The 140,952-nt window shown below is 37.5% G+C and overlaps 2 protein-coding genes across 4 annotated transcripts; both read left to right on the forward strand.

The window, feature by feature from the left end:
• The first annotated feature begins 17,986 nt into the window (after positions 1-17,986).
• On the forward strand, positions 17,987-119,056 carry LOC134648962 (ras-related protein Rab-37). Of its 3 annotated transcripts, XM_063503628.1 has the most exons (6): positions 27,752-27,861; positions 102,059-102,402; positions 102,986-103,096; positions 109,058-109,166; positions 111,852-111,962; positions 118,750-119,056. In XM_063503628.1, exons 2-6 carry the CDS (start codon positions 102,190-102,192, stop codon positions 118,989-118,991), a joined length of 786 nt encoding a protein of 261 aa, XP_063359698.1. In that variant the 5' UTR covers positions 27,752-27,861; positions 102,059-102,189; the 3' UTR covers positions 118,992-119,056. The 3 variants fall into 3 exon arrangements, with proteins under 3 accessions (XP_063359700.1, XP_063359699.1, XP_063359698.1); XM_063503630.1 differs by lacking the exons at positions 102,059-102,402; positions 102,986-103,096 and adding an exon at positions 17,987-18,133 and having other exon boundaries at positions 27,743-27,853; positions 118,750-119,055; XM_063503629.1 differs by lacking the exons at positions 102,059-102,402; positions 102,986-103,096 and adding an exon at positions 18,150-18,296 and having other exon boundaries at positions 27,743-27,853; positions 118,750-119,055.
• A 7,117-nt stretch (positions 119,057-126,173) lies between these two features.
• On the forward strand, positions 126,174-135,938 carry LOC134648910 (zinc finger protein Xfin-like). Its single transcript, XM_063503507.1, has 5 exons — positions 126,174-126,561; positions 127,204-127,350; positions 127,432-127,506; positions 128,418-128,495; positions 131,084-135,938. Exons 1-5 carry the CDS (start codon positions 126,421-126,423, stop codon positions 135,434-135,436), a joined length of 4,794 nt encoding a protein of 1,597 aa, XP_063359577.1. The 5' UTR covers positions 126,174-126,420; the 3' UTR covers positions 135,437-135,938.
• Positions 135,939-140,952: the final 5,014 nt, after the last annotated feature.

Consider the following 140,952-nt stretch of genomic DNA (forward strand, 5'->3'; position numbering starts at 1 on the left):
AACCATTTCGCCGCATTTTCAGGCCCCTATTTGAGAACCTCTGGATAAGACCAGAACGCAGAAATTTTCGTCATCCAGTAAGCTATAATCATATACTTAAAATCCAAAATTTCAAGTCTGTAGGCCATTTAGTTCCGAAGTTAAGCGAAAGCAAAGTTTCGCATTTATGACACTCACTCACTCACTCATGATCATCAGAATAGAACTAGTACTTCTCATAAATTCAGAGAGCTGAAATTTGGTACAGAGTTAGGATTTAATGGCCACATAAAGGGAAAACCTAAAAATATTCCAATATCAGTCACGTTTTAAAGATCTAAGAACTGCATAAGTAAGTTTGTAATCCCATATAAATATATGATATTACAAAGTTACTGTTGCAGTTCCTACAAATAGTAGGTAAAGTAAAGGTACACTACGATGTACGATGTGAGTATGAATGAAGATGTGTTTAGTTATGATATGTGTATACATAGTATGGGTATGAGTACCCGAAAAGAAGGACTGCCTACAAAAAGAGATGAGATCCCATCAAAAACATTACATGTAAAAAGGTGCAAGTCTCGCAACGCTTTTACTACAAAAAAGTTTTGAGAAGTAATGTGAAACCAAGTCGGTTATTTTAATCAGTGCCATGGGGTGTTAAAACCGTATCAATAAGATATCTTTAATTTGTAATACATATAATGACTTGGCAATCGCACATAATGCTTTACTCGTACCGTACTCGTAATGTGTAATGCTCAAACTGCAATTAGCGCTAGCGTTATGTTCAAAGAGAATTATTTTTAATAGGTGACAATGATCCTTTTGTCATTATGCAGCCGTGCGATGGCCAAGTCATTATAGGTATTACAAATTAAAGATATCTTATTGATACGGTTTTAACACCCCCTGGCACTGATTAAAATAACCGACTTGGTTTCACATTACATCTCAAAACTTTTTTTGTAGTAAAAGCGTTGCGAGACTTGCACCTTTTTACATGTAAGTAATGTTTTTGATGGGATCTTTTTAACTTTTTAACGAATAGAAAACCTCTAAAACGACAATATTATTAACAATCAAGTTTGAACGTGGGAATAGCTAAGTGACTGCACAGATTTTTCAAAGACAAAGTGTGGAGGTGTTGCCAATAAATGCCAATTAAAAAAAAATACTTATGACGTTTATGGTACTTCCGCATTTTGTCACTCAAAGTCAGGTAGAGTTAGCTCGGTCCGAGTATTAGACTTTTAATTAATAATATCAGGAGGTCGATTCTAATTTAACAATTTGTTCAAACAGTTTTGAATTGGTTTTAATACAACCTTGACGATCGTCAGGAACCGGTTTCCACTTCATTCCACCAATCCAATTAGCATGAGCGATCTTCAAGGTCATATCAGAATATGATCAAATCTGTAACAAGTTTTTATATCTGAGTCGGCCTCTAGGACATACATCACTTTAACGGAGGTTGAAAAGCGAAGAAAACCTAACGGTGAAACGTATCAGTCATCTCGGGTTGCGGTACTTGCGGTGCTTTACAGTAATAACATATACTAATCTATGGTGGTGCTCACGGTACGGTTTCCCTCAATTTGACATCCGATACTACACATGATTGATATAAGGTCAATGTAGGGAAAAGCGTCGCATTCAATCATTTAATGCGATTAATACAACTTGAATGCAAGTTTTAGTTGTCAAGCGGACCCCAGACTCCCATGAGCCGTGGCAAAATGCCGGGATGACGCGAGGAAGAAGAAGAATACAATTCAAGAATGCACGTCGCTAAGTGATTGTAGACTAGGACAGTGTTCCATACACGTGTGTTTTATAATACTATAAACACTCTGAAAAAATACATAGGTAATTGGCATTTATGTGGCTGAAAAGATCGCAAATGGAGCATAAAAATATTAAAAATTGTGAAAATGATAGCTGGGAGCTACAGCATATTGCTTTAATCAAACAAGAAAATACCCGTTTTCGATTCCCGCGTAGCATCTGATCGATCATTAGAAATTGTAAAGCGAACAATTGTGAAACCAGTATATAAGTCATCAAAAGTTATGACGCTTGAAGGATGTTTGCGATTCATATAAATACCCAATAATATGACACGTTATTGACATCGCTTCTACCGAAACCATAGTAGTGATTACTAAATACAGTACCATATCTCCGAGTATTTAAAAAAAATAAGGTGTTGTGTTCAGTGCGGATGAAACGAAGCCCAAATTTTTTTTGTGTTCAGCGAAAATTAATAGTTCCTATCGGAGAAATCGATCGCGATTGTATTATATCAAAATCTTAACAGATTTAAAATGAGAACACTTTTACCGTAACATATAGTGTCTCTTATAGGACAGTCCGTAATTTTTCATCGATCGTTTGTTAAAAGATGGACTTAATATGTATTTAAAAAAACCTACCCTGCATTAATTGTGCGGAAAGCACTTTGCCAGGTAGATGGCTGACAGTGACAACGGTTAATGTGATTATATTGAGTATTGCATGTACCGGTATCCATTTGAAAGGAAAACGGCTAGCGGTATAAGATGGCATATTCGGTAATATCAAATGCGTGCTAAAATATGAGTGATTTTCGTTGCTATGAAATGTTAGAGACAAACCAAAGAAAGTCTGCAGCGCAATAATTTGACATCGAATTAAAAAACTACATATGGCAATGTTTTTTAAGCAGTCAGTAAACGTCATGCACTATGGTATGTGTTTGTCAAAATCGTTTAAATATTCATTGTGTTTTGTGATGAACGGAATAAACATGGTGAAACCTTACAAAACCGGCGTGCGGGAGTTACTTTTCCGCATGACGAATAATTTTACACTTGTAAAAAGTCAGCACGAGGCGATTCAAGCTAAAAAACGACAATGTTTACAAAATTTGGAGTTGATGACGGGTAAGTGGAATGAAACATCTTAATACTTCACCATATGTACCTACTTAGATAATATAATATTGGTTTAGACTAAGGTTTCACAGCAAATTGAACACACCTAATAGGTATAGGCATACTTATGAACTTCCTCTAACATTTCGAGAAACTCATTGGTACTAGCCGGGTTTTGAGCTCGAACCCACAACCTCCATGCTTATGCTCACGGCATGGGTACCTACTAGTTAAAGCTAAAATTAATTTTTAATATATGTTTATTGTTTTAATGGTTTATTTCGTTTTTCCGAAAACTTTAGTTCGCAAATTGCGGGCAATTTCTCTGTCAATCTAATTACGCCTTAATGGGAGTAAAAGAGAAAGATGCTCGCATATTGAGAACTTCGGTGTTCGCGGTAGGCCCTCTGTACCTATTTACCGCCGTCGCGGATATTACAAAAGCTTATTAATTTTGATGAAGACAAATGTCACATTCTCCCAATATTATTTATCAATATTAGTATATGTCTACATATTAATAGTGACATCTATTGTTGGAATGAAATTAATTTTAGCATAAAAATTAAGCTGTGCATACAGCTTAATTTTTTCATAGACGGTAAATATGGTAGAAATTTCACAAGTATCAAGACTATTTAATCCATTTTCTGTGGTGTTGTCGCATACTGATTTTTAAAAACTACTTTTAATCTAGCGCTGCAGACTTTCTTTGGTTTGTCTCTAACAGTACTTATATGTCTTATATAAATGAATGGAACTTACATCTAGACGTAGAAAAAGAAATATTCTGGACTTGTGTGCTCACATAAGAACACTACAATTAATATTAACTTTTCTACTTTTGTATAAAAATATAACAAAACTGACAATAGCAACGCCGAAACTCACTAAGGTACTTATTTTGATTATATCTATCTTACAAAGATCTTTTGTAAAGGTTACCTTTCTATTTATACCGTCTTTCTTATCTCCTTAGATTACGTAAAACGAAAAACTCAGAGACAACGTTTCATTTCCTTATATTTAAGAACCTGACGGGAATACCTCAAAGGCTCTTTATTATAAAAATGATAATTCTCAAGCTGAGATGAAGGTGCTGTGAGAATGACAATATTTGATGTTGCTTAACGTTGTGAGATGAAAATGTACAAGAAGTACAGTTAGAATCCACAATCTACTTAGATATAGCCTAAATATTCTTGAGCCCGATTCAGATATAACAACTTGTTATGGGTTTGAACTGGTTTTGATACGACCTTGACGATCCTCGTTGTGATTGGCGCACATCTCACGCGCGACTTTAAGATAAGATAAAGATAAGATAAAAGATAGTTTATTCAAGTAGGCATATTACAATGCGCTTATGAACGTCAGATAAAGCTACACCGGCTCCAACCCTACACCTCTGCCTCGAGAAGATTTAAAATAATTTAAATCCCCCCTCAATTGGAGGAGAGTATCCCAATATGGGACCGGCAACAAAGTGGCTTCGAGTGAGCAATTATGTTAAAAGATATTATATCAAATGCCTGTTATTCCGAGAAACACTAGGTACTATTATACACCGACGTACCTATTTTGAAAAGGTATTCGTTAATACATTTTTACGATTTTGACAAACGGTAATCCATTCAGGGGCTCAATTCCCGTAGAAATGAGAATATCCGCTTTTACATATTCAATTATAAACTTTATTTCCGAATTAATCCAAGTTTAGCTTAATTTTCCGGAACCACAGGCCTCGGGTTGATGGCTTCATGTGGGGGTGTAATTTCAGACTTAGTGACAACGTTGACTACATGCGAGTAATAATTAAATACTTATGTATTATAACGTATTTTTAATTTTATCAATTATTCGTTGACTTTATTATAAGTTTGAAACTAATTTCATTTGATTGTCAAACAATACAAGAGAAAGATTGGAAAATGTTTTAAGAGGGAAGAATAGCTTTTATAAATAAGCTTTTATAAACTGTTTATACGGCAACGTTTACACTCACTTAAATTTTTAGTCGCTATTGGCGACATGTTTCGGGCCCTTCGGGGCTCCATCCTCAGGCTCGAGTGCACGAGTTGCAGTCGCCGCGGGCACTCGAGCCTGAGGATGAACCCCCGAAGGGCCCGAAACATGTCGCCAATAGCGACTAAAAATTCAAGTGAGTGAAACCGTTGTCGTATAAACAGTTTAAAATATGTCTCACGAAAGTTTAATATCGAAGCTTTTATAATATAAATTCGTATAGATTAGTGTAAAATAATGAATATTGTAATTTTATATGTAATAATTAATATTGTAATAATTAATTTGAAATAAATAAATCTAAATCTAAATAAACTTTTTGCGGTTGCTGTACATAACGGATGAATATGGACTACTCGGTACAATTTTACTCTGGCATAGCTTTAGTGTCAGTTAAACAGCGGATGACGCTATTGAACAATTAGCATGACGTCAGGGTGTCTGCGACCTACCTAGATTATTGATAGGTATACTGATTTACTGTAAAGTCAGTTGTATGTTCGTGACTTTAAATACTGCTATGTACATTCACCAGCAATAGGTAATGTGTTACACAATAAACGCCGCATAAATATGTGACGCGCTCTTATGGTACTACGTACTACAAATAAGATCGTGTCACATATTTTTGCGGCCTTCGTTGTGAACGCAATATTATTGCTGGCGACTACGAGTATTCTATTTTAATTTGCTTGCTCTAAAATTATAATGTTGTTCTAAATATCTGTTAAAGTGAGACTATATTAAATATCCTACCGCTGGGAACATACCTCTTCTCATTATACAAGAAATTTTGTACACATATTTAATTACACAAACGGGTCTACCGCGATATAATTTAATTCAATTTCTTTGTCTACCCCGAACATTCTTATTAACTAATTTCGGGTAGTTTAGTGGTGTTTTATTAATATCTCCGTTGACATTTGTTGGGACGTCAGCATGGTATAATAATATACTCGGCCTGGTACTCTCTTCCAAGATTCGCGAATGACCTAACTGTCACTTGCCTACGTCATCATGCTGTTTACAGGTTCTCAAACTATAAAATGTGGGAGAATTTTAACCAACGGTGAAAATTATTTTAACGGCATTAATTTTAAGTTATTCATGTAGAAACATAGTAATCTATAGTAAATCTATACTGCACTTTTCACTCCTACTCTTACAGTTCCGAATAGAGCAGCCAACCATTTTCGTAACAAAACATTAATTACCAAGCTTACGACGTGAAAAGTTTGGAAAACACTGCGACTGCTGACACTGAGCGAGAAGGAAATAACAATTAACACGCGTTCGACAAGGATGACGGTCAGGGACAAAATGGCGGATTGTCAAATGTGACAGCGCTATCCTGTGTTGCCAGTAGTGTAAACAGAATTACCCGAACGTCTGAAATTTCTTTCGCGAATCGGAAGATATTGCTAACGAATAATTAAAAATGACGTGTTATTGAAAAATTTAAGATAAAATACATATAAATGAAAATTATAAAATTATAAAGAAATATTTTAACTTATTAACCATAGATATAATGTACCCATGTAACATGTTATGTTGAAATAAAGTGGCAATGTTATTGTGACGTAGGCAAGTGACACTCTGGGAAGAGAAGACTCATGTTTTATTAGACCATGGACGTCAGTCTTTCCGTGACCACAGCTGGTGCAACTCAGCTGAAACGTCGGAATTAAAGGTAAAAACAATTAAATTATATCGCGGTAGACCCGTTTGTGTAATTAAATATGTGTACAAAACGCGAGAGTTTAAAGTAAGAAAATTTGTGTACTATCACGCTCCGCGATTGTTACGCCGTTTATGGTCCTAGCTAAATTGGTTGTTCCATACTTACGATATGGAATGCCAAATTTAGCTAGAACCCTAAATGGCATAACCATCACGGAGCGTGAAGCGTGATTGTACCTAGTAAATAACAAATCTAATATGGCCATTGGTCAATGTCACTTTTTATATTTGGCGAAATCATGAAAATGCACAGACAAGACATCCTCTAGACTGAGCATAGTAACACTACCCCCTTGATTGGTCCGTGTCTTTGAACGGACCAATCACGGCACTATATATATACTTCCCTAGCTACTCTTCTGTTAGTAGAATTCCTGCTTCAACTGACGGTAAAGTTTAATGTTAATTTTGCAGTTTATACCTATATTTAATCGTATAATTGTAATTTTAATTGATGAAGTGATCTTTTGACGCGAATTCTCCTTTTAATAAAAATACAGTTTTATAAAAATAGCAAAATCCGAACCGCCAAAGTGGGTAACTAAGCGTGAAATGCTATAAGAAAAAGTGAGTAATGAAGTCGGCGGGGTGTGAAATAGGCTCAACCCACTAGAAATTATATCAGGGCTTTTACTAAGCTACATAAATTTAGTCAAAAATATAAAAAATATACTATTGTGGCGGACTGGCCTTTGTGGCCACACGTCTATTAATTCGACTACGCCGGTAGGTCTCCTATATTGGTGACCCCGACGTGATTCAGTATCATTATAAATTTACAAGCCATCATAAAAAACTCGTTGAACCAGTGGTTGAACCATAGACGTGTGGCCACAAAGGCCAGTCCGCCACACTATCATTTTCACTTTTTGTCGATGACAATGCGTTCCGTCCCTACAATACCTAAGTAATATATTTATATTGTATATATTTTCCGACATACCTATTGTATATAAGAATGTAAATAACGCGTCTGTGACAATCTATGATCAATACAAATAAAGAATATGAATATGAATATAGGAATATACGGAATCAGGAAAGGAAATTGTCGAGAAAAGATAAAATAATTGGGTAGCTGTTAAATATTTGAATACTGTTCCCTTTCATCTTTATTACATTGTACCGTGAATTTTTAGACTGTTCAACTACGGAGTACGGAGTCCGTCCGCCTTTTGGGTAAATACCAGTGTTCCAAATAAAATACCCACCTGTCTGTGCGGAAAGAGAAGAGTAGTAGAACGTATTGGACGCCATACATTTCACGACTCTTCTCTTTCCGTACAGGTAGGTATCTGTTACATTAGGTTTCGCTGCTTCACATGATCGATTTAGTAATTGTGATGTCGCTCACTTCCATACAGCGTCTACATTCGTGTCTAAATTATGTAAGTAATGTAACTTTTTTGACCATTTCGAATACACAAATTTTAACATTAACGCCAGTCAACATTAGAGAAAGGATGTCGAGTATCAAGGCCTCTACACACATTGCAACAAATCGCATTTTCGATTCATCGATCAAAAGCCCCAATGTATCAAATGTCGCATGCGATTTGTTGTAGGCAAGAAAAGGCCTTAATCGAACTACGAAAAGGTGTCAGTTTGCAAGTGTTACCATATAGTAGGTACATACTCTATCTATGGTAACACTTATCAATTCCACACATGAATGCCGTCGCTCATTGACTTTCATGAATCATTAGTCTACCAATGTTTTATGTAACATATAGTTATCATACAGTTAATAACGTACGAATGTGAACGTAAGATATATTGTTATTATTTGCAACATAAAATACGTATAGAAAATGTAAATCCTTTTTGGTTTTCTCTTTTCCGTAACACGCGCGTAAATACGCGTAATGTGTGAAATAAATATAAAAGCTCGTCTGGCTCGGGGTTAAACCAATAGACGACCGTAATACTTTTCATGTTGGCTTTTTATGTAGGTCCCTTGGCTTTTTGTACCTTTTTTTAGGTGTTTTATCAACCAAACAAGGTAATGAATGCACTTTTATAAAGATTCATTTCGTTTATTTGTATATATATATATATATATATATATATATATATATATATTTTTCTTTTATGTTAAACTGATCGGCGATTGGCTCTAGACACACCTGATGGAAAGTGAAGACAGATAAGATGGAGCTCACCGGTTCAGTAATAGCCTATTCACTCTAGCTTTAAAGAGACCGAGGTCATATTTCTCAGGGAATACGGATGACGGGAGCGCATTCCATTCCTTAGCCGTCCGCCGGCCGTATATTTGTACATGTGTGCTTCAATTTATTTTAATTTAATTATGAATTAACATAAATAACCTAACCTATTTCCACACTTTCAACTTATCTAATCCTATGTTACTATAATTCAAGCCTTATAAAGAAACGTAAACATTAAAATTAAATAACGTATGAAAAAATGCTGAAGTAAAAAAAAAATTAAAAAAAATGTGAAATATAAAAATAATCTAACAATAATCAAGGGATAGGTTTTACCGTAATAGCAATTCAGTTGCCTCTCTGAGAATCCTCATTTGAATCTGAAGACACCCGATTATCCGTTTACATTGCATATACTAGTAAATATCATTAAAAGGTAACTTTTCATAGGTCATATCTTACTACAGCCTTAATCTCTATAATAAACTTTCACGTATAAGTTCCAAAGTCGAATTTCCGTTGAATATGATTGTATACGCTCAGAGTTGGGAAGTTATCTGTTGATTTACATATGGGTATTGGACTGGATTTTACCAGCTGGGGTGTGAACGTTGCCGTTTTACATAATTTATGAGCTTATTTATGATGTGAGATAGCGAATTGATCGGTAATATTGATGGGAAGTGGCTTTTTGATTTAACAACATTATCGTAAATTTTTGATATCTTGATATAATATAAGTATATTATTATCTTATTCGAGCGTGATTGAGGAAATATGCAATAGCCACAAACCCAACTATCCTAGACTATATTATTATTTTAGACGCATCGATGTTATTATAGTATTAAGTATCAACAAAATAAAAATGAACTAAAATAAATATCCAAATACTTACTTAAAGCATTAAAACATAGTAGGTTACAAATTCACCTCTTGTCACAGAATAAATAAAGGTACTTACAGAAGACTCACTCTCTAACAAAACGCGTCTGTCACGATCAGGACAGATATGGCCGCTAGGTGGCGACAGCGCCACGCGCGGCTTATGGCTAGCCACCAAAATTGGTGTGGAACAGACTTTTAGCTATCTGTACCAAAGCGACGAAATCGCGGAGTGAGCCACGCCTGCTCTTGTTTCATATTGATTTCAGCACCCAAAAATGTAGCAGTACTTGTATCTCACCTCACTACCTTGCTTTTATAAATAATAAATGCAGTTTATTTGTAGCGGCACAACAGCACTGCAATAAGCTACGAAGGCTCGTGAAACTTAGTTTTCCAAGAAGGGCGACATCTGTGAGAGAACCGGCGAACTTGAAGGGAAAGTGGCCTGAAAGCTCGTTTCTGAAATTCGCTGAAATTGAGCTTCAGGCGGGAAGCAAGATCGCGTCGCGCGAGGCTCTTGTTTTGAGAACGCTCCAGAGATGGCGCTCATGTTCAAAAATGGTAAATTAAATGGGAACTTTGAAGTAACTAAGGTAAACGCTGCTCGACGCTGTCCCAGTACATGTCATCTTGAAACTTAATTAAGTCATTGTCAATAGAGGTGACAGCAGGGTGTCATCTATTGGGTTTTAGCATGTCGAGCACTAGTACGTTTACCTTACAGACCTTTTACGCTATGAAAGCGCGAGTTTTGCAAAAAAAGTATCCTTCCTTCTGCGCTATAATTTGCATCATCTCTCGTAGTTACAGTATGGCGGATAAATGACGAAATTTACATATTTTTTACCTATAGGTAGGTTTTATGTACCCTCTAATATAATTTCCGTTTATTTTAACGTATTTCTATATAAAATCTTTAAATTAAAATCATAGGAATGAGCAAACGAACATACACACGGACTGCCTATTGGCAAGGTGCGAAGTCGGTGGAGGGGGAAGTGGCGTGATCGTCACAAACACAGGTAATCTTATGGAATGTCCGACATTAGTACTAGCGGCAGCCGCTTGAACTAATTTTACTCCATAAGATTTAACGTAGAAAGTCCGACAAAATGAGGGCAGCACCAATCGTGCACCTAGCGAATACGACACGACACTGAAAATGGGGCTATGGGCCAACAGGGCTATAACCGCGAAAATCGAAGTTCGCGAATTGCGGGCTTTTTCTGTCACTCTAATTACACCTTCAATGGAGTAAAAGAGAAAGATCCCCGCAATTTGCGAATTTCGGTTTTTGCGAAGCCCCTCTGACTAATGATCCAGTCAAACACGAATGGAAACGAACAACTCTCTGGAGAATATTTAACGTCCGAATTGTCCCAAATTAGTTAATTTCTAAGCACTTATACCTAGCTCAGGGGTTCGCAAAACTGCCGCCATGCGCCTAGCCAAGATGACAATGTAAATCGACACAATAGCCAACATAACAATGTAAGGAGAAAAACGGAAAAGGGTTGGTACTGTACTGATTGAAACCAAACCAAAACATTGAAAATTTAGTAACTAGTTCTGAAAACTACATATAACCTAACTTGAATAAATAAATAAATAATAATAATAAATAACTCTTACTATAATAAATTTACAGCTCTCAGAGACAATGGCTTTCAGATCTATCTCTGAATCAGAAACCTATAAATACCTTGGTATGTCACAGTCGTTGGGTATTGAGGACGAGGGCATTAGACGGTCGGTGAAAGAGCGCTTTTTCAGTCGGCTCACAAAGGTCCTTAACAGTCTTTTGTCAGGAGGCTACAAAGTGCGCGCCTTCAACGCCTGGGTAATGCCCCTACTCACATACTCCTTTGGCATACTAAGGTGGACTCAGACCAAGCTGGACGCCCTGGATCGGAGGGTCCGATCACTGCTCACCACGCATCGCATGCTAAACCCACGCTCGTCAGTTATGAGATTGTACATCCCACGGAAATGTGGAGGCCGAGGCTTCCTAAACGCCAAGGATCTCCACAACTGCGAGGTGTACAATCTCAGGAATTATTTCCTTAACAACGAGTGTGGGATGCATCGTGATGTGGTGGCAGCAGACAGGAACCTCACGCCGCTCTCCTTGGCAAACCAGAACTGGCGCAAACCTGTGGTACTAAGTACTGCGGATCGCAAGGCGGCATGGGAGAGTAAGGTGCTACACGGCCGGTTCTACAAGGCCCTCACGGGACCCGATGTGGACCTGCTCGCGTCGGTGAACTGGTTACGATTCGGGGACCTCTTCGGAGAAACCGAGGGTTTTGCCTGTGCAATTGCGGACGAAGTAATAATGACGAACAACTATCGGAAATATATCCTGAAGGACGGTACGGTCGACATTTGTCGGGCATGCCGCCGTCCCGGAGAGTCACTCAGGCATATCATTTCCGGTTGCTCTCATCTTGCTAACGGCGAGTACTTGCACAGACATAATCTCGTAGCCAGGATTATTCACCAGCAGCTTGCTCTTCTATACGGCCTTGTGGACCGCGAAGTACCGTACTACAAGTATTCAGTTCTCGAGAATGGTCGTGGCACGCTCTATTGGGATCGATCTATCATCACTGACAGGACTATTGTAGCCAATAAGCCTGACATTGTGATAATAGATCGAGCGCAACGCCGGGCCGTGCTCGTTGACATCACCATCCCCCATGATGAGAATCTCGTGAAAGCCGAGAAGGACAAGTCCAGTAAGTACCTAGACTTGGCTCACGAGATATCACGAGATGCCGATTCGACGATCATTGTCCCGATAGTTGTTTCAGCGAACGGTCTAACAGCGAAGAGTCTCGACCAACATGTTGAGAGACTCTCGCTAGGTGGTTGGATCAAGGGCCAGATGCAGAAGGCGGTGATCTTGGACACGGCGCGGATAGTCTGCCGGTTCCTCTCTCTGCGGCCCTGACCACCGGTAGCTTGGGCCCTGCCCCGCTGCCGGCGGCATCCTAGGTTAGGTTTTTTATAATGAGTTTATATGTATTTTTTTTTGTTTTGTAAGTGTTTTTATATTTTACTTTTATACACATATTATAAAGAACCTAAACTGAGAAGATAAATAAATAAAGGAATAAATAAATATTATAGAACTTTCTTACACAGATTGACTAAGTCCCACAGTAAGCTCAAGAAGGCTTGCGTTGTGGGTACTCAGACAACGATATATATAATATACAAATACATAAATACATAGAAAACACCCAAGACTCAGGAACAAATATCTGTGTTAATCACACAAATAAATGCCCTTACCAGGATTCGAACCAGGCTTAACAGGTAGGGTCACTACCCACTAGGCCAGACCAGTCGTCAAAGATAAGATTATACATGGTAACTACAGCAAACTAATTAACGAAGGGCCCAACTTAAACGTCCCTGTTATTACGGGTAGATTGATGTCCTACGATAACAATCAATCAGGTTTAAGAGGCCGTAAACCCAGAAAATTAGAAGGAAACAAAAGACATGGCGCGCCGCGCGAAAGTTGCGACGGAAGATTGGGCCATGGCGCGAGTATTATTTTTTATCTCAATTAATCTAAAAAACAGCCATATGTACTGTAAAACGTTGTACAATGCACGTGCGAATTACCTTTTCACCATGCATGCCACTCCATACCATACATACTCATAACCACTCAAAGTTGCAATAAAGATTATTTTCACCTCAGCAACTCGAACAAGGGTACTTTGCTACTTAAAAACAGTGAGCAAAATCGCATTTTGCTCACTGTTTTTAAGTAGCAAAGTACCCTTGTTCGAGCTGCTGAAGTGAATACTTAATTGTTGGTATATCTTAAGAAAACATGATAAGTGATGAAGAAGGAATACATTTTTCGGGTTCTCTAATATGTTCTCACTGCTGAGGTGAAAAGTTTTATGAACTACACGAGATCAAAGTTATTTACATCTCGTGCGCTTTTGAGTCTCTTATTACGCTCAAGATTCTAAATTAGATCTAGTATAGAATCTTTCGCTTGCACGGGACTCAAAATAAGCACTCTAAGAAATATCAAACTTTGATCTCTTGTTGTACAAATAACTATTTATTTTTATTTTTATAATAATGTACTATTATTATTCCTACCATTTTTACCCCTGCTATATTTACACGCAGTAATCTAGTTACCGAGCCTCCATTCCCTTCATTATCTGCGACTGACATCAAAGGCGTATCCTATCGTATCGTTAATAACGTTACATGCTATCGTGTATCGCAACAGCTAAATCTACAGGTGCTAAATCCGTAGGTATACTCGTAATTATGAGGTAATGTACATAGGTAATGTACCGTAGGCAATGTACATACTCTATTTGGATTAAAGATATTTTTTAACTTAATCAGAACCGTGTTTGCTGAACATTTTTACTTTGATTGAATAATTTTACGGTTTAGACTCACTTGTTTTAAGTCACTCGCGCGACATGTTAGTGCTTGAGAAAGGAGACCGGCTCTCCGAAACATGTCGCGCGAGTGACTTAAAACAAGTGACTCTAAACCGTAAAATTATTCAATGTTAGTATGTCTCACAACAGTTTAAATTCGATTTTTACTTTGTGTGTGTATTATTCTTCTTCATCAGTGATGTAAGTATATCAAATCATAAAGGACAAAGATTTTCAAAAAACTATAAACCTACACAGTAGGTACTCCAGCGGGGCTAGCACATGGTTGGCGCGACAGTATCTCGCGGCGGGATAGACTAACCGATAACCGTCCCTCTTTTATTAAGATAGAAAAAGACGAGCTTTCAGAAACATATTAAATATTCACGATTGAAGACTTTGAGTCGCGTTTGACACAACGCTTATTGTTTACCACTATAACAGCATATACCACTATAAGTATACTATAAGAACGTGCAACATTGAGCATACATCCGACGCCTCGTGTCACAATTATCTAACTTAAAACACCAACTTAACTATTCACTCAAGTTGGGCGCCACTAAAACAAGTACATACATAGAATTAGTGAGTAGCGTTAATAGTTCTTGATTTTACCGTGTGTATAAATAAGTTGGTAATAGCTATAAAGCTGGGTATACAATGGGGACGGGACACTCGGGACACATGTCCAAAGCTTCCGATAAGCATTATGTGCAATAATGCTGTTGTTTGTGTTTACCTGAGCGGTCTCTGAGAGAGATTCAGTATGTAGTACAATGTAAGAGTTATTATATTATTTTGGGTGATTTAACGTTTTAGTTAGTTTATGACATTGTTTTCTTTACTTGGTGGGATGAACGAGTAATAATGAAGTAAGCTAAAAGCGCTGAAGAAGAAAGAACAGTGAGTAAAATAAATGTAAGTCTCTCCTCAATATAGGTGAGTTTTACTTTATCAGTATATTCCTTAAATTCCTTCACGGAGTTAAAAATAATGTTAACCTATATATTTACTCACCCCTAGTCACTAAACGTATAATTAGGTTCAATCAATGTCGTTTAATTATTTCATTCATGTCTTTGATAAAAGAAAATCATCCGAAAAGAGGACTAATCCCATAGGGCAAATTTTTCCCTCCGAGTTGGATGTCAGATGGGCATCGCTTTTGTAAAAACTAGTGCTTATGCCAACACCAGGCTTCCCAAGTGAGCTATGGCAAAATGCTGGAAAAATCCAGAAAGATGACGATGACATCAAAGGCAATGGCAAATCGGGTATAGCAGACAAGATATTGGGTGAACTTTTCGGCTTCGACGCCTGAGGGCCTACCGCGAACATCGAATATCTCTCTCTTTAACTCCAATTAAGGCGTAATTAGAGTGACAGAGATATTAGTTGCTCGAAATTTGCGAACTTCGATTTTCGCGGTTATAGCCCTGACGCCCGACTATACAGGTTACGCCGGTTTAGTTGTAGGCTCCAACGCAACTTAAGCAACAGGTTGTGTTGCGTGAACACTTTACCCTCATTGATGTAGCCCATGTATAAATAATCAGACCGCCAAAGAAACCCACACTTAAGTACCTACTGCTTGACAATGTTTCAATGTTAATTGTCCAATGCAAGACTGCACAACCATTTTGTATAAATTTACCTTTTTTTTTACGTATTTTTGTCTATGGTTTTAGTTAATTTTGTCTAATTTTTACTATTTGTAAGAATACATTTTGTTTTATCCATGTTTTTTCCTAAACCAGTGCATTTTAATATGCTTGTTTACAGTCGTCTATAAAAGTTATCTTTGGGACCTCTATAAAATTGTAGGTCCTAAAGTGAATACATTTTTTTACAAATTATTTTGCTACTTTTAAAACAATAGGTATCTACGAGTAATATTGTCGTAAAATGACAAAATATCAAGCAAAAGATAAAAATTAAGTCTTGAAAATTAAGTTTCTAAATCTAATACGCAGGCATCGGAGTTGTTATCGCATGGTAAGACTAATAGCAAGCTATGGAGTCGACATTTGCCATAAATGTAAACTCTTATTCATACTCATACTCATGATTAATTTTATTTAATATGTAGTAACTATTTAGTAATCTGTTCTCGATTACTAAATAGTTACTACGTATATGAGTTTAATGATGATATGACACAGATATGTTTTAAAATAAATGTATGTTTTAATTGGGTGAGTTGTACTTCACAACTCAAGCACACTATAGCAGATTTTTCATAGTCATATTGTAAATCGTTGTATGGCTCTATCCATGCCAAAATTGCAGCTATTTCTGGGTTAGGCATAATAATTAATTATGGAATATTCCACAACGTATTTACCACTTACAGATATAAATAACTACTACGTTTGCAATCACCAGTGATTGACACATGACAAATACTAATCATTTTTATCAGCGGTCAGTACCTACATGACATTAGGTCTTTCGCAGCGATGCAGTTTGTATAAGTAGTTGTATGTTAAAATAATTGAAGTTATGAATTCATAATGTAATAGAAAAATATTTTTATATATAATTCGACTAAGATAATATACACGACCGACCGCTCTAAAGGCATTTTAAGATAAATGAAATATGTAAATGAGTATGAGTATGAATAAGAGTTTACATTTATGGCAAATGTCGACTCCATAGCTTGCTATTAGTCTTACCATGCGATAAAAACTCCGATGCCTGCTAATACGGCACCCGATTTTCTGCCAACCGCAATACCTACGTCGCAATCGCAATGACCTCCGTTCAACCGAAAACGTGCCCATTGACCAAAATAAGGTCTCCTCTATTCACTATCGGAAGATTTTAGGTATGTCTGACGGATCACGGATAGGATGTCTATTATACTAGTACAATAGATATTTGAATCACGATTGGAAAGCATCTGAATTCATGAGAAAATTCACTGCGATTTTTTTTCCTAATATTATCTGATGACGTAGTATGTTAAACTATGAGACGACCGGGGTTATATTACTATCTCTTTGACTCTGCTATGCGGTGGACTGGGATAGCAATATTGCTTACTCCCTTTAACACATTACTGCGTCCCTTGGATTGGCCTGCGTTAGCCCAATATGTGAACTCGGCACTCGGCATAACATTTGTTTTTTTTTGCTCCAGCAAACGGCGACAGACGACAGCATGAGCGACGACGTGTTCGAGGAGCCGACGCTCCGTGCGCCCGCGCAGCGCGGCACGCCCTCCCCTACCGGTTACCGCGACTACCAGCCCACGGACACGCCGATCAAGACAGTTCATGACGACGATGTGCCTATACACAAGGTAAGCCCGTACAGACGACAGTATGATAGACGACGTGTTCGAGGAGCCGACCGCTCCGTGCGCCCGCGCAGCGCGGCACCCCCCCCCCCCCCCCCTACCGGTTACCACGACTACCAGCTCACGGACACGCCGGTCAAGAACGTTCATGACGACGATGTGCCTATCTATACACAAGGTAAGCCCGTACAGACGACAGTATGATAGACGACGTGTTCGAGGAGCCGACGCTCCGTGCGCCCGCGCAGCGCGGCACGCCCTCCCCTACCGGTTACCGCGACTACCAGCCCACGGACACCCCGATCAAGACCGTTCATGACGACGATGTGCCTATACACAAGGTAAGCCCGTACAGACGACAGTATGAGCAACGACGTGTTCGAGGAGTCGACGCTGCGTGCGCCCGCGCTGCGCGGCACGCCCTCCCCTACCGGTTACCGCGACTACCAGCCCACGGACACGCCGGTCAAGACCGTTCATGACGACGATGTGCCTATACACAAGGTAAGCCCGTACAGACGACAGTATGAGCGACGACGCGTTCGAGGAGCCGACGCTGCGTGCGCCCGCGCTGCGCGGCACGCCCTCCCCTACCGGTTACCGCGACTACCAGCCCACGGACACGCCGGTCAAGACCGTTCATGACGACGATGTGCCTATACACAAGGTAAGCCCGTACAGACGACAGTATGAGCAACTACGCGTTCGAGGAACCGACGCTCCGTGCGCCCGCGCAGCGCGGCACGGCCTCCCCTACCGGTTACCGCGACTACCAGCCCACGGACACGCCGATCAAGACAGTTCATGACGACGATGTGCCTATACACAAGGTAAGTCTGAGCAATGTCTGTGCCTACTGTACAGTGACTGGCAGCTACCACTAACCACTGTAAAAAACATGTTATTAGGTTTACAAATATTATAATAAATTTCCACGTCAATGCTTAGTAATAAATGTAATAATCCCTACTCGAGCAAACAAGTGCTTATTCATAAGAGACGTCTAGACTAATCATAGTAATCATATATGCAAAACGTTGGTATTGACTCTTGAAAACTGAAATACCTATCTGTATAAAATTGTATACTGTACACACTACTCAGTAATAGATACCTAGCATATTCAATGTAATATTTTTACAATGTAACATTTTCTGATGTTTACAAAATATTACTTACTCTAATTTAATTTAATCACTATAAATATTTACAAAGGTATTACATTAATTTTATACAAAACCTAATGTCACCTGGGGCATAGTCCCCAGGACACTGGCCGCATTTCCCCGCTGTATGGTTAAACTTAGCCTTTGGGCAAAATATGACCCTGCTCGTAGGTCGCCAGACACCCCAACAAGTTTTCGGGAAATATCCTTTATTAACTAGATTTTGCCCTGTGCGCGGGGCCCGAGGGCCCCGCGGTGTGCGTACTGTTTGTTGTTGTTGTTGTTGTGTAGTTGGTGCTGTTGTTGGTGCTGTAGTAATTTGTTTTCCAAAGGGAAAAAGAAATAAAGTTGTACTTTTGCTAGAAAGAAAAGATCCGCATGCGAGCACTTCATTCCCGCAGCTCGGCCTACGGCCTCGCGTGCTTGGGAAACCGTAAGGGACGCTCCGGGCCTTCGGCCCTACGCGGAGCTCGGCCTTCGGCCTTCGCTGGGTTTCGAAGCTCAGCGTCGGGCCTTCGGCCCGCCGCTTCGCTTATTAAAACACTTGGGGAGGGTTGGTTTTGCTTGGGAGCGTAAGCGGGAAGTTGGATCTTAAACACGACCCAATAGTAAAAGTGTCTTGACAAGCTCACGTCGGGCCTACGGCCTACGGCCTTCGGCCCGCCGTTTCGCTTGTCTAAGCCACTTTTACTATTGGGTCGTGTTTAAGATCCAACTTCCCCCTCTCGTTTGACGCTTCGGGCCTTCGGCCCTACGCGGAGCTCGGCCTTCGGCCTTCGCGAGCCTCGACGCTTCGCCGCCGGGCCTTCGGCCCGACGGCTCGCTTATCAAGACAGTTGACTTGGTAGAACGCTTGGAAGCACTGCATTCACGCAGCTCGGCCTTCGGCCTCGCTTTAAATTACTGAGGGTTGCACGCTTGGGAGTCGGGGTGAAGGCTCCGGGCCTTCGGCCCTCCGCCGGGGTCGGCCTTCGGCCTCCCGGCCTGAAGCTCGCCCTTCGGGCTCGCTTAACACACTTTTTTTATAGGATTTTGCTTTGTTCGTCATTCCCGCGGCGAGGCCTTCGGCCTCGCCCAAAATTACTGGGGGTAAGACACGCTTGGACGTCCGGGGTGAAGCTCCGGGCCTGACGGCCCGTCGCGGGGTCGGCCTCCGGCCTCCCAGCCTGAAGCTCGCCCTTCGGGCTCGCTTAACCTACTTGGAAATTTGACTTTTGCCCCTGCCCGCGCCGTTTTGGACTTTTCCAAAAAATTTTTTTTACATTGTAATCTTGGGCCCCCAGGCTCGCCGCGTGCCAAATCTCAGTGCGCTCGGACCAACTTGAAAAAAAAAAAAAAAAAGTCGGCCATTTTAATTTTTTTTTAATGCAGTTTGTTTTGTCTCGGGGCCCTCTATGACATTTGGTCGAGCACCCCCCACCCATCTCGCACCGTTTTAGAGCTGCCATACAAAAATAAAATTGCTATTTTCTCCGCCATCTTGGGACTTTTCCAAAAAAATTTTTTATCATACGAATCTTTAGGCCTCTATCTCCCGCCATGCCAAATCTCAGCGCGCTCGGACCAACTTGGAAAAATTTTAAAAAAAAAGTCGGCCATTTTGAATTTTTTTTAATGCAGTTTGTTTTGTCTCGGGGCCCTCTATGACATTTGGTCGAGCACCCCCCACCTATCTGGCACCGTTTAAAAGTTGCCATACAAAATAAAAGTGACCAGATTTTCCGCAATTGAAACATTTTTCAAAAAAATTTTTCTTCATAGGAATCTAGGGGACCCCGAGTTTCCGGGAGCAAAATTTCAGCGCGCTAGGACAAACTTGAAAAAATTAAAAAAAAAAGTCGGCCCGTTTGAAAAAAAAATGGCGGCTTCAAAAACTGCCAGGGTCCCTCTATGACATTTGGTCGAGCACCCCCCACCTAGGTCTCACCGTTTGGCCGGGCCGTCAAACATTTTTCTGACCGAGAGCGGTAGACCAAATGTCAGATTTTTCTGGAGGTCACCGAGCCGCCCTCTATACGACCGTACCATAGTCAAATACCCCCCGAACCCCCTTCCGGGAGATCAATTGATCATCAGTCAGTCGTGTTGCAGCTTTATATATATATCAAATCATGTCTTGGTGTCTGACGACCAAGGCCCAAAAGTCTCGACCGCAATAAATTAATGTAATACCTTTGTAAATATTTATAGTGATTAAATTAAATTAGAGTAAATATTACTCTGTTAGTTTAGACAACGCATATTTCGAAAACATAAAAACCTTTTGTGTATTTTGTAGGTATATAACACGCAATACTAAACTTTATTAAAATGTATTAGGGGTTTATTTTATAACGGCTTTAGTGGACTGTGGATAAAGCGAAAATAATTGAGGAGTGACATTCAGACAACAAAATGATCTCAATTTACTCTTTATTGCTCGTATATTGTATCTATTAAGTCTAATAATCACAAATGAGATATGCGAACATTATTAGAAATTAAACAACGACAGCTGTTTAGTATATTTACTTTTTTTATGTCAAGCAATGCTTATTAGGTACATTAATAAGCTATCTTGAATATTTTAATGGTAAGTACCTACCTAATATTTATGAGAATCTTAATTAAACTGCCTACTTGCCTAGTTTATAAACCTGCCTACACACTTTTTTGTAAAATATCGTTTAAGTGCGCAGCATAAAATAGTAGTTTATGCAACAGTGATATAATAAGGGTTCTTAAAATTCAAGGGTCGAAGTTACAAAACGAGACGTAGTCGAGTTTTGTAAAAAAAGACCCGAGAATTTTAAGAACCAATTATGAGCTGTTGCATACATTACTTTTTCTATGACAGCTGCAGCAAAAAAAAAAAAAAAAAGTCGAGTTTTGTAAAAAAAGACCCGAGAATTTTAAGAACCAATTATGAGCTGTTGCATACATTACTTTTTCTATGACAGCTGCAGCAAAAAAAAAAAAAAAAAAAAAAAAAAAAAAAAAAAAAAAAAAAAAAAAAAAAAAAAAAAAAGAGAGAGTTATTATTAAAAAAAGAGTTATTATTAAAACAAAAGAGTTATTATTAAAAAAAAAGAGTTATTATTAAAAAAAAAGAGTTATTATTTAAAAAAAATTGAGTTATTATTTCAAAAAAAAAAAGAGTTATTATTGTAAATGAAAACATACCTCTTTCAATCAAGATGATCGGAACTTGTATCTTTAAAAAAAATAAAGCAGTTGTATTATACTCATAAGATGACTGCTAGCAGTCATCTTATGAGCCTATAGACAAAGCATTCAAATGACATTGCTTTAGATATCACTGTCAGTCATTTAATTGACACATTTAAGTGCTGGAGTAGAAAAAAATCATTTGATGTCTGATATCTGACATAATTAGTCTTATTTACTTTGATGAGAAAACTTGTGCCAAAGAATATTCAAACGTTTCCAATAAGGAAAATTATATAAAATAGGTACTTAAATGACAGATCTAAATCAAATTTAACTAGGGCGACATGTAAACAAAGTTACAAACTTATTAAATAATAAATCTTAGACGTCTCGAAACCTTTTTACAGAAAGAAATGTAATTCAAGTTGTAAAATTATGTTTATCAATGACGGAGATATGGAGTAACAAACATAAAAAAAAATAAAGAAAATAAACATACAACTACCTACAAAACTAAAACTACTACTTAAAAAAGGAAAACTAAAAATCTATATCTAAAGAGGGCCCCTGGGGCATAGTACCAAAGATACTGGCAGCATTTCCTCGCTGAATTGTAACGCTTATTCGTTGAGCGAGGAATCTGCCAGCTCTTTTGTCCCCAGTGACCTCAACCAGCCGTTTGGCCAAATATGTAAATAGATTTTGCTGCCAGTATCTTTGGTACTATGCCCCAGGGGCCCTCTTTAGATATAGATTTTTAGTTTTCCTTTTTTAAGTAGTAGTTTTAGTTTTGTAGGTAGTTGTATGTTTATTTTTTTTTTATTTTTTTTTATGTTTGTTACTCCATATCTCCGTCATTACTGGACCGATTTTGAAAATTCTTTTTTTGATTGTATGTATATGTTTATCAATGTACGTGAGCTGCGAAATTGCTTGGCAAAATTATGAATGTATTCATTGATAAATTCGCCATGCACTTTTACGGCTGCTCATAGATAGGAAAATTATATATTTTCTTTACTTAGTGCTTAAAATCAGAAGCTTTAACTTTATAGTAAGTACCTACCTAAAGTTAGTAATGTTAGTGATGCTGAAAGGATACATTCACAAAAACAGTGAGTTTTTACTCTGTTTTGTTTGGTCGCCGAACGTGCTTTTATAATTAGTATTTTATTGGATAGGTATGTTTAAATAAATCGTTGCCTGTTACATCCCGAATGTTCTGTCAATAAAAGCATTTGCCTATTATTTCGCGCGGATTAAATAGAAGCACTATCATCCTACCATTATTATATTTCACCCAGTTCATCAGGGGTTCACCCATTTTTAGTGGCTATTTGTGAGTTTTGTGACATTCCCAGGAGGCCTTTGTCCAGCAGTGGACGTCTTTCGGCTGAGATTATGATGATGATGATGAACATGAACAATTGTAGAAATTACTAATAGAGGGAAAAGATAATCATTGGCCTGTTAGATTTGACAGACGATTTAATTAAGTTAAAAAAATATTGATCGTGTATTTATGCTGATAGGCATCGAAAATTTGCACACAACCTACGAGTGTCAAAAGTGACGCGTTTGTTTGAAGAAACGTTACTTTTGACACTGGTTTGACACTGACATATCCATTCCATATCGTTTCAATCTCTAGTATTTGACGTATCTTAAAGTTTGAATATGGCCGGCAGGTTTAATGGTGAAATCAGACATTTCCGAACCAGTGGCGTCATTTTCAGATTTTTTTCTGTGCCAGGGAAATTGCGGCCCTTTGTGGATTCTCTCGCGTAGCTTTGTTTGTACGTCAAACACGCTTTTATTCGTATTTGACGGAATGTGTAGTTGTGTAATACCCAGTTGCGAGCTGTATATATAGTCACCCGTGATGGTTACGCCATTTAGGGTTCTATAGCTAAATTGGACAATCATAGCGTAAGTATGGATCAACCAATTTAGCTAGGACCTAAATGGCCTAACAATCCCGTGTGGTGACTGTAGGCTACTATCTGTGATTACTGAAAACTGTAAAATAAGTGTTTTGAATGACAAAAAGTTGTCAGATTTTTAACCCGCAATATTATTACTCGTTAAATTCATAAAATAATGCAAGATAATGTAATTAAGTCTTTTAATTATAATATTAGCCAAAACATTCACTTCTGAATATAGGCCTATGGCCTAAGTACGTACAGTCAGGAGCAGAAGTTGCTAAGCGGGCGAGGTGTTCACAATTACCTTGACACGCTCTTATTCCCTTAACAATAAAGTCGCGTCAAGATAATTTTGAACACCGCGCCCGCTTAGCAACTTCTGCTTCTGACTGTACGCATATCACCTATATACGTCCATATTTATAGCTATAGCTGGTCAACTAAATCTTGTCAGTAAAAAAAGGCGCGAAATTCAAATTTTTTATGAGACGATATCCCTTCGCGCCTATATTTTTCAAATTTGCCGCCTTTTTCTACTGTCAAGATCTGGTTGACCAAGTATATAATTATAATATTTGGCCATTCCACAGGATATACTCCTAAAAATAAATTTTAGCAGATCGCCTTATGGCCAGCGCTGCATAAAATAAAGCAAATAGAAAATATAGACCGGTGTGTCAAAAGTAACTAATAATTATTTAACTGTTAATAAACTACCTACTTATGTTTAACTATGTCAAAATTAGTGTGGCAAGATTCTTAAGTAATTAGCTACTTTGGACGCTGTGTGCACTTGTGCAGTCACAGTAAGTGTACTTACTAGTACCTAGATTACTTTCCTTGCAGTAGCTAAGCGTCCGTTGTAGGGCCAACTTTGCAATTTAAATCCATAATCATTCGTGTAGGTCGGTGCCATGGTCTAATAAAACATGGTCTTCTCTTCCCAGAATGTCACAAGCCTACGTCACAATAACATTGCCACTTTATTTCAACATAACATGTTACACGGGTACATTATATCTATGGTTAAGTTAAAATATTTCTTTATAATTTTATAATTTTCATTTATATCAATTTTATCTTAAATTTTACAATAACACGTCATTTTTAATTATTCGTTAGCAATATCTTCCGATTCACGAAAGAAATTTCAGACGTTCGGGTAATTCTGTTTACACTACTGGCAACACAGGATAGCGCTGTCACATTTGACAATCCGCCATTTTGTCCCTGACCGTCATCCTTGTCGAATGCGTGTTAATTGTTATTTCCTTCTCGCTCAGTGTCAGCAGTCGTAGTGTTTTCCAAACTTTTCACGTCGTAAGCTTGGTAATTAATGTTTTGTTTGAAAATGGTTGGCTGTTCTATTCGGAACTGTAAGAGTAGGAGTGAAAAGGGCAGTAGGGTAACGGCACCAGTGGCCAGCCAGGTACCAGTGGTCAGCCTTTTGAGTCGTTTATTGGTCATAAATATCTGGTATATTCGTTTAAACAAATCGCGAGTACTCAAATAGGAGCTTTGATTCCTTATTGGTTAAAACGTCACACGACAGGTGCGGTGAGGGAACGGGGGGAAGAAATATACTCGTTCATACAGGTGCTGTTTGCCGACGAGTGCAATAGTGTCATGTCCGCCATATTTTTTACTGCACGTGGTGTTCTCTTAACAGGCAAGAAAAACTATGTTTTAATGTTAAAAGTTATTGTTTTTGTAAGTGATTGGTTTATTTATTAACTTATCTATTAAATTGCATTATATTTGAATGAAAATATCAATATTTCACTAATAAATTGAGGGGGCTGGCCACTGGATAACACTTTTTTCCAAAGAATCCAGTGCCCAGCCCCCCACGGCTGACCTTTGGGTTATTCGTTTATTTTATTATTTTCTAGCCAATGCGACCGTTAGGACCGTTAAATTTACATTTTCAAATTTAGTTAGGCATGCCCTAGTCAATTTAAAGTAAAACCCAGTAGTCAGCCCCATTTGAAATAACGTTTTAATGCGGCTGAGCACTGGGTTTCGCGGATCCAGTACTCAGCATTGACCTTGCTTGGTATGTCGCCATTGAAATAAGGTTCAAAAGTGTATACATATTTTTGACGTTAACTATACATAACACTCATTTTGCTTTTTCCTGTGGGCTCAGCACGGTTCCATTTTTATCCACTATCACTAAGCCCGTCACTTTCGCACTTACATACTTGTTAGAACGTGACAGGCATGGTGATAAATGATAAAAATGCGACCGTGCTACTAGGGTTGGTCGGTATATGACTTTGTTTATTAATGATAATTAGATCTGCATAGACTCGAATAATTATTTTTTACCGAATACCTACTAGGAACATAATTATATATTACCTGATTTACCTCATTAATTTTTGACGGATTAATTATTAGAAAATAAATATTGCGATTCTTAGTTTGCAAGAATAGTGTTAGTTAATTAAGTACATCCAACAAATTTCGTGTCATAAGAATTGTATGTACCTATAAGATTTTTTTTTATTAAATAAGTAAGAAAGTAAGTAAGTAATACATATGTATATGCAAAAAAATTATATTCTAAAAATAAAAACTATAACTAACTACAATAACAATAATTAAATAATAATAAAAATAGATATTTGTATAACATCGTTGATTTTGATATATGCAAAAAATTATAAACTAAAATTAAAAACTACAACTAACTACAATAACGATAACAAAAATTATAAAGAAAAAATAAATATTATAATATTGTTGATTTTGATATAAATATTAGTGATTTGATCTAATTATTATGAATAGTTTATATAGGCTGAGTACTGGGTACACAGAGGCTGCTTACTGGATTTTGGAGGCTGACTACTGGAGAAAAGTGCCAGTTTTTGTTTAAACTTATTTAGAGATATTATAAAGAGGATTGTTATTTTTTTAAATATTTTGTTTTAAAAGTATGATAAACAATTGATCTAACCATGTCATTTGTATAATTATCCGACTAATCCTGTAAAAATGCCGAACGTTCAAACTTAAAAAAGTCGTTATAAGGCTGACTACTGGTGCCTTTACCCTATATAGATTTGTTTTATTTTACTATGTTTCTAGATGAATAACTTAAAATTAATGCCGTTAAAATAATTTTCACCGTTAGTTAAAATTCTCCCACATTTTAAAGTTTGAGAACCTGTAAACAGCATGATGACGTAGGCATGTGACTAGTTAGGTCATTCGCGAATCTCGGAAGAGAGTACCAGGCGGAGTATATTATTATACCACGGTCGGTGCCCAAAGTTTAAGGATTCCTTTTCATGCATGCATAACCAATACAAATGTAGTGAATAATCCTTTCCCATTAGGAATTAATGCTCGCTGGACTGATTTTGTATGGCTGTTCCCGGAAATTCCCGGTTCCTAACTGATTTCGTATAGAAAACCAGTCTATTTTCCATCGTCTTTTCTCATTTCCGAAAACTATAGTATCACTTAATTAAACTTACCAGTACGGATATGATGGTCGTTCTTGTCTAGTGACAGCGTGATAAAACGGTGTCCGTCACTTTCTTTCCCACGGTGTTAAACAGTGACAGTTATTTTATCACGTGGATAAAGATGGATAAAGCTATCCATAATAGGCTGGCAGAAGTCAGAAAATGTTTCGCTCAAAAGTTAAGTTTTTTGTTTATTTCTCACTACCCACCTTAACGGTTTTCAGTTTTTCCCTATGGTTGACTGGTAGAGAATGCCTATAGCGGCTTTAAGTCCGCCTATTGTACTCTTTTTTATGTGCAATAAAATGTAAATAAATCATTACATAGTATAAAACAAAGTCGCTTCCCGCCATCTGTCTGTCTGTCTGTATGTATGCTTAGACCTTTAAAACTGCGCAACGGATTTTGATGCGGTTTTTTTGAATACGAGTAGATAGAGTGATTCAAGAGGAAGGTTTATGTATGTATAATTTGTCAACCCCTGCGAAGCCGGGGCGGGTCGCTAATAAATAAATAAAATGTTAACCAGACTGAGTGTTTTTCGTTTTCACAGACCATACTCCTGGGCGACAGTGGCGTCGGCAAGACCTCGCTGCTGGTCCAGTTCGAGACCGGCAAGTTCCAGGCGGGCAACTTCTCGGCAACCGTCGGGATCGGCTTCACGGTCAGTTGGTTACCCACTATAGATGGTCAACCAAATCTTGTCAGTAGAAAAAGGCGGCAGAATAATGTAGGCGCGAAGGGATATCGTCCGAAGGACAATTTGAATTTCGCGCCTTATTCTACTGACAAGATTTTCTTGACCATCTATATAATATATTAAATACTATAGATGACCCTGCGGACTTCGTTTCACCTATAACCGTTTTTTTGGCACTTTCCTAATTTTTTCTTTCATGAGAACGTTCTCCTGACAATATCGAACACAACAAAAAAGAATTAGCGAAATTACGAAATTAGTTCAGGGTAAGTTAAAAAACGTTTATTGTGCTATCATACCAATTATTAAATTCAAAAAAATATAAAATAAGTTCAAATAACAAAGTCAGCGTCCGGATAATTGAAGGTACAGATTACAGATCGAGGTTCTACTGTAGATATTGCAAAAACACGATTATAGTCCACCGATAGATAGTCAGTTAAGAGTGTTGTTGTTTATACGTAATACACGGCAAGCAATGGGGCGACCTCCCGGTGCTAGCTCTGTGCTTACACTGCTTACATGGCAATCTAAGCGATTTCTTGTGTTCCGTATGATTCTGCATGGTGATTCCTATACTTTGCAAGTTATATTTATATTATTATCAGAATCAGTTATTACTTCCACTACTTTGAGCAAAGCGAATTGATCGAACATCTATTATCTTAAGAGCCAACTGGAGTGGTCATTTCTCCATACAAACGTACTCGACTGTTTCATCCGTGGGTTTTGAAGCTAGAGCAATGATTTTTTCAACACAGATTAAAATTGTCAATATCTGTGTCGGACCGTTTTGCTTTTTTTTATATTTTTGTTTTTAAGGCGCTGGAGCCCTTCAAAAATAGCCAAAATGGCCTAATTGACTATGCTGCAATGAGAGGCGTGGTATTCAAAACTGATATCAATTAGCCAAAAAAGCAAAACGGTCCGACACAGATAATTTCATAATCATTTAGATTTCCATATTTGGTTACGATTGGTTACGTTTTGGAGGAGGAAACAGTCGAGTACGAAACCTCGATTTTTGAGATTTTTACGCAGGATTTTTCGCCTTGTCCTTATCGCACTAGTTTTACGAGCCGCTTCCGTTAGCGAGGTATATTTACCTAAAATATTTAAATCTCAGCTCCTGTTTCGTCTTAAGGGGCCCACTGATTATCAGTCCGCCGGACGATATCCTGTCAGTTGTTCGGAACTGTCAACTTTTTGTTCTAACTGACAGGCTGATGTCGTCCGGCGGACTGATAATCGGTGGGCCCCTTTAGGTTTATAGAAACCTCTCTGGTTTATGAGAGGCCGGTCACTGGCAGGGGTACGTAGACGTACACCTATATGTACAGTCGTCATTAGATACATCGTTAGAAATTAATGTAAGAAGGCCTCAAGGGTTTTCTTATAGCCTCATGCAACGTGAAACGGTTCGTGCTTTTAAATACGCGTTTTCAAGGAATAATTACGCCAGAAAAATTACAAAAATCTCTTCAGGCCTCTTAATCTGTAAACCGGCTCGTAACTCAATTTGAAGTACCTATAGCAGATAATTATAAAAGTCGCGTAACTGGCGGATCTACAGGTGAGTGTGGGTAAATTAAAAAGTTTTGCCTCCAAAAAGGCGAAAAACGACTAAGTTGATGAGATGATTATTACGTAAATGTTTGGTAAAATTATAAAAGTGGACATTCTTGTGTGAGTATGAATTTTTGGCACGCTAAGTTATTTTCTGATTGTGACTGCATTCTGGAAATAAATGGTAGGTAAGTATATGTACCTATATCAGATAAAAAAATATATTGTAGACTGGCAGATTTGTGAACTGGCGGGCCTGTTAAAACCGAAAAGATGTGTGGGCTGATATGGATGATATCGTTATCTAGGACCCGCAACAGCCTTATGGAGCTTACTGTGATTGTCCCAAAATATTTATTCATTTTATTTATGAATTTTCCCAATCTTCATACACTCGTTCACGGGATCTTTCCTTATCACAGTCATCATAAACAACGTACGCAGGTAAAGCCAAATGATACGAAGGTAAATACGATCACAACCTCAATTTGAATAACTAATGCGCGCTTTAATCGTCTGAATCTGAATCTGTGTTTGCATTACATAAATATAATAGAATAAGGCCCTCAGCGTAAGCGTATCGTAAAAACGTTTCGAGTACGAGACGCGTAGAGTTCTGCGCACACATCGTCGCGTAAGGGTAACTAACATTCCATTTCTGACCGCAGCTGCACTACTGGTATATACTGAACGCGTCGCCGTTACTGTCAATTTCCATAGTAAAATGAAAAGTAGTGCAGCTGCGGTTGGAAAAGGACTGTCACCTTAAGCGTAAACGTTTTATAAGTGAAATCTCATTAGTCTAGGCTTTGTTTTTTAAGCCAGTATTACGCTTCGACTTTTTTTTTTTTTTTTTTTTTTTATTAAAAATGGGCTTACTCATGGCCACAGACTAGCCGAGGCGAAGACGTGGCCTACGATGGAGCGAGTCTGCCCAGAAGGTGCCTGTCGTAATGACGACAGAAATCTCATACGCTACGCTACGACAACGCTTCGTGTGCGTGCTTTGTTCGTGCTCGTATCGCTTTCGTTCTACGCCCGTATTACGATACGTTTACGTGTATTGATATAACTATTATACGTTACGTTTACGACGCCATGTGGTGAGGGCCTAATAAGCCGTTGGAAACGCTACTTCATCGGGTGTCAAGATTCGGCATTATAATATATGTATAATATAATGTCGAGAATCGAAGGCGTATCGTGCTAGATCCTTCAGTCCTTAATGATTATATGGCATTCAACGAAAGACGACATCCAACTCACAGCCTTTATTAGACAAGACTGATTACAAATCATAGTATAGTATAGTATTGTTGGTAATCATATATATGTATAAAGCAAAAAACTAAATTTAAAAAATAAATGACAAAAGTACTAGCTGTTTAAATGCGCACTTTATTTCCAAAGTTATTCGCAACCGCAAAAAGCTCCATTTGTATTTATTAAATTATTCCGTTTACTTCACGTTCTACTTTTCCATTGTGAGATTTGTGAGTATTCAAAATATAATCGGTCGTTCTCAGAAAATCTGTGAGTATTCTTATCGCTCCCACTCAATATATGTATGATGAGAGATGAGATGACAATGGTTGATAGAAAACGCCAAGATAATATGATAACACTCGGAATCTTTAAAAAATTCTTCTCGGTGCTAATACCAAAAAAATGGGTGCATTTTATTTATGATAGAATGTGACAACTTGATAAGTGATATATTTCAAAATGTGCCAACTTTTGAGAACAGAAGGCCTTAGTATAAAAACGAAAATCGAAATATTGTTATCTGCCTCTTCTAGCGGTAAGTTCGTAAAAAAAGAAATTTGGATTTATGTGTTTCGCGGGAGGACCTCAGGTAAATTAAACACGATTATCGTATTTGCAAACATTTGACATTGACACGGCAATAGATCCGTGTCGCGGGGCGGGACGGACTCTGGACCGGGAGCTCGCTCAGTTCGCGACAGGACTCGACGAGGCTCGCATCCCTGACCCGCCGCGGGACTTCGTTCCAATTTCGAATCGCGCGCGCCAACGGTTGTTTTTGAATTTGCGAGTGTTTCGTTGCTGATTCGTGAGTTTTTTGTTGGTGTGGATGTGGCTTTGGAATTTGGGGAAACTATTCGCGTTTGTCTTAATTACCGATTAATCGGTCTAAATAAAATTAACAATGGGCCGACTTTTTGTCATTTTTAAATCATAATTTTAAGTCGATTTTTAATCTACATATTTAAAAACTTATTCTTACCTACTATACTAAAATTGGTAAATATTATTTGTAATTTTAGGGTTAATTTCATTTCCTTTCATAATAAAAGAGATTATTAGAAAGTTTAGAAACAAACGTTAAAATATATTTAGTACGTATTTAAAACAATTCTGCACCTACTTTACAATATAATTAGGTTTTAGTTTATCACAAAGTGCAAAGAGAAACTGCTCAAAGAGCGGGTGTTGCGTCTAACTTTCCGTTTCAGAATTCCTGAAACTCAGTTAATTAGTTCATTTTATGTTTCGTTTTAAAATAATATATCCCTTATTCATACATTAATATTGAGTTTGGGTAGGAATATATATATATATATATCAATAAATTGAAAAATAAAATTAAGTATAAAAAGTTATGAGACATAAGAAGTATTAATTATTTATTTTTTTATTGATAGGTAGGTAGGTACACATATAGCATATTTTTTTAACTGTGCGTAAACCGGAGATAGGTAGGTAAAAAAGCGGCCAAGTGCGAGTCGGACTCGCCCATGAAGGGTTCCGTATTTAGGCGATTTATGACGCATAAAAAAAAAACTACTTACTAGATGTCGTTCAAACCAATTTTCGGTGGAAGTTTACATGGTTATGTACATCATATATTTTTTTTAGTTTTATCATTCTCTTATTTTAGAAGTTACAGGGGGGGGGGGACACACATTTTACCACTTTGGAAGTGTCTCTCGCGCAAACTATTCAGTTTAGAAAAAATGATATTAGAAACCTCAATATCATTTTTGAAGACCTATCCATAGATACCCCACACGTATGGGTTTGATGAAAAAAAATTTTTTGAGTTTCAGTTCGAAGTATGGGGAACCCCAAAAATTTATTGTTTTTTTTCTATTTTTGTGTGAAAATCTTAATGCGGTTCACAGAATACATCTACTTACCAAGTTTCAACAGTATGGTTCTTATAGTTTCGGAGAAAAGTGGCTGTGACATACGGACGGACAGACAGACGGACAGACGGACAGACGGACAGACGGACAGACAGACAGACAGACAGACAGACAGACATGACGAATCTATAAGGGTTCCGTTTTTTGCCATTTGGCTACGGAACCCTAAAAATAGTGCATCTCAAGTAAATTCCCACACCATCGTCTAGAGCAGTGGTTCCTAACCTTTTCAGTCCGGTCACTCCTATGACTAACTAGGGAACCTGATTTTACCCCTCCTCCCAATGGTAATAAAAAAAGTTAACGTGTACGTTTGTTGTATTGTTTTATTTGGTTAGCTTATTACTCCCGTAAAATACCCGTTTTACCCCCACGGGGGTAATTACCCCCAGGTTAGGAACCACTGGTCTAGAGGGAATCGCTCTTTAGCGATAAACCTGTCAGACATTTTATGTACCTACATGAAATCTCGTCTATTTATGCAGGTATATATTCCGTGACTTCAAGACATTGTAATTTAACAAATACATTTTTCTATATAATTATAAGTACCTACTTATTACAAAGTATCTACCGAAAGAGAGTGCGCATTATAAATAACAACGTTAAAATAAAACAAAAATAACGTAATAAAATATACAGAGTGACTTTTTAATGGCTTTTTTTTAACATTCGCCGTTATATTATAAAAGTTTGTTTGATCTTTATTTGAATCCCATTAAAGCCTCTGCCATCAAAAGTAACTTGAAACAGAAGTTGCGGAAACAAACGCAGCTTCACAGGGATTAATTATTATTAATTTCCTTGTTGCTAAAAGTTTATCCAATTAAATGCCGTAAGGGTACTTCATCATATTAGGCCTTCTGAGCAAAAGCTATAAGTGGCCCAAAATATAAATACATTGTCAAATATTATTTTTGTGAATATGTAGGTAGTTTTCTTACGTACCTACACATATTTTACAAATTAATATAAAAAAAATTAAATAATCGGCTTTGATACACTTATGCAAACGTTTGTTAAACTCAATACAATGCCGCATAAAAATCTTTGTTAATGTATTTTTGAGACAAATAAGGGACGTATTTCTGTACCTATATAAAAACAGTTCTTCTTACTATTAGATATTGATAAACGAGGCACTCGAAGGTAGGATCTGGAAATTTGATACATATATTTTTCAAGAAAGAAAGTAAGTAAGATTTAGTAAGACAAAACTTTTTGAAATACAACTCCTAAGAGGTAAAAGTAGCGGGCGAAAGCTGTTTACGCCGAATTTGAATTCATACTTAGTAGTACCTAACTGCTAAGATAAATATTTATTTCCTTCTTAGATGTCTTGGTATTGCTTCTAGTTTCTCCGAAGTATTCATTCTACTACATTTTTTTACTAGTATTAACACAGAATAACTTACCTATAGGTATGTAGTAAGGAAAATTTGCCTTTGTACAAATGATGTATGTTTTTTCATGTTTTATGTGTCGTTTTGTACAATAAAGTGTTTACTACTACTACTTACTAAAATTCCCCTTAATGTTTTTAATTTTGTATGACAATCCCTATTAGGCTCTCCATACAATCGCATGGAATACTTTACCGTAAGCTCCAAAATAGTGACCTGTATTCTGTTAACAATATTAAATATAGTACACTGCTTTAAATGTTACCCTGTACAGGTACGTACACACAGAATAAAACGAAAACATAAAATCAACAAAATCTCAACGTGATATTTAATCCCTTAATCTTAATACTAAATATATAGAAATATTAAAGAAACATTAAATAATTCTGCTAAAATAGGATACCTACGCAAAAGACGAAATATAAAGCATAGATCGTTGGCGATATCGCAGTAACTCAGTAAGCAACTGGTGGTTATCGTACAGTCACCTGCAATAATATGTTACTCTTCGAAGGCAGCAAAAATATGTGACACGCTCTACAAATAAGATCGTGTCAGATATTTTTGCGGCTTTCGAAGAGTAACATATTATTGCAGGTGACTGTACTAGAATGAGGGTTTCAGGGGAGTTACTGCGACCATAGATGGCTTTCACACGCACTAGTTGTCTTTATTGCGCGTATGAGCCCCTACTACATTATCTTTTGCACCAATAAATAATTATACATTTTACATACATGTAAAACTACAAAGAAATTTTAATAGAACCAAGTAACAACAGGCGGTCTTATCGCTAAAAACCATTATTATTTAGTCATTGTAGCTCGTAAATAAAGTAGTTACAAACCCGACAAGAGAATTGTATGGAGAGTTTTAGCTAAACAGAAAACACATGATGCAGACATAATAACTTACTCTCACTTTATTCTGCCACATAATTGCTTTCGATGCTTTTGCTGTAATAGGTATAAAATAAATAATGTAATAAACATCCGCTATACCGTATAGCGGATGTTTATTACATTATTTATTTTACAAAACATAAATTAGGCTTAGATACTCAGTATTTCCTCAAAACTTGTACTTACATCGATGCCTCGATTTATCCACGATTTATAAATATAAAATATAGTATGTAGGTATAAATAAATAAATATTATAGGACATTTTTTACACAAATTGAATTGATTGATTGATTGAGGTATAAATTAAGAAATACTTAGATAGGTAACCGTTATTTAAGCAGATTATTCATAAATATATTTAGATAAATCAAATCGCTATCAGCAAAGTTCAAATTTTAGTCAACCGCCTTTAAAACACGTTTCATAAATTATCTTCACCACGTTTTGTTTGATTCGTTTAAGTAGGTACTTAGAACTGAATTATTTTATTATACAAACGTTTTTACTAAAATCTCACTTTATATCTTAATATCTGGGAGACCGAGCTTTGCTCGGAAAACATATAAAAACTCAAGAATGCTCGTTTTCCCAGTGATAAAACCTAACTAGATCGATTTTTCGCCCCCGAAAACCCCCATATAGCAAATTTCATCGAAATCGTTAGAGCCGTTCCAGAGATCCCCGAAATATATATATGTACATATAAATAAATAAATAAATATACAAGAATTGCTCGTTTAAAGGTATTAGATTAGATAGATAGATAGATAGATACAGATATCGTGACAAGTGTGTTACCAGGTTACCACTATCGTTTCTGTGCGGAAAGTAAGAATGTATTGGTTCCCATATAATCCACGACTCTTCTCTTTCCGCACAGACTCTAGTTAAGTTTATTTTTACTATTTATGGTTGGGCTGTTAGGTATTTTAAAACTGGCTCATGTATAATATTATTCTTCGATATCCGAGACGAATCTAACAACCTCAACCTCATATAGTTAGAATCGCCTCCTTCTAGCCATGTGGGCTTTTGACATACAAACATAAACACAAACACACATACAACATTATCCCTCCTTCCTCAGTCGAGTAAAACACGCACCATGATATGTCGTATTTATATTAAAGAGGAAAAAGTAAATAAGCAAACGTACGAATACAGAATCTCGGAAAATTAGAATCTTTCTTTGAAAGGAAGCAATTTCCTGGATTTACCGTGACATAATAATAACGCGGCTAACCTTCTACAAAGAGCATATCCACATATTAAAATATCATTTTTTTATTTATTTTAAAAGTTATTTATTTAATAAAAACACTTAAAATAAAATCTTATAAATAAAAAATTTGGCCTAGGTCGTGGTCGCTCGGTAGGGTACCCAGAAGGCTGGCCGCATTGCCCCGCTGGATGGCAATGCTTATCCGCTGGGCAAAATATTGGCCAGTCCTCTGGTCACCAGAAGCCTCTATAAGGCGCTTTCCACCCCAAACGCCGCAAATATGTAGCTACTACCTACTATCATATTTATGTTACTTATGTATATTACTTATGTATATACCTATGTGACCTATGTCCGCATAATTGTTTGCAAATTACAGCTTTGTAGTCAACTGAGCTAAGCCGTACGGACGAACAGACATATAAACATAGTGGCTTTCTTTCTTATAAACCGCGCTTAACGATAACTGACAAAGTGTTTCTGAGATCGTCACATATACCTAGGTAATCTATAAGTAACAGTTTTGAATGATTCACGGTTAGTTTCACTAGACTTATATCGACCGGGATATGAACCGTGATTACCTTTTGTGTTGTTTTCGAGCTCCCGATATTTCGACGCAGTTACATGCATCTTGTTCGGGAGCTCGAAAACAACACAAAAGGTAATCACGGTTCATATCCCGGTTAATATAAGTCTAGTGAATCTATAAGTAATCACATCTTCTCACAAAATAGTCCGTATAGGTAAAATCCACAAAACGCATGCAACTCGATATATAAATCGGATAATGGCCGCCACAGGCGTAATATGCGGCTCGCGGCAATATCCATTAGGAAATAAATCCTCTCGTGCTTGCTAAGGGGGCTGAGTATTGTGACATTTACCTTCTGGGAGCTATATTTCAACTTTAGAAATCAATCTGAATCTGTTATGATATAACTGATAAGTCGTCAACATCGTCGTCAACTTTTCGTAGTAAAAGCCGTTACGGAACCTAATCGAACTGCTGTAGCTTCAGTAGACCACGTCAGACGTCGTCAAAAACGTCTTAATCACCTGACTTTGGGCCCGATTCGGATTTTGTAATAGACATCTATTAGATATCTTTTAGACATCGCCAAGATACGATAACGATATGTTTAAGATCTAACCTGTCAAATTTGACATTTCCGCGATTCTGGAGATACTCTTGAACGATTTCCACAAGATATTACTTAGAGATCTAATTCACATCTAATAGATATCTAACACGATCTATCGTAAAAGTGACATTGGTTGCCCGAATTGCGCTGCAAAAGAGAACTAGTTGAAATCTAAACTATAACGTATCTAGAATGGATCTAGTACGTGTCGTCTCTTGTAGATATCTTGAAGTTCGAATACGGCAGTGTCTGTTGTCCTCGAGTTAATACTGCATTCGCCAAACGCTTTCCATTCTTCCTACACCCTACAGTCCATAATAGGGTTTCCAAATTATGTAACTTCGATGACTTCTCGTGCTCTATCTTAAAATCGAAAATTAAGAATTGGCTTCTTTCCCAGTCTTACGATCAGACAGAAGAAATCATTCATACTTAAGTAGCGTATACACACGCACCCACATACACACACAGTCACGCACACACTCCACTCCTTAAATATTAATTACACTTACACATGTCTCTTCTGTATGTTTTCTTATTGATTTTTGATTGTATTGTTTGTCTGTATTCTTTTTTATTTATTTTATTTTTTCTGCATGCACTTTTTTGTACTTCAATTAATTTTATATTTGAGATTTCCCATTCAAAAAACGGCCATCATATTCAGATTAGTTAAAATCTTTTAGTTAAATCTATTTTCCCGGTTCCCGAGATACAGGCTGCGCCTAGTTTGGGGCCGACGGTTATTAGGTTAATTGTAAAATTTAATTTATAATAAGTTCAATGTGCTATGTCGATTTGTAAAAATGTTTGGTAAATAAACGATTTGTATTTGTAAGTATTTGTGCGTTTTGCCTGCTTTTATTTATTGCTACGAGCGACGAGCACAGATATTTATTTACTTAAGTAAACTTGATTGCACAAACAAGGAAAAATGTACAAATGGAAGCCTTTTCTACTATATCAAGATAACATATCGAGATTTCAATAATGTGGGATGTTATCTATAAGGTATATCGCTTTGTAGGTGTAGCTAAATTTCAAAATATAAAAAAAAACAAATGTGGTGCTTATTATAGGTAGGTAGGTACCTACTTGTACGCGTAGTAATTCTTAAAGGGACTAAGATACTTATTTATAGATCTCATCAGTATTTTTATATTAAAACTATACAACATGTTGTCTAATTATAAAACATAAACGAAACAATTTAATTTTTAATTTTTAACAAGCAGAAACGTCTGCGATCTATGCTATTATTTAAAAGTGGAAAAATTACTGTCTTGGGTGAGACTTGAACTCACGGCCTCTGGATCGATACTCCAGCGCTCTGCCATCTGAGCCACCAAGACCTCATCCATAGCCAGCAAATCTTTCCACCATATGACATGTTATGTTTTTGAAACAATTTAATTTCATGACAATTAAGTGATTAAAAACCAAAAAAATAGCATTAGTTATAGTATATTTACACAAATAAATACGGTCGAGAATTTTACCAGCGTAATAATTTACCAACAAAATGTATTAACAAAGTTGTTTTAATTGGAGCCTTGACCGTCCCGAATCAATTATTTGTTTTCGTTCAGCACTAGTTAGCGAACTTTATGACAGGTGATCAACAAGCTTTCATCAAACAACAACTGGTTTCAAACGAATTGATATTGCGAAAGCGCTTCGTAAATTCTATTCTATTGATTAATGGACATTTTGAAGGTTCCTTTTATTTTCTTGGCAACGATTCAGTGATCGATAAATTGATGGGAATCAAATATCAGTTTTAAATAGGTTGATGCAATTTTACTTACAAAGTGCTACATTTTTGAGCAACACAACTGAGTTGTATCCTACAATATTTTATAGGTAATATACTAATGTAACAGCATTAATTATAGCATTGACAGCCCAGGCACACCCCTAAAGCTAACTTTTGTCAATATTTTAATGTCCACGAGTATAGTGGTCGTAATTGTATGCGCAACTGAAATAAGCGGTCGCGCTGTACTAATTGTACGGGAGCGCTTTTGTGTTGTGGTGACCGCGATTGTCTCTTGTATTCCGTCTAGTGGTTCAGGTGGTCTGTGGTGTTAGCTCAGACAACGTGGCCCTATCGCAGACGATAATGTATAAAGTTTAAAGTGCTATCTGCTGACGTCGGTTCAGCGTTGATAAGGGCAGTGACAGCCTTATGGAACCAACCCCTAAAACGAACTTAGTTACACCATAGGCTGGGCATAGTCTCATACTTTTCAATATAAATTACAAAGAATATTGTTTTGCCTGATACGTTCCTAAGTCTACGGCCATGATTAGGGAATGCAATCTCGATCTCGCAATTTCGAGATCTCGCGAGATCTCGCACGAATTTGCGAGATTCAATCTCGTTGATAGGAAATCTCGATTTATGTAATCTTGGTCGAGATCTCGATTAAAATTTTCGAGATCTCGAACGAGATTGAAAGATTGATCTCTGTGAATTACTTTGTTTTGGGTAATCTTTTTACCTTAGATTCATGTTGTTCAGGCAGTACTATTGTGTATAGCCAGCTTTAGCCGACGATAATAGCACTGTGGCGCACTCTGTGCGGAATATAATTATGCGGAATAATGAGCGAGCGTTTTCTGCTATTGGCCTTTTTGCAACAAACAGGTGCCGCTTGGCCGATAATACCTTGACCACCCTGTGTTTTTTACAAAATCATTTTCAAAATGTATAGTGAAATAAAATGCTGATTTTCTAAGTCAAACACGTTACAAATGTTACAATTATGTATAATTGAAAATAATAATTACCACTTTTTCTTACTAAGATGGTTACGTGCTATACTTAGTGCTAAATAAATAATCTTGTTTTAATAAAAGTAGTTTTTTTTGTTAAATGTTGATTAAATTAGTTGTTTTTATTTTCAATACATAACATGGTGTACCCTAAATAAGTAGTGTTTACAGAATTCTTAGAGTTTTTTGACCAGATTAGGACATTTTTAATTACTTTGTATAATCTCGATCTCGTCGAGATTAATCTCGATCTCGAAAGTCTGACGGTCGAGGTCTCGAAACACCCTATCTCGATACAGATTTTTCGTGCGAGGTCTCGAATCGCCAATCTTGGTGCGAGATTGCATTCCCTAGCCATGATAAATAAGGTGTAGTGGGCAGAGACCTTTATAATATATAAATTATATTAAGCCATGACGTATTCTGGGCATTTTATTCATCTTTTATGGCCAAATGACGTCATAAGACGTCATGATCTCCATTCGTGTGTTATTTATGACCCATTTATTGCGTCTGCGACTGAATGATTACGTATAACTATGCAAAATAGATGATTGTGAGTCCTATATGAAAGTAGTCATAAAGGCCAAAACCGGGTAATTTAATTTAACACTTAGTTGGGGATTACAAAAAGGTCACGTTGTGGAAATTGGCATCAATGAGATTTGAGATTTTAATGTTTAACTCCATTGAATCAATGTATAATTTATATAATTAATTCTGAAAACATAATGACACAAAAATGACAGATTTAGGTACAGGTAGGTAATAAATAGGGGGTTAACTTGTGGTACCCAGTAGGCTTGATTTATAGGTAGCTAAGATAGGTAAAAGATAGGTTAAAATCATTTCCTGGCTAAATTAGTAGCTTATGAATATAATTCACAACCAAAAATGTTTAATAATCTTTTCCTAAATTTCTTACGCCGTTGTTTGTGACTTTGTTTATGTTGCTTTGCTGCGTCACTTTCGTTTGAAAAAAAAGGAAAAGAAATAAAAAAAACCGGCCAAGTACGAGTCGGACTCGCGCATGGAGGGTTCCGCACCATCAACAAAAAATAGAGCAAAAAAACGGTCACCCATCCAAGTACTGACCCCGCCCGACGTTGCTTAACTTCGGTCAAAAATCACGTTTGTTGTATGGGAGCCCCACTTAAATCTTTATTTTATTCTGTTTTTAGTATTTGTTGTTATAGCGGCAACAGAAATACATCATCTGTGAAAATTTCAACTGTCTAGCTATCACGGTTCGTGAGATACAGCCTGGTGACAGTCGGACGGACGGACCTACGGACAGCGGAGTCTTAGTAATAGGGTCCCGTTTTTACACTTTGGGTACGGAACCCTAAAAAGAAGAAAAGCAAATAATCTACTCTAAAACAAACCAATATCAATATATTGACGGCATTAAGAGCCAACAGGAGCTGAGATTTAAATATTTTAGGTAAATATACCCGTCTCGCTAACGGAAGCGGCTCCTGAAACTAGTGCGATAAGGACAAGGCGAAAAATCCTGCGTAAAAATCTCAAAAACCGAGGTTTCGTACTCGACTGTTTCCTCCTCCAAAACTTAACCAATCGTAACCTAATTTGGAAATCTAAATGATTATGAAATTATCTGTGTCGGACCGTTTTGCGTTTTTGGCTAATTGATATCAGTTTTGAATACCACGCCTCTCATTGCGGCATAGTCAATTAGGCCATTTTGGCCATTTTTGAAGGGATCTAGCGCCTTAAAAAACAAAAATATCAAAAAAAGCAAAACGGTCCGACACAGATATTGACAATATTAATCTGTGTTGAAAAAATCATTGCTCTAGCTTCAAGATCCACGGAGGAAACAGTCGAGTACGTTTGTATGGGGAATTGACCACTCCTGTTGGCTCTTAAATAAGATACTTAGATCATAGGGCGGGTGCTTTCTTTGCCCAGAGGCTAAGTCTGGCGGTGCGTTACCCCCACGTTATTACCCCTAACGAACGCCGCTAGCGTTCTTACGATCATGCCGAAAAGAGTGATTTGGAGAAAATATTTTATATTAGTTTTTAGTTTTAGGCTTCAATCCATATAAAATTATTAATAGATACATATATACGCAGATAACATTGTATGTCAATATCTGCATGATACGACCAATTTATTTGACTCTACAGAAGGGCTTTTTTTTAAGTTGTCCCCTACACTTTTTTTTTCAAAATTGGGATTTTTTATGTTATTTCTACTCAGAATCACGAGCTCTTTCTATCCTAATAGGAGAAAAAAAGTGTCCCAAAATTTCCATACATTTTTCGATCTTTCCATTCCGCGACCGCCATACAAAGTCTATGAAAAATGGTGACGGAATGGAAATAAAAACCTTATGACACTTTTTTTCTCCTATTAGGATAGAAATAGCTCGTGATTCTGAGTAGAAATAACATAAAAAATCACAAATTTGAAAAAAAAGTGTAGGGGACAACTTTAAAAAAAAAACGCCGATAAGCTCTACAATTAGGCCTCGGCAATAATACAGCATCCTCCAGGGAATAAAGTAGTTAGCAGAATTCTACCATTTTCCGTCCGGGTCCGTTTTAACGAGTCCGAAACCAGTTACGTATGAAATGGATTCGCCTGAAGCATTCTTAAATGTAGTCAATTTCATATTTTCGAAAGATAATTTGAAAATACGAAAATATGAAATAGAAAAAAATATATTTCGGAAGAGTGTTAAGAACTAGAGTTGTGTCAAACACTCGCTGCACGCGAATACGATATGATATTATAGTCTATCAAGCTGGATATGTCAGTGGCAATGTAAAGCAAACTAAAGTATGTTATCCCTAGGAAACGAACAAAAAGCAGCAATGTACATCGAATTAACAACGATGAAATGTAAACAAAACAGTTCCACAGATAAGATATAAATGACACGTGATTTTCGAACAATTCAAACGTAGTGTTGCTAGCCTGCGATATTTCAAATTTGCAGCCTTTTTCTACTGACAAGATTTGCTTGGCCAAGTACCTACCTATTGTTATACCCATAAACACAAAATTCTTTTAGCTAGAAAACATTTTACTTTATGCTTATAAATATGTAGGTACCAAGACCTACGGATTAAGAAAATAACGGAAAGTAAGGACCCGATTCGGATTTTGTAATAGACATCTATTAGATATCTTTTAGACATCGCCAAAATACGATAACGATATGTTTAAGATCTAACCTATTTGACGTTTCCGCGATTCTGGAGATACTCTTGAACGATTTCCACAAGATATTACTTAGTTATCTAATTCACATCTAATAGATATCTAACATGATCTATCGTAAAAGTGACATTCGGCCCGATTCGGATTTTGAACTAGACATCTACTAGATATCTTAGACATCACCAAGACACGACAACGATATTTTTAAGATCTAGCCTGTCACATTTGACATTTCCGCGATTCTGGAGATATAATACTCTTGAACGATTTCCACAAGATATTACTTAGTGATCTAATTCACATCTAATAGATATCTAACATGATCTGACATAACTAGTTAGGTATCTAGTACATATCGTATCGTTCTCTTCTCTAGAACGGATCTTGTTTTCCGAATACCGCGTTATAATTATGTTCTTGTTCGTTTACCAAGACTGCGGTAAAATTAAAAGTTTTATTCACCAGGAGAACATAAAGAACACCCGCAAAGAGTTCGTTCTTAGACCAGCTTTTTAATTATGAGCGGTTTAAATTAAAATTTCATTTCGCTGGCAGTGTTTTGTTGAAACTAGGTACTCGAAACCGATACCCCGTAGTTTTAAGATACTTAAGTAGATAATACTTATTTAATGTAACCAGTTGACAATTAATACGAGTTAATTTAAACCTCAAAAAAGAGGGATGAGTAAGTACTTACAGTTAGTTTTTATATTCTAGTGTAACAGACAAAACTTGTTTGCTAGACTATTTTATTGAACACTCGCCTATGTCCTTATTGGCTTATAAAATCATTTGAAAGGATTTAATAGGATTTAAAATCAGCTAATTATAATCAACCAACCCAACCCACCAAGATCAAAACAACCCTTAATCAATCTATGGGAAGGATTATCATTTACGGGTCAAGAAATAACGAGGGGTACCCAATTTCGGCTTCCAAAATACCACCTGAGACAAAATTATCCTTCACTAAGGTATGCAAAGAGAAAATGTATTCGGTTCGGGGTTAAAATAAATAATTTCAGGCCTTTAAATAGGGGATTAAAAATCTGTTATCAAACATATTTTTGCAAAATCTTAATATTCGACACAAGCTAGACCAGTGGTTCCTAACCTTTTCAGTTCGGTTACCCCTATGACTAACTATGGAACCTGATTTTACCCCTCCTCCCAATGGTAATAAAAAATAAAACGTGTACGTTTGTTGTATTGTTATATTAGGTTAGCTTATTACCCCCGTAAAATACCAGTTTTACCCCCACGGGGGTAATTACCCCCAGGTTAGGAACCACTGAGCTAGAGTGAAGTTAGCGAACTTTGCTCAAATTTGGCAGTAAGAATAAATATGTCGAGGGCTAATCTCGAAATTGATCATTTCATGATTTTGCATTCATTTCATGAAATGATCGGTTGGTCACATCATGGAAAAGTCAAACTTAACCTAACTTTATAATTAAGTGAACAGTTCTAAAATCTATAATCTGGCCACGACAGTTAAAGCCTGACCATGGTCATTGTCAAGAGGGCGCTGTTATTCTCAGGGTGACAGTTCAGTATAATATAAAAAAAAGTTCCAGTGAAATTCCGCAACATGGCGCGTGATCATAATATATTCGTCAGGCTTTACATATGCCTATAATATCGGTCTAAGCTCCATATTTGACGTAGCACACTCTAATAATATCCCGGTTTTTAAATAATCGTTAACCGTTAGGGTTTACGAGTAAGCTAATCTGAGTTTTTCACCAGTCATCTAGTAGGTATTTACTTGTCAAGATTTCTAACGAAGTCAAACACAATGAAGATGTTAACGGCGTTTCATTTTGTCAAACGCTCGTATTTGCTATATATAAAAAGTTCAAGGTTTTGTACCTAGTTATAGATAGCATATTTATAACAGCCCAAATTATATCTTAAATCATGCCCTGCCTAGTAGCACGGTCGCATTTTTATCGTTTATCACCATGCCTGTCACGTTCTAACAAGTATGTAAGTGCGAAAGTGACGGGCATAGTGATAGTCGATAAAAATGGAACCGTGCTGAGCCCGTGCTGTACGGATATGATGGTCGTTCTTGTCTACGTGACAGCTTGATAAAACAGCTGTCACTTTCAACCCCGCGGTGTCAAAAAGTGACAGTTATTTTATCACGTGGATAAAACCGTCCATAATACGCCGGCTGATTAACTTGTCGATTTAACTATACGAGACGAAAGATTGCAAAGCGAATTCCTGGTTCTTGAGAGTTGGCCAAAACAATCAAACTTTCGCCGACCCTTATTACCCTCACTGGCCACAGGCGAGAAATTGTTTGCGAATTCGTTAGCTGTGTTCATTACTGTAGCCATAATAGGTACCTAAATTAAGATAAGTACCGAATAAAAATAAGAATAGAAATTAAAATAAGATAAGAGCATTAGGTATAAAAGTGGTTCTCTACCTGAACGTAAAATATTTCGTACCTATGAAAACTCAGCTTAAAATTTTCTGACATTACCATATACCTACAAAACTGCGATCTATGTAAGTACATCATATTACCACTTATGTATATAGGGTAATTCCGGGGTAGTTGGCCATAGTTTTTTTAGGACTCGATAAAAAAATAAGTTTACATGTAATTAAATAAATATTAACTTCTTCATAAAGTGTGATTCATTGACTTTCAAAAATGAAAGAAACAAAAAAATATTTCTATCACGAACAGCTTGAAAAAATGTTTAAAAAAAAATTACAATTGGCCATCTCTCCCGAGGTATCCGGGAGTGATGATCATACCATTACAGGAGAGATGGCCATAACATAACTCGTCATTTGAGTATAATTTATTTTTCATTTTTATTCCCCAAGTCCCTTTTCTTCTCAAGACCCCGCTTAGGCCACCTAATACCAGCAAACAGCGCACTCAACGCAATAATGGAGGAGAAGAGGCACGTGATATTTTTTTCCAAACCTGCAATAGTTATCTTTCTAAATGAACTCCATTTTCCTTTCTTAATCGTTATCATGCACAGGGGGACGTTGTCACTGATATCTGATAACCTTTGGAATACCTAATTCGTGATAGATACATCTTCATCACTGTGTGCCTTCACGGCCAATGGCCGTAATACCCCAACTTGAACTGGCCATCTCTCCTTTTCGTCCGAGAGAGAAGACCACGCCTAAAATCAAAACAAGTTGAGACTCGAGCTTTATTCTTATTTAGGTTAGAACAATACTACAACCGTATACTTTGCACCAAAAGCAAATAACACCATTAGAATAAGACACTACCATCACCACCATGTAAAATATGAATGCTCTAAGAAATATTTGCACTAGTCAAAACAATCAACAAGGATTTAACATACTTTTACGAGCTTTTCCCCCAAAATTTTGGCCATATCTTTGCTCCCAAGAACCATGAAATATTTGGATGGGCAATCTCCCCCTTATGGCCATCTACCCCGGAATTACCCTACCTAGCCACCATGGCCAAGTCATTATACGTATTACAAATTAAAGATATCTTATTGATATGGTTTTAACACCCCCTGGCACTGATTAAAATAACCGACTTGGTTTCATATTAGCATTACATCTCAAAACTTTTTTGTAGTAGAAGTGTCGCGAGACTTGCACCTTTTTACATGTAATGTTTTTGATGGGATATGTTAGTCTGTAAGGTATTTGTAATTAAGCCTTGTTGCATGATTTAAATTTTAAATATGTAGGTAAAATAATAACAATCTTCGAAATAAAAGAAATAAGTATCAAGGATTTTTTTTATCAGCAGTATTTTTTTATTATGATGTATAAAGCCTACCAAATATTAAATGGCGATAAATTGAGATTAAAGTTATATGTGAATAGGTAATTGTGGGTAACATCGCTTCTATATTTCCCTACAGACCAACTTTGGCTTTGGCTGAGTAATGGTTGAAAATATTTCAATTTCAGAATTCCGCACTCCTAGAGTTTTCTATTTCCTTAATATTAAAGAGAACATTTCATAGGAACTAACTCTTGAGAATATGTATAATTTTCGAACGAGCGAGCGAAGCGAAGCGAAGTTCTTACATTCGACTTTGAACACACGGCTGGCTAGGGGCACGTCCCGGCATTTCAATGTTTTTAAGCTGAACTTTCAGAGGATAGTTTGATACTCAATAACTTAAGTAAATTTGTTCTAATTTAAATGAAATTAGGTGAACGTATAGCCGAGGGCATTATATTTTAGTCATTAAATTTTGAGCTGGCTTGAACAAGAGGTTATTGAGCTAGAAGAGCTTAAAATGCTAAAAAGCCATTTGTGAGGGATCTTGCTATTCTGGTCATTTTAATTGCAAGAAAGTATGGTCGAGTTTGGTATCAAATGAAAGTTCTCGGTTTACACATTTATAATATTGTTTTTTTAAAGATTTTTTTTGAAAATTATGACAATTTTGGAATCCAAGATGGCGGCCATGCACTGTCATTAAATCGTAATGGATATCATTTTATAGGTTTTAGGGGGCGCAGATTTCGAAAATGATGATCATTTTGGATTCCAAAATGGCGGCCATGCACTCCATGCAGTATGTCATAAAAGTCGTCATGGATATCGTTTTATAGGTTTTAGGAGGCGCAGATTTCGAAAATGATGACCATTTTGGATTCCAAGATGGCGGCCATACACTATGTCATAAAAGTCGTCATGGATGTCGTTTTATAGGTTTTAGGGGGCGCAGATTTCGAAAATGATGACCATTTTGGAATCCAAAATGGCGGCCATGCAGTATGTCATAAAAGTCGTCATGGATGTCGTTTTATAGGTTTTAGGGGGCGCAGATTTCGAAAATGATGACCATTTTGGATTCCAAGATGGCGGCCATGCAGTATTTCATAAAAGTCGTCATGGATGTCGTTTTATAGATTATAGGGGGCGCAGATTTCGAAAATGATGACCATTTTGGATTCCAAGATGGCGGCCATGCAGTATTTCATAAAAGTCGTCATGGATGTCGTTTTATAGGTTATAGGGGGCTCAGATTTCGAAAATGATGACTATTTTGGAATCCAAGATGGCGGCCATGCACTATGTCATAAAAATCGTCATGGATGTTTTAGGGGGCGCAGATTTCGAAAATGATGACCATTTTAGATTCTAAGATGGCGGCCATGCAGTATGTCATAAAAGTCGTCATGTCGGATGTCGTTTTATAGGTTTTAGGGGGCGCAGGTTTCGAAAATGATGACCATTTTGGATTCCAAAATGGCGGCCATGCAGTATGTCATAAAAGTCGTCATGGATGTCGTTTTATAGGTTTTAGGGGGCGCAGATTTCGAAAATATTGACCATTTTGGATTCCAAGATGGCGGCCATGCAGTATTTCATAAAAGTCGTCATGGATGTCGTTTTATAGATTATAGGGGGCTCAGATTTCGAAAATGATGACTATTTTGGAATCCAAGATGGCGGCCATGCACTATGTCATAAAAGTCGTCATGGATGTCGTTTTATAGGTTTTAGGGGGCGCAGATTTCGAAAATGATGACCATTTTGGATTCCAAGATGGCGGCCATGCAGTATTTCATAAAAGTCTTCATGGTCATCATGTCGTTTTATAGATTATAGGGGGCGCAGATTTCGAAAATGATGACCATTTTGGATTCCAAAATGGCGGACTTGCACTATGACATAAAAGTCGTCATGGATGTCGTTTTATAGGTTTTAGGGGGCCCCGATTTCGAAAATGATGACCATTTTGGAATCCAAAATGACGGCCATACAGTATGTCATAAAAGTCGTCATGGATGTCGTTTTATAGGTTTTAGGGGGCGCAGATTTCGAAAATGATGACCATTTTGGATTCCAAGATGGCGACAATGCAGTATGTCATAAAAGTCGTCATGGATGTCGTTTTATAGGTTATAGGGGGCTCAGATTTCGAAAATGATGACTATTTTGGAATCCAAGATGGCGGCCATGCACTGTGTCATAAAAGTCGTCATGGATGTCGTTTTATAGATTTTGAGGGGCGCAGATTTCGAAAATTATGACCATTTCGGATTCCAAAATATCGGCCATGCACTATGTCATAAAAGTCGTCATGGATATCGTTTTATAGGTTTTAGGGGGCGCAAATTTCGAAAATGATGACTATTTTGGATTCCAAGATGGCGGCCATGCAATATGTCATAAAAGTCGTCATGGGTGTCGTTTTATAGGTCATGGTCATCATTTTCGAAATCTGCGCACCTGTTTCAAATAAGATATAGATGCATCCTAGTAAGTCAACAACATCTATATCTACTTTCGAAATGTACTTTTGATAGTAGTAGTACGAAATGTAATCTGAAAGGAATCAAGTAATGCATTCCTGTAATGAGGAATCGACATTGATTCCAATTACTAGTAATTGTAATATTCGAGAAATTGATTCCTGATTCCTCAAATGGAATTGTACTTAGTAATTCGGTATTGTTACATTACGTACAAAGTACCTAATCTGGGAATCGGTAATCAGATTAAAAAGTAATTTCAAGTAATCATGGAATCAGGATTCAATTACGAAATGCCCATCTCGGACTAAGTAGCACTGCATTCAATTGATCTTTTTGACGAACCGCGAGTTCTCAGTTCGGGGCGAACTACTAGTACATTTCATTTTTGATTGCAAGCTAACGGCGTAATTTGTATTGGGGTTGTACCGTAAACAACTGTACAAAACGGTTTGACGACAGCTCTGGCCTAGTGCGTAGTGGCCCTGCCTATGAAGCACCATCCCGGGTTCAAATCCTGGTTAGGGCATTTATTTGTGTGATAAACACGAATATTATTTGTTCCTGAGTCATGTAGACTTAGTCTATTTTGTGTAACACCTATGTGTGTGTGTGATGTGTGATCAGTGAACTGTGTGATAGATAACACCCTTGTAACTCAGCCATAATTTATTAGTGAATTCTGCAACTAGCAGCGCCATCTATCGCGCCACTCAAGTACTAATGTCGCCCGTTTGCTAGCGCTCGGCTAACACTTCAACACCACCACCACCACCACCACAGTAGGCCTTGATTGGCGCGACGGTATCTCGCGGCGAGATAGACTACCCGTGTTTTTCTATGTTAAGAGCCAACAGGAGCTAAGATTTAAATATTTTAGGTAAATATACCCGTCTCGCTAACGGAAGCGGTTCCTAAAACTAGTGCGATAAGGACAAGGCGAAAAATCCTGCGTAAAAATATCAAAAATCGAGGTTTCGTACTCGACTGTTTCCTCCTCCAAAACTTAACCAATTGTAACCAAATTTGGAAATCTAAATGATTATGATATTATCTGTGTCGGGCCGTTTTGCTTTTTTGACTAATTGATGTCAGTTTTGAATAGCACGCCTCTCATTACGGCATAGTAAATTAGGCCATTTTGGCCATTTTTAAAGGGCTCTAGCGCCTTAAAAAACAAAAATATCAAAAAAAGCAAAACGGTCCGACACAGATATTGACAATATTAACCTGTGTTGAAAAAATCAATGCTCTAGCTTCAAAACCCACGAAGGAAACAGTCGAGTACGTTTGTATGGAGAAATGACCACTCCTGTTGGCTCTTAATAAAAGACGGATAGGGTGACTACCTATGTAGATAGACTTATCTCGCCGCGAGTTACCGTCGCGCCATTCATGTGCTAGCCCGGCAGTTTAGTCGGCTGATAAAAGCTTTCATGAACAATATGACGGCAATAATTTCCACACCCGAGAATGCCGGGATTCTAATTTTGTGAAGGAATGCGGCGCTCAGCTGAAACTTGATAAAATACAAATTGGGGAATATCTTCAATATAAATTTATTGGAGTAATTTGATTGGTGCAAAAGCGTGAAATGGCAGAGACAGGGCAAATATAACTCCATAATCATGTTTGCTTGGGTCATTTGTAGAGAAAACAAATCCTCTGAAATTAATATTTCATACGGGTACGGTAAATTAAAAGGTTGAAATGTGTAATCTAATTTTGTTTCGGTTCGTTTTACTTCAGATTATTACAGGGCTTTACGCAGATATTATTTCGTAGGTATATTAAAAGAACATACGAGTACATACATATATAGGTATGTGCCTACTCGTAACTATTATATGTACCTATATGTTAAAACATGTTATAAATTTTCGCAATATACTCGTATTACCCCGTGACGATACAGACTACTCATTTTATTACTACCTTGTTTTAACTAGGTTTAACTTGAATAACCGATGATTTAAGTCCCAGTAGGTTCGTGTTCTTCTCTCACTCTCACTGAGCGTAAGCGTGAGCGAGATAGATGTGCGTGCTCTCCCTACTGCACCTTACCTAAGTATGTTCCAGTGTTAAAATATTTTTCAATTTGTAATCTTACAAAGTATTTTTTTAAGATTTTAAGATTAAAATCTACTTCGTCCATTTTTAATCTTACAAAGTATTTTTTTAAGATTTTAAGATTAAAATCTACTTCATCCCATTTAACTATGTTTACCCCTTTGCAAACTTCTTGATTTTAATCAAATCTTACTACTTTAGACGTCGTAAAATGATTTCACTGAAAAAATCAATTTCCTTTTGATAGTACCTATTTTTGCTTCAGAATTTGAGATGTTGGCTATTTACCAAACTCTCGTCTAACATTTTTTATTGACAGGGTGATTTAAAGATAATTATAAAATAACTTGGCAAATTACAGCGCCTTTAGAAGTGATTTTCCTTGTCATAAAATGTTCCTGGAAAAGTAAATTGATATTTCGTCTTTATCATTTAAACGACAGTATCTTTACATACCTACTTGCTTTGGTAAATGAAAACATTTACTTTAATACTTGCTTGGTAGTTATTTTAATACTTGCTTGGGTGCTTGGTAGTTATTGAAATGTAAATTTAGCACTATAAGTTTACTATAATATTAAGACGTATGTATCCAATTTACATTTTGTTACCTCGCCTTGAAATAAAGAAAATAAATAAATAAATACATACTAAAAATAGGGGTTCATTTTATACTAACTCTTTTATACTGATTAAAACTAAATATTATACAAAGCCAAAAAGAATAAGACTAGTTAAACATTTCGTCCCACGCTCTTCCAGACGCAAAGATGCCCATCACGCTCTCCGCGTTGCCAAATTGCACACTTACACCCTCTGAATCAGGAATGACCCATAACAAGGTTATGCTCTCTCGCCCATGCAATTCGCTAATGAAAATGTTGGCTTCGCCCACCAACACCCCGGACGTCTCTACTAGAGATGCCACGAATATTCGGCAACTATTCGGTATTCGGCCTATTCGGCCACTTTGCCGAATATTCGATATTCGGCCGAATGTTGCCTACTATTCGGCCGAATACCGAATATCTGTTGTTAGTATTTAAAAAGAAAAATTGCACAATAAAAATAACCAAAAACTAAGTATGTAGGTATTAGGTATATTTAGAATGTGTTCTTGGAGAGTTGTTAAATACGAAGGCCTTGTTGATTAAAAAACATTTTATTTTTATCATGAGTCTGTTTTGTTTGACTCTATTCATTAGTGCTGTTCAACAAAAATATATCTTAGCTAACGTCATCTAACGTTGAGCTTTGTTAGCAATCTGTTTTCATAATAATTGTGACTCAAAATGTTCGCATGTCATGCCGAATATTCGGTCGCTGAATATTCGGTATTCGGCCGAGAGAGGGGCCGAATATTCGGTATTCGGCCAAAAACACTATTCGGGGCATCTCTAGTCTCCAGTTCTCCACTACTGCGAGACAAATATATCCTCCTAAGGCCCAGCCATACATATGAAAAATCCAATATTTGCCACTGAAATTTGAACCTATGGTGTAGGAAATAGAGTTAATTTGCGTTCTTGGAAAATTGAAAGTAACAAAGCAAAAGCGACTCTGTTTTTAAATTTTATCGAACTGAAGAGGTACTATAGGTAGGACCTTGGGCCTTAGGAGGATATAACTAATTGGTTGTAAATGTGAGTTAATAAATATATTACAAGCTTTCTTGAGCTTACCGTGGGGCTTAGTCAATTTGTGTAATAATAATGTCCTATAATATATGTATATATGTATATATTTTTTTTTATATAACTAACTGGACAACACCAATAACTTGTTGTTGAAGTGCCGCTAATTCAGCCGCTGCTCCTGTCGGTACGGACTACGGACAGTCTGGCCAATGTACGCGCAAAAATAGACATCTACCCTTTTCCCAGGGTATAAATGTCAGCCTGTCAGGCCTTTTATCATCGGAGCGGCTTAGGCCCGGAGTTTCTGACGTACACGTACAGTACACACATAAATTATTTCAATTACCCTTCAGCGCTTCACATTGTTATGATTTCCGCATGGTTTGCGTGGTCAGGCGGATCAATACTAAGGGTAACATTCCATTTCTGACCGCAGCTGCACTACTGGTACTGAACGCGTCGCTGTTACTGTCAATTTTCATAGTAAAATGAACAGTAGTGCAGCTGCGGTTGGAAATGGACTGTCACCTTAAGTAGGTAGTGTAGGTACATATTATTAGGTACCGACCTAATAGACATGCATAGCGCTGTCTCGCATGTTTATCCTTGTTATAACTGCCTTAGGGCCACTTGCAACATTCACTAATCCGGGGTTAACCGGTTAAACCTGGAGTTACCATGGTTACCAGTACAATTTGACACTGGGTTAACGATTAAACCGGTTACCGGGTTAGAGGGATTGTGCAAGTCAGAAAATTTAACGCGTAAGAAATTTAAAATTGCGTGTTTGTTTATTTATGTTGTTTAGTTTAATATACAATATACATATAATAAATATATGGATAGAAAGTAACACTTATCTAGACATAAATAGCGAACAATTTATGTAGATACTTATGTATTAGAACATTTTATTTTGCTAGCGGCTAAAGGTGGCCCCTTTTACGAGTTATTTATAAAAACCAAAAAAGGGAACCTCACACCTTCACTACCCGTTAGCTTCGCCCCTATCCATCAGTACTTTTAGTATGTTGTTTAAGAGATCTTTACAGTACATCTGGTGGTCCATTACGACACCTTATGCTATAATAAGAACATTACGTAACTACGTCGAAAATTTAAAAGGCCATATGTAGGTACTGTAAAACGTACGAGACACGTGCAAATAGGTAATTTACAACTCCCTTCGTTCGTGTTTTAAAATTCGCTACTCGTTGCGAATTTCCTATTTTTCGCACTTGTATGATAAATAACTATTATAACTTTTTCCAATATGGAAAACGGCAGTCGTTCGAACTAATTTTATTCCATAAGATTTAACGTTGAAAAGCACACAAAGTGAGGGCAGCACCAGCCGTGCACCTAGCGAATTCTGAAATTCGCATATAAGTACACGGATTATTTCCCCTATTTCTCCTTCCGTGGGTGCCTATTAATCCGTATTGTAAAAGTACCGAGCTATAGATCAGGGATGTTGCAGAGGCTGATTTTTTGACATCCGCGGATGCGCATGCGGATGCGGATTTTTAAAAACTCACATCCGCGGATGTGGATTTTTAAAGGCTCACATCCGTGGATGCGGAAGTCAAGATAGGTATACGTAAAAAATGTAAAATAGTAATTTTTATTTCAAAAAACCGGCCAAATGCGAGTCGGACTCGCGTTCCAAGGGTTCCGTACATAGTACCACTCAAGCTTGACTGCTCATTTCTAATAGGTTTTTTTGGCTAATGACTAAATTACCTAGCAGTGATGATAAGACGTTCCTGTACCGACCTGTTCCACATCCGCATCCGCATTAAACTCCGCATCGATTTTATGCGGGTGTTGAAAATAATGCGGATGTTCCGCGGTTGCGGATGCGGATATTCGCAATATCCCTGCTATAGATACATACAGTAAAAGGATATGCTGCCAGTGGATTGAAGAAGATATCGTAATTCAACCCTCATTTTCCCGTTCATAAAATATTGTGAGATTTTCCGCTTCCGGGATGGAAATGTTCAGATTAAACACGAGCCGCTCAGCGGGCCAGTAATTTTGAGATACGTTCGAACGGGCACCGAATACTCCAGTCAAAGAAGGTCAATATTATGTACCTAATTAAATTTAAAATGAAAACCCCCAACACACAAACGGATCAACTGTTTTGATAAAACATGTCTAAGAGTCACCGCTATAAAATCTGGTTTGAAATTTAAAAAAAAACCGCATCCAAATCAATTTACTCGTTTAAATGCTTTGTGCTACAGACAGACACACACAACATACATAGGTACATACATACATAACGATCAAACTTATTAAAAAAAAATGCATAGGGGTTTTAAAATGAGTCCGCCATGTTAATAGGATTGTAAAAAAAACAATAAACCTCGCTAAGATGAAGCTTTCGCATCTCAAACGTAGCAGTCAGACTATCTGGTATTCATTCTAATATTGATATACATAATATTATTTGGTGTATCATATAACGAACACGAGATGAAACCAACGGTTGTCTATATTAATATAATATCAATTTAAAAGTGGAAAAATTATTGTCTTGGGTGAGACTTGAACTCACGGCCTCTGGATAGATACTCCAGCGCTCTGCCATCCAGGGCTTTAAATACCATTAAAAAGTTGGTATCGTTACCACAAGGTGACAGATTTAACGTTAAGTTCTAACTAACGTTAGACCAGGTACCGTTAGTTATACTACTCTTTACCGGTAACAAAATGGTAACGTTAGCAGCTGTCAATTTGAGCTAACGTTAAGTCAAAGGTATCGATACACCATTTTTAACGTTAGTAGGTAACGTTAACAGCTGCTTATTTACCGTTTGATTCACTGATAGATGCCATCATCGTTGACAATCGAGCGAATGTTCATTCACTCTCAAGCAGATATGGGCATTTCGTAATTGATTCCTGGTTCCACGATTACTCGAAATTACTTTGTAATCTGATTACCGATTCCCAGATTACTTTGTAATCTAACAAAACCGAATTACTAAGTACACTTCCATTTAAGGAATCAGGAATCACGTTTTCTAATATTACAATTACTAGTAATTGGAATCAATGTCGATTCCTCATTACAGGAATGCATTACTTGATTCCTTTCAGATTACATTTCGTACTACTACTATCATACATTTCGATAGTAGATATGTTGTTGATGTTGGCTTAATAGATATAGATGCACCTTATTTGAATCTGGTGTGCAGATTTCGAAAATGACCATTTTGGAATCCAAGATGGCTACCATGCAGTATTTCATAAAAGTCGTCATGGATGTCGTTTTATACGTTTCAGGGAGTGATACGATAGGTTGTTCAGTGCGTGTGGTTCTGAAGAGGAACGAAAATTTTATTATTTTTGCGCTACGAAGCACTGTTTAGGAGATCCAGCCCTATAAAGATTTTTCTCTCTTTTTCTTCTTCTTTTTATTCGTTTTTAGGGTTCCGTAGCCAAATGGCAAAAAACGTAACCCTTATGGATTCGTCATGTCTGTCTGTCCGTCCGTACGTCACAGCCACTTTTTTCCGAAACTATAAGAACTATACTGTTGAAACTTGGTAAGTAGATGTATTCTGAGAACCGCATTAAGATTTTCATACAAAAATAGAAAAAAAAACAATAAATTTTGGGGTAATTTTTAATACTTAGAAGTCTTAGAACTGCACTCAAAAAAAATTTATAGATAGGATTTTTTTTTTTCTAAACTGAATAGTTTGCGCGAGAGACACTTCCAAAGTGGTAAAATGTGTGTCCCCTTGTAACTTCTAAAATAAAAGAATGTTAAAACTAAAAAAAAATTACATTACCATGCAAACTTCCACCGAAAATTGGTTTGAACGAGATCTAGTAAGTAGTATTTTTTAATACGTCAGAAATCGTAAACCGCAATTTTATTATGTTACTTGCTACGGTACGGAACCCTTCATGGGCGAGTCCGACTCGCACTTGGCTGCTTTTTTTAATTTCCATTTCACAGATATTTGTGACACACCTTCGTGGCATTCAGCCATTAAAGTGGTAACACACTGTCGCACCGCGCCGCGGCCTCGGAGCGTCGCACCCATGGGTGAGATCGAGAAAGAGATATCTGTTTCTCTTTCTCGCTCTCACTTATGGGTGCAACGCTCTAGGGTCGCGGTACGGTGCGATGGTGTGTTACCACTTTAAAAAAAAATATAGGCAGTATTTGGTTTATGGTACGATTTCTTTTTTTTTCATCTTTATAGGGCTGTATATCCTAAACCTAACCTAACCGTACGTCGTAGCGCAAAAATAATCAAATATTCATTCCCCTTTATGAAACACCTAAGTCATATTTAAAAAACACAAAAATAGAAAAAAAAGGAAAGAAAAATATTTATAGGGCTGTATCTCCTAAACCGTGCGTCGTTGGGCAAAAATAATAAAATGTTCGTTCCTCTGTACGAAACCCCTAATTAATATTAAAAAAAAAACAAAAAGAAGAAAAAAAACTTTATAATGCTGTATCTCCTAAAGTGTCCTAAACCGTACGTCGTAGCGCAAAAGTAATCAAACTTTCGTTACCCTTTAGGAAACCTCTTAATAACATTTAAAAAACACAAGAAAAGAAAAAAAAACTAATAAATAGAAGAAAAAAAAGGAAAGAATAGTAGTTTTCGATACAAGTGCGAGAAGTATGTCACTTTGCACGAGTACCGAGGTTTCTTGACCCTTGTATTTGCGTCTGACATTTTGCTTAATGAGAGTGAGACGCAATGCATATTGGGCAAAGATCTTAAACAAGTAGAATACACAACCAGAAAACTTTTCGTTTTGATAAACATTAAGAATAATGACAAAAGACTATGAACTCTAACTACTAGAATTATAGTTGAGTTTTACTAACGTACATAATTATCTTTAATGTATTTTGACTGATTCTATTTCAATTTGACAGAAGCCCTGCCGTATTTATGGTCAATAAGGTCTACTGGCCTTAAAATTGTGTATGAAATTACAAGCAAATATCAGCTTAAAGAATGATAGTGTTAACGTTAGTTTATAATGTGAATTGGGTAACGTTAACAAGCCCTGCAATAAAAAGTAAAATTACCGGTAAAATTAACGTTAACTAGCTAACGTTATAATAATGTTAAGTTATCAAGTATCGTTACCATTTACTACCGGTAATAAGGTATTTTTATGATTTTAACGTTAAGTAACGTTACTTTATAATGTGAATTGGTAACGTTAACAAGCCCTGCTGCCATCTGAGCAACCAAGACCTTCCACCAGCAAATCTTTCCACCATATGGGTCAAGGGGACCCGAGCGACATCTACCGTAAGAGCGTTACACTTCTTGAACGGCTACCGGAGTTCCAAGTCATATTGGAAATTCACCAGTTACGATGCGCTACCCATACTACCTATTTAATTTTTAACAAGCAGAAACGTCGGCGATCGATGCTATTAAGCTTAGAATAAATTTAAAAGTGGGAAAAATTACTGTCTTGGGTGAGACTTGAACTCACGGCCTCTGGATTCAAGTCTCACCCAAGACAGTAATTTTTCCACTTTTAAATTTATTCTAAGCTTAATAGCATCGATCGCAGACGTTTCTGCTTGTTCAATATTAAAAATACCTAATATCACATTGCCGAACGATGTTATACCTTTCAGTCTTATTTAATATCTTGAATTTAGTTGCGGAATTACCTTCTATATGTCGCTGTATTTTTGCGTTAAAAAACCTACTTCGCCTGTTGCGCGCTGCTGCACATAATATCATTATGGAGTCAATAAGAGACTTTAAAAATCTAATTGCCGTCCCAGATATGGGGTCCGGTGGGGTAAATATTTTTAATAAGTTTTTAACACTCATAAAAGTCATAAACTTATTCTACTTCTACTTTTTAAATGGAATAGGAATAAAATATAATACGTTTTTGAGTGTTAAAAAGCTTACCCGTGTCTTATATATACCCTTCCTGACCCTGCTTTCTTTACTGTATCACAATGAGATAGTTTGCAGTTGTAAATTGTACAACACGTGAATGTACTCGTTGAATGGACTAGGGAAAGTCTGAGCCCCGGATGCACTTTGTAAAATAACCATAATTACCAGGTTCATACTCATTAACAGAGTTTACCTACTGAAAAGCACAAGTTTTATACTAAAAGTATTAGGGTTTCATAAAGTTGGATTGAATTTGGGATGCGAAAACCCTTGTGTATTTGCTATAAAAAAAATATTTTAAAAAATCTTCCTTTGATACAGTTAAGCTATTTTCTTTATAAAAAAAATTCCGTAATATTTTTTAAATTTTGTATATTATTTTAATAATGGTTGGATATTGGATATTTTACTCAGTCTATTTTACGAAAAAGGTGAACAGAAATTATGAAATTCAATACTTTTATTTAGGAGCGCGAGAGACAGATTTCGTCATGCAAGTACATACTTATACAAAACCTTATACCGCCAAGAGGAGGCGAGGCTGACCTAACGGTGCTGAATCTAGATGGGAGACCTCTAGATGAAGTATCGCACTTTAAATATCTTGGGAGCACTATCAGGCGTGATAACACCCTAGCCTCGGAGATACCTTCACGTATCGCCAACGCCGCTGCTAATTTCGAACGACTCACAGATCGCGTCTGGAGGTCCCATGATCTCAAGCTCGAGACGAAAATTAGCGTCTACAGGGCGCTAATCATTCCTGTCCTTTTATATGGAGCAGAGACATGGTGCCTCTACAAAACAGACATAAAGAAACTGGACACTTACCACCTGAGGTGTCTGCGGTCTATACTCAGGGTCAGGTGGCAGGACCATATTCCCAACTCCGACGTCCTGCGTCGTTCCGGAATGTATGGCATGGAGGCCATACTAATGCAGCGGCAGCTCAGATGGTGTGGGCACGTCCTTCGAATGGATGACCACCGCTTGCCTAAGGCTATCCTCTACTCTGAGTTGGCAGTGGGTAAGCGGAAGCACGGTGGTCAGCACCTGCGCTACAAGGACGTAGCTCTGATGCCGTTTGAGGAAACGGCATCAGAGCGCTTGCGCCATCGACCCTGAGCGTTGGGAGGAGCTTGCTGGAAGAAGGTCATCTTGGCGTTCTACCATCCATAACGGTGTCAAAATGTTTGAGGATAACCGCCTCACAAGCCTAGACACAAAACGCCAGTCACGGAAAGAGAGACCTAAGCCCTCCTACGTGTACACGCTCAACGCAGCTGGCCAACTTTATTGTCACACGTGCAATAGAGTATTTAAGACCAAGTTCGGCCTGGCCAGCCACATAAGGGCTCACGCTAGACAACGTCCATGATGTTTATTTAGGGTCGCCGTCATCGAAAACGATGAGGAGGACTATATATATACATACTTATGCGTCACAAACCCTAATAAACATTAAACATACTACATTTTAACGCAATTATATTATGTAGTAGGATTTACGCACACTATTTTCCGGCGCGTGGTTAGTAGATTTGTGGCACCAGATTGCAGTAGGTACAGTTGGGCCGGATTATTGCGGCCCGTGAGCGGGAACGGGAATCAATTCCGACTACTACTGGAAATCGATGGCCAATTGAAGTGTACTTGCAATCTTAGGTAATAAAAGGAAATTTAACATTTATAGTTGTGTGTTGGTCAAAATTATGTTATGATGATATGATTATGTTGTATAAATAGAATTCTGAGAAAAGTGGCGTAAGTAATGAAGAAAATACTACATACACTCAGCAGACTGAATACATAGATATGTTTATTTATTTTATTTATTCAAACTTTATTGCACAAAATATATACAACTGTACAAATGTCGGACTTAACGCCAAATAGCATTCTCTACCAGTCAACCAATCAGATATATTATATATTTTTTTAGACGCCTTGTATTTCAGTATACGTTGAAGTTAGAAAGATGATCCTTTGTAATTTATTTTCGGCGCTGGCAATACTCCCATACTCGGCCATACCAAGTATAAATTGATAGATTAAATATTTTTAATAGTCGTATTCCGGTAACTATTGGGGAAATTACAGGATAAATTATAAAATAAAACCTAAAGTTGCCTGGGGCATAAAAATACGGTTCCAACATCATATAATAGAATAGAATAGAATGGTTTATTCGTAGACAACAAGACCCACAGAGAATAGACATAATTACACAAAAAGAACATAGTGAAAATAAAGTGTCACGAAATGGCCCCATCTCAGCACGTAGCTGGCGACTTCCAGCGCTGATCTTCCGATGAGACCATCAAGTGAGAAATAATCACGGAAGGTAACAGACAGAAGTAAAGAAACATAAAGGAAAGAAACATAAAACATAAATTATAGTTATTTAAAACCCCTTGGAGCGATAGATTATTTTCGTTATTGTGTCAATAGACTTCAGTTTAATTAGGACGGGTTACCGGCGGTCCACTGAGCGGGAACAAATGAGGCTATGATTGGAAATCGATCACCGCTCCACGACAGCGAAAGTGTTTATTTAAACACTAGTTTTAATATTTTATTATGACGCGTTTTGGTAATTACTTATTGACGTATCTATTCTATCTATACAATAATACATTGGGTATAATACAATGACGATTCTTACACCAAAATTTGTGAAATTTACCTATAGATTTAGGTAGTCTATTTTCGGTCTTGTGGCAATAGAGTGCAGTTTCATTAAGCCGGGTTAGCCGCGGTCCACTGAGCGGGAACAAATTTGACCGCTATTGGAAATCGATCACCGCTAATAAACGACAATGAAAGTGTTTATTAAACATTCGTTAGGAATATTTTGTTTCTGTAACTATTAGGAATTCAAAGATGACATGTAGGTATAGGTGACAAAAACTCAACTCGTGGAGATTTTCAACTGATTTAATATGAAATTTAGGCTTATAAAAGTCACATTTTTGCGCGGTACAGTGAGCGAGGAATAAACGCGACTGCATAATACATGAAATAAACTACTAAAATAAATAGGTAATTGCTCCACTCGCGCCTGAACTTTATGATTTGACTAGCAAATGTTCGCAGTATTTGGACGTTCCCAATTCTTTTGATATTTAAAACATCTAAAATAAAACTAAGATTTAAATTAGTTATATAAAAATACACTTATTCTCTTTATCATTATCTAAGGGAAGAATACGGGAAATGTGTTTAGTTAGACGAAGGAATGGCCGTCAAGCATCCTTTCAATTACAGATTTGCAGAGTGTCTGAAATTGAACTCAAATATGATATTATACTTATGAGCTTAAGCAGCCACGTTAGTGTCTCGGGCACGAAGAAGAGAAAGGTCTCTGCTCTCGCACTAAGCTCTACAAAGCTTCAACAGTCTACTTATCTGTGGCAATTGCGATCCGCCATATAACTTTTAGCTACATTTTGATGGAAATCACGACAATCTATGTGCTATTCCTTTCTGTAGATACCTACCTGGACTTTGATATACCTGGGCTATTCTACCTATATGTATCTACTTTTCTCGGAACAAAATAGAAACGTTTAAAGTAAAAGCTATACTTACTAACATACCTACGTACCGAGTTAAATGTACTAGGTATGCGTAGTTCTGGAAAAAATTAGAATATGGCACACTAAACATTAGTGTAGTGATATTAAAGAAACACAGTGACTGAGGCCTCCAAAGCCAATTTTGTCATTCTTAGAGGACATTTATTTCAATTTGTCTACTAATAAGTTGTTCCATTAACCATGTCTGTGTATAATAAAGATACTTGCCGAATTTCTGGTCATCTTTTAGCATTTTTTCGAGATCAATTTCTGCTATCATCACAACCGAGTTTTGAACCCACGATTTTTGACCACCACACACTATAATATCTTATATGAAAGGTTAAATCCCTATTCATAGTATTTATAGGTAGGGACTTACTGTTTTTTGGTTTACTTTTTCAAAGGGTTTATTATGACTAAACCTATATACTCGTAATTATAGAATAGTCAGGCTGTTCATACTACGGTCATACTATCATCGACTTCATGAATTTACCAAATCTGCAATTTACCTACGCAATATAAATTTACACACACACGTAAAAATCCTTCCTTCAAAATGCCAGTAGCTCGCTAAAACAAACCCCGTTACTGTTTTCAATTCATCGTACACGTAGTGATTGATAACTCTTCAGTTGCAGCCGACGGGAGGAATTAACTTTTTGAAACTAAAATCATAACCGATTCTCCTTTCGCGAGCGAATTGAAGCCGATTTGGATTCTGTTTGTAGGTCTCTGGCTTCTGTTATTTCTCTATGCTTGTGTGACTAACAATAACTGTTACTCTGAGTTCTTAAATCGGAAAGGAATAACAGGCTTTTTAATGGAAAACAAAAGAATCGATAAGAATATTTAGGTATGTTCTCTGATCGTTTGATAATAAAGCTGGATTTGTTAGGTTACCTACCCAATTTTTTATCATAAGTAAATTTGATTAGCATGGAAATATTTTGCTAGGTACAGTCAGCAACAGAAGTTGCTAAACGGGCGAGGTGTTCAAAATTACCTTGACGCGCTATTATTCTCTTAACAATAAAGTCGCGTCAAGATCATTTTAAACACCTGGCTCGCTAAGCAACTTCTGCTGCTGACTGTACTTATAAGTTATGGATAACAATTACACAGATATCAGTCAACCTTTAAAAATATGTCTGCATTGCATAATAAGGGTAACATTCAATTTCTGACCGCAGCTGCACTACTGGTACTGAACGCGTCGCTGTTACTGTCAATTTCCATAGTAAAATGAACAGTAGTGCAGCTGCGGTTGGAAATGGACTGTAGCCTTTAATTATTTGATCCGTGGATGGACCTAAACTAGGTATACGTATTACATACACCAAAAATACGTGTCTTCATATACTTATATACCTAGTAAGCCGATTTCGCAAGCATGCACTGTCGCACAGTCACACATATACTGAGTTATCGGGTTTAACTTAAACCCGATAAGACTTAAAAAAAAGCGGCCAAGTGCGAGTCGGACTCGCCCATGAAGGGTTCCGTATTTAGGCGATTTATGACGTATTAAAAAAAACTACTTACTAGATCTCGTTCAAACCAATTTTCGGTGGAAGTTTACACGGTAATGTACATCATATATTTTTTTAGTTTTATCATTCTGTTATTTTAGAAGTTACATGGGTGGGGGGGACACATTTTACCACTTTGGATTCTTTGGAAGTGTCTCTCGCGCAAACTATTCAGTTTAGAAAAAAATGATACAATACAATACAATACAAATACTCTTTATTGCACACCTCATTACAGAAAACAATACGGATAATACAGGAAGAAGAGGTTAAACAACAGGCGGTCTTATCGCTATAAAGCGATCTCTTCCAGACAACCTTTAGGTAGCGGAAATAGGAAATAGCTTTAGGTAGGGTTGCGGATATTAGAAACCTCAATATCATTTTTGAAGACCTATCCATAGATACCCCACACGTATAGGTTTGATGAAAAAAAAATTTTGAGTTTCAGTTCTAAGTATAGGGAACCCCAAAAATTTATTGTTTTTTTTCTATTTTTGTGTGAAAATCTTAATGCGGTTCACAGAATACATCTACTTACCAAGTTTCAACAGTATAGTTCTTATAGTTTCGGAGAAAAGTGACTGTGACATACACGGACAGACGGACAGACAGACAGACAGACATGACGAATCTATAAGGGTTCCGTTTTTTGCCATTTGGCTACAGAACCCTAAAAACCGTTTAAGTCATTGTGCGTGTCGTGTGTAGACACGTGGACATCGGCGTGTTATTAAATCATAATTTTGTCTTAGTTATACATATTATCTCACATCTTTTAACTCTTTAGTTTTATCAACAAGATTTTAGTATTAGGTTGCAGAAATTACATGCATGCAATTCAAATTATTTCAAGGTTTTAATAACCTAATCAAAGGACCTTGGCCCTATAGAATATCAGGGAATATCAGGGTTCTTAGGAGCCAGACTAAAATAAAAATGGCTGATCGTTTCAATTTTTTAATTTAAGGTACCTTAAATATTAGGGTTCTATTGATTCTTATTGCTTCAAATATCCCTTAGAAGTCCCAAATAGTTCTCTAAGCAACGGTAGTTTATTAGCTATACAAACAATTTGACGTACTTTAAATGTCAAGTACCTACTAGAAACAATTTGTTGATTAATTTTAAACTAGTTTACGAGCATTCGGTCACAGACATTTGCTTTAACTACTTTGGTTGGGAACTTGTTAATTGGCTAGAATTCTAGGTTCTAAACTACCTAACTCCGAGAGGTCCTAGGAATACTTGGAATTGATTTCAATTAAGTGAAGTCAGGAATGTTACGAGGTTCAGTATAAACCTAACATTCCTGACTTCACTTAACTGAATTTCAATTTAAAATAATACCGCTACAGAATGGCATAGTATTTTTATACAGTGGCCACGCACCGCGCCTCCCCGAATGGAATAACCTCTCCCCGCGGCGGCAGATTGACATCAATAGAATTTCAGTTCGATTAACTACTTAATGACAGAAGTTCTAAAAGTACGGGAAATAGAAAGTAAGAAGAAAATGCTTTGTGAGATTGTTTAACCCCTTTAGATCCTGTGCGGAAAGAGAAGAGGCGTGGAATGTATGGGGCCTAATACATTCCACGACTCTTCTCTTTCCGAACAGACTAAACGAAAATAATCTAAAGCGTCGTGAAGAGTCTTACCCCTAAACGTCAAGATTAGGCAGATTTAAATCCTATACCTTCTCTACACAGTCTTGATTCATTTTATCTAAAAGAAACCTAATAATAACTTTGATTTATACACTGACAATAAATTATAAGAAGCGCTGACATTTCTTAGTAGCTATAAAATTGTTCTGCAAATCTTATTACGGGATCCGATGCAGATACAATATCGGAAACTTATTTTAACTGCAAGATCCAAATGGAAATTGTAACAACTCGACATACTAATGCCAATATGGTTTGCTATGGTTTGCTATTGTGGGGCCATAGCAGCGACGCCCACGACCTATTTATAATGCAAAAAAAATGCATCCGTATATTGGTAAATATTCCACAGACCCACAGTTGCAAACCCCATTTTCAGGAACTTCAATTATTGACTCTCCCCTCTCTGTATATCCTGGAAATAACTTCATTTGTCAAAAATAATTTACACCTATTTGAATTTAACAAGAGTGCGCGTCGCAAAGATAATCTCATCCTCCCAGAACCAATCTTAGATATTTATAAAAAAGGACCGTACTACCGAGCAATAAATATATATAATAAACTACCTAAATAAAAAACATACAAATAAATCATTTATTTACACAAAAACTCAAGTCCGTTCTATTGCAAAAATCATACTATACCATCGAAGAATTTATGCAGGATGATCTATTATGATAATATTTGTAAACAAAGTTCCTAAACATAGAAAATAATAATATGTAGCAAGTAGCAAGCAAAGTATGTTTAAGTGTACTAAATATTATATTTAGTTAATGTAGTCTTAAGGATAATTGCCATACCCTACCAGGGTGCCATGTGATCTGTTTCTATTGTAACATCTATTATATTGTACAGTCGACGTCAAAGATATATTTACAATTGAAAGTTACAAAAAAATCTTTACATTAAAATAAGTTGCCATGTAATGTGACAAGTACTTGTTTACGTGATATATTACAGTTTTATATTTTCACACAATGTGCCCAAAATATGTTTTCACTATTTAATCCATGTAGTTTGCCCCTTTTTCTGACATATGTTCATTTACATGACAAGTTACAGAATAATATTTACACCCAATGTGTCAAACGTGATACACGTCAAGAGCAACATTTCTGTTTTTACGTTTCATGATGCTTTTACGCATTCTGCTACAAAAACATATTTACACAATTCACCTGTTTATTTACTAATTTCTTTATAATTCACCTATTTCATTCTGGCCTACTTTTTATTTATGAAACCTCCTTGCTATAATTTTCTTTACCTTCTTACTTATTTTTATTAATTCATATTAAGAATATTTATATTAGCTTTTGCGTTTGACATGGCGCCGAAAAGGGTTAACTTATAATTCTTCAGTATCTATGCATTTACAAAATAACCGGCCAAGGGCGAGTCAGATTCGTCCATTAAGGTGACGGTAGAGGTGGGTAAATTTTCAGATTCTGTCAATTTACCCCATTTCACACACAAGCGCACTTCACGCACACTACCTCACTTTACTGGGACAGGTCACTGACCCATCAAGTTTTTTTTTAAGATAGCGTTTTGAGTTTAGTGGCCTCCTTTTAGGAAAAGCGTTCCATTGAAAGAAGAAAGAGAAACAATACATTTAATCTTGCTTTCCTTGTCTGTTCATGTCACACGTAACGTATTTAAATTCTAATAATTCATTTGGTTGTTGACAATTTTCTACATTATGGCTTTGTCGAGATACGCGTTTTCTAAAGTTAAACCGAATAAAACCAGATGTCATTAAGTCAGATGTAAAATTTTATTTACTACTCTATACGACTTTTCATAAGGCTCAAAATCAATTAAATGAGAATTTTAATAAATAAAGTTCCGGCAGGGTGCAAAATTTAATTAAGGCGGACAAAATAAAATTTGAAAATATATGGAAACAGTGTTGGCTAATGTACCCCTAATATCTTTACCGATTTACTTTTATGTGGTATATTCGCCTTTTGTTTCACTATTAAATTAATACAATTAAAATAAAAAATATTATACCGGTATTCCACCGGTATTATTTCAGTGCTGAAGCGATTATCTTCGATCGTAGCCTTGATAATGTAGGTGTTGATAGTTACTTACGGCGGTAGGAGCGGCAATGAACCCCGTGCAGAGTAGAACGTGAGGTGCGGTGGGATAAGTGCATATATCTACTTATAATTCTTTAGCTGGTTGGTAACCCTCTATATTTTATTTTTTGTTTTACTGTTATTAGGTTAAGGGAGTTTTAGGGAGTGAAAAAAAAATGATTTTCGTTTTATGCGCTCGCGTGATTGCCGATGGATTATAATTAGACAAAAGAACTTGTTTTCCACGCATTGAATGTAGATCCCTATGACACTTCCTCCAAGTCTTCTCCAATAATGTTTATACCGTATTTTAATTACCTACCTTAAATGTTACATTTCTAAATTTTTTTTTGTGCTATACATACTTCAAAAAAATCGCTGGAGGCCTAGCGGTAATAGCGTGCGAATTGCAATTCCGGCTCGTACCAATGAGTTTTTCGGAACTTACGTACGAAATATCATTTGATATTTACCAGTCGCTTTTCGGTGAAGGAAAACATCGTGAGAAAACCGGACTAATCCCAATAAGAGCCTAGTTTACCCCCTATGGGTTGGAAGGTCAGATGGCAGTCGCTTTCATAAAAATTAGTGCCCACGCCAATTTATGGGATTAATTACCAAGCGGACCCCAGGCTCCCATGAGCCGTGTCAAAATGCCGGGACAACGCGAGGAAGATGATGATTATGTGACACATACTTCCAAAAAAATCTACAAATATTTTACGTGACAACTGCTTATAAGTAAATATTATGTAGGTACACTTATAAAGTATAAAGTAGAAAATATCTTATAGGTACATAATATAAAAACCGATCATGTACGAGTAGGATTCACTATGGGTTCTACAGTTACACATTTTTATTGCATATTTTTTGTTTAAGACCAACTCACCTATTATAGGACATAGGTCTTCCATTAATCTTTTGGCGTTGAACTATTTTTTGTATATGTATTTATGTAATACAATTCTGAGTTAGGTTATGGTACATTTTTGCTCACCTACTTATAATTATGTATTATATCTGATATGTCACATGATACCAAAAATCGCCGCAAAGTTAAAAGTTCATTTATTTACGTTACTCATCTTCGGATCACCGACTTACTACTTCCTTACTTGACATATGTGTACTAAATTTCAATTGAACTAGTCCAGTAGTTACGGTAAAAATTGGCTTTAACAAAATGGCAGACACACGAGTGATCTTATAAGGGAGATTATTTTCCTTGAGTGAATGGTATGCATTTACCCCAATGCACCTCACGTTCCACGCGGCGCGGCGTAATCTGGCCCCTATTTCACCACGGTGACAGGTACGACAAAAACATCACTGTTATTGACGCCATAGGCATCCATGGACTACAGTTACCGCTAACACTGATTTAAACTTTCACGATTTTTACACATTATTAAATTGTACAACGGAACCGCAAAACGTTCAAGCGGATAAACAAGACCAAGTGCGGGTAGTTCGAAAAACTCGCGCGGTTAGAAGATGATGTCAACTTAAGCCAGTCTTCTCCGAGACCACGGGGACAACGCCGTCCTCGAAACGTCGGAGGTAAATCTTAAAACTTAGATACGCGATTAAGTCCCGTTGTACAATTTAATAATACAGTTACCGCTTACCATCGGGCGGGCCGTATTCGTGTTTGCCACCGTCATTGTACCTATTATTAAAAAAAAACTTTATTATATCGGATAAAACAGACATTTCTCTCGCGAAAAAATCTTGTGACAATTGTCACAAGATTTTTCAAATAATTTTCGGTAAGTCTTGACAGGAAATGAGTTCTGTGTCGCAATTTCGATACAGTTGCCGTGTTTCTTGTGACAATTGTCATTAGCTTCGCAAAATAAGAATTTTTTAGTGGCAATATAATGGAGTTTATTTATTTATTAAAATGTTGGTGGCAAACAAGCACATCGCCCGTCCGATGGTAAGCGGTTACCGTAGCCTATGGAGGCCTGTGACGTCAGCAACAGTGATGTCGACAACTGTCGCACCTGTCACCGTGGTCGTGGTGAAATAGGGGCCAGTAAGTACCTAATAATCGCAGTGGTCTTAACTGTCACAGACCCTACTGGCGCGTAAGTCCTTTATGACAATTTCTGCCTATTTTAAATTGTTCAAAAAAAAAAGAAACCGAATAATTATATCGGACTACCGAATTTTCACGAGAATCAGTTGAGAAATGTGATATGCAAAGGAGAAGAATTCGGACATACGAAAGCATTTTTGCCCAAGTTGAAACGGAGACCTTCGCCAACGCTCGGTCAATGATGGTTTAGGTACAGCTAGCTGCAGAGAAAAGGTACCACCCCTGCATACAATTATCTATCTGGTCGTACCTTTTCTCTGCAGCTGACTGTACACCTATAAAAATGGTTGTCCCTGCTGTAATTTTATACCGGTACCGTACTTTGTATTTCAACCGGTATAGTTTTACCTTCAAAACGAACCGGTATTGATAAATAATAACGGTACCATACCGCTTATACCGTAAAGAAAGCATGATGCAGTCTCTGCTTTGCACAATTATTGTGTGGACAAAATTCTTATAATCACCGAAACATACATACCTACGCACATAATGTCATTGAAATAAAACATTGTTATTTTATAGTAAATTTATATAATACTCGATATATACACATAACAATAACCAGACCGCAGCGGTATTAGCCTGTAAGCTTCATCTCTTGTCTCCAAATCCGCAAAAACTAGTTAGTACTAAATGCTGGTCTTGTCTCTTGGTTGTTTTTTGATTATTGAGAACAGCACGTAATCGCACACATATAGACGGAACGAACGGCAACAAAGTAGATGTAGACACTAAGACTTTCAGGTATTAAACGAATTACGCTTCGTATTAATAGGTAAGTAATATTTAAATGAATATATAATATTCTCTAACGTAAATACAAGATTACAATTGACATCAAATGTCATTGACGTACAGAAGTCATATACTTTTTTTTAATGACGCAAAATTGATACCAGCATAATGAAAATCAATCCCAATCAGTAAAACGAGTCTTTAAACTTTTTTCATTTTAAGCGGGTTTTGAAGGAACAAGTTACTTAAATTCAATTGTAATCGTATTGTTTTAGGATAGTTTACTGCTGTTTTCGATCGTTACGACCTGTAAATAACAACAAATCAAATTTTAAATAAATTTATTTACCCTATTTTTTGAAATACAATTTATCTACTGGTATACATTTTCGTATGCGTATATGATGAAATGTCTAAATAATGTCAAAAACGAGCTACGACGACGTACACGTCTACTTCGATCCAAGGCCAGCGGCCATCTGACTCGAAGAAGAATTTTGAGTGATGTCGTCAATGTATGGAAATTGTACGAAAGTTTACATTTGGGATTGAATTTCTGTGTTGTATTTGTGAGTAAAAATATAAGTAGATAATAATTTGCTAGTTTAGTTATCTAGCTTTCAAAATCACACAACAACTCAATTACTGTTAAAGGCAAAACTGTAATGCGTGTTGCTCAAACGGAACTCCATATTTTGATTTTTGGATACTTTTAGTGTCGATTTGTAGAGAATTACAGCAAATAAAAAATATTATGCCGTGAAGAGCCGGTACACGGCTTCTTCGTGAACAAATTTACGTATAATTTAATGCAGATATTAAACATTTCTTGAACAAATTGATTGCACAAAGTGAGCTCTAAATCGAAAACGTCATATACCGTCCCCTTAAGGGTTCTGTACAATTGGCAAAAAATCACGTTTGTTGTATGGGAGCTCCACTTAAATATTTATTTTATTCTGATTTTAGTATTTGTTATTAAACTTAACGGCACAGAAATACATCGTCTGAAAGTTTTAACTATTTGTGAGATAGATGCAGTCTGGTGACAGACAGACAGACGAACAGACAGTAGAGGTTTAGTAATTGGGTCGGTTTTAACCTTTGGGTACGAAACCCTGAAAATCAAAAATACTGAAAATGGTTTAAATGTAAACATCGGAATTACATACTCGACATAGCATTGACGTCATCTAAACGAACGAGACAAACAGACCATTTGACAGTATGGTACTCTTTTCGACGATTGTCATTATTTGAAATTAGAATGCAGCTTTCAAATGTTTGTAAAGATATTTATTTAGCAGGAGGTATAAAACTGTTTATGTATGGTTGATTGTAATTATTACATTAGATCTTTACATGCAATTTAATTTGGTACATTAAGAGTAAATATTATTCTGTAACTTGTCATGTAAATGAACATACGTCAGAAAAAGGGGCAAACTACATGGATTAAATAGTGTAAACATATTTTGGGCACATTGTGTGAAAATATAAAACTGTAATATATCACGTAAACAAGTACTTGTCACATTACATGGCAACTTATTTTAATGTAAAGATTTTTTTGTAACTTTCAATTGTAAATATATCTTTGACGTCGACTGTACCATGGTTTGCAATAAACGATATACATACGATATACAATATAACTTTCGATAGACACTCTGCTTCTTGCTGCTAAGAGGGACAGAGACATACGGCGCGAATCGAGAAATGAATTAGACTTTCACTAGATATGAAATAGTAACGATATGTGACGTTCCACGGCAAAAGGTACCCTATGGTGGTTGGCGCTTACGCTATTATTAACGCCGCTCCAATATTATTGCGGCCATAACGTTACTATTTCATATCTAGTGAATGTCTAATTCATTTCCCGAATCGCGCCGATAAACCTTTCTCAGCAAGAGGTCTCCTGAAAAGGGTAGACATAATAAATAATAGGTAACCCCCTTTAGGTGTATTGGCGCGACTTGATCGCAGAACTTATTTTAAGTTAGGAGAGACAAGCGAATCTGTTTAGCCAAGAATCGTCTTATTTAGAAAATAATGTGGTGATCTTCACGGTTTAAGATTTTATTACTATTAATTATGTCTATGGTACAATTACGCTGGTACAGTAAGCTGATGTAATAATAAAAAAAAAAGTTTATTCAAAAATCTTGCTTACAACTAATTACGTATATTCTTCTGCCAAACCACAGAGTAATAATTTCGTATATCGCCGGTTCTCCTCTACAGATCTCATTTCTCAACTGGGAGCATGATTATAATTTTAATTTCTTATTCTGAAACTGTTATGTATGTAATTGGGTATGATCTGTCAGCTGTCAGCAGTGAGATTTTATTTCTGGACAGATCAAATCCGCGAGTTTCTTAACAAGCAATTCTAATCATAATTGGGCTCCGATTGTCATGAAAAATCTTGATTAAGTTCAATAAATACATATGTATAAGGGATTTTTTGATCATTCATTTTGGAAAGATGTACTGTACTGTATTTTAATGTAGACATTTAGAGTACCTATCAATAAACACGTCAGAGTCACGTAAATTGTACCACAATCGAAGCCACGTGCAGAAGTTTGTGGAGCGGAATAAGTACTCGTTTCACAGGTAATTTATCATTTATTGGCAAGACTGCGTGATGGTAAATATGTAAACATGTATTGTACATTGTCGGCAAGGAAACTATCCAAGAGTAGGTTGTTCTCAATTACTCTTTGCATACAGCAATATTTAATTATAGTTTAAAGGGGAGTTCACATTAATTTCGAATATTTGAGAAGTAAGATGAGAGAACTTTTGCTTATTTGACGATTCACATGTAGGTACCTAGATCACATTTTATTTAAAAAAAAGAACTCGTAAATTTTTTCGCGATAGTCCGCGCCGCGTACAAATTCTTAACCGCTCTCTCATTTAAGTTTTTGTATCATTTGCAAAGAAGGACATATAAATAATAGGTTAAATTACTATGTTTCACTGGCATAGCCTATGATCTGTAAACTTACACAAATAAGGTATCTCACCTTTAACTCTTTAGCACTTGGTGCTCGTTAGAATCAAATTAACCCATTGAACGCCACGCCTACCGTACGGGGCGCATCATTGTGAACCTTGTCAAAATGCACGAAGGTTGATATTGCCTTGGTTATTGGTTGAAGGCCTTAGCCGCGCGCGTCTGGTGACGGTCAAAGGGCTTAAGTCTCGTTTCGGACTTGAGAATGTCATGTCATGCTGCCAGTAAATTACCAAAAGGTACCTAAGTATCAGTGGCGGCGCGTCCATAAAAGCCGATTCCCGCCGGCTTGCCTGTTTTTGGACGTTTGAGCAGAGTTGTAAAGGAAATATGTAAGCCAAATTAGCCCCGGCTTGCCTATGGATACATGTTTGACGCGCCACCACTGCTAAGTATTTACTATTTTACTTAGATTTCTTAAGGTAGTCGTGTTCGTATTGCGGTTTTTTTTGCCTTGGTACGAAGGGAGGAATTTTGTAGGTAGCTAAGGTAACTCTTACTGTGGCATAAAACTTAAAATTACTTACCATTTTTCCTATCCTAATTTTATCGCACCAACGTACAAGTTTTTTTAACTATTTTAACTGACAGTAACTTTAGTCATTTAAAGTTAACTTGGGCGAAGCAAAGTACTACCAAATTAGCGTTTTACCAAATTAACTAAAGTTTACTTTCACGGACGGAAAGTTTTCAGCTGAGTTAGGTTCTAATATACTCAACATTTTCACGGGGAAACGTTTTGCGAGAAAAACCAATAAATGGTAGACTGTTCGTAAAATCCAACAAAATTATTTTTCTTTCAAGTAGGTACCTACAACGCTGAATCGAGAACATTTGATATTTGTTTACCTATACATTTTATAGAGTTTTTGTACGATAAATATTTAATGCATAAGATTTTTATTGTGAGTTTTCTATTCTGTTGAGTTTTCGAGGCTTAATACAATTCTTCTTTAAACGGAAAGTAACAAATACGAACTCAAAGCCAAAATGCAATAAAGCTACGTAATCCATGGACAAAAGGAATAAAAAAATAGGTATAACTAAACCGTTGAAACTGAAAAAATGCCTAGTGATCTGTCGTATGTAGTTTATTGACTGAGAAAAAAAAATATAACAAAATTTAGTTACACATAGGTATATAAAATTAGTAATTTAACACAATAAATTGGAAGCATAAAATATATATGGAAATGAAATTGTGATTATTATATTATGAGCAGGATTTCTAATATCCGCTGTTTAGGGTAGGGTCCCTTATGAAATATTGTTCTTCACCAGAACGAAAATTAATGTAAATGCGAGACAAAGGGAGTCGGGCCGACGGAAATAAACGCTCGTGGGTAATTAAAAAAGGAAATCGAGTAGAAATATACGCCAAAGACAACTCCATTATAGGCAATAATGGCAATATTAGTAACCCCATGAAAAACATACGACGATATAACAGCAATAAGGCCCAGCTTCCCCTCTGGGTTGGAAGGTCAGATGGCAGTCGCTTTCGTAAAAACTAGTGCCTACGTCAATTCTTGGGATTAGTTGTCAAGCGGACCCCAGGCTCCATGAGCCGAGGCAAAAATGCCGGGATAACAAGAGGAAGAAGAAGACTTGCTATTTACTTACTTAATTCACTTTAGTTCTAAGCGGAGGTTAAACTCTGCGGGTCTCTGAAAGGGGTCTCAGACAGAGGGCGAGTGACTCGCCAAGTTCGTAAATATTTATGGACATATAAATTTATTTCTATTTTTATCATTCACATTAGTTATACCGCATTACAGTATACTTCGAAGGCACTGCGTAACTACAAAACAAATGAAAATACAAATAAAAACAAAACTAAACCCTCGAATTGGGCGAACCTTAATAACAACGTGGCTCCTTTGCGTACATATTAATTAGTCTGAAAGTAATTAATTCGTCTGACCCGGCGTAGGATTCGGCAACTTGCTTCCGAAGCTCGGAACTGTGTCGTTACAGATTGGATTTAGTTTGTGCTGAGTCTCACTCAGTGCGACTGTGTGCTCGATTCCCCTCGCAAAAAATGACAGAATGATTTGTACGGTAAGATATCGCTTGGGCTCCTCCCTTCCGTCCTTCCGACATGTCGGAAGCCGGTATTGCTCGAAGCTCGGAACCGTCGAAATATTACACCCTTCGGCCGGAAGTCCGCGCTTGACTGTATTTATAATTTATTGCTCTTTGTACATGCCGACTTTTTAATATAAAGCTACGATTAAAAGCGTTGGTCTGTGTCCGACGGGTGTTTGCTTGTAAACGGCTTTCAGTTCGCTTTGGCCTGTAAAGCTCCCGAGGCTATTGCACTGTAAAAACTCTGTGACAGCTCTTCATTAAAATGAATTCATGCTTTTACTCTTGCATGAAGATTGACAAAACGCGTGACATGGTATCAGACGGAACGATGAATGATGTCATGTTTGTGGCATCTGTGGAACTAAGATGGTCTTTTAGTTCTTGTATAAAAGATTGACCGACCAGCTGACCTAGTGATTTCCATTTTATTTTTGGTGTCAGTTTTCTACTAATCTTAATAGGTCTAGGGAGTCTATAAACCGCGACCAGTAATCTGTGTTGAGTAGTGAGCTGTTCTCCTGGGATGACTTTGCAGTCTTTATAGTTGCCTAAATGTGTGCGTCTTGCCATGAAGTAATCTATTTGGGTGGAGTGGCCTCCGCTTTGGTATGTGATTTGATGCACCGCCCTCTTCTTGAAGAAAGTGTTGATTATTGCCATGTCGCTGCTGGAAGCGAATTGGACAATAGTGCCCCCATCACTGTTTTGCGTACCATAGCCGAAACCGCCGTGCCACCTTTCTGCGTTAATGTTACTTGCGCCTACATGGCCGTTTAGGTCTCCACCGATGTGTATGGTCTCTTCAGGTGGGATGCTCCGTACTAATGCATTTAGTTCATCCCAGAATGCTTCTTTTTCATTGTTTGTCGTACCGGTTTGTGGCGCATACGCTGATATGATGTTCAAACACGGCTGGTTATCTAGCGCAAGTTTTATTGTAATGAGTCTGTCGCTAGTCCTCTCGACGTTTATCAGCCTGTTGGTTAGTTTTTCGGAAAGCACAATCCCCACGCCGTTTTTACCGGATGTAATCCCGTTGTAAATAAGCTTGAACCCGTTGCCTATAACCCTGGATTTGGCACCCTTCCACTTAGTCTCCTGTAAACAGCATGCATCTATTTGTCTTTTATGCAGAGTGTTGGCAAGTTCTGCACATCTGCCCGTCAAGGAACCTAAGTTCCATGTCGCAAATCGCAAGTGAGTGCATGTGCTGCTTCGACCGTCGCTTAAGGGGTACGCCCTAGCCTTTTGTGTGCCTTGATCGTCGCTTAAGGGGGACGCCCTAGCTTTTATACTCTTCCTTTTTGTGCTCATTTTCATATTGTAGACGAGGAGAATTTAGTGGCTATGACTTTTTTTTACGGCCGGTTGCCACCTGACGCCAAGACACTAGTCCAGCTTACTAGGACCGTGAGCGCTGCCGTTGAACCTTAAAGGTTTCTTCCGCCACCTGCTCTTTTTGCACCACCGTGCCTGGTGTTGCAACTCCAAAATGACCCTTGCACCCTATTATTTAGAGTTGGCTCAATGTTGGGCTTTGCCACTTCCGCCTGTTCCGCCGTTCTGATGGATTCCATCTCCGCCTTTGCAGCCGTTGTGGTCTTCACCCGTAACCCTGGGCATGGGTTTCGCGTTATACCCCGCGACACTGGGTCCCTGTCTGAACTTCGCCACCTACCCCATCCGGCCTACTGGATTGGGAGGTGCCCACCCCCGCGACGTGGACGCGCCAGACCGGTGTTGCAACAGTGAGAGATAGAGAAGGTGACTCTTTCTCCCCTGAAGCCGAGTTAATGGTCTCGTATGTAACCAAGGCCAATGGCTGAAATATGAATTATAATATTTATAATTAACACATTCCGATCTACACGTGTATATCACGCTTTACTATTACAGCTAATTACTTTCTCCTTTGTCATGAACAATTAATCGTCTTACCTGAATTGCGTATTACGTTACCACAATCTAATTATTTGTCAAAGGTGACTTCATGGAACATCGATCGATCAACTCGTCACGTGATTAAATCTTGTCATCCACTAAAATCACCTGGGTAGGTACTCGTAGGTACATATTAAAATTTTACCTACGCTATGTTTTAACTTGCAGCAAGCTCCAAGACTACCTCGACACGAGTAGTACCTATAGTTATATCAGATTAAATTCGGCTTGAGCTGGCGGGGAAAAAAAGATCATCTGATATCTCAACTAAGTAGCCACTGCACATGATTGGCGCGACAGTATCTCACGGCGAGATAGACTACCTATCCCTCTTTTATTAACATAGTTAGAAAAAGATGGGTAGTCTATCTCGCCGCGAGATAGTGTCGGGACAATCATGTGCTAGGGGTGCAGGTGCCGAAAAGCGCGAGGTCCCTACACAATAGAAGTAGGTGTAATTTTAATTGTATACACGTCGCGCCACAGAAACTCGTACGCGAGACGTGAATATATTGTTAATTTTTTGTGCGTGCAAAATCGTCTTGGTAATATAAAGTCACAGTTTTATCTTAGTAGTCTTAACGAACCTATTCTACATGTATATATATTTGTCAACCCTATGAACATAACGAATTTTTAATAAAACCGACCAACAAGCTCAACCATGTTATTCCACGAGAAGTTTAATCATTGGTCGAACGCAATTTTTAAACTTTATGCAATTCTCCTTTATTCTCGTTTTCCCGGAACAAACTGCCGGCGGTCATAGAAATTTATTATACCATTATACCTTTATATACCTACTGAACATGGTTGTTATTCAATTATGACTATGTAAAAGACTTGGCTCTCTACTCGACTCTCTAAAAATAACTTACATAATTTACTTTTTTTTTATTTTTATCCTCTAAGTGTCTGAAAGCATCCAAATGTTTAAATATCCATTTCTTTGACGGGAATAACTACATATTTATAAGTTTGTGAAGCACAGCTAAAACTACACTACTAACCCTAGAAAGAGCTCAAAGAGCCTTATTAAAGGTAGGCACTTCCCGCCCATTCCTATACCCTACTGACCTCCTTTATAAATCATGTGAAGTACTAACTGTTCGTCAATTATATATATTAAGCACAGTACTAAAGCAGCACGCCAGAACTCCTTTCAACACTGATTATAGAAATAAAAGGCGCAAAGATATTATATGCATGCAAACCGTACAAAGAAAATACGTATTTTCATCTAGATTCTTTGTCTTTTTGGGCCCATTTTTGTACAACAGGTTAAATGCAACACTAGACTTATACCCACTTAGCTATGCTTGTTGCAAGAATACTCTACGACGCGCCTTTCAAAAAATGACGTACGATGATACAGAGAACTTACTAATAGTCGTAAAATGATTACCTACTGCCTACTGTATTCTGATATTTAATATTTAAGAACCTACTTTTTTGTTTAGATAATAAGACCTATATTGTGTACTACTTATAGTTTATAATTAAGTGAATAATTAATAAATAGTTAATATTGTCCTTCGCTGCCTGAAACACAGGGAATCCTAGTTCAGGCATTTGTAAATCACTTGTCTTTATAAATTCTTAGTCTTTAAGAGCAACCACTGTACTATACTTTTCTCAATAAATTATTTGTATTTGTATTTGTATTTGTGAAGGAAATTCTTCGAACCTTGTTGTTTTAGTGTGCCTAATATTCTCATGGCTTCGTTACTAAGCAACCCGAAAGTAGATCCTGTACGGCTACCATCAGTTTGTCACTGACATAAACGCCGTCGAGAACGTAATTTACTTTCTATACATCTCGCTCGTACTCGCATATTAGTGCAAACGAGATATATAGAAAGTAAAGTACGTTCTCGATAGCGTAAATGTCAGTTTTGACACTGTCAGTGACTCATGGTACGGGCTCTGATGGGGTGGCAATATAACACTTTAAACTCTCGCGTTTTGTACACATATCGCGTTTTGTAGACCCGTTTGTGAAATTAAATATGCCTAATGGGGTCGGTCGGTCGAAGTATTTTACAGATGGCGTCAGCATAGATTGTTGTACTCGTACCTGTCAGTCCTACGAGTAGTGTCAAATTCTTTTTTTTATGCCCTCTAAAGCCTAATCCGTATACTTAATACCTAGAAACTCTAGAAAGGTATTAAGTATATATACTGATGTATGGGGTGAGCACTCTACATTATCTCACTTACCTATTTCTCTATGACCTTATTTAATAAACATCGCCCACGATGTTTTTAATATCGCTGCGCACCTTATTAAAATAATTCTTATACCATTATATCGTATAAAACTTGCAAAGGCATTTAATAATATTCGAAAACTTCGTAACTTTTTATAATTTATAAGAACATCATTCTTGAGAAAACGAAGCCATTTTTTATTCTTAACGGTTTATAATTTTATTGGTGAAACGGTTTCATTACATGAAAACTGTAAAAGAACTCGAGTTTGTGATTATTGACTTAGGTTTAAAAAAAATTAACTATTGACTCACTCAACGCATAGAATTAGTTTTCAGAACAATTTTTATACTTCAATGAAAAAGTTTTATTAAAAAGATGCGAAAGTACCTAAACGTCTATGTAACTTATAATGGAGATTGTAGAACATTATAAAACTTATAATATTAATATTTATTTAAGTAGTTTGTCATTTTTTAGGGTTGATATACATCCATTCTATAAATAATATTATAAATTCGAAAGTGTCTGTCTGTCTTTCTGTTACCTCTTCACGCTTAAACCGCTGAACCGATTTAGACAAAACTTGGTGTGGATATAGTTTGGGCCCGGAGAAAGAACAGGGTAGTTTTTACGCTTAAGTATTTTTTACGGCCCATATTCTCTGGCGTCATAGAGAAATATAGTAAGAATAGAGTACTCACTCCATACATCAGTTTTGGTACCATGGATAAGACATGTCAGTGTCAAATGTGACATTTCTTTAAACAAAAACGTCACTTTTGACACTGACATATCTAATCTATATCTTTTCTAGATCTATTAACTGACGTATCTTAAAGTTCGAATTGGGCCGTTATTTTCGAAGTCGACATCTAGCATCGAGTTGCGGAATTATCGGTACCCACTCTTACTTGGTACCAAAACTGATGTATGGAGTGAGCACTCTATGTATTTTTTTCTCTATGCTTCCATCCTCACTCCACAGCCTCCAAATTTTCGGAGCTCGCACGTGGCAATCCACGTGGGAGATTAAAGATTATTGTACAGATTCAATAATCTGTACAATAATCTTTAATCTCCCAGAACTCACACAAGGGGTCATCTATTAATTACATCACACGTTTAGGGGGAGGGAGGGGGTCAAGAAAATGTGACATATTGTGACATGGGGGAGGAGGGAGACACAAATTTTGTGACGTCACTTTAACTTCATCAGTAACCGAAAATTTATTTAAATTATTTTATTCGCTGTAGGTACATTTAAATAATAAGTTTTTAAAACGATAATCATTTTTATTCGTTTCATTTTCTTTCCTAAGCAGTTTTGGGTTATAAAATTACTAATATTTATATCGTCAAAAATATTTTGATAAAATATTAATAATACTTAGGTACTTACTTAATTCGATTTGGCGATTTCGTAGAAAAAATGTGACGTCACACTAGGGGGAAGGGTTTGCCAAATGTGACCAAGTGTGACAAGGAGGGGGGAGGCCGGGGAGGGGTAAAAAAACCTAGAAATTCGTGTGACGTAATTAATGGATGACCCCCAACCCAATATCATATTCTTCGATGATAACGATAAACGCATAAAATTGCCGTTCATTGTAAGTAGAACACTATTATAGTATAGGTACTTACTAAACCAAATTGAGAAAATTATTTTTGAACTGAAAACTTCTTTAGCGGCGCTGTGCACTTTTTGTGACGGGGAAAATATGTTAAACTCGTAACAGGTGTCACGTGACCGTAAGACGTAAGACGGTCACGTGACGTGATCGAAAAACAGTTACTTCAATGTCATTGAGTTTTTCTTTATTGATTTAAATGCCATCTAGTGAGTTTCGGTCTAACTGGTATTAATATAACTCGATTACTAACAGTGATGTGCTTAGGGGCTTCAAGTAATGCGACGAAATAACGCTAGATGGAGTTAACCTCAATTATACATAGTGCTGCAGACATTTTGCAATAGTGATTGAGTTTTCACTTCTGCCGGCACTCCCTGAGTGCAACCCGTTGTTTTTTTTTAACTACATTCATGCTGAGGCTAATACAAATACACAGGTTTGATTTCTAAAAGAAATGTTAAAAGCTTCAGGTACTTAAACAGCTTTTTACATAAAAGATGGAGGAAAATAAATTCGTTTTGATTGTCGTGTTCCGGAAAAAATACGGTTAATTTATTTTACTCAAGCTCTCTAATACCTACCTACCATCTTTTGTTACGTTGGGATTTTTCGAGTAGGGTAAGGACGTTAGAATATTAATTCTGAGATTGAAAGTCGGACCAAAAAAGTAAAATTACATGCTAGCAATTACCTAATTATTTATTATTTAAATAGAATACAAGCAAAAGCTAAGATCTCCTAAACAAACACAGAAATGTTACAAACCGGCCAAGTAAGAGTCAACTCGCGCACGAAGGGTTCCGTACCATTACGCAAAAATCGGCAAAAGAAATCACGTCGCGTCGGTTGTATGGGAGCCCCACTTAATTTTTTTTTTGTTTTTTTTTTGTTTTTAGTATTTGTTGTTATGGCGGCAAGTGGCAACAGAAATAATAAATAATAATATAATAAATATTGGGGGACATCTTACACAGATCAACCTAGCCCCAAACTAAGCAAAGCTTATAGTATGGGTGCTAGGCGACGATATACATACTTATATAGATAAATACATACTTATATACATAGAAAACATCCATGACTACGGAACAAATATTAGTGTTCATCACACAAATAAATGCCCTTACCGGGATTCGAACCCAGGACCATCGGCTTCGCAGGCAGGGTCACTACCCACTAGGCCAGACCGGTCGTCAAATACATCATCTGTGAAAAATTCAACTGTCTAAATACTCGTATGTATTACTTTAAATTAAATATCAGGTGTGTAAAGTTACCATAAAAGGCAAATTATGGGTTATATCTCGAAAATAAACTACATACCTACGTACAGGGTGCGATAACCAAATAAACCAGTTTGGGAATATCAGAAACTACTTAGTAGGTACTTGTAGCGGAGTTTTTTTAAACGGTGACTTGTGTCGAGTCGAATTAAGTAAATATCAACGGTTTCTGAAATCTATGGCTGTAGTTTGTCATAAATTCTAAATCAACGGCATAGTTCCTTATTATAAATGGAATCTCTTAAAATAGAGGTTCCAATTGATCCCTTCTGAACTATTTGTAGTATTCGCCCTTTCAATTCTCGTCGTCGTGACAATAAACGTCTATTTCCATCACAATTCTATTCACTTTTCCTACGATAAACTGAAACCACAGACTACATCACCTACTCTAGACGGAGCACATAAGACAATCGAGGTCACTAAAAACATAGATCGGTGCAACATCTATTGTCAAGTAGCGGCACTGATAATTCCGCTACTCGACACTAGATGTCGACTACGAAAATACGTACATAGTATTTTTGGTACCAAAACCGAGGTATGGAGTGAGCACTCTATTCTTACTATATTTCTCTATGCTATAAATAAGCGAGCGCTCACGTAATAAATGTATGGGAGCGCGACCGCTTATTTTAGTTGCTATATATGACGACAGTACCTATTCGTGTAACAAAAATATCAAAAACTAAGCTTTATGGTGTACTTTGGCTGTTATAGTATTAAATCGCATACAATGCTGTTTAACAGTTGTGTTGCTTGAATCGTAGCATTTTACGAAGAAGCTTCAAAATGCAGTATCTATGTGTAGTCTGTGACTGAAACATATAACAAATAGAGCGAATGACATTGCATTATCTCGTACACATGAGGCCTTTCAAGCTCGGCTAGATCCCCCTGCCTCATTTTACACTTCACTCACCCACTTCAGGTACAATATAGTAAAATATATAACTTCAAACTGCTAGACAGCTGCCTTTAGAAGCATTAAGGCAAATTGACTATAAACTAAACCTGTAGAAAGAGTGAGTTTTAAGAGTGAGCGCTAGCGAGTCAAGAGTTCGGACAAACTAGTACGTATATAAACCGATACGAACCGGTCGAGAATTACTAATGTCTCAGGTAAATGGAAAAATTTGGCTGTTTCATACATTTTGGCTGGTCCATTTTCTATGGGAGGGTAAATTTCTTTTTCGCGATTTCGGGGTTGGTCACATAGTAAAAGTTGCTCAGTATAATCCCAAAACCTTCCTGGCAACGGGAATGCAGTAATTTTTTACTCACCGTATAGATTTATGCTTACGCAGAGTATGTAGTTACATATATGGCTCTCAGGGAAAAAAAATTGCTTTCTTTGACCGTTCGACTCATCATCCGGTAAGAGTTGGTACTAACACGGTTACAGGGGTGCTGAACTGCGTTGAAAGGTGAGATGATTTATTTGTTGGCAAAGCTAACGAACTCCTGGCTTCTTACAAACTTGTTGGGCTCTTTGAGTTATCCTTACTTGAAATACATTCTGTAAAATGATACAGCCTGAATTTTGGAAGTAAGTAGGTAAAAAAAGTATGACAAAGAAAAAATTGGTCGTTGTTTCGTATGCTCAAACAGAGATCGAACCTAGGTTCTACGTGCAATACGCTCGATTGATAGGGATTAATATTTTTTTTGATTTGAGCTCACCTCTTTTTTTACAAACTTTTATCTAACTTTTAATGATTCGGGTTCAATCTTAGTTTTTTTTTTTCGTGACGTCGCGTCATTAAGTACATTCAACATTTTGAGTTAAAACAAAGTAGTGATATTGCTTGCGGAATTATTTTATAAGAAAATATAAAAGTCGTATATTTTTATGAAATTTACGGCCTCGCTAACTACCCTAATTGCGGTCGTGTCAAAAATACACCCAGTATTTCAGCGGGATTAATTTTGAAATTTACGTCAAAACGCTTTCTCCTAATAACCGAGACCGATAAAGGTCTGTCAATCCGAGTTCCAAAGAAAGGCTTTCGTCAAAGGAGTCGAGCAAAGTAATCAAAGTATCTCCCTTTCTATTCCACAGCTTTGAAAGATATAAAAGATATTCTCCGAACAGGCTCGTGATTTATTTGAAATGGAAAAAACTAATCCAATCTGCGAAACAATTTGGTAAAAAATTCATTCATGTTTCATAAAAATAGACCTTAAAAACTACTACTTACCTAATTAAAAATATATTTACAATTCTAAACTATATTACACACTAAAATATACAATAATACTGTATTAAAACTGTATTTAGGATTATAAAATCATCATCACGCTGATTAATTTAAATATGTCGCGCCATAGTTATAACATTCACTTACAATAATGTTCACATTCGCGAGTGCATGAATGAATGTACTGAACGGTGCGCTATGTCATCGCGCAAGGCCGGCGTCTCGTTCATTTTACTATTGAAGTTGAGTGGAACGCACGTCGCTTAATTATCGATCTCTGCTACGGATCAAATATCGAAACGTAATCGAATTTAACTTCGTCCCTACGTGTTCCTCAACCATTATAAAATCACTGTGGTGTTTAATTATGTTTTTAAGTGTACCCCGAATTGGGTAAGTGGATACATTTTATATGCTAGTTGCTTAGAATATTGTAGTGCTATTTTATTGTTTTGTAATTTTAACTCAAATCACAACCATTTCATAGTAATTGCCATTTAACTAAAGATTTATCAATATCTCAAATTGAAGAATGTAGTTTTGTTCGTAGTCATCATGGCCTTTTGTCAATCCACCCTCTATTTTGTATTAAAAATATAATTGCATTTAAATTCCTTTCTTTCGTTAAATTACTTCGCCTTTTTGTAATCTCCGTATCTGAATTGTGAACTTCCACGGCAACACAACTACTACAGTACTTTCCCGCTTGCCGTTGGTGTTCACAAAGGCTTATGGACCGTTTCTAACGCATAGTCTGATGGCGCGTTCCAGGGTCCAAAGTCCAGAGTGACTTTTGTTGGCTTCCTGCTTGCCGCCCGCTTGCCGTTTTGCTACTGGCGTGCTTCTGGCCCTTTCCCCGACTCAGCGCCACGCAGTTCCGAGCTGCGCTGAACTCAGCGCCGATCAGAAAAAACGGCGCCTACCACCTCGGCACCGTCAGGAGAGTACTTCGGCTGCAAATGATTAGCGGAATCCGATCCTAATAAGTATTAGCGCGAACCACGACATTTTACCCGCTTTACCATCTGAGCTAGTTGTGGTAATAAATATTTTGTACCGTTCTTCTGCCTACTCATTTATAATTTCCCATACCTAACGGGACACCTAGTAGGTTAGAACGCTTCTAGAACGCGACACTGGCTATAATTAATAATATATGTTATAGCTTACAGACTTAACATCCGCTCACATCTTGAAACCTGTGGGCGCAACATGTTTCCATTTGTATCGCCTGTCACTATGCCCGTCACTTTCGCACTTACACACTTGTTAGAACGTGACAGGCGTGGTGACAAGCGATAAAAATGCGACCGTGCTACAGCCGCTTGTCGTAACGAGCTTTGAAACATAAACATGTGTCAAGGTATTAAACAGGTGTTTTTAAGAATTTTTCGAACTGCCGGCGCGGAACTTCGTCTTGTTTATCAACTTGAACATTTTGCACACGTTGTGACTGAATTATATGAGGCTAATCGTGAAAATTTTAATCATCGTTTTACTTAACCGGGTCTAAAACATCCAGAGCGGCGTAGACGTAAACAAAATTCGATTAATTAATGAAATAAACCTAACAGGTGGCAAAGACGGCTTGAAGTAATACATTTAAAGCATTACTGTCATCTGCACCAGCGTCTGTGTTAACGCTTCATAACTGGTATAAAAGGTTTTAGATGTTAATGAAAGTGGCGGTAGTATTTTGACGGGAATTTCGTTTCCGCTCCTCGTTGTTTTCTTGTTTTAAGAGTGAGCGCTAGCGAGTCAAGAGTTCGGACAAACTAGTACGTATATAAACCGATACGAACCGGTCGAGAATTACTAATGTCTCAGGTAAATGGAAAAATTTGGCTGTTTCATACATTTTGGCTGGTCCATTTTCTATGGGAGGGTAAATTTCTTTTTCGCGATTTCGGGGTTGGTCACATAGTAAAAGTTGCTCAGTATAATCCCAAAACCTTCCTGGCAACGGGAATGCAGTAATTTTTTACTCACCGTATAGATTTATGCTTACGCAGAGTATGTAGTTACATATATGGCTCTCAGGGAAAAAAAATTGCTTTCTTTGACCGTTCGACTCATCATCCGGTAAGAGTTGGTACTAACACGGTTACAGGGGTGCTGAACTGCGTTGAAAGGTGAGATGATTTATTTGTTGGCAAAGCTAACGAACTCCTGGCTTCTTACAAACTTGTTGGGCTCTTTGAGTTATCCTTACTTGAAATACATTCTGTAAAATGATACAGCCTGAATTTTGGAAGTAAGTAGGTAAAAAAAGTATGACAAAGAAAAAATTGGTCGTTGTTTCGTATGCTCAAACAGAGATCGAACCTAGGTTCTACGTGCAATACGCTCGATTGATAGGGATTAATATTTTTTTTTATTTGAGCTCACCTCTTTTTTTACAAACTTTTATCTAACTTTTAATGATTCGGGTTCAATCTTAGTTTTTTTTTTTCGTGACGTCGCGTCATTAAGTACATTCAACATTTTGAGTTAAAACAAAGTAGTGATATTGCTTGCGGAATTATTTTATAAGAAAATATAAAAGTCGTATATTTTTATGAAATTTACGGCCTCGCTAACTACCCTAATTGCGGTCGTGTCAAAAATACACCCAGTATTTCAGCGGGATTAATTTTGAAATTTACGTCAAAACGCTTTCTCCTAATAACCGAGACCGATAAAGGTCTGTCAATCCGAGTTCCAAAGAAAGGCTTTCGTCAAAGGAGTCGAGCAAAGTAATCAAAGTATCTCCCTTTCTATTCCACAGCTTTGAAAGATATAAAAGATATTCTCCGAACAGGCTCGTGATTTATTTGAAATGGAAAAAACTAATCCAATCTGCGAAACAATTTGGTAAAAAATTCATTAGTACTTATAACTTGTGACGTATATTTTTATTAGTGTAGAATTGTAGATTAACGAGAAAAAACTAAGTGTAAGATTACAAGCGTTAGAGCAATTGACTTATATAATACCTATTAATAAAGACACTAGCTTCTGCGCCGAATGATGAGCAATGATTGTTAAAAAAACTACCTTGTCCTTTCTCGGACCTCAAACTACGTCGGTACCAAATTTCATCCAAATTAGTTCAGCGGTTTAATCGTGAAGAGACGTCAACAAACAGACTGATAGAATTACTTTCCTATTTAGGTATAATGTTAGTAGGGGTTGTACCACAAGTGAAAACAAACGTGAAACAAACTCAGACACAGATTTACAATGTAAATAAAAGTAGCAACAGGCGGTCTTATCGCTATACGATTATTATAGGTAAGTACAATATTATAGGGGTATCTAAACCAGAGATATGAGGGGCTGAAAATACGAGATACCACTTCGAGAAAATGTAGAGGTTCCCTTATGTTCGGTTTTATGATAAAATCGAACAAATCGGATCGAATCGTAAATCTTTTATCCGATTCGATAGCCAAGTTTATCCCAGATCAGCTTTATTAGGTAGATAACTTTCGCATTTAAGTTTTAAATTACTTCTGACGTTAAAAACAAGGCCAAGTTCGAAAAACTCGGGCAGCTAGAAGAATTTTAACCGGTCTTCTCCGAGACCACGGGGATGACAGGAACAATCCGTTCTCCAAACGTCAGAGTTAATTTGAATTCTTAATTATACACGATTAACTCCAGTAAATAATAATTTTGTTTTTTGATTTCTATTATTCAACTTTCGATTTCAATCAAAATTTCCTCATAGGTATTGTGATAGATATTAATTTTCGAAGTAAGTTTAAGATTTTAATCCAATCATCAAACCATAACCATAGAGAAAAAAATACATAGATTGCTCACTCCATACATCAGTTTTAGTACCAAAAAGACTATTGGCATCTAGCATCGAGTAGCGGAACTATCAGTACTGCTACTTGACAATAGATGTAGCACCGACCGGAAAGTCTTATGCTGTAGAGATAAGACTTTCCGGTCGGTGCTACATCTATTGTCAAGTAGCAGTATTGATAGTACCGCTACTCGATGCTACATGTAGATCATGTAGACACTGAAATTAATAGTCTAACTGATGTATGGAGTGAACACTCTTGTCTTATTATACATATTTCTTTAGGCCATAACAGTATCGATACGTGTTTGACATCAAAGTTAAAACTGGTTATAGGGTAACACTATACCTACCGGGCCGAGATCTGTTGCTAGGGTACGGGTACATTGTTGTGGGCACTTGCCTATAAATTGGATCGCCGAGGGCGCACTAGGAAACCTTTTCAATCAGGAGTAAGTGACTGTACCTAATATAAAACGGCCTTAAAAAGCAAATAAATTGTAACGGATAAATAAATCGATTTAGTGTGATGTTAGTACGGTTTATTGGAATTCAATTTTATTTACAATTTTTGTGTTTGTTTTAGAAAAAAATCTTGAAAATGTTTATTTAAGGTGAAACAGGATTTAAAAAATTTCCGCTTCTATATTCAAATGAGCGGTATAAGGGCTCATTTAGACGGGGCGAGAACTCGTATGCGAGTTTCATTACATTGCGGTATTTGATCGGTCGACTGAATTGATGTAACCTCAATGGTCCGCAATGTAACTAAAATCGTATACGAGTTCGCGCGCCGTCATATGAGCCCTAAGTAGGTATTTGACAAAAATAAAATTTTGAACAAAGAACTTCGATTTGGCAGTGGGGTTTGGTATATGTGTTGGGATTGTTGCAAATAAAAGTTTACACGCGGTATAAATAGTATTAATCTACATATATCAGTGGTTCCTAACCTTTTCAATCCGGTCACCCCTATGACTAACTAGGGAACCTGATTTTACCCCTCCTCCCAATGGTAATCAAAAATAAAACGTGTACGTTTGTTGTATTGTTATATTAGGTTAGCTTATTACCCCCGTAAAATACCAGTATTAGGGGTAATTACCCCCAGGTTAGGAACCACTGATCTATATTAAAACTACTCAAAAAAAATTCAATATAAAACAAGTGCCTATAACATTTCGAGACAATTTATTAACTCTCTCTTGATATTACAAATACTAATAATGTAGCAAGTGAACGGCGTAAGACAATAAGCAATATTGATTTACAGTTATTTACACGCTTTGTACCTGTTTCACAAGATGTTGTTCAAGCCCCTGTTAATTGTCGTTACCGCTCTAATTTAAGGCATTAGAGCGAGAGAAGCGACTTTATTAATGTGTAATGAAATTAAATCTCCCTTAATGTCAACCGGGCTGAATTGATTTACAAGGTAATTAAATTGTATAGGTACGTTATAGATTTGTTATACGAACATTGTTGTGAATTTGGTTCAGGAGTAGGTATACCTCTATATGTGAATTATGTGATGAGTTATATTGCATTACAGTAACTTAACAACTACTTTTCATACAAGTAATTAAATATTAAATAAAGCAACGGCTTTAAGCAATATAGTATCCCATATTTACTTTAAAGTTCATTGTCTTAGAGATATTTGGCATCAAAGTTGAACAATTTTAGGCTAAAAAAGTGGTTTTCTGGCCATAACTTTTTAAAAGACACGTTTTTCGACGTCAAAGATACATATGTAGATTTCGTACAAGATCCTTCACAGCAAACTAGATACGAAAAAAGTGTTTTTAAACAATGTTTAAAAAAGTCATAAAAAATAAGTATTCATTTCTTTCAAAATCCGGTAGACAAAACCGGAGATAAAAGAATAAAGAACCGACAACCGTTTGTCTTAATTCTATCTGTAGTGCAAAAAAAGGAGATACGATTCAAAACCTGTCAAAAATCGACGAAAACCTCGGGTAGCCCCTTAAGCTAAATTTCATCTAAATCGGGTCAGCCGTTCTTGTGTGATCGAGCAACAAACATCCAAACATACAAGCTTTCACATTTATAATCTTTATAGGATTTATTTTTGTGGTTACTTTTGGACAACCCTATTTCCATAGAAATTTCTAAAATACTAAGAAACGCTATATCTCTCTACCCCTTCTATTGTCGTGTGTAATTTTTTAGGACATAATAAATAACAATATTGTTCATATTTATAATGAAGAATAAAATGCGACCGACACAAGGTTAAATTAAAAATAAATAAAAAGTGAAAATAAAAAAATCTTAAATAATTCTTATAATTGTAAGGCTACATTTCCTATTTTTTTTATACGAATAGATAATGTAATGTTACGTTACATAAGATACTAACAAAAATAGAAACAATTATATTTTAGCAGAAAAAAAATTAATAATTTTTCCTTAAGGTCATTGACCTTTCACAAAAAAAATAAGTTCTCCAAAAGTATACAGAAATTTATTATGGGAATTTTTATCAACTGTTTGCCATATCAAGCTCTTTCGAATAAACACATAAACTACACGTGGCCGCAGCCGGGCCAAAATTACACACTGTGGAGCGGCGACACCGGTTCCGATACTAACTGCGCGCGATAGCCGTTCTAACCTCTTTAATAATGTTCTGTGATGTACACTCTCGTTCTCGGTCTGTCTCGGTTTGTCTCGCCGAGAGTGTACAGCCGGCATGAGCGGTGAATTTTGATTGCATCAGGCTTTTTGGGCATGCTCGTGCATTTTAGTTTATAAAAATTAATGTATAAAAATTATTGTACATAATTAAGACAAGCCAAACGAAGTTTAGCGTCATTTCTACTTGAATTATTCCGATGGACATTTATGAACAAGTCCTTCAAAGAGTTCAAAGGCTTGGAACTTTTGGTACAATTTCATTTCCTTCCGAAGCGACCGTTCCTTTGAGACTTTGAGGTGTGGCTATATTTGACAGGTAGATGAGGAGGTACTTACCATTTCATTGATTAATTTTAATTTATAAGTTGCTCAATTTTAATTAGACAAAACTATAAAAACGCGTACCGTCACACGGAGGCGTGGCCAGGTGCGAGCTATCATGGACCACTGGGCACAGCTTTTAGGATGGTAATTAAACTGAATACTGTCTGCTTTTACCGGCTTATTTGTTTTTGCTATTTCCTCGTATTTTCGTAATGTAGGTAATCTTTTAAACTCAATTGAATCCATTTGTTGTCAATGTTGGGTTGAACTGAAATTTTGGTGTGTAAAAATATTAAAAAAAAACGTCCAAGTGCGAGTCGGACTCGCTTTACATTAACTCCGACTCACGCTTGACTGCCCATTTCTAATAGGTTTTCCTGTCATCTGTAGGTAAAAGAACTATTTTGTATATATTTTTTTAAATTTTAGACTCAGTAGTTTCGGAGATAAAGGGGGGGAATGGTCGGACAGACAGACAGGCGCACGAGTGATCCTATAAGGGATCCGTTTTTTCCTTTTGAGGTACGGAACCCTAAAAATAATAATAGTTGTAAACGCGTTGCACGGCGACGTGGCCACGAGGGAGCTCGCACGGACCACTGGGCACGGCTATTTTAGGAAGGCAATGAAATGGATTGCTTACTTTGTTGTTAGGTACTTTTTTATTGGGACGTAGAATTGGCTGCGATTTCATTATCCTGATTGGCAAAGAAAGGAGGGTATTGTTTGTTGTTTGTTGAGCGTAAGTTGTATTTATATCGATTATTCAACACGCAAAATGTCGCTTGAATTGAAAGGTGCATTTATTAATACGTAATTTACGTATATTAGTATACGTAAAAAAAGCAGAACTAAAAATAAAAAGATTGGACATGGGTATTATTGAGTATTCCTTAAACAACTACATAATTATATGTACCTACTTTCCCTTTTGGGCAATTATTTACAGTTTAATAAGTTTAGGGATTTTAATTTATTAATCTACTCTATTAATTTGTTTGAATCTTGAAAGTGTAAGTGCACTGTATAAAGCTTAAATAAGTTTGTTAATAGTTAGGTATAACTAATTCTTCGACACATTTTAATGTTCTACTTATTAGAAATAATTGAAGTATAATTAGTAGTAGTAGTTGGATAGGAGTTCTCCTCGCCTTCAAAATGTAAATAAGTTCAACATTCCACCAAAATGAGCATTAAGTTAACTTATTACCTACCTACCAATTGTTTTCCTCCAATTTAATCACTACTCAGATGCATTAATAGGTAAGGGGCATTCTGTACTTACCTAAGTCCCGATTTTCTTTTCTTTCGTAAACTTAATACTCTTTAAAATATGTATTCTCAATTGTTTTTCTATGTGTATGTAACGAACTTATATAAAGAAAGTTTTCTACCGTCTCCCGTCGCGCGTCGTTTCGGAAATCGACATGTCCACGGCAGGCCTTATTTATATGACGACCGTTCGGATTGTCACTGATACGGAACGCGTTACGCGTACCTCTGCCGTATTCGAATTTCAAGATATTCACAAGAGACGACACGTACTAGATCCATTCTAGATACGTTATAGTTTAGATTTCAACTAGTTCTCTTTTGCAGCGCAATTCGGGCAACCAATGTCACTTTTACGATAGATCGTGTTAGATATCTATTAGATGTGAATCAGATCTCTAAGTAATATCTTGTGGAAATCGTTCAAGAGTAGGTATCTCCAGAATCGCGGAAATGTCAAATTTGACAGGTTAGATCTTAAATATATCGTTATCGTATCTTGGCGATGTCTAAAAGATATCTAATAGATGTCTATTACAAAATCCGAATCGGGCCCCCTATCGTGTTTTTAAATAAACACATTGGGCTGTAGGAAAATTACCTGTAAGTACCTAATAGTAGGTAGGTAGGTATGTTGTATTTAGATTCCCTTTTCTTCTTTAGCAGCGGAACTACAATAAGCCGACCCACTATATTATGTAACTTTGGAAAATACGCTCTAAACTTATTTCATTTGCATCGTTGTAAAATGTACTCTAGCTCTGCTAGTTAGTACTCTAGCTAGTTGAAATTCCTATGAGGAATATTTGTTTTTCATGTTATGAGGGTTGTTTTCGTAGTTTGTCAATATGTGGATGTAATCAATGCCAATTAATCAGGAAATCGATACCTGATCTTTACCGTATTGACCTAAAATAGAAACCGTTTATTTACCTACTAGCACTAACACTTTTGAACAAGCTAAAGAAGTAAGTAAAAGACAAACGTCGCGCGTCGAATTCCACAGATCTAGGATAACGATTACACTAGAAAGATATATGGATTTTGGAGTGCGAAAGAGATCGGCAACAAATGCTATTCTATAGCGGCCTAGTAGCCTTGAATAAGTATAATCTGTATAATTTTTAAAACGTAACGAACGTTAACGGACTGGAGAATACGAAAAGCTGCATTCAGGAGATACAGTGAGTGGTTATATCATAATATACCTACATATGTATACCTACGGTTATAAAAGCAATCACATTTTAACTCAATACTTCCATTGACACAGACATCATACCTATTGTTGTCGCGCTTCTGATCGTTGACAAGGAATCTCACAATAGATCACCATAGATCAAAGTGTCGAATTCACAATCAGAAATAATAAGCTCCGACGGCTTTGAGCTGTATCCCAACTGCATTGCATTTATTTACTTCACGTAGCTAATTTTTTAATGCACCTCCCAACTTTAATAGCCTTCACACGCCCACACATTTAACAAGCTTAATTAATTTTCTCTTTGAACTACAGGTAGCACAAAATAAACTCCATTATGCTATTTAAACAGCGCTCGGAATGGAAACGTTAATTGCAGAAAAATGGAATGAAGGGTTAATATTAACGAACTTTAAGGTAAAAAGAAAAGTTCTCATTTTATTTCAAGTTGCAATTGTTCTATAAATTTAATTAAACATTTTTATATACTGTAAAAAGACCGGAAGTCACAAAATTATATTATACAATAGGTATATTATGTATCGAACAACGCGGAATCAAATATGTCATGGTCCTTTGTTTAGTAATTCGATTAAATATTCGATTCGATTAGACTGACCGCAACGGCATTGTGTTTGTGTAACATAATTACGCTCTAACCTCTATTTGTCATATTTGTATAAGTACATACCTACCTACATTACCATACAAGTGCGAAAAATAGGAAATTCGCACCGAGTGGCGATAAATTCAAACACAACCGAAGGGTGTGTTTATGGAATAAGCGATCGCTTAAGTGACCTCTAATTTATACCTACCTTAATACGCTATTATAACGGTATTGCAAAAATTTACGTAATATTATTATTTACTAAATTCGATTCACGAGGCAGGTAGGTAATGAAACTAATGAATATTAATGGCCAATCCGAAACTCGGCATCAATAAACAGATTGTTAACTGAATGTTGTTGAGCAACTAATTTACTTACATAGATTAACTCACATTTATAGACGGGTCTAACGCGAAATTTATTCAATTACCTTTATATACCGACGTTTCCTTACATAGCTTAGGCAGACGGACTGAAAAGTAATATGCTTTTCAGTCCGTTCCTTGTTGCGTTTATGTAACGAGGCACGATAAAACGACAACTGGCGAACATTTTCGTCGTTGTTTGAAAGAATTGAGAAAACATTGAGACTTTATACCCTAATAGCGTCTTTTGCATAAATCCACGTAATATTATTCACCTTATGCAATTCACGAGGTCAACAATGAATATTAATGACCTATTAGAAACTCTCCATCATTCAATAAACAGATTGTTAACTCAATGTTGTTCAGCAACTATTAATGTACTAACTTATATTGCCTAATCTAAGTACCTAAGTAAATTAGTTCCGATTTAAACTTTCACGATTTTTAAACACATTATTAAATTGTACAACGGGACTTAATCGCGTATCTAAGTTTTAAGATTTACCTCCGACGTTTCGAGGACGGCGTTGTCCCCGTGGTCTCGGAGACCACCGGTTGTACAATTTAATAATGAGTAAATTAGTTGTTGAATAGGTACCTACTAGGGATTGCAGAACCGGTACTGTTTAAAAGAACCGGGATTTTCGGTACCGGGCAAAAATGGAACCGGGATTTCCCGGTATTTTCGGTACTTTCGGAACTGCCCTCAACAATCAGTTTCCACATCAATTTCAGTAAAAAAACGACCACGAATCTTTCTTAAAACAATAAAAAAGTAGCACAGTGAAGGTACACACTTCTTTTGTAGCATAATATGTGTCTTTAAGTCACACAATCATTAATATAATTTGTTTTTTTTTTTCCTAAACTATATGATATTTTTACTATCTTTGTTGATTGGCAAAAACGGAATGGTGACTCAGTCATATCATCATTTTTTTTAAATATGTAAGACGTTTTGTGAAAAAGGATAAAAAAAAATGATAATTTTCGCATGCGTTCAAAATGGGCTGTGGAACTTCGAACATATAATAAGTTAATAACAGAACTATCAATACGACAAATCAAGAAATTATTCAGCCAGAATTATTAATTCATTTAAAATATCATTATCATATGTGAGTTTCTTATACCGTGTTTGAATTTGAATGAAAAGTAGTATTTTATTAATTACAAAATTGTCTCTATTTTTGCTTCTAGTTAGTATACAAATATGAAATAACTAATTGTTCGTATAAAATTATTTATCGTACAAACATTTATGCCCTTAAAGTATCAAATTACGCAATTTTATATTGTCGGCATTGTCAAACCCAGTGACTTTTTTTTTAATTTATTTTAATGTAGTGGTCAGTCGTAAAAGTATTACCATCAGCCTTAGATTGATAAAATATATTTATTTTCTTTATAAAACATGATATTTCATGCTAAGTAACAGAAAGGAGTCAAATATTGTACCGGAAATTTTAGTCCCGAAAATCCCGGGAGTACCGGGATTTTAATTTTGAAATCCCGGTTCTTTGCTTGGCTCTAAATCCCGGGAATTCCCGATACTTTAGGTACCGGTATTTCCCGTATGACGATTACACATTTGATAATGATATTTTAAATGAATTAATAATTCTGGCTGAATAATTTCTTGATTTGTCGTATTGATAGTTCTGTTATTAACTTATTATATGTTCGAAGTTCCACAGCCCATTTTGAACGCATGCGAAAATTATCATTTTTTTTTATCCTTTTTCACAAAACGTCTTACATATTTAAAAAAAATGATGATATGACTGAGTCACCATTCCGTTTTTGCCAATCAACAAAGATAGTAAAAATATCATATAGTTTAGGAAAAAAAAAACAAATTATATTAATGATTGTGTGACTTAAAGACACATATTATGGTACAAAAGAAGTGTGTACCTTCACAGTGCTACTTTTTTATTGTTTTAAGAAAGATTCGTGGTCGTTTTTTTTACTGAAATTGATGTGGAAACTGATTGTTGAGGGCAGTCCCGAAAGTACCGAAAATACCGGGAAATCCCGGTTCCATTTTTGCCCGGTACCGAAAATCCCGGTTCTTTTAAACAGTACCGGTTCTGCAATCCCTATCCTGAACCGACTTCTAGTATTTTTTTATTTGATTTTCAATGCGGACTGGGCATAATAGACATAGCTTATCTAAATTACGATAAAATCCAGGGAATAATACAAAATGAAATATCGAGATAAGTTCAATAACAAACCACTTAAGCGGTCAGCGTTAAAACCTTTAAGTAATTTACTATGAATAGAGTAAATTCAAGGACTTCTGCGAATTCAAGTTAATATAGAACCTACATTTTATCATGAATATATGAGGTTTATTAAATTAAAATACCGTTGGCGGCCTAGCGGTAAAGCGCAATACTTTCAAACCGAAGATTGCTGGTTTGTTCCGCCAGGGTTCGAACGATCGCAGCAACGAGGCAATTACTCCAATGAGTCTTGGAATTTATGAACGAAATATCATTTGACACTTACCATCTCTTTTAGTTAAGAGAAAAAATCGTAAAGAAATCGGACTAGTCCCATTAAGTTGAAATGATGGCAGCTTTCTTAAAAAAAAAGCGGCCAAGTGCGAGTCGGACTCGCCCATGAAGGGTTCCGTATATTTAGGCGATTTATGACGTATTAAAAAAACTACTTACTAGATCTCGTTCAAACCAATTTTCGGTGGAAGTTTACACGGTAATGTACATCATATATTTTTTTTAGTTTTATCATTCTGTTATTTTAGAAGTTACAGGGGGGGGGGGGACACATTTTACCACTTTGGAAGTGTCTCTCGCGCAAACTATTCAGTTTAGAAAAAAATGATATTAGAAACCTCAATATCATTTTTGAAGACCTATCCATAGATACCCCACACGTATAGGTTTGATGAAAAAAAAAAATTTGAGTTTCAGTTCTAAGTATAGGGAACCCCAAAAATTTATTGTTTTTTTTTCTATTTTTGTGTGAAAATCTTAATGCGGTTCACAGAATACATCTACTTACCAAGTTTCAACAGTATAGTTCTTATAGTTTCGGAGAAAAGTGACTGTGACATACACGGACAGACGGACAGACAGACAGACAGACAGACATGACGAATCTATAAGGGTTCCGTTTTTTGCCATTTGGCTTCGGAACCCTAACTAGTCCTTGTGCCAATTCTTGTGATTGAATTCCCCAAGTAAACTAAAATATCGAAACAGTTATAAGAAAATTATGATTATTGTTTAATTAAATATCCCGAGCGACGCTTAGCCCGAACCCCTGGGTATTAAGTTAAAGCTAACTTAATTAATTATTATTATCAAGTAAATACAAATACCTTAGAAATTCTCTTATTCTTTGATACTCAGACGAAGATTAATCTCGTGAAACGTGAACTAAGTGCGTGTAAGATGTCCTTTATGTCTGGGTTGTGATTAAATGTAATCTGAGATCAAAGAAGGAGTTTAAAGTAACTGGATTACACGTGTCCTTAATCTTGGTACGAATTTACTTTTTATTTTGCTATTTTATTGCGTCTGCCGTCCTGACCTTCTAATATGAGTTCGCCTTTGCCTAAAAGTGGCCAAGATTTTGGCAAGGCTCAATAAATATTTATGTTAGTAGGTACGAGGGGCGTTCAAAATATTCTCGGTATTGATATCTTACGACCTCTTCTAAAATTTCTTTCGTTACTGGCCGCTAAGGTTTATTCATTGACATTAAAAAAAAGTATAATTCGAACCGAGATAGTCTTTTGTTTTTCTGCAATTGCTGAACAAACATGAACATCCTGTGCGAATTGACAATGTTAACTAAATTAGAACATCGATGCGTGATAAAATTCTTGACAAAACAGGGTAAAAATCAAAAAACCATAAAAGAGGAAATGGATTGTGTTTACCGTGAGTCTGCTCCTTCTTTATCTACCATTCAAAAGTGGTCAAGCGAGTTTAAACGCGGAAGGGAGAGTATTGAAGATGACCCTAGACCTGGCCGGCCTGTAGTAGCTACTTCACAAGAAAATATTGATAAAGTGGAAAAACTTATATTGGAAGATGGTCGAGTGAAGGTAAAATCTATAGCACAAGTAACCAATCTCTCTATTGGTACCGTACATGATATTATACATGACCATCTTAATATGTCAAAAGTAAGTGCAAGATGGGTTCCGCGAATGCTGACTCGGCTTCAAAAAGACATGCGTGTAGCTTGTTGTTCCGATTTTATTGACCTGTGCGGTGAAAATCCTGATGAGGTGCTGCAAAGAATAGTTACTGGAGATGAAACCTGGGTTCATCATTATGACCCAGAGAGTAAACAAGAGTCCATGCAGTGGCACATTAAGGGTTCAGCTCATCCCAAGAAGTTGAAGGTCATCCCTTCAGCTGGCAAGGTCATGGCCACGATATTTTGGGATTGTGAAGGAGTATTACTAATCGATTATAAAGAAAAAGGTGTAAATATCACAGGACAGTACTACGCTAACATTCTACGTCAATTAAAGGATGTAATTAAAGAAAAGAGGCGAGGAAAGTTAACCAAAGGTATTCTGCTTCTGCATGACAACGCCCCCGTCCATACTGCTCATATTGCCAAGGCAGCTATTGTTGAACGTGGGTTTAAAACTGTTACTCACCCACCGTATAGTCCGGACTTAGCCCCCAGCGACTTCTTTTTGCTCCCCAATCTTAAAAAGGATCTGCGTGGAAATAAATTTTCTGACGATGAAGCATTGAAGGCGGCAGTGGAGGAGCATTTTTACACGAAAGATAAAAAATATTTTTACGAGGGATTAAAAAAAATAATTGATCGATCTTTTAAGTGTATGAACATAGGGGGGGAGTATATTGAAAAATAAAAATATCAAACTTTTCGTACTTGTTTGTTTTCATTCTCATACCGAGAATATTTTGAATACCCCTCGTATACTAGGTATAACAAAGCTTAATATTTTTGATTCAGGTGATCAACTTTTATTTACAGTCCAAATAAAGTAAAATTTGTACGAGTATTTGGCTTTTTTGAATGAAATATTTTTTTGCTATAGCAGTAGGTACCTAAGTAATTGAGAGAAATAATTTTACCTAATATGACTTCAACTCAAATATGAAAAAATAAATATTTGAACTAAATTATATATTATTAATATTATTTTGGGACTCAGTGATATTGCTCTTAAGTTTATTTTGGATGGTTGTTGGTTGGTTGGTTAAATATAGCTAAGTACATATATTTAAATTATAGCTTAATAATATTTAATTTTTAGTACGTACTCGTAATGTGATACTTCATCTACCTACTGGTTAAGTTCAATCAGGCACATATACCTTGACAGTTAATTAAGCGTAAATAACCCGAAATACGACGCTCAAGCAATTTGTACTTAATTAGTGATTCATGAGCAGGTTTAATCAACCAAACTGAAAAGGAGGCGAAGTTCAGGAAGGTAATATATGACAGCCATATTCGAACTTTAAGATACGTCAAATAGTAGAGATTGATACGATATGGATCGGATATGTCAGTGTCAAACAAGTGTCAAAAGTGACGCGTTTGTTTGAAGAAACGTCACTTTTGACACTTGTTTGACACTGACATATCCATTCCATATAGTTGCAATCTCTAGTATTTTATTGACGTATCTTAAAGTTCGAATATAGCCGTGACTCTATTGATTTTTAGTGTTCCGCACAAAAGTTTGTTCCCAAGATTCCAAAGATTTGTTTCCAAGGATTCATGATCGGACCATGAACAAACTAAAAGTGACATTCGGATGTCAACTGCAGACTACAGCTAGCTGTTGACCTGCATTAAGGTGACGGTCCATTTCCAACCGCAGCTGCACTACTGTTCATTTTACTATGGAAATTGACAGTAACAGCTACGCGTTCAGTACCAGTAGTGCAGCTGCGGTCAGAAATGGAATGTTACCCTTACTGTTGACTAAATAGAGCTGCCGTTAAAATGAGTAACGTTCGCCGCCGCAATGCTGCCGCGATTATGATGTTCAATCCGCCATTTTTGTTATCAAGGAAATTGACAGACACAGGATAAGTTACAGCGCCCGCGTCAAGGCCGCAGTAGAAATATCGAATCAGTAATGCAGCTGCATTTTCCATTCGAACGTCTCCCTTAGCTGTAATTACTTACGCCTTATTGTATTCTAGTAATTATAGTCTATTAAACTATCTAACGTCTCCGCTGTTCAAGTTCGTGGAACTTGCGAGTTCGCAACTTGGCTTATGAACTACCGAAGTTCAACTTTAAATTAACGTACAGAACTTGATGGTGAAACTTTGCTAAACGCACGGATATTACATATTTAATCAATATTGTTCAGTGTCCATTACTTGCTGGATTAGGACTTTCTTAGTTTAGAGTCCCACGGTCCTCGTTGCTAGAATGATAAAAAAGGACCGGGAAAGTGAGTTCTTAGGCATGCATTTTATTTCTTACAATTTAAATGTAAAACTTCACTACTAGGTATATATACAGAACCACAAATTTGAAAATCGATCCACACCTTGTTCCAAATATTAATCGTTCGAAAGTAAATAAAAATCTAAATTAAGTGCAATAAAAGTTACTAAAATGCCAGTGAAGTGAAGTGAAAACAAACTAAAGTGACATCCCTATCATGACAATCGTAACCTAAAAACACAACTGTCAAAAACCAGAGACAATGTGGAACCCAAACACCATAGACAACAGGCAGTTAGAGAAGCGCGTCATCGTCGGCCGGGTCCGACCGACGTGGGCCCGGAACTTGCCAGAGACAAGAGAGGACGAGGATAAGAATGAGGAGATTGGGGTCATGCCGCATAGTGACCCCCCGTCGCCGACGGAACCCTGGCAGCAGGGGAAACAGGAGGATAAATATGATGCTTTTGGGAAGGTGAGTTTTGATTAATTTTTTAATGAATAGCAACTACATATATAGTTGGTCAAACCAATTTGTCAGTCAGTAAGAACCAAGAAAACTATACTCATCCTTTTCTTTCGGGTGCTAGTACTAGTGTAAAGATAGTATGATTCTCTCTGTCTATGTTTGAAATGAGACAGTCCTTTGATAAACTATAATAATCCCATCATGAGACATGTCGCTATATACGAGGAAATGGTCAAGAAAACGATAAATTAATTAAATACTTCCTTTTGGATATGGGTATTACGTACATTTTATATATAGCTGGTCAAGCCAATCTTATCAGTAAAAAAACAGGCGCAAATTTAAAATTTTCTATGAGACGGTATCCCGCGCGCCTACATTTTTCAAATTTGTCGCCTTTTTCTACTGACAAGATCTGCTTGACCAGCTATAATTTCCTAGTTAACTATTCTCTGTTTTACAGTCTGAATTTTTATCCTACTATAAATTAAGATTCAGTGAATTCCGTTTGATGTGAAAGAATACATAATGACATTTCTTAAAAATCTTTACAGTATAAATTTAATTTCCATTTTCCCCTGTTTGACAGGTGATGCTGCTCGGGGACAGCGGCGTCGGCAAGACCTGCATGCTAGTCCGCTTCCGGGACGGCACGTTCCTCGCCGGAAACTACATATCCACCGTCGGCATTGACTTCCGGGTACAGGGCAATAACCGCGAAAATCGAAGTTCGCAAATTGCGGGCATTTTTCTCTGCCACTCCAATTACGCCTTCATTGGAGTAAAAGAGAAAGATCCCCGCAATTTGCGATTTTCGGTTTTCGCGGTAACCCCTCAGACGATACTTCCTGGCAGGAAGGAAATAAACGATCACAAAAAAAAAATATCAAAGCGCGCGAGTTAGTCTCGCCCGTCGAAGCTCTGGGTTTTTTACTTCTCTCCTTTAAAAAAAGTGTGTAAAAATCTCTCTGGGCTGTGGGCCTTGTTTTATAAACCTGCAAATTATTATTTAATAGTATAGACGGTCAACCAAATCTTGTCAGTAGAAAAAGGCGCGAAATTAAAATTTTCCATGGGACGATATCCCTTCGCGCCTACATTTTTCAAATTTGGCGCCTTTTTCTACTGACAAGATTTGCTTGACCAGCTATATTAATTAATTTTTAATAGGTTTCGTTTATTGCCGAGAGGGGTTTGTTGTTGGGACCGTTGTTGTCGGCTTAAACTTTTAAGTTGTAATTTGGGGTCCTCTTGTTTTTAGGGGCTTGGTATATTAAATATGTACCTTAGCCACCTTGTTGTACGTTATTTTCAGTGAGAGTGAGATTTCCTACATAAAATGAAGCCAATTCGCGGGTTCTTGCGTTTCTTGGGTATCGTATTTTATGTTCATTATACATACAAACAAAAAAGGATTATATTCCACTTTTTGCTAAGACTCACCCTATTCATGTATTAACTTTTTGAAGTTCAATGTAACATAGTACGTGATAGTTCTGCCAGAAATCGTATGGGGAGAACCAGCTTGTTCAACGGTTAAATTTTGTTGAAGTTCATCTAGCTATAACATAAATATGGTACATCATATGAAAAAAATTAATATAACCTTTTTTTTTTCAAGAATTGAATAAGAATTATTTCTTTCATTGACACTTTTTGCCTATGTTATATACTTTCCCCAAAAATTCAAATAAACTGTCAACCGGGACATATTTCATACTAAAAGGGGGGGTTGCGGCAGGAGGGTATAGGGGTTGGGACGCTAGTGTGCGTAAAGCAATATACCTAAAGGTATCATACTACATTCATAAAAGGCCGGCTATAATTTTGTTTGTCTTCCCCATAAATTAGAACACAACTTAACCGAGTCTATATAGGTGTGTTTTTAATTTATACATAATGTTGGTATCTATATGTCTTCTGATTTTTAGCAGGTAGCTAGGTACCATAAAATGGGTTATAATGAGGTAAAAATGCATTAGGTAACATTCCTAAACTTACTTACTTGCTTACTTACTTGGTCAACCAGCACGGCTAGCACATGATTACCCGCGGGATAGCTCGCGCCGCGAGAGACGGCAGTCGCCCGTCACAAATTTCTATCTCTATCTGTCAATTCCTCGATTTTGGCAGCATGAGTTCGCACATCGAGAAAAGAGTTCCACGAGAGAGAGCCATCCCGCGCGCGACTTAGCCAATGTGGCCATTTATACATGGAACAAACTTTTCATTCGTGGCAACACTGAATCGGTAAAATAATAATCGGATAAGTAATGAATAGTCAGCCTTAGAAACGGAGCGTCCCTAGTCACGATAACTTTGTCTCTTTCTCGCAGTATGAAGAATAAGAAATAGCAAATATTATTTTTAAGTCGAAAATGTCAGTGTCAATACTGTCAATCAAAATTTGATTCGCTTTGTCGTTACAAGTTGGAATATATTATTATAATTATCTAAAGATTACCTACCTAATCATTAAAATACAACTCCTTACGAATAATTGGCGTTTTGTTAAAAGTTTTGGCTAACAAAATACCATCTTTACGAAGAAGTCAAGTTGTAAGTACTTACGTACACAATTCAATCTTCATAAAGCTCTTTTCCGTTGTATTTTGCAAAAAAATTACATTCCTTTTAAATCTTATTTACAGACTAAATATCTTATGCTAATCCCCGACATATCTCCCTTATGGCTGGCTAGCCGCTGCATTGCTGGCTTCGAAGATAGATTGAATGACAATCATGCACAAGCCTATCATCAAACACGGAGGTATTCTCTACACCTAAGCATGCTGCTGCTAACCGCAGCCCTCCTGCCATCACGGAGGACATAGAAGGGCTCAAGTTGGGAACCTACTCCGTGCAAGGACAGTCGAGTGTTGATAACACTTCTCAAATAATGTGACTTTTAAATAAATACTACCAAAAACTTTAAATGATTTTATTTACTTTGACCTTTTTGAGATAGGTACTCAGATTTAAGTACGATTCGTCGGAGTCGGAGCGCATTTCACATTTGTATGCCCAAAGCCGGTCGGCTGCTTGCGGATCGGATGACTCCGGACGGATTCTATCGCTTCTGCCACACATTATGTAAATAGGTACACTGAAAAAGCATTCCGGCGCGGCCCAACTCCAGCCGGTCGGTGGGAATCGTAACTTAAGGATTAGGCTAGTACCAACTCGTACACTACAAAGTAAGTATTACGGCTGTGGTCTTCTGTGAGGTGGAGTTTGAGTTGAGCTGCCAGATTCATTATTTGCATTCTTTGTGGAATGTTGTTTCACAAAATTTCGTCTAAATCGGTTCGGCGGATTAAGCGTCAAGAGGTAACATATAGTCAGCAGCAATAGTTGCTAAGCGGGCGTGGTGTTCAAAATTACCTTGACGCGCTCTTATTCTCTTAACAATAAAGTCGCGTCAAGATCATTTTGAACACCTCGCCCGCTTAGCAACTATTGCTGCTGACTGTACATAGGTACAGATTTACTTTTGCATTTACTTATTATAAGTGAGGTTGATCGCAATATTCAGGTCGGGATTGTGTTGTTTATAGGTATCCCACAATGAATGGAAACACCTAAGGAGCGACATAATATAGGTTGTCAACAATAATTGCATGTAAAAATACGCGTGTAAATATAACGGGTTAGCACTGATTGATAGCACGTAATTGTTTCCCGGATTAGCAATGTAATATTTTTGTATCAATTATTTATGTTTCTATTAATTATCCCCCAGTAAATTCGCCACCAAAGGTTTGCTTTGTTGATGTGGTCGTGATCGTACAATCTTAGGCTTAGATTTTTTTCTGTCGGATTTTCGTTTAACTTAAGACAACAAACAAGTCATTGTGAAAAAATATAATAATTTTGATATTAATGGCATGATCATGAAACTCAAGATTCAAATTATACTTAAACAAAAAAGTGTTGTAGTATGAAATAAATATAAAATATGGAAAATTATCTTTCTTTTAGAACAAAAGTCAACAAAACTTCGACCAAATGCGCTTGTCGCCAAACTCAGTACCGGGAGCAAACCCTAGTCGCGACCCTCTAGCCTCGAAGACAATTTCTCTCATTTTGACGTTCAAACGCGGGACATTTTGTCTCCCATAGTACACTCGTGCTACGATTTTCGAGAGTATCCCGCGTGGAACTGTCAAACGACAAAATTATGTCGCTTTGACATTTGTCCGCGAGACAGCGGGTTGTCGCGCGGCTCTTATGCTACCGATTCGCGAGAGAGCTCTATGTCGCGGCATTTTCTCGCCTGTCGACTGTCGCGCCCATCATGTGCTAGCCGTGCAGATCTTGACAGTAGAAAAAGGCGGCAAATTTGAAAAATGTAGGCGCGAAGGGATATCGTCCCATAGAAAATTTGAATTTCGCGCCTTTTTTTACTGACAAGATTTGGTTAATCAGCTATAAATATGATTTATGTAAAGTATTGTACATATAGTCCGTCAACCAAATCTTGTCAGTAGCAATGTAAAGCAAACTAAAGTAGGGCAACACTCAAAGAGCAGTATTGCGCTAAGAAAAGCAGCAATGTACATCGAACCAACAGATTTTTTTTTTTCCGCTGAGCGCGCCCTGTGTACGTCAATTCAAATTGTCACTCGCGGTTTATTGAAAAAAATTGAAACATGGACGGACAATTTAAAAGCGATGTTAAAACAATGTTAATCAAAATGATGAACAAATTTGAAGATATCAAAAACAACTGCTTATATTCTCTTTGTTCCCTATCTATGTCTTCTAAGTGTACTAAAATAAAATCATATCAAAATGCAGATATTTAGATAGTGCATATATTTGTTATTTACAATATAATATGCCACTTGTTAATGTAAATTAGTGTACTGTTCTGGATGAATATGACATACCTGTGTAATTTTTTTGATTGGTATATATTGTACAATATACATATTAAAAATAAAACAACTGATATTTGGGTGTTTATTTAATTTAAAGGTAAATAAGATAAGGGTCACTTTTCGACTTCGTTGCGTTGTACACGTACATAAACCGCCATAGGTAAGTATTGTCTGAAAAGATACTACCTACTACGAACGCCTTATATTGGGCAAGATTTAATCCTGCAACAAACATGTATGGATTAGGTAGATATTGCGAAAGAACGGCGATATAATCAAGGCTCTTAATACTGTTTAAAAGGTTTACCTTTGTAAATAGTCACAACTGATTGCTGAGAATATTAGACATGTGGGCCTATGGACGGTTTCCAGGACACAATTTATGGTCTTGTTGGATAGATTTAGGCATACGTTTTAATTTTATTTATGCCTTTTAACCCTAAAACAAAAAAACTGAACATAATCTTAAAAGTTCGAAAGAGTTCTTCCAGTGTGTACTTGTCATAACCTCAATTTTTAGTAATGTTTACCATCAACGAGCATGATTGTACATTGTAGGCCCCTTAGCTTTGCTTATTCTTATTTAATGTATTGGTATTTAATGGTGACAGCAGAAATATCTCTTGAAATAGAAACGATTCAGAATGAAAACCAAATGAAAACAAATAAGGTGACGGCTGTCGTTCAGGATCCACATTCCACAGATAAAACACAGATGACACGCATTTTGGAATTATTCGAAACAGTGTTGCTAACCCGCGATTTTTCAAATTTGCCGCCTTTTACTACTGACAAGATTTGGTTGACGGACTTTAGTTAAGTTTTTCTTAAAAATAACGAAATAACATACCTACTTACCTACCTACCTAACCATACATTTTAATAATTTCTATGCCTACCTCTGTTAAAAATGTCACAGTCGAAAAGCCAGAATCTATGACACAAACTTTTCTTTTCTAGGTGGCCATATTATTATCGCAAAAAAAGATAACTATGAAGGGTTCCAATTTCAAACGGGCCAGTCGCGGGTGCGCGCGTCCGCTTCGCCGCCACGCCATTGGTGTTTGAACTTTGGCGCGCTTTTTCTGTTCCCGCCCCCTGCCACGTGACAGCTGTGATTGAATCAGCTTGACTGATTTATTATTGCAATGTTTTTTTTATTTGTGCCGTTTTTACCGCCTTGATTTATGGCATCTGCCAGTTTTTTTGGATTTATTGGTTTGCTAAATTGGCTGTTAACTGGACGTTAACTTATAAAAGCAGCTTTTTTTATTGAATACTTACAATTTATTATGTAGGATTGTAGATGTTAAATCACACGCAGTCACAATTAAGTACATCTTACGCTTAAATTACCTACCTACTTAAGTACGTTATGTCATAAGATAATATGCATTAAGATATTTAAAACTTTAACCAATGTCATTTTCTATTCTTGATTCTTGGGTAAATTATGGCTCGGCTCGCTTGCTATAAAATTCTGAACAGGTACCATGGTACCTATGGTAGACATGTCTAACAATGCTTTAAGCTATAAAATTCACAAACACCCATTCACATTACCTACCTTTGGAATAACCTAAATTTAAACTATTTCACTTTACCTACCTTAACTTTGACATTTGGTACTTATCTAGTTTGGTATGATAGCACAAAACTCACGTGTAATATCAACGGGAAAAAAAATAGCTGGAATATTTCTCATGAACTCATGATAGTACTTACAATAATAACTTTGTAATATAAACTTTTAGTACAGCTAGCGCCATCTGTTACAGAACAAGGTAGTCACGGTCGACGGCATCAAGGTAAAACTTCAGATTTGGGACACCGCGGGGCAGGAGCGCTTTCGGAGCGTCACGCACGCATACTATAGAGACGCACACGGTAAACAAATTATCGTATTATTATTTTTTCTACATATGTATATGTACATTCCAGTAAAATATTTTTTCAGAATAGGTCTAAATCAGGAAGTTTAAGACACAAATTTTCATAAATTAGACGAATTAGTTTTACCGATGTATAGAAATTATGATACTACTAGCGCCATCTCTTGCGGACTCTGGGAACTAAAATCAACCTTGCCTTATTTTCCTGCAAATCTTGACCTAGATGTATTGAATTACGAGTTTCTAGTAAAAAAAAACATTATTTACCTAGCATTATTGTGAGATTGTGTTCATAAATAAACAAAGAAATCTTCATTAGAACATGCAACTAAGTGTTTCTAGAGACAAAGGTGTAGTTTATTTTATTTATACCTAATTTCAAGTAGGTAGAGGTATCCAGATCCGTCTTGATCTAAGATTCCAAACCACATAAAGGCAGTCGGGTCGGGTTGGCCTCGACACGTTTCTTAACCTTCAGAACTAGCAAAATGAACCCTAGGTCTTTGCAATACGACCCACATGCCGTAACTCGTCAAACCGGATCGCACACGTGTAGAAACTCGATTTGGCCACATCGAGTCGCTTGGTGTCCCGGATGTATTCCCGTTACCTTGGATTGAAGAGACGTAGTGTTCGGTAGACCACTATATCAGGGGTCTTAAAGGCCTTTGCACACCGGCTGCGTGACGTGCACTGTTGGATGTTCGAGCCGCACACGCACACGTCACGCAAGCGGTGTGCCGTCTCTCATAAGGATCTGTATACTACAACGCCGCGCGCGCACGTGCACGTCACGCACACGCCGGTGTGCACAGGCCTTAAGATCCTATCAGTAGAGAGACACTCCTTTCGGGCAAACTCGGCTCCATTCGGCTCAGCATTGCTCCGAGCAATTATTAGGGTTAGCATCACTTGACGTCCTTTTGCGTGCACGACCACAGATAAGATAAAGACTTTAATTTTGACAACCCTAAATAAAGGGATAGTGCCATACATTAGAAAGGGATGACATGATTTGTCCCTGAATCGCTGTCAAACTTCGGTTTCGTAGGAAGTGTCCTTTCTGTCGGATCGGAGTTCACTTACACTGGTGCGTCTGAGAGCTCGACTCGCCTAAACTCGACGAACGATTAGAATAACACTTTTGTTCCTATTTCCTATTGCTTACCTATCTGGGCAATTACCGTGTCCACCGTTAACTCTCTTCAAATGTAGGTACCTAGAGGTATATGTCTTCTACATACCATCCCCAGTTCCCCACACTGTTAACTGCCCATCGGTGCAGGACCTTATTACAAAAGGCATAAGTTTGTACCGTAAAATGGGGTGAGTAGGGCGCAAAACTGACATTCAAACCTCGATAACATTTTATTTTTACATATGCAAACTGAATGGTGTATATAATAAGTGTTCCGGACGTTTGTATTTTAGTTTTTTATTTTATTTTTGGGTAGTACCATTTCATAACTTTGACGATAAACAGGAAATCCCACCTCACCCCGTAGTCCCTCGTAATTGGGGTGAGATGGAATTTCATACAAAGGTGATTTTGGAAGATTGTTGGATCGATTTTTTATTATTATGAGTATTACTATAGCTCCATTTTAAATTGGAATACATTATTTTTGTAGCAGTAGCCTTAAAATCCCATCTCACCCCCCTTTCATCCCTTCTCTTCCCATTCATAACCCAACTCTCCCCGCGAACCCTACTCACCCCATTTTACGGTACTTACCTATGTACCATTGCAATAATATTTTTGTAGTGTTGTGTTCCTGATGGTGAGCAACTAGCAAGGTTTTCAGAGCACACAAGAAATCCTTGTATTAGCGTGTAAGGTCGGCAACGCGTGTGTAACTTCAACGCAACGCACGCTTGTTTGCCACCATCGTCAAAAAAAAGGCCTCTTCAGTCCTTGGTGCGGTAGGTCTTATGCCTCATGCAATACTGCCATCACTCCATGTTTATTTAATACCTAGTTAGTCAATTCAATAAAACACTGTAAGCCTCGATATCCCGGCTATAACGGCGAATATCTAGCAAATATCGAAGTTCGTCAATTGCGTCAATCTCAGTTACTCTATAATTATGTAAAAGAGACAGATCCCCGCAATTTGTGATTTTCGGTTTTTGCGGTAGGCCTCCTGTTGAGGCTGTTGAGGTTAAACTACCGAAATCCATATCGAGTGGTTATATAATACAAGTATGAAAGTAGTTCAAAGTCTTGCACCAAATGACAATCTCTTAATGAAACATTAAGCAAAAAAAGGCGCGTTCCCCTTTCACAAACACCCCATGTTTTCATTGCTAAGCACTTGTCTTAAATAAACCAGTATAGTTTGAACCTCGAGATCCTTAAAAATGTACGGAATAGAGATCCATCTCAGCTGGTTCTTTGAGCCGAGTACTTTTTAGGTTATTGGATTAACAGTTCAGAACCGCCAACAGCAGATGTTGTGTAATATGAGAACATCAATATATGCGATCATCGTAGTCCTTGATAAAAAGTGTTAAGGTTGCGTATCGTAAAGCTAGCTCGTTATGTTATCCTGCAATTCCTGTTCTCAATCGGTGCTGGTGTATGATGTCACGTGCGGTTGTTTTGTACCTTAATGTAAGGCGTTAAAACTAACAGTTTTCGTATGGCTGTGTTGTGTTAACTCATTTGTCCTGTCCACAGCGTTGCTGCTGCTGTATGACGTCACGAACAAAACCAGCTTCGACAACATTCGGGCCTGGCTCGGGGAGATTCGGGAGTACGCGCAGGATGATGTCGTTATTATGTTATTAGGTAAGGATTTACATGGGGCCATAGAGAAATATAGTAAGTAAGACAAGAGTGCTCACTCCATACATCAGTTCAGACTATTAATTTCAGTATTTACATCTAGCATCGAGTAGCGGAACTATCAGTACTGCTACTTGACAATAGATGTAGCACCGACCGGAAAGTCTTATCTCAACAGCATAAGACTTTCCGGTCGGTGCTACATCTATTGTATTGCGAATTACCTATTCGCACGTGTATCGTACAACATTTTACAGTACATATGCGCACTTTAAACTTTCGACATACGCACGGAAAGTGCTATTTCCCGCACTAGTTCGAGAAAGTAGCACCATATGTACTGTAAAAGGGTATGTTGGTAATTTGCCCACTGTAATCGATCCGTGGTAATTTATACTTGGACTTTTCAAGTGTTCGTGTATTGTATATCTATTGAGGTAGGGCCTATATAAGTACCCTACCTCAATAGATATACAATACACAGAAAGGTAGAGTTTGCTACCTGATTGATAAAAGAGTTGGAAAAACAAAGAAAACTGTAGGCTCGTGTTATTTTTGATTCTCTATCAAAATAAAATGTTATCGTTGAGGATATTCTAATCCTGTGGCATTACTTTTGGCATTTAGTTTTGGACCTATCTTGTTTATTAGGTACTACTGGCACTAAGCGACCCGCCCCGGCTTCTAACGGGTTAACAAATTATACATAAACCTTCCCCTTGAATCACTCTATCTAATATTAATAAAACCGCATCAAAATCCATTGCGTGGTTTTAAAGATCTAAGCATACATAGGGACAGACAGACAGCGGGATTAAGCGACTTTGTTTTATACTATGTAGTGATGATGTCGTGAAAAAGGGGTGAACGGGATGAGGAAATTTTATTATTCACTAACGCTTTTGGAGTTTGAACATAAATAATAAATGGGTGAATCAACATTTTAGTGTTCACCATCACACGTACAGAGTCCCTGATCGATAATACAAAGGGTATAGCCGGGTAAGCATGGCCAAACTGCCCTTAGCGAAAAAAACAATTTCCTTTTACTGGATTATTAACCTATGTATATGTAGTGCTTTCACCAAATATTAAGCCTCAAATGCTTCAGATTTAAAAAAAAAAATGCAAAAAAAGAAAAATCATTTTTATTTTATTACAGCCAAAGTACTAATCCGATTTCTTTGTAATTTGGGTATGTTGTATATACAATTAAGGCCGCTTTCTGAAAAAAATAATATTGTATTATCTCTTAAAATAATAGTAAAAAATTTAGATGAAAATTTTCAGAAAAATAAAAAAAATACATGCGAGATAGCGACAGTTATCAAATTTACATATTTCATGTAGAATTTAATAATGTTTAACATATATTTTTTTCAAAAATTAAAATCGGGATTAACAGTGTTAAAAACTCGAATTTGTAACATCCCATAATACCTTCTCTTCATACAAAATAACTTGTACGTTATACTAGAAAGTTATATTCCCAACGCAATTTGAATTTAGAACGCGACTTATTTCGCTGAGCGCGGACCTTAAACTCCTGTATATGTATGCAGCTAGGGCATGCTGTATGCGGCTAGGGCGAACGGCATTCAGAGATTAAAAGCGGCCAAGTGCGAGTCGGACTCGCCCATGAAGGGTTCCGTATTTAGGCGATTTATGACGTATAAAAAAAAACTACTTACTAGATCTCGTTCAAACCAATTTTCGGTGGAAGTTTACATGGTAATGTACATCATATATTTTTTTAGTTTTATCATTCTCTTATTTTAGAAGTTACAGGGGGCCACACACATTTTACCACTTTGGAAGTGTCTCTCGCGCAAACTATACAGTTTAGAAAAAAATGATATTCGAAACCTCAATATCATTTTTGAAGACCTATCCATAGATACCCCACACGAATGGGTTTGATTAAAAAAAAAAATTTTGAGTTTCAGTTCGAAGTATGGGGAACCCCAAAACTTTATTGTTTTTTTTTTCTATTTTTGTGTGAAAATCTTAATGCGGTTCACAGAATACATCTACTTACCAAGTTTCAACAGTATAGTTCTTATAGTTTCGGAGAAAAGTGGCTGTGACATACGGACGGACAGACAGACGGACAGACGGACAGACAGACAGACATGACGAATCTATAAGGGTTCCGTTTTTTGCCATTTGGCTACGGAACCTTGGAGGATACAACTAAACGGAGTAGCCATTAACAGGCTTTCCCCTCTGTCGAAAATAGGCGGCCAACGGTCATACACAATGTATGGACTGACGTTTATCTGACATGGCTATTTTTACGTTACGCATACATTTGACGTTCCCCTCCCCCGCAAAAATCGGCAGACTGTTTTGTACAGAAAATTACAGACATGGCGTCTCCGTTTGATTATATCCTCCAAGTACGGAACCCTAAAAAAAGCGCGGGAACAGGAAAATAGGCACGAATTTTATACAGAGCGTTAACGATTGAAAAATGTCTGTTCCTTTGATGAATAAAATACGTCACATTCTAAATTCAAATTCGTAAAGACTGCGTTCACAATATACTTCATTCGTTTATGACTACTTACCTTTGCTTGTATGAAGAGAGAGTATTATGGGATGTTACAAATTCGAGTTTTTCACACTGTTAATCCCGATATTAATTTTTGAAAAAAATGTATGTTAAACAGTATTAAATTCTACATAAAATATGTAAATTTGGTAACTGTCGCTATCTCGCACGTATTTTTTTTATTTTTCTGAAAATTTTCATCTCAATTTTTTACTATTATTTTAAGAGATAATTCAATATTATTTTTTTCAGAAAGCGACCTTAATTGTATATACAACATACCCAAATTACAAAGAAATCGGATTAGTACTTTGGCTGTAATAAAATAAAAATGATTTTTCTTTTTTTGCATTTTTTTTTAAATCTGAAGCATTTCAGGCTTAATATTTGGTGAAAGCACTACATATACATAGGTTAATAATCCAGTAAAAGGAAATTGTTTTTTTCGCTAAGGGCAGTTTGGCCATGCTTACCCGGCTATACCCTTTAAATAAAAGTAATGAGTTTTTAGTATTCAGTTATGTTCCTATTAATATTCTCTAACAGTTTATTACAAAACATTTTATTTTGTTTACAATTTACCCGTTCTATATTGGTTGTCCAAAAGACCAAAATTGGTTTACAATAGTAGGACAGATTGTCTCCGTGCAACGGTGCACCATAAAGGCCAAGCCACACCGGATGCGTGTGCGTAGACGTGCACGTACACGTACGCGTCCCGCAGCGTTGTGGAATACGAAAACTCATAAGAGAGGACACACCGCTTGCGTGACGTGTGCGTGACGTGCGCGTACGCGTGACTTGCACGCAACGCAGCTCCGACGAGACAAACCGGCTGCGTACTGCGTGCACGCGTCCACGCAGCGGAGCGGCAACGTCGCTTCGTTGCGTGCAGTGATGACGTTGTGTTTAACTGCGTTCCCTATGAGAGGGCGAACCGAGCAGGTTCGGACACGCACAGCTCGGTGCTGCATAGGTGCTGTGCATGTACACGCGCAGCTCGCTTGTATTTATTTACAACTCGGTCGGTGCGCGTGCTGGTTTTTAATATGGATTCAGTGATAAAAGAAAAACTAATTAAAATCGTTCGTCAATACGAATGTATATTTACAACATAGCACAAAGATTACAAAAAAATACGTCTTATATAAATTTAATTTGGCCTGTGGGAACAAATCGATGTTAGGTATTAACCAGGCATGTTATATGTGTAATAATTGCAATGGCGGCATTAGGTGAGCTGCTTCCATTTGCAACGGGAGCTATAATAACATGATGTAGGTACTGTCGCAGGAGTATTTTATTTTACTGCACGCATGACTGAGCTGCAGCGTGCACCTGCGTGGCGTGTGCAGCACACTGCGTGGCGTGCGCTGCGTGACGTGCGCGTCACCCGGTGTGACAGGGGTGCTGCGCACGTCACGCAGCGCACGCCACGCAGTGTGCTGCACACGCAGCCGGTGTGGCTCGGCCTTTAAACTTTGTATCATAAAAAAATACTGTTGTGGAATTGGTATTTAAACACATAATCATGTTTATGGATAAGTGTAATTAATAAAACATACCGATTTATTATATTTGCGTTAGTTGGTTTATGAATAAATTGCCTTTTAATGTTGTCCTTTTAATTATCCACGCCATGCAGGTCAACTGGACAACCATAAATTAGTTATGAAATCTAAATATAGATAACGTAGTAAGATACTTGACAACAAGTTCAAGATTCTGGTAAGCAGATATGCCTACCCGTCATTTTGATTACACGAAACTCGCGGAGTCAGTCGGTCGAGTACTGTTGGAGAGCGTGGGTGGCTTTATTGCATGTCCATCGGACCACTGGCACAAATACATAAATACTTAACATATTACAATAAATGACATTGTACCAGATACTATTTTATACGTAAGGGTGAAAAATCCATAACATTTATTATACGGCTGAAAGTTTTAGAAAAGTCCCTCAGACAACTAGTCACTTGGACAACGGAAGTGGTTGTCCGTAGGACGTTTTGGTTGTCCCTTGGATAAAAACGATGAGATAAGATTTTTTATAAGGTATGAAACAAATTTAATTACTATCCGAAAGCACTAACATACATATATATGTTATTGCTTTCTGATATTTTACTGAATTTGTTTCATTTAGTACCCTCTTTAAGATTTATTATTAATATTTCCATTGAACAACCAGATATGTCTATGGGACAACTAAGTTGTCCCTTAACCTGTCGTTTCCCACGATATGACGTCACCCATAAGCGTTCTGGCTCAAATATGAGCCGCTGGGAGCTGACAGATTAATTGAAACACATATCATTATTTTATTTCTTTTTAAATTCAAGAGCAGTTTTAAATGTTTAAAGATACAATAACACAATATAAAAGAAAGTAGCAGGAGCAGTTTTCTTACATTACTATAACTATTTCACGTATAAATTAAAAAGTTCCGATTCTGTTAAATAAGAGTTGTCCAGGGGACACTTTTAAGGGAGATATTGTGACATTTCGTAAGATATATGTCATATATAAAGATAACCTATTAAACTGCATTGTTTAATGAATGTAAGTATAATAATTTTTAAACAATAATTGATATCTAGTTTGTTTAAAAATACTTTTGGGGAGTGGCCCACCCAGGGGACAGGGCTGATCTGGGCTGGTGAACATTTTTAGCCAAATTCACTAAATTCTTAAAGAAACAGCTCTGCTGTATGCTTAATCATAAACAAGAGAACATTATCTTTAAAATAAAATATATAAATATGGAAAATAAGAACTAATAATAAAAACTCACAATTTCATCATGTTGACATTAAAAAGTTGATTCACCCAAATAATTAAAAGTTTCGAAACTCCAAGGAAACTTTACCCAAATCGCCGGCGTCGCGCGTCAGTTATAGATTTTTCCCAAACAAATTTAATTCAATATCAAAGAAACGCCATCGACCAATGAGGTGTCAGTAACCTAAAGCCCCTCGCAATCACTTCCACGGGCGGAAATTAAAGTCAGTCTGCCGGAGCTTTACAATTTTACAATTTATTTCCGTAGATAGGGAAGTGCCTACTGTAAGTCATAATAGTATTTTATACAATCGTGATATAATGGAGAGCTTTCCAGTCGAGTACCGTGTTTAGGCAACGAAGCTTGCTGAGTTGCCTAAGTAAGGTACGAGATTGAAAAGCTTGATTATATCACTATTGTATACAATACTTTTTCTACGAGTCAACAAAAAAAATACTTAAAACTAGTAGAAGAATCATATATGTAGGTAAAAAAACCAAAAGTATACAGCTAAGATGCGCGAGCAGCCGCGATACCTTCATACTCGTACGCGACCCGGCCCCGCGCCCCGCGCCCTCGGCCGGTTGGTCAACCTTCTCGTAACTCATGAGGCCCTGGTACTTGCTCCGCGCTTTCGATTGGTCAATTTCATTATAGTTGACTAAACTGTATCGAAATGAATATTATAGTTGAGTTGGGGTCCCATAGTGAAAAAAGTAGGTATGCGATTTCACTTTGGTATACGAAGTCTTAATTCAAGCATTGCAGTCGACGAGTAGAAAAATGTCATTATACATTCATTCATTCATATATTTATTTCAGATAACAAATGCTCCATCTTACATTAAAATTATAATTATGTACACAGTTAAAATAACAATAAATAAATAATAAATAGGAACACTTATTATTAAAAATATTGAAATTAAAATCTCAGTCTTATACAAAAAAATTAAAAGGTAGGTACATTTTAAAATTACACGAAATGAATGAATGAATGAATAGATAGGGGAACCCTCCCGCAGATACATATATAGAGTCTGCCGGCCTAGCCAAGGTGACAATCGCTATCGCTTCGCCATCGAATCGCTTTGTGTCTCTCTATCACTCTTCCATATTAGTGTGACAGTGACAGTTGCGTTTCGATCGCTACGGAGCGTAAGCGATTGGCACGTTGGCTACGGGGCCTGTTCGGAAAGAGAAGAGCCGTGGAATGTGTTGGGCCCCTTACATTCCACGACTCTTCTCTTTCCGCACAGACTCTATAAGTAAACATTCTGGGCTCGGTCACCCATGTTTTTACTTAATAATACGTTAGGTAATGAACAAAAGGCATATTATGTTTCATAATAAATGATGGTTAACTTCGTTAACTTTTCTTATTACCATTTAAATAAATAACACATTAAAATTGCATGATGCTTTTAAAACTGAATACCTATGTATTATTCCAGGTAACAAATCCGACAGCGGCCTAGAGCGAGCGGTGAGGCGGGAGGAGGGGCAGCGCCTAGCCAGGGAATACCAAGTCTCCTTCATGGAGACCTCGGCGAAAACCGGCCTGAACGTCGAAGCGGCGTTCGCCCATGTGGCGAGGGCGCTCGTGGCGAAGGCGAACCCGGCTGACCCCAACCGGCTCGCTGTACGGGCGCCGCCGGTGCAGGAGCAGAGATCCTCATGTCCACCTTGTACTTAAGATTTATAAAACCTATTTAGAGCTGATTTGTCTAACTAACTCGACTGTACCTACATCTATAATAAGTCGCCTTTATCAAGACGCCTATAGGCCAGTGAACGTTTAATCGACGTTCGCCCATGTAGCGAGGACGCTCATTATTACTTCACAAAACTCCAATGTACATCATCATCTGTGTGTCGCCTTTACCAAGACTTCTGTGAAAATTGGCTTGAACGTCGAAGCGGCGTTCGCCCATGTGGCGAGAGCGCTCGTGGCGAAGGCGAACCCGATTGACCCCAACCGGCACGCTGTATGGGCGCCGCCGGTGCAGGAGCAAAGATCCTCATGTCCACCTTGTACTTAAGATTTATAAAACCTATTTAGAGCTGATTTGTCTAACTAACTCGGCTGTACCTACATCTATAATAAGTCGCCTTTATCAAGACGCCTACTATGGGCCGGTGAATGTTTAATCGACGTTCGCCCATGTAGCGAGGACGCTCATTATTACTTCACAAAACTCCAATGTACATCATCATCTGTGTGTCGCCTTTACCAAGACTTCTGTGAAAATTGGCCTGAACGTCGAAGCGGCGTTCGCCCATGTGGCGAGAGCGCTCGTGGCCAAGGCGAACCCGACTGACCCCAACCGGCTCGCTGTACGGGCGCCGCCGGTGTAGGAGCAGAGATCCTCATGTCCACCTTGTACTTAAGATTTATAAAACCTATTTAGAGCTGATTTGTCTAACTAACTCGACTGTATCTACATCTATGTCATCTATAATAAATCGCCTTTATCAAGACGCCTATGGGCCGGTGAACGTTGAATCGACGTTCGCCCATGAAGCGAGGACGCTCTTTATTACTTCACAAAACTCCAATGTACATCATCATCTGTGTGTGGCCTTTACCAAGACTTCTGTGAAAATCAGCCTGAACGTCGAAGCGGCGTTCGCTCGCGTGGCGAGGGCGCTCGTGGCGAAGGCGAACCCGGCTGACCCCAACCGGCTCGCTCTACGGGCACCTTATACTTAAGATTTTTAAATATTTAGAGCTGATTTGTTTTTGTAACTTCACGAAAAAAAACGGACGCCACTTGGACACGGGCTGAACGTCGAAGCGGCGTTCGCCCACTAGAGAGATCCTCATGTCCAAGGTGGTACAGTCAGCTCAGCAGCAATAGTTGCTAAGCGGGCGAGGTGTTCATAATGATCTTGACGCGACCTTATTGTTAATAGAATAAGAGTGCGACAAGGTATTTAATTTTGAACACCTCGCCCGCTTAGCAACTTCTGTTGCTGACTGTACGACTTCTAAAACCAATTGTGGGAGAAGGGTCCTTCCTAAGTCCATTAGAGAAAGGATTTTGGTCCGACTCTACCTTTGTAAAACGTTTTAACTTTTAACCTGTCGCGCGTTTAATGTTTAAAGTTCTTTCTATTCGAAAGGCTGAAATGCACAATGTACATATTAACTCAACATAATAATGTTTTTATTAAGTATTACTTGAATGTATAATATAATATATATATCAAATTGTTTGTAGCAGATATTGTATATTTAATAATTTGGATGTGTGTTAAATTATGAATTTATGCATAGAGAGGCATAATTTTAGTAGCATATACTTGTGCAGTATTCAATTTCTTTGAAAATATTATTTCTATAAGTGAAATGTTTTTACTTAGTAACTACAATTAGAAATTCTTACATATCTTTCGTTAAACTTTTAGCGATTAGGTATACAATAAAAAAGTGAAAAATTATGTTTTATAGAGATGTTTATTAGTATTATACCTACTCAAGTGAAATCATGTTTCCTTATACACTTCGTACTTACGCACATATTTGTGCACAATTGTTATAATGTTCTATCTTGCTTTGGTTTAAGTATACCTTACCTGGACCATATCGTAGCTACCTATTATACTTACCTATCAAAGTTATATAGCACCTATATTTATTTTCTTAAAACTTACCCTAAGTACTTTTTCATGCACGTTTACACATTTAGAAAAGGCAGGTATTCGCCAGGTGCGAAGTCGGTGGAGGGGGAAGTGGCGCTGATCGTCACAAACACAGGTAATCTTATGGAATGTCCGCCATTAGTACTAGCGGCAGCCGCTTGAACTAATTTTACTCCATAAGATTTAACGTAGAAAGTCTGCCAAAATGAGGGCAGCACCAGTCGTGCACCTAGTGAATAGCCATGGCAGGGATAGATTTCACAGTGGGTCAGAGGGTCTACCGCTAACACCAAAGTTCACAAATTTCTAGCATCTTTCTCTTTTACAACAGTTAAGATGTAATTAGAGAGATAGTTGCTCGAACGAGCTGCAATTTGCGCTGTAACAGCCCAGGAATCAAGTTAGTTCGTTTTATCGTTTATTTTATTTAATTACTTACGTATATTTCACCTGTTTTGCTTTTTTTCATGTCGAGTAAGAAAACTACAACTGTCACATTTTCATCATTATTACCATGCATTCATCATTACCTACCTACAAAACAATTTTAAGTTCTGTTAACAATTAATTAGGCAATTAGCTAAGTTTACCCATCTATGTTTTAAGGGAGTTTCCCTCTGCCAACAAACTGTCCTGCAGTTTGGCAGAAGAAAAATATGTATGATAGGGTTTATTTCATCTGAATAAACGATTTTTTTTTTAAGTTTTTATTTTTTGATGTGCTCGTAATTCTTCCACGTATTTCAAATATTTTACAGCGGTAATATAAAATGCCAATTCATATTGTTTTTTCTTTTTTGCAGGTAGGTACTACTTATAATGTTTTTATATACCTACTGATGTCAACTTAAATATGTACTATGAGCACTTTATGAATTAATTTTACTAATAAGTAAAAATAATGTGCACATTTGCAGCTGGGTGTACCTATAACTATAGAGTATACAGGGTGGAAAGATAAGTCGGGCCCTGGAGCGAAACTACCTTAAATCCTTAAGCTGGCTCATTTTACTTAAAGGAGACGTTCCTTTATTTTTTAAAAGAAACAAAACTGCATTCAAAGATTTTCTAATACTCGCTTGCCTCGCCCGGGACTCGAACCGATTAAAAATTCCAAAAAATAAAAACTCGCAATTTTATTCTACTAGTCGATACCAGGGATGTTGCGAACATCCGCATCCGCATCCGCAACCGCGGAACTTCCGCATTATTTTCAACATCCGCATCCGCATCCGCATCCGCATAAATCGATGCGGAGCTTATGCGGATGCGGATGTCGAACAAGTCGGTACAGGAACGTCTTAGCGGTGGCGTTAGTGCTAGGTAATTTCGTCATTACCTATAACGATATCGTCTAGAATAGTCTAGACAGGCCTATGGATAACTCTCCGCGCGAGCTCGGATTTATACCTACGAATCTGTTCTCGTTCACGGTAGAAAAGCAAGCCAGTTGGTTGCCACACGCGCTCACGAACGCACGTCACCGCGCGCCGCACTGCCAATTTTTACGATAGTTACAAGCTACGTAGGTATAGGTAGGTACTATTGAATTTCTTTAGACATGTAGTGTTTATTATGACACATTTATCGTTCGATATCGACATAGTTGAAATAGGAAGCAAACTTTTAAGTTCGTTTGGTAGGTAAAGTTTATTTTAACGACAGTACGTTCTTAACTTTACAGCGGAAAGTACTCTTAGAGAAAGAAAAAAAAACATGCATTACAATTTTATGTAAAACGATTATAAATTAATGATAACATACATAATTGTAGATTTAGATTTTATGTTAATTTGTTCCGCTGTATAAGTAGGTATTTTATTTATCATTTCTAAGCGTCGGCAACCCTAGCGTTGAGCCGGCATGCGCGGTGTGGGGAGCGGCGCGTTGAAGGTCACTCCATTGTAGGTATCAAAACGGTAGGTATTTGCGTTTTCTTTGAGAGATAAATATCTGTTCGTAAGAACTATTATATAATCTGTGGTCTAGATCCAGAAAAGTCGGCCAAGTCACTGTTTATTAAATATAACGCACTTATATTCTTGCACAAATACTAAACGTTTCGTTTTTTTTTAAGAAAAATTACTAAAAATGTAATATTACACGTTTTTTAAGTACCTAATCTTGACATCCGCATCCGCATCCGCATCCGCGGATGTGAGCCTTTAAATATCCGCATCCGCATCCGCATCCGCGGATGTCAAAAAATCTGCATCCGCAACATCCCTGGTCGATACATTAAGTTAATGTTAATGATAACATTTCTCCAAGAAATATTAGGTCTTACACTCGTCTGTCGTACAAAATATCCATATAATCTAATATTTAGTACTCAAGATTTTTTTAGACAAGCCAAATTGAAGAAAAAAAGAAAAATACTTTGAATGCAGTTTTGTTTCTTTTAAAAAATAAAGGAATGTCTCCTTTAAGTAAAATGAGCCAGCTTAAGGATTTAAGGTAGTTTCCCTCCAGGGCCTGACTTATCTTTCCACCCTGTATAGGTACTATAATAAAAAAACCAAATTAAAAATCTTTTATACACTCCTTTGATACACACACTGTATTGGTTTATCTTTGAATCGACATTAACTTATATTGAGTGTCTATTTTAAACAATACCTAATGTAATTTTAAGTAAATTACTGCTATGAAACAATAAATTAATTTGTAAATACATTTGTTGTAAAGTATTATCGTTGTGTAAATGTTTTTGGTGGCACTGTATGTTGCTTGTGCGATTAATGATTTAAAAAATAAAATGTTTATTTGAAAAGGAATTTTGTGTTTAATTTTCACGAATTTAACTTAGCTAACCATTTTAAAACCGTATTTTATTGAAATCTATGTAGTTACAATCTATCTAGTTGACTTCACGATGTCTGAGGTAAATACTATAGGTACCTAGTCAACTTTGTCATGCGATTATGAGTAAATAAATAGGTGTTATGACCGAAAGCCAGCTAAATTGATTTATTCTTCTATTTATACATATGTATAGATAGGTATCCAGAAACGCAACCACACCGTGTTTGGGTTTAAGTACTTACCTACTTAATATCTGGGAGACCGAGCTTTGCTCGAAAAACATATAAAACCTCAAAATTGCGCGTTTTCCCAGAGATAAAACCTAGCTAGAAGATCGATTTTTCGCCCCCGAAAAACCCCCATATAGCAAATTTCATCGAAATCGTTAGAGCCGTTCCCGAGATCCCCGAAATATATAAATAAATAAATATACAAGAATTGCTCATTTAAAATTATAAGATAAGATAAGATATAACGTGGATGACAGTTCCGTGTTGTAATAAAATTATTTATGATCATGATCATGATATAGGAAACATTAGAGAACAGCAGAATGATGTAAATTTAGTTTAATTCACGATTTGCACCCCAGATGACGCTGATCAGAGAAGTATGTAAATATCCTGAATCGTGCTATTAAGATTTTTCTTAGGATAACGACTCCAAATGACTGGGCCACTTGCACCATCCCACTAACCCAAGGTTAAGCGGTTAAATCATTAACTCAGTGTCAAATTGTACTGGTAACCATGGTAACTCCAGGGTAAACTATGCTACCCAGGGTTAGTGAAATTTCCGTCAAGGGTATACATTGAATCCTGATCGTAATGAGAATGAGGGATTCAAGTGTTAACGCCCAAGACGAAATAATTTTGATACCGTGTGACACAAATATAAAAATCTTAGTGTTTACACAATCTGATGCTTAAACAGATTAGGTACCTATTTAAGCTAAAAAATAATGTGCAAAAAAAATGTAAAAATAGTGTGCTAGAACAGAAAAGTGTTACTTTGATCCCTCCTAGCAGGGAGGAAAATTGCCACTATGATCCCTCCTAGCAGGGAAGAAAAAGCTCTTTTCCGAATAGGTGGTGTGAAAAAAAAAAAATGTAACATCCAAATGGCACGCTTGTCAACGGGCAGTAAAGGCGTTCATTAAATAAAATACTTGGTACCGACCCGACGTCATCATGATCTTTAATTTTTTTTTATTTTTCATGTTTTACGTTTTACTACGGAACCCAAAACAAACAGAAAACAACGTAGTAAGAATAAGTATTGAGGTTCATTCATAACTTTCATTCATTAGATAAGCCCTCTATGTTGGCAATACTAGACTAATTTATTATTCCTCCAAGTTTTATTTTGGTGAATTCGAGCGGAAGATAAACCTAACAGTGGCATGTTTGTAATAAAATTATAGATTTCACTAGTAGATAGCTATAATAAATTAATAAACTAAATAAAAGCAATTTATAACATTCAAACTTTACTTCAGAAATCTAAACAGTTTCATAACTCCCGCTACTTTGATCGAGTTGCCATGTTTACGTCTGTTTGAAAATTGGCGCTCACACCATGCCGGGTGAAAGAGAGATAGAAGATTGAATCAGTGATCGTCAACATTTTAAATGTTAAAAACAAGAATATTTGGGCATGTCATAAATGTCATAATTTGTGACTTTCCCGTACACCAGTGTACAATAGTATCCCAGACATTTGGGAGACGTGTGTGTCAAAGTCAACATTATTTTTAATAATTATTCTGAATTAAAGTTCAACTATTTGTTTGTAATCAGAATGTAATGTAAATGATAATAATTATTGTCAGTTAAAATAGCATAGGTAATATTATTGAAATATTTAGTGTGGTTTACATTTTACATACTTTTCAGTTCTAACTTTCGGATTACTTTCCACTAAAATCCACAATTTTTTTAAACAAGGTAAATTTTATTACTGCTGTAGTACTACATGTAGTAGTATTATTTCTAACCTACTTTTAGGATAATTATTAAACAATTATTGATTTAATATTATGAGGCCTCCACGAATTGGCTTTTAGGTTCTTTTATTAGAATTGAGGAAAAATGACCATTAAGTGATAAAATAGAATAGTAAGTACAACTAGTACAAGTGATTTCACACCACACAACCTGTTCTAGTGCCACTACATTTCTGTCCAATACCAAGGATATAATTATGCTAAGGATTACAAAAACCTTGTTATTTTGTATAATGTTAGTATATTCGATCAAACCTCAAATAATGTTGATTTCTATCTACAAATCATTTGGCTAAATCAGTACTTAATTTATATGATTTACTGTCAAAAAAAGTGTACCTTTATAAAATGTGATCATGTCATAATGTGAAGTATAAAAATGAAACGGTACAGAAAAGGTTGACGTTCCCTGAACGCCGCCATTGTTTGAGCGGGTAATGTTGGTCACCCTGGCGCTATTTTACGCGCACATGCGCAGAACGACAGGTGGTCGGCGACTCGACCCAGCCGTCTCGTCCGAACCTATCGACTTCTCATCCTCATCATCAGGCGCTTTCGTGCTCTAGCAAGAAAGATGTGCAGTGCTTTGTGTTGAAGTGCTCGTGGTGACATGGCGTCTTTTAATTAATTGTTATAGCAGTTCTGGTGTTCAAAATTTAGTTTATTTACGATGAGTGTGAATTATGATCGTGTTTGTAGACTGTGCTTGTCATCTCGGGGCGAATTACTGCCGATTTTTCCTACCACCAGTTCGGATGACTCGGAGCCTCTCGTCCTCGCATCAAAAATCAAGGATTGCGTGGCCGTACAAGTAAGTAATGTGTTAAAATAAGTGCTAGTGTGGTGATTTTAGTGAAAGTAGACCCTCGGTGTACGTGAGAACTCGTCATCCGCCCCGGTTCGTGAATTGACAGCAGCGCGTTTAGGTGGAGATGTCGTAAGATCGTCCACCATTTTGTAATGTTCCACGGTTATCGCTCGGCTCGGTGGCCGCGTCGCGTCGCATTCCATGCAGCCGGCGAGGAATGGCGTTATGATGAGGGTCGGGTTTTGGCAATATTCCCGGGGGTCTGGCAGGGAGGGGGTCGGCTTTTCGCTAGCTAGGCTCGGCGTGGACATCGGGTGTATTGATTTATCGGGCGAGACCAGGCCGCTGCAGCTCGTCCCTCGAGCGGGAGCGGGTGACGGGTCGAGCGTCGGTGTCGGCGTGAGCGCGTTATAGCTGTGTGCGTATATCGAGCGCTAACCCTCGAGGGGCTCGCTGGCTGGCACTCGACTCGCTCCTACTTATTCGGTCGAGGAGCAGCCGTTTGCCGGCGCTCGTATATACCTACGCCTACTTAGTTTCTCCTCGCGCCGTATATACTCGAGGCGTTTCTCGCCCGTGCCCATTCTGATGAAACGCGCGGCGCTTTCGGCCTTCATTCTATGATTGCGTATGTTGTTTTTACAGATAAACGAGAATGACGGCTTGCCATCGAATGCCTGCAGGAAATGCGTGGACAACGTCAATAACTGGCACATATTTAAAACAGTATGTGAAAGGACACAAAACAAACTACAGTCTCTGATTAAAAAAGATGGCAGCCAACTAGAAGAGGTGGGTTTCTTTCTTTGATAATTTGAGCTTGGAACTGTCATTGAAATGAATATTTTTTTTAACAAAATCATGATTTTGCAGGTGAACATAAAAAGTGAACCTTTATCAGATGAGGCCTATGATGATGGAGTGGTTATTGAAGGAGGTTATAATGAGGTATGTTGAGTTTGTTAAACCTGAACTTTACTAAGTTAGTTATTTCCAATATGTTGAGTTTGTTAAACCTGTACTTTACTAAGTTAGTTATTTCCAATGATGGTTGTGTACTGAGTCATGAGTGCTGCCAAGGTCAAATGGCCAGGTCAGGAAGTTAGCTAGAACTGATAAGGGCCTGCTAAGCTACTAATAATTATTGGCAGCTAATGGAACACTTATGTGGGTTATGAGGATAATGTTACTTTATTACACTGATCCAGTCTTGCTACAGTTAAATTACCATTTTCGTTTATTTATCCAAACAATGATTATGTTAATGAACTTGTGATTTTCATGCCCTGTTGTGTACCTGATGGCTTTCTTTTTCTTTAATATTTCAGTAAGTAGAATTATGAAAGGCAGTGGATGGCAAGTCTAGTAGTACATAACTGTGTTTACAATATTTTTGTGTACATCATTCATAAGATTACTTTCATCCAAGATGTGATTTTTTAACTTGTTTGTTATTTATTTTGATAAATCAATGATAATCTTTCTAATATTGATAATGATTCTTCAAGTTTTTAAGTCACTTTATTTGATGTTTTAACAAACTTTAAGTGCTTTTTGATGCTATATTTTTTATAACATTCAGCTGCTGAAATGTCACCATTTATTATAAGATTTTATATTCTCTGGTGATCCCTGAGTTATCAGAAAGAAATTTAGGTATTTACCCACATTGACTTGTATATAAAGTCATTATATGCTCTCTAAAAGCATCTCGGCCTTCGGTCCAATTTAACGAATGAATCAAAAGCATAATAAAAGTTTGCCATAACTAAATTTTCAATTAGATAAATTATTGGTTTTTCTAATCCTCATAATGTATTTAAATATGGTTACTAATATACAGTAATATTATATTTCAGGTTGCCAGTAGCAGTAAAGCACATCTGGCAGGCCCTCCAATCTTGGCTTCACTGGGGCTCACTCCGCGGAGTGATAAGGTGAAGATTACATGCATTATCATTTCTGTGCAGGATATTACTTACACTTCAGACAGCTTAGACGGCTCTTTAATATTACAGGAAAACTTAACTGTTGCATTTATCAGCGGTATTTCAAGATAATAGTGGACAACTGCTGCTCTATATGTATAAACATAGCCCCCATTTTTCACCCTGGATATTGACGTTATGGAAAATATCTTTACACAATTTATTGTATATTAACCAGTCTAGCCCCCCAGCTAGTCCCTTTACTTTTTTTGGTTTTTTGATTTTAAGTTAGGAGCGAGAAACAAATCCCGTAAAAAATCCTAACCCCTTACCACATGTAATAAAAATTATTTGTTTAAATTTGAACATTAATAGCTGTCAATAGAGTTAAATATCATATCCGCCATATATGGCTTTGTGTGCGGTAAAGGGTTAAAAGCTGCAAAACTTTTATAATTATTAAAAAAAAACAAACAAAGGGGCATAGTTGTTGTTAATATACATCAAATTGAAAATCAGAGAGGAAAATGCGGACTATATTTGTATGGAGAAGTGGTCATGTCCCTTCATCCTCTTTCATCTTAATATTTAGAGAAAACTGCTGCATTTTTCAATGGTATTTTAGTTGTTTGTTTGAGCGCCAGGCCTACAACTGCTTAGAGTAGAAATTAAGGCTTCGTCATACAGGCCCGTTTTCCTGGCGGGACGTGAGCGGGGCGTGCCGCTTTTACATATAAAACGCGTGAGCCCCGCTCACGCCGCGCCTGTGTGACGAAGCCGTTAAAGACAGTGTAGTGACAGTGGTTCCTAACCTTTTCAGTCATAGGAGTGCCTATGACTAGCTAGGGAACCTGATTTTACCCCTCCTCCCAATGGTAATAAAAAATAAAACGTGTACGTTTGTTGCATTGTTATATTAGGTTAGCTTATTACCCCCGTAAAATACCAGTTTTACCCCCAGGTTAGGAACCACTGACTGTAGTGTGAGCGAAAAATAACAAATCGGGACATGCACTAAAAAAATAATAATAATAGTCCTCCATGTCGTATCCGACAACGGCGACCCTTACACTTTTCTCTGATGAGCACGTATATGGCTCGCAAAACCGAACTTCGTTTTAAATATCCGATCGCACTGTGCACAATAAAGCTGCCCTTGGTCATTATATGTGTATGCGTAAGAGGGCTTAGGTCGAGACTTCCGTTGAATGCGTTTTTGGTCCAGGTGTTCAAGTCGAGCCTCTTCGAAAGTAGCTACACCTTCTTTTACCTTTTTGCGCCATTCTGACCTATTAACCGCAAGCTCCTCCCAACGCTCAGATGGGATGTCGCAAGCTTTGAGATGGTCACAAAGTTCTCCACTATCACTTAGATGGGTTTCGCTCAAAGCTGCGACATCGATATTATACCGGGACAGTTCTCTGGCTATTATTGCAGTTTTCCTTTCGGGAGTCCAGTAATTTTGCAAAGGTCATCTGCACGTGATGCGATTATAGTGGGTGAACAGTTGCGCTTCTGCAAACCCACTCTCTCGTTCCTAAACCCCTGGCACCAGTGGACCGTGTGATCGATACGACTGATGGGAGTAAGGAATGCAGTGACTGATCAACGGCTGTTATTTAGATCTGTCACAGTAGTCCCTTAGTGGCGGCACTAGCACCGTACATTGAGATTACTATTCTATCTTCATGTAGGCTCAGTCCGCCGGGACTGCATACATCCATTTCATGTGCGAAATTAGATAGTTGAATGCAGCTTTCTATGCTCATGTATGGAAATGCATTCTAATAAAATAAGTTTTGTGTTAAATTTGTGTTATTAAAAATGAAATAGAAAGATTTAGTCAATTATGCAATGAATGGATTTATCGAGTATCGGACAATTAAGAAGGCTGCATGCAAGCAATATTTTAATGATAATTTTTTTTTATTATAAGATGTCACAGTTGAATAAATATGAAATGTATATGGTAGTAAATAAGACACTAAACGTTACCACTGTACTGTCAGAATTTCAAATGAAAGTTATAAAGGTTAAAAAAAGGTACATATTAGGGTTTGCACGACGGATCCGAAATGTATGGGAATATCCGCGGATCCGGATAATTTCATACATTTCGGATCCAGATTGCAAACTCTATATAAAAGTAATGTTATTTATTTAGCGCTCAGTGCAGTGGTGTCGGTTGTTGTAATTTAAATGATAGATTAAGTTGAGCATGTTATGAATGTAAGTAGTCTCTTAAGTTAAAAGATAATCTATTGTTGTATAAAATCTACCGCGGATGGAGTATTGAGACAAACCTTACTGGTTTACCGATACTTTTGTAATTAAGTTTAGATATTGTGTTGTAATTACCTGAATAAATAAAAAAATAAAAAAGTATCAGACTACGCGTCAAAAGTATCATTCTCTAATAGCTTAACAAAAAGAGCAAATCATTTTGAGGGTGATTAAATTAATCATTATTTTTTCTGGCCTTTAGTGCAACGTCACATTTTTTTTTAGAAATGATAGTTTTGTTGTTATGTTGATTTTCATTTATATAATAATATAAAGAAGGAATTAACTCATCATGGATAATAAAATCTTTTCAGGGTGTCGAGAGCGAAAAAGACGAGGAGGACGAAGACGAAGAGATGATGGAGCAGGCCCAGCAGCAGTATACCAAAGCCGTGCCCAACATGCCGGAGGTGTCCATCACCGTCATGCGGCCCACCGGGGAGACTCTCCACGCCCGCCAGGGCATCCAGCAGCTCGCCTCCAAGGACTGCCTAGTGTGCGGCCGCGCCTACAGGTACTCACACAACGCACGTCGCCACGAGCTCACCGCCCACAGCTTCGACCGCTACACCAACAAAATTAACCCTCCCAAGAAACCCAACCCCATCAAACATTTGCAACCCAAGCTCAGACTCAACCCGTTCAACCCCAAAGCGCGACTCATGCCCAACCCCATCAATCACAAGCAGTTCCAAAAACCGATGCCGTCTAGGCTCATGCCCTCGCGAGTCGTCGCTCCCCCGAAACCTATACCGATCAAGCAACCGAGCAAACCCGTTCATAACAACTTACCGTACCCCTTGCGTATAAAAGCACTGAAGGATCTGCAAATTAAGAAGAAGGAACCGCAAATCTTGAAGACCCTTCTCACGGCTAAACCCGAGCTGTTGGTCTCCGAGCCCGAAATTATTAACTCGGGACCGGAGAGCCCGGAAACTTTAATATCGGAGCCCGAGATAGCATCATTCCAAGTTGAAACTATTTTGTCCGAACCTTGTTACGACCAAAACCAGGAGGAGGAGGAAGCCGATGAATCCCATAATCAAAACCAGCATTATGACACAGTCGATATGGAATCCGACAACGAGATCGAAATCGCCCGCCAACAAGAGAATGAGGGGGAAGTCGATGAGACCCAGGAGGAACATGACGGAGATGACAACATGCAACAGGATAATGAACCAATGGAAGGCATAGAAGGTGAAATGAGTGAGAACGAGAATGGACAACAGGAGGAAGATGACGAACACGGCGGCAGCCAGGGAGATATCACGATAGACGAACAAAATGATATTCAAGCTGAGGCTGAGAGAGACAATGGTGAAAGTAATGGAGACAAAGATGAGGAACAGGAAGACGGTAACGATGCCGAGGATAACGAAAATGAAAATGAGGAGGACGAGGATCTCCCGCCGGGCCTAGCGCCGGTTGTAGAAATCAACGAGGATATGCAGACTAATTCGTACAACAGCGAACAGAATGAAGACGAAGAGGAGCTCGATGAATCTGCTGCCAACGAAACGATCGACGAAGACGTGAAGGAATATGATCCCGACAAGATCTACGTCACGAAAACGCAGAGAGATTTTATCAGCAAATACAGAGATATCATACAACAGATCAACACTAAAAGATGTATTTGCTGCGATAAGGAACATCCCCGCAGAAAAGCCGTCATACAACATTTGCAGAAAAATGGACACAAAGTACCAAAGCACACATGCTATAATTGTGTTATAACTTTTGGCCATATTGGCGCATTGCTCAGTCACATGAGAGCTAACGTTTGTACGGACTTGTGGAAGATCATTTACAATGAACAGGGAATAACTGACGACCTGGTCATGGAAGAGCCCAAAGACAACAAGGTCCAGTATAAGGATATCTTCAATGCTAGATCGTATGCATGTAAACTCTGCCCGGCTAAATTCCAACTTAAACAGTTTATTATGAAGCACGTTCTGGATGTCCATGAGGATGGCCAGTCGCGGGTTCAGATGGCCTGCGTACACTGCGGGTCCAGATTCAAAGACAGGTCCCTGTGGAAGAGGCATATTCGGAACGGGGAATGCACAGTTTACATCGCATGCGATCTATGCCCTGAGAAATTCGTCAATATGCAAGACTTCAACGATCATGCTCTACATGTTCACGCCGGCAGTTTCGATCCCGACAATCAGAAAAATTGCATCGACGGCCGCCCCACCGACTGCCCTCTGTGCGGCAAGAAACACGCCAACTATCCTAACCTGGTGAAACATTTGAAGACCGCTCATAACGAGGACAGACCTCACTACTGCCAGAATTGTGACGCTAAATTTGAAACCAGCGTGGACCTGAATAAGCATATCTACGCCGAACATTCCGATAAAGTATTAGGAGCGCAGCCCATCGAGCCCGACATGTCGCTCGTCAAGGAGGAAGCGGAGGAATACCATTACTCGTGCACGGAATGTAACGCCATATTCGAAACCGTAGACGCCTGGACCGACCACCAGGTCGCGGAGCACAATCAAGTCGCGCACCACTGCGACCAGTGCGAAAAGAAGTTCCTGCGCCCGTCCGAGCTGGCGGAACACAAAAATACGCATTTGAGAGTGAAGTTCTACCCCTGCAGCGTCTGCTCCAACTCCTACAGCACGCCGCAGAAACTGTCCGAGCACGTGCAGCAGGCGCACCCCGGCGCCGCGGCCATGGCCGCCGCTGATACAGAATTCTTTTGTGATATTTGCATCAGGTCCTTCAAAAGTCGACAGGCCTACTCGAACCACATGCGCATCCACGCCAAAGTTCCCACCACGAACAGAAAACCGGGCGAGGCCAAAGGCTTCGCCCCGCAGATAATCGGAAAGCCGATCAAGCAGTTCCCCATGATCCAGACGAGCTTCGCCGCGTTCAAGCCCAACATCAATGTTCCCAACGCCCCATACTGCTGCGACATATGCGGAAAGGGCTTCATGCACAAGAAAAATATATGGAAGCATAAGAAAGTTTTGCACGCGGATATCCTCAACGAGAGGAACGACAGCGAGGAGAACACCATGCAGGCCTCCACGGAGGAGGACGAATACAACGTCGACGAAAACGGTATCGCGTTGTCGACGCCACAGTTCAACAGCTTCAACTTTTCCAATTTCGCTAACAACGCCCAACAACATCAACAACAGGCGCAGCAGCCGGCGGCGGCGCCCGCGGACGCGATGCCTTTCTCGTGCGAGCTGTGCTTCAAGCGCTTCCCGCTGCGGACGAGCCTCTGGAAGCACAAGCGCGCCAAACATGGCATCATTAACGCCAGTGTGTCCGGCAACCCCGAAAACCAGGCGCAACCGTCTCAGCCCTCGGAAGGCGGCGGAAGATCCAGTTGCACAATTTGCAAGATAACGTTCTCAGATAAAAAGTCGTACTACCGCCACAGAAAGAACGTGCACAAATCTTCGGCACAAATATGTAAAATCTGCGGGAAACCGGTGAACTCTACGTTGGAGCTGTACGAGCACTTGAAGGCGGCGCACGCTCGTGAATTACTAGGATATAACGCTAACCAGGGCACGAGTAAGGCGCAAGATATATCTCAGGAGCCTGAGGTGGAGTATGAGGCCGAACCCGAAATCGCGGACCCCAGCGCGGAGTATCAGGCTCGATACCCGTGCGACACGTGCGGGAAGCAATTTGTGGGGCTCCTCGCGCTTCAGAACCACCAGTGTATAAACCAAACGGCTTCGGAACCCCAAACATTCGACTGTGAGATCTGTCACAAGAGTTACACGTCGATAGCCGCGCTGAAGAGTCATCGCGGCTGGCATCTCCGCTCGCCCGACGGCAAGGCCGCCGCCAACAACAGCGGCCTGTGGATGCCGCAGCACAAAGTGACCAGCAAGGTCAGCAAGCACGAGGTCGTCGACCCCTCCCAGCTCGCGAGGGTCACCCACTCCACCCCCCTCGCGACCGCCACCACCAAGAGAAGACTGCCGCCTGAGGTCGAAGTGACCGTCGTCAACCCTAACAAGAAATTGAGATCCGACGATTCTATGGAGCTCGAGCCGCAGAACAGCATGCCCGGCACCCTAGAGGACAGATACTGCACCATTTGCGACAAAGAGTTTACGAAACGCGCGGCGTACCAGCGCCACATGGACGAGGTTCACCAGCCCAACTCCGTGTTCTGCCCCGTGTGCGACAAGAGCTTCACGCGCAAGTCGACCCTGCTCGTGCACATGAAGAAGCACTACGGGGGCGAGGGCGAGGGGAGCTCCAGTGCGATAGGCCAGGCGGAGGAGGACGCGTTCGCGTGCGACGTGTGCGGCGGACAGTTCGGCAGCGACGCGGCGCTGCGCGCGCACCGGGCGCGGCACCACGCCGAGGAGGAGGAAGAGTCCGAGGACGACGGCCACGTGCCGCTCGCGCAGCCCGGCGAGTTCACGTGCGGCCAGTGCGGCGACGGCGTGGCCACGCCGCGCGACCTCATCGCGCACCGCTCCATGCACGCCACCCCCACCAAGTTCTTCTGCAACATCTGCAAAGTTTACTTCGCGCGGGCCCTAGACCTGTCCTCGCACACCCGCGCGAGGCACGCCGACAACGAAAAGGTTTACTTCCCCTGTGCCATGTGCGAACGCTTCTATATGAACAAGAAGAGTTTGCAGCGGCACATTGAGATGGCTCACTGATAATGAGAGCTCGACTGCTTGTAGCGTTAAGTTTGAACCGGGTTTGACGATTACTACTGGACGCGATAGATACGATTTAGTAAGTCGTTTTTGGCCAATTGACTTGGCGTACGACTTTTGTAAATGTTTGGGGCGGGCAGAGGTCGTGTCTTTGCCGGGGGTCTGCCGTCATTCCTTATAGATGTTACTTTATGGTGTGTTGATTTTATTGTCTCTCGTAAGCATTGCTCACTTCTCTTATTTTTATTTACGATATTGACTTTGACATTGTTGTAATATGGAGTGACAGTGAAAATACATGTAATGTGTTTTAGGTACTTATCATGACTTTCGGGATAATATCTGTTATAGATGTAACGAATTATTTTCTATATTTTTAAACATTGGAATATTGGGCCAAAATTGTGAAATATAGTCAAAATTAGTCATAAACCAGTGTTAAGATTAGATATGAGTCATGCTTATCTACTTGCGTTTTCGAAAATTATACATATATATGTATAAGGATGGAGCGTCAATGTATTACATATTTAAGTTTGATATGTTAATTTGCATGAATTTGATTTCACCATATTTTTTTTTATAGAAGCATGAATATGGTGATAATTGGTCGTCTTTATGAACAATGCCAGAGTATTAAGACGACTTCAATACATTGATACTCCACTCTGATAATATTATTAAGACCAATGAGATCGGTCTTCAATGAGTTATTTTTGTATTTAAAGTATACATTCAGTTTTACTTTATTCTGTAAATATATTAATAGTTTAATTTAAATTAATACTAATGGTAGTATTAGGACTTTTTAGTTAACAGAAGCGTACTAAAAGAGGACGTTTAAGTTTTATTAAATTGTACTGATTATTTTTAGACATTTCAAGTGTATAGTATTTTATAACTACCACTAAGGGCATAGCGCCTCATCTATGGCTATAACTATACTGTGAAGCTATCTATAGGTACTTAATAGCCGTCAAATGCTTTTAGGTTAATCAGTCCCTGCATTTATGTCAGCTCAGGCAGGAGGTGCCACTTCCTTGGTTGTTAATAATAGCTTTATCTATTTGCATCTTTGACATTTATTATCCACCAAAAATGGTACCTACCACGCAGCTGTGAATGCATATTTTATAACTATAAGTCTGGTGTATTTGTATTAGTTATCAAGATGGTTTATATACTTGGTCAACCAGATCTTGACAGTAGAAAAAGGCGGCAAATTTGAAAAATGTAGGCGCGAAGGGATATCGTCCCATAGAAAATTTGAATTACGCGCCTTTTTTTACTGACAAGATTTGGTTAACCAGCTGTATCTGCAAATAGGGAAAACATTTTCCTGGCGGTAAAAATAAATATCTGTCCATGGGGACATACAGCTTGGCAAAAAAGAGTAGAAATTAAAAAGTGACAACACTAGTGTCGTCCCGTTTTCTTATATAAATTGGTTTGAAAGGGACGACACTTTTTTGCCGAGCTGTACAGATAATAACGCACTACAAGAAGTGACTTACGCAATTGAGAACGCAAGCGCATATGACTGATGCGTGTTGCCAAACAGCTTGATTTACTATGCCGTATCCTTTTACCACATTATGTACTCTTATTATTTAAATCATACTTACAGAAGTTTCCAAAATATTATGACTATAATATGTATAGTATTCGTTCTTTTGGCGAATCTAAATGTTTATTTATACTTTTGCACTGTGAATATTTTATACATCTAGAAGTAAACTTACGATTGATCTTGCAAAACTCATCACTGGAAAGCAAAAAGTGCCAAAGCTTTTCTTAATTTGCTTCATCTGATATAAAGTATTTAAATAATAGCTGTAAGATTGTTCCTGTCATACCGTTGTACATTAAAAATATGACTTGGATATCAAATGTTATTTCATAAATTATATTCTTATTGAACTGACGAAACAAATTCGAGGTGTGAGACATACAAATGTTTTAAAATTGTGTTTATTATTATGTATATGAGCTGCAATCATGCTTGCCAAGTTGCCACTCAACGAACACTACAACCCGTCAATTTAAATCAAATCATAAAATTTTATTTACGCACAAGTAGGCGGTATTATTCGTCTGATGTTATAATGTGGTGCCTTTTCATGTTTGTTAAAAATGTAAATTAAAAGCAATCATCAGTTACATACAAGCGACTGTAATGTTAAGAGGCATATACCTAAGTTAATCTAATTGTATTTTATTAATTTATATTTTCCAAAAATTCACTATGATTTATTTAAATTACTTTTACCTGATCAGAAAATTGTATTTTAATATATTTATGCAAATATTGAACAATACCTACTGGAACTATCGTGTACTTTGATTGCTGTTTAAAAAAATCAAACATTTTTTCATGATATACCTAAGTTAATCTAATTGTATTTTATTAATTTATATTTTCCAAAAATTCACTATGATTTATTTAAATTACTTTTACCTGATCAGAAAATTGTATTTTAATATATTTATGCAAATATTGAACAATACCTACTGGAACTATCGTGTACTTTGATTGCTGTTTAAAAAAATCAAACATTTTTTTCATGATTTTCTTGAATAATGTTTAGCAATTTTTGGTCTATTTTTGAGTCCTGTAAAGAGTATATTTATATTACAAAAAAAATCCTAACATTATCCATAGATGAGGTTTACTTTTGTCATCTTTGTGGTTTGATAAATAAAGCGAAATAAATGAACACAACTTATCTTTCATTTAGACCTCTCCCTTTTTGAAAACCGGTAATAATAAAAAAAATTTACACATTATTTACCTGAGCCAACGAGACTACGATGGCCATCACTTCATCAGTGTTCTTGGCCAACTTTGGTTTACATCATCAGACTGGCTCCATGGTAACGAGATTGCATTTTCACAGAATTCACATTAAGTAATTATTCTAGTTTTAGCCCAATCTGACACTGCCCTGTTTATCAAAAGCTTGTAACTTGTAATACAAGTGGAAGTCCCTTTTTGACAGGTTTTGTTAGAAAGGGACTTCCACTTGTATTACAAGTTACAAGTTTTTGATAAACGGCACAGGCACAGGCCCGTTTCTCAAAAACTTGTAACTTATACAAGCGGATGTCACTTTTTGACAGCTTTTGTTTTGTTTGCATTACAAGTTACAAGCTTTTGAGAAACGGGCCCCAGCAAGTGGTCGAAAATGGTTTGCAAATTGTTAACATTATTATTCTAATAACTTTCGTTGGGTTAAAAAACCTTGTAAAAGGAAAAGTACGGAAACGTACGTGAAAGGTATTCTTACGTTTAACTAGGAACAAAATCACAGAATAAATAATAGTACTAAGTACAGAAGACTCGCTCCCTAACAAAACGCGTCTGTTACGATCAGCACAGATATGGCCGCTAGGTGGCGACAGCGCCACGCGCGGCTTATGGCTTTCCCCAAAATTGGGGCCGAACGGATGTACTTTTAGCTACCTGTAGCAAAGCGACGAAATCGCGGACTGAGCCACGCCTGGCAAAAGTTGACCTAGGCCAGTCGCAGCCTAATGACTCGAGATTCAAGCAATTTGTACTTTGTTCACAAATCGCATGCTAGATGGCGCTGTTCTGTGGATTAAAAATCCTGAATCGCGCTATCAAGATTTTTCTTGGAATAATGGCATCATACTGGAACAGTATTTGTTTAGTTACCTAACCTCACGCTAGATGGTGCTGTTCCATGTGAAAATTATGAATCCGTATTTAAAGAATTTCTTGTGTTAATGACCCTAAATTCACGAAATTTCTGTTAAGTAAGTTCACAAATTCAATACTAGATGGCTCTGTTCTGTCCTAAATCACGCTATCAAGATTTTTCTTGGGATAAAGAGTTTAAAGCAGGGATCGAATACCGGTATTTTTTGTATGGGAACGGAAACGGTATTTTTTCGTTCTTTGCTAATTACTTCATTTCTAATTGGGAAATCTAATAATACGAAGTCGTAACCTAAAAACACAACTGAGTGCTACATTTCGGGTATAAAATAATTCGAAAAATATGGTTATTTCTATGTTTTTGCAAAAAACCGGTTCCGATCCCTGGTTTAAAGACCATAATATAATGGATGATGGATTGGGATTCATGAGTTTACGATTTACGTCTGAACGCTCGATGGTGCGTTTTAGGGATAATCACCCCTGTATTCAATTGGGTCAGCTAGCAAATTGTACGCCAAATAGTTAATTCTAAGTAGTAGAAATTTGGAAGTTTTGGAACGACAATATTTCTCTGATTATTTAACCCAGTCCCAGCCTAGAGCGAATGTTTATACCTATTTAGGAATCATTTGTATACTTCCTGAAATGTACTGGTTCGGGTATTTTTATTTTTAAAAGACTTAAAAAACCGGCCAAGTGCGAGTCGGACTCGCGCACGGAGGGTTCCGCACCATCAACAAAAAATAGAGCAAAACAAGCAAAAAAACGGTCACCCATCCAAGTACTGACCCCGCCCGACGTTGCTTAACTTCGGTCAAAAATCACGTTTGTTGTATGGGAGCCCCACTTAAATCTTTATTTTATTCTGTTTTTAGTATTTGTTGTTATATATAGCGGCAACAGAAATACATCATCTGTGAAAATTTCAACTGTCTAGCTATCACGGTTCGTGAGATACAGCCTGGTGACAGACGGACGGACGGACAGCGGAGTCTTAGTATAGTACGGCTCTTCTGAGGTGAACTTTTCGCTTCAAACCTTAATCTTTCAAACAAAGGCCATTGTCTCTATTATCGCAAAATTGCTTGCTCTCGACTTAGCACGTGCCAGTACAACATTCATATTGAAAAACAACCGGTATCGTCATAGTATTAAGGTTCAAATTTAATGTCACTGATATTCTATATATTACGTTTTGGTAGTGTAGGACGATAGACCGCCCCGAAGCGATACGGCACTCATATTATTTTGATACTTAGTGTGGTGTTAAAAATGAAACACGGTTATTTATGATAAAGCGTTGTATATTTGTTATATAACAAAATCTAAGGTAACAATGTAAATTTAAGATTAATAAGTTTAACATAGGTATAATCAACATTTTTCCGTGTAGGTATATAAACAGTTATACGTACTACTAGATAAAATCGAGTCATAAAAAATCAGATAGGTATAATCAATTTCATTCTTATATTATAACCGACCTTTCTTCTGACCGTTGACACGTGACGTTTTGTTAGAAAAGCTGTACGCTTCAAAGATCCACGTTTGCCTTATCAGTGTTTTTATTGTTACTATGCGTCGGCATCACATCAGAGGTGCTAATTTCACAGTATCATTATTTTAAAGATAAGAAAAAATAACAATGCTTGCAGCTGCACCTTTGTAAATTATTACATTTACCACCGCAAGCTAATAATTTAAATAAAACAATATAATAAATAACCACGTTTCATTTTTAACACCACACTAAGTATCAAAATAATATGAGCGCCGTATCGCTTCGGGGCGGTTTATCGTCCTACACTACCAAAACGTAATATCTAGAATA

The sequence above is a fragment of the Cydia amplana genome, chromosome 6 (genome assembly GCF_948474715.1).
Source record: "Cydia amplana chromosome 6, ilCydAmpl1.1, whole genome shotgun sequence".
In the NCBI taxonomy this organism is placed as follows: Eukaryota; Metazoa; Arthropoda; class Insecta; order Lepidoptera; family Tortricidae; genus Cydia; species Cydia amplana.

What these genes read in the sequence shown, in the direction of transcription:
- LOC134648910 (XM_063503507.1), top strand. Translation starts at nt 126,421, where the DNA reads ATGAGTGTGAATTATGATCGTGTTTGTAGACTGTGCTTGTCATCTCGG. An exon ending in ATGGCAGCCAACTAGAAGAG is followed by an intron (nt 127,351 to 127,431) that starts GTGGGTTTCTTT and finishes ATGATTTTGCAG; the next exon opens with GTGAACATAAAAAGTGAACC. An exon ending in TCACTCCGCGGAGTGATAAG is followed by an intron (nt 128,496 to 131,083) that starts GTGAAGATTACA and finishes AAATCTTTTCAG; the next exon opens with GGTGTCGAGAGCGAAAAAGA.
- LOC134648962 (XM_063503628.1), top strand. Translation starts at nt 102,190, where the DNA reads ATGTGGAACCCAAACACCATAGACAACAGGCAGTTAGAGAAGCGCGTC. An exon ending in AATATGATGCTTTTGGGAAG is followed by an intron (nt 102,403 to 102,985) that starts GTGAGTTTTGAT and finishes CCTGTTTGACAG; the next exon opens with GTGATGCTGCTCGGGGACAG. An exon ending in ATACTATAGAGACGCACACG is followed by an intron (nt 109,167 to 111,851) that starts GTAAACAAATTA and finishes TCCTGTCCACAG; the next exon opens with CGTTGCTGCTGCTGTATGAC.